At 40.0% G+C, this 144,179-nt stretch overlaps 3 protein-coding genes across 5 annotated transcripts in view; 2 read left to right on the forward strand and 1 right to left on the reverse strand.

The window, feature by feature from the left end:
• The window catches only part of LOC124140513 (kelch-like protein 24), a 9,640-nt gene extending 8,550 nt beyond the window's left edge, over positions 1-1,090 (forward strand). The window contains exon 3 of the mRNA XM_046508127.2: positions 1-1,090. This exon is cut by the window's left edge and continues 2,861 nt beyond it. The gene's annotated coding sequence lies outside the window, so the exon portion shown is untranslated.
• Positions 1,091-39,631: 38,541 nt separating this feature from the next.
• LOC124140514 (CD63 antigen-like) lies at positions 39,632-49,762 on the forward strand. Its single transcript, XM_046508128.2, has 7 exons — positions 39,632-39,966; positions 43,986-44,174; positions 45,001-45,075; positions 46,415-46,510; positions 47,454-47,591; positions 48,150-48,233; positions 48,721-49,762. The coding sequence occupies exons 1-7, from the start codon at positions 39,907-39,909 to the stop codon at positions 48,784-48,786; spliced, it is 708 nt and encodes a 235-aa protein (XP_046364084.1). The 5' UTR covers positions 39,632-39,906; the 3' UTR covers positions 48,787-49,762.
• Positions 49,763-51,568: 1,806 nt separating this feature from the next.
• Positions 51,569-115,739, reverse strand: LOC124140515 (outer dynein arm-docking complex subunit 2-like). Of its 3 annotated transcripts, none has more exons than XM_046508130.2 (20): positions 115,625-115,739; positions 114,537-114,810; positions 113,198-113,370; positions 111,763-112,015; positions 107,002-107,108; positions 106,141-106,286; positions 105,592-105,714; positions 103,005-103,228; positions 98,764-98,817; positions 98,244-98,400; positions 97,586-97,732; positions 97,031-97,240; positions 96,201-96,434; positions 94,957-95,079; positions 94,007-94,222; positions 93,332-93,513; positions 91,686-91,800; positions 90,995-91,183; positions 53,450-53,671; positions 51,569-52,071 (listed from the first exon to the last, which is right to left on the reverse strand). In XM_046508130.2, exons 2-20 carry the CDS (start codon positions 114,764-114,766, stop codon positions 51,958-51,960), a joined length of 3,219 nt encoding a protein of 1,072 aa, XP_046364086.1. In that variant the 5' UTR covers positions 114,767-114,810; positions 115,625-115,739; the 3' UTR covers positions 51,569-51,957. The 3 variants fall into 3 exon arrangements, with proteins under 3 accessions (XP_046364086.1, XP_046364085.1, XP_046364087.1); XM_046508129.2 differs by having other exon boundaries at positions 115,605-115,739; XM_046508131.2 differs by having other exon boundaries at positions 115,589-115,718.
• Between the last annotated feature and the right edge of the window lie 28,440 nt (positions 115,740-144,179).

Genomic DNA, 144,179 nt, shown 5'->3' on the forward strand with positions numbered 1-144,179 from the left:
CTACTGCTGCACTAAAATCTGAGGACATCCCATCACAGATCACGTTAGAACGAGATTTCATCCGACCAATCAGAGCGTCGCTTACGAGATCGGGAAAGTGAAAGTCATATCCGTGCGCGTCTGTTTCACAAAACTTGTGAACGTCAAAGACTTGCGCTGTTTCTTTCCACAAAATGCAGACACGCTGTGATATAACTGAAATAGGCCTACTATTCGAATCGGCGTCAAACCAAACTCACACTTTGTATTTATTATTAATGTGTAGATTGTTCTAGCCACTGTATGGCTGAAGTACTCCCCGATGTGACTTTAAATACTTACTCACTGTTTGCTTGGAGTGAAATACATACGGCAGTGATTTGAGCAAGTTCGAGGTCAACATTTGACCTGTATTGACATTGAAAGTCCATTACGCTCCACCAACATCAGAAAACACGTGCGACAAAAGGTCAAGGTCGATAGTCAGATACCATATACCCAGTTAACGGTTGTAACTTATTCAAGTGGACTGGGTTTGTTGTTTAACGCCACACGCAGCCATAGTCCAGCTACATGACGGCTGCCGTCGACGTAGTGGAGTCTGGACAATCCAGTGATTGGCATCATGAGCATCGATGCACGCAACGGGGACACGATGACATGTATTAACCAGCTCGCCGAGTCTCACCTCATTAAGTCGCTTCTTACAAGCATATATTGCTTGGGACCTATACTCCAACCGTAGTTCCCCCGGGTCTTCCAGTGGTGAGAAGGGGTGGTCGGGTAGCCTAGTGGTTAAACCGTTCGCTCGTCACGCCGAAGACCCGGGTTCGATTCCCGACATGGGTACAATGTGTGAAGCCCATTTCTGGTGTCCCCCGCCGTGATATTGCTGGAATATTGCTAAAAGCGGCGTAAAACCATACTCACTCACTCACTCCAGTGGTGAAAATAATATGGTAGCAGTCTAAGGTTGCGCTGTGGTGCTAGAACTGCCAACTGTATGTTTGTTTAGACAATATGTTGATATCGTTTGTAGTGTCTTGCAGTTAGTGTACATTGCATATTATGTATATTTTGCTTTGTTGGAATAAACATTTTAATACGTTAATTACGTTAACGTAGATACTTATTTCTTCTGTATCTGACGGCTACATGCTGTACCGTATATTCGATGATAACCATGGCCAAGTGGAGAGAGCGTCTGCCCGTAGAGCGGAAGGTCGGGGGTTCAATCCCGGCCTTATGATATCAAAAGAGACCCGTGAAGATTAGATAGAATAGGTCTTCAGCAACCCATACTTGCCGTAAAAGGCGACTATGCTTGTTGTAAAAGGCGACTAACGGGATCGGGTGGTCAGGCTCGCTGACTTGGTTGATACATGTCATCGATACCAATTGCGTGGATCGATGCTCATGATGTCAATCACTGGATTGTCTGGTCCAGACTCGATTATTTATATACAGACCGCCGTCATATAGCTGGAATATTTCTGAGTGCGGCGTTAAACAACAAACAAAACAAGAAACATCAAAAGACGTAAAAAAAAATGGTAATTGATGTTACCCTTCCTGGGGCTCAGCATTGTCGCTATATAAGTGCAATGAGGCCCATCTCAACACATCATATTGCCCGGGCGGAGTAGGTTGCATAAATATCAGATTTCTGGACAATACGTCACAAAAGCTCATCGCTTATTCAGGGGAGCGAAACATATTTCATAATCGAACTTTAATCTGTCGTTTCAACTATAAATTTTCGAAATCGAAATCGAAAAAGTCAAAACGAAAGTGGTTTAGATTGAAAAGGAAACGATTTTGTTAGAGTAGACTTACCGAATGTGGACCCGAATCATACCGTATGGACCCGTGAAGATCCGGGTAGAGAAAAGGTCTTCAGCAACCCATACTTGCCGTTATAGGAGACTAACGTTATTAGTTGACTCACTAACTTGGTTGATGCATGTCATCGTATCCAAATTGCGTAGATCGATGCTCATGACGTCGATCTCTGGATTGTCTGGTCCAAACTCGATAATTTACAGACCGCCGCCATGTAGCTAGGATTTTGCTGAGTGCGGCGTGAAACAACGAACAAACAAAACGTACCGAATATGGACCCGTCATCCTTGTTATATTTGAGCTTAAAAGTGATGATGATGATGATGATGATAAAATTAGATTTGATAAAATGGTCTGAACAGGAATGTCTACACCGAACACCATCATTTGGTTTAACTCGTACTTCATATCATCATCATACAAACCGATAGTTTAAAGATAATAATCTGAGATAAAAATATATTCTATCCAAGAGCAAATTTTCAAATCTGCTATTTCTTATTAAAGCGTTCGTAAAATATAACGAGTCTACCCATGATCGCCAATGCGTTCGTTGTTGGTCAAAATAATACTTACTCAGATATTTGCAGCGTCTCCAGTAGAACAGATACGCTCCTTCTACAACACTCAATTGATTCATTGCTAAATTTCGCAATTAGTCAAGTCGTAAGAAGTGATTTTTGTTTTGTTTGTTCGTTGTTTAACGCTGCACTCAGCAATATTCCAGCTATATGACAGCGGTCTGTAAATGTTCGAGTCTGGACCAGACAATCCAGTGATTGACATCATGATCATCGATCCACTCAATTTGAATACGATGACATGCATCAACCAAGTCACCGAACCTGACCACCCGATCCCTTACTCGGGGTACATGGGGTTTTATGTGTCCCTTCAGCTCGTGGTAAAAAACGCGGCCGCATAAAACCCCATGTACCTACCGCTCGTGATCCTGCTACTACTTATAAGATATCAGTCTGGTCCAAATTCGATTATTTACCGACCACAGTCATAGATCTGAAATACTGTAAAAACAAACACAAAACATGAAACTGAGAAGCAACATAATGGTGTGTTTTTGTGTATAGAAGTATTATGTTCGCGGACATTGACTGAAACATGTTGTGTGACGATGTATTGAAGGATTATGTGGTCGGACATTGACTGAAACATGTTGTGTGACGATGTATAGAAGTATTATGTTGGCGGACATTTACTGAAACATGTTGTGTGACGATGTATTGAAGGATTATGTTGACGGACATTGTATTGATCATGTTGTTTGACGATGTATAGAAGTATTATGTGGTCGGACATTGACTGAAACATGTTGTGTGACGATGTATTGAAGGATTATGTTGACGGACATTGTATTGATCATGTTGTTTGACGTTGTATAGAAGTATTATGTGGTCGGACATTGACTGAAACATGTTGTGTGACGATGTATTGAAGGATTATGTTGACGGACATTGTATTGATCATGTTGTTTGACGATGTATAGAAGTATTATGTTGTCGGGCATTGACTGAAACATGTTGTTTGTCGATGTATAGAAGTATTATGTTGTCGGGCATTGTATTGAAACAAGTTGTTTGACGATATACAGAAGTATTACATTTACCATGTTTACTGAAACATGTTGTGTGACGATGTATAGAAGCATTATGTTGTTGGACGTTGTATCGTTGTACGGAGAAAATTATGATTTTTGGAGTTTTATATATATATAAATATATATATAGAATATACTATTATTTTGCTATTATGTGAAATACTGTTTATTTCCGTGCCCCGGTATTTCTTTCCTCGTCTGTCACTCTATCATGTGACTCTCCGAATGACGTAACAGTTTTGTTATTTTCCTGTCGATATTCTAGCAATCCCGCAAACAACGTATAAACCTCCTCTCCCAACGCCGCTGTTCAAGGTCGCCGCCACATTCTTCCCATGATGCACCGGTGCACCTGTTCACGCTATGTCAAGTCACAGTGGTGTAAGATTTCAATCTGCACCGCTTTACAAACACGAACCATAAAACAATAGGCACTACCAGCAAGCAAACAAACAAATAAACAAACAAACCCTTAACTGCCGCCGTGGGATTTACAGGCAGTGCAAACTGATCAATGGTGATGGGACCCGCACTGTTTGAGAGTACATTAAGAGTACGAGCATCTTAAACAATGAATCACTTAAGCTGTCGGCTGAGTTGTCTCCAGCTGATCTGAATCATATAAAACACCAGGTAGCAAGGGCCAATGGCGGTCATATGTAATTGCACACGACAAAGTGTCCCACCTGCTCAAAATGATTTTGGAGGAGCTGCTTGTGCATTTGAAGGAAAACTGGGCTGTTATTTAATATTATATAACTCGAAGTCTTTGGGCAATCGTATGTGTCGAGTTATCCGTACTTCTGTGCATGCGGTGCCATTTTTTGACCACTCTGTCGTCAACTCTGTGTCTTTGGGCCATCTTATTTGTCGAGTTATCCGTACTTCTGTAAATGCGATGTGTCATTAAAAGACCACTCTGTCGTCAACTCAGTGTCTCTAAAGCATCGTATTTGTCGAGTTATCCGAACTTCTGTAAATGCGATGTGTCATTAAAAGACCACTCTGTCGTCAACTCAGTGTCTCTAAAGCATCGTATTTGTCGAGTTATCCGAACTTCTGTATATGCGATGTGTCATTAAAAGACCACTCTGTCGTCGACTCAGTGTCTCTAAAGCATCGTATTTATTGAGTTATCCGAACTTCTGTACATACGGTGTGTCATTATTAGACCACTTTGACGTCAACTCAGTGTCTCTAAAGCATCGTATTTGTCGAGTTATCCGAACTTCTGTACATACGGTGTTTCATTATTAGACCACTTTGACGTCATCCGTGTTGATGGCTGATTATACTCCCGTGAAATCGACGCGAATTCGCAGAAAGAAAGAAATTGATACGGACGGGATTAAAATGCAAAATATACCAAATAATTATTTCCCCTATGTATAAATAGTATGGTAATGGCTGATTAGTTGACTGATAAAGCAACATTATCTTTCAAAATTTCTGACTGAATCTGAGTTTGAAGGATAAACTGCCACTGCTTAACATAATTGAATGGAGTGAAGTATTAAGCTAGATGCATGGATCGCACCCCATTAGAGTGAGTGCATTCATATTCGGTTATTTACAGACAATCGTCATAAAGCTGGGCAATTGCTATACTCGAAAGATATTCTACTGCTTACAAACATGTACTTGTTTCTCAATGCACACAGTACAGGTCGCGTAAAGAACTGTTCATTCAACAATGTATCTCTCTCTCTCTCTCTCTCTCTCTCTCTCTCTCTCTCTCTCTCTCTCTCTCTCTCTCTCCCTCTCCCTCTCTTTCTCATCTTATGTCTCCTCTATAGTGCTGTATGCATAAATATTGAATTTGAAATTGTGAATTTTTTGTAAATACCAGGGAGAGGGCATTCTAAGTTGGAAGAACTTGTCCCCCAATCCCGTTCACTCCTTGTGAATAAATGTGTTTAAATCAACAGGTCGCGTGTAGAAAAAACACATAAGGGAGAGGAGTGAACACAATGTGTAGGCCCGAGTTAGAATTGTTCTGCAGAAACCCGTGCTTGTCGTAAGAGGCGACATGCGGGATCGGGTGGTCAGACTCGCCGACTTGATTGATGCATGGCACAGTATCTCATTTGCGTAGATCGATTCTCATGATGTCAATCACTGGAATGGCTGGTCCAGACTCAATTATTTCCAGCTGGAATATTGCAGAGTGGGGCGTTAAACAACAAACAAACACAGCCTATAAACACTTCATGTATACATGTCAGTGCAGAGGCACTGATTCCGTGGTCACTTTAAATAAAGATTTCTAACCAAACTGAAAACACATATTGTTACACATTATAAAAGTAAACACACTTTTTAATTTTAGTATGTTTACGGTTCTTCAAACACCCAGATTCAATAACGCTATTACAACACAGATTTCAAATTGTGTCTGTGTGCCATTCCTGCAGTGTTGTCAAACACCGATCAATCAATACCACCACCACGGTCTTAACGTACGTACACTGCATGGTTAAACTATACGCGTACGCTAGATTTAAACATACCAGCTAATGTTTTCTATTTTGCGAATACAACATATGGTGCCACGTCAATGAGTCATTCCAAATATCGCTTATTGCAATGTTTGGAAAACAATCTCGATAGCCCCGCAGATGTCGCGAGGTGCACTTTCCGAAGTTGACCCTTGACCGCGCGTAGAGTCGATCAGATGACATTATTATGTGGCAGGGAGATATAAATATCTCATTACGTAATGTAGAACTGTCGTTAGTTTAATGGCAGTCCAACAGTATTTTTTTGTTCTCGTCGGGCATTAAACTCTCGCTTCTATTAATAAACACGGCTTATATCGGAAAGCTGTCACCGCGACGACAGTGTTACATAAAGGACGTCGGGTTGTGTACGTATACATAACGGGTGTAAATAGTCAGTAATTAATGCATGAACATATTGCTGTCACGTGACCTAAACAAATGACAGTATATATAATCGATATTTGCAGGAGACCAGGTTCGATTCTCAACATGACGCAATGGGTGAAGTTCATTCTTAGTTTCCTGAGTCTTGATAATATTGTAAGACTGGCTGGGAAATACAAAATATATCTATAAACCTCAAATATATTCCCTCATTATCGTACAAAGTCGCGTTGTTATGCATGACTGGGTGTAATTGATGTTATAAGCTGATAGCCTTGTGGTCAGAGCGTGTGCTCTTCATATCGAAGCTCCGCGTTCGATTCCCCACATTGATCCCATGTTTGGTATCCCCCGCTGTGAAAAGCCTGGAATATTGTCAATGGCAGCTTAAAACGACTCACATATTCCGATTTTGGTGTGTATGCTTTGCCGTCTTCAGTTCAACCATCACAGCGTCTATTATTACGATGTGCTGACATATACATGTATGATTAAAGGTCTTTATTGTGTTGTTGTTTGTAATCTTGACCAGAATATCCAGTGATTGACATCATGAGCATTGATCTCTGCAATTGGGATATGCGGAATGAAACATCAAACAGGCTACGCACCAATGCTTTGTTGATCTGAACGATTCAACTTGAAAGGAACCCGTCCGGGTTTCTGAAGTGTCACTGTAACGTCATATTCATTCCTAAATGATAATCTCAATGATGTTCGCAGCAAGTCATTGGGCGACATTGAACGTAAACAGGTTCTCGCAAAATGGCGGATGGTGGCAAAAGTCATGGAAGTTCTAGGGCAACGTCCAGGTTGTTTAGATGCTCATCTAAGATCACGGAAATATACTTCGACAAATATGTAATTACAATAAACGCGATCGGAATTTTGTTAAATCTGATGTCTGAAGTTTAGACATTGTAGACATTGGTATCTGTAATAACCCAGATTAATAACAAATACACCTATGCAACTATAGAAACGTAGATTTCTCCTTCATTAAACTTTCGACAAGAACCCTAAGAATAAAATGTACTAAAAGGGAATTATTTCTCTCTTTTATACCAAAACTGACACATTTACGTATTCTTTTTTCTGGTTGTCGTTAATACCCTGCCGAGATTGCAAGTTAGGTTCACTTTTTCATAAACTACACATAGTCAAACATGGCACATGTTTAGAGTTACCTGCCCTTACCCATTCGGGCGCCGTCGGGTCATTGGCCGAGGTATCTGGATGTGAGAAAACAGACACAAAGACCTAACGCGCGGAGTCAGGAAGACCGGAAAAGATAACCAAAGCCTTTTTGTCGGCCTCAGACCCTTTGACTTCGATTTCTTTGTGTACATTTAACAACCACTGTCAGAATTTCAGAACAGAATGATTTATTGGCGCACAACCCTCAAGAGTTCTAATCGTTACGAAATTCGTGTCAGTGTCCCAGTTTGTGTGTTGAGGCTGCAGGCTGCTTAAGCCATGCACGGTGAGGTTATATCACGGCTTAGCATTTATTGGGAATCGAACCCGGGGCTCCTGTGCTCACTTGCACAAAGCGATCTTAGCGCTAAGTTGATCGTAACTCCCATACTTTAACATAGGCTTACAATAGTCGTAGCGATAAGATCGCTTTGTGCAAGTGGGCCCTGGTGAAAGAGGTGAAGGAAATAACTATTCGATAGCTGCAACATCGCTGTACTGTGTATCAGCATCCAGCAGATCATGGACAGGTCTTGAGATGGTTTGTATAGCTTCGCTCACACATTGTAAGTTTGCCTGTCCAGAGACCTCGAGAAACCATAAACCTGCACATAAGGTCTTTGGCCTATCTAGGAAAAGACTCGTTTACTTGAACTCCATAACCAGGTTATGTTGTTTAAAAGATACATATTTATGGACCTGATAAGAATTTATCATATACCAACACTCCGCTTATCTCGAAATCCGGCTAACTCGAACTCGACATGTTCGATATTCCCACCGGGCTTCGAGGTAAGGAGGATTCATTGATTATTAACAAACACCATGCACTGTGATTGGATTTATTGTTTATCCAGGATCGTGATGTTGGACTTAGTGGTGTGGATAACGATGTAAGATCTGCACGGGTTGATGGGGTCCCTGTCTCTGAATATACACTGTGTGTATATAAACCATTCGCGGGGGTGAATTAATGAGTGTCATGACTGTCGCATTAGCAATTATCAGCTATTCGTCGCATGGTGTTGATGAAAGTAATATTTTCATAATCCAGTTCTTACTGATTGTAAAGGTTCATTTTATCACATAATTAATAAGTCCACTGTTGCTGTGGTAGTTCTATCTTATGTAGAAACGCATTGCCAGCAGTGGAAATTGTAATTTCCATTGATTTCATCACCTGTATCGTGTGCATCTCACAAATGGAAATAATTAATTTCTCTTTGGAAAGGATCTGTGAATGTTGTTTAACGTCGCTGTCATCATTGTTTTATAGTTACATCAGACTATAGAAATAATCCAGTCTGGGCGATGCAGCCCAGCGGTAGACAGCAGGCACTGGCGCCGATCCACGATTGTGAACCTTTTCCTTTTTCATAATTGATTATTTACTAGTATATTAAGTGAAATAATGGATGCCCCAAACATTGTCTGCAGATCTGTTGACAATGAGTGAGTGAGTTGGGTTTAACGCCGCTTTTAACACTATTCACGGCGTGTTAACTTAATGTGGGAGGAAAGCCCGAAGTGATGCAGGTCCCAGACGTTTACCACTACGGTGAAACCCACGAGCACGGGTACAGTGCTGACAAACCTAGACACATAATCGGGGCGAACTGGGATTCGATCCCACAATCATAGGTTTCAAGGGACGCAACTCTGCACAGCGAATCACGGCGCCTTAGACGACTGGGCCACCCGTGCCCCTGTTGACATTGACCTGCATCAATATGGTTCATATTTAGGAAAAAGAGTTCCTTGTTTTTCGTTACTTTTTCCTCATTTTTTTCGATGAAAAGTTCCGTTAGCATACGCAATTTGTACATTTACTGTGTGCCTTAATTGTTTGTTTGTTGTGTTACGCCGCACTCAGCAATATTCCAGCTATATGACGGCGGTCTGTAAATAATCGAGTCTGGACCGGACAAGCCAGTGATTGACATCATAAGCATCGATCCACGCAATTAGGATACGAGGACATGAATTAACCAATTAACCGAACCTGACCACCCAGTCCATCAACGTCTCTTAAGACCAGCAAGGTTGCTCGAGACCTATAGTCTGGAAGGTAATTTAAGGTACCGACGTTTACTTCAATATCTGAAAAACTTTCGGACCTACTCCAGTCAAAGTTGGTATGAGATTATTAAACAGTCACACATAACTGGATATTACATTTAAAGACAATAGGTGCATGAATGATTTTTTTGTCTATTTAGCTATCACTATATTTCACCAACAACCAGACCTGTCACGGGTGGAACGAGCATTCATTGAAACAGCCATCTGCATAATGCTACCCCTGCGTCACAGGGCCATATGACACAGTTGAACCAATCAACTCAACTCGAAAGGGTGCACGGGAATCACGCACGCACGAATACGGTGTTAGCGTTAGGCGTCTCAACGTGCGTGATTCCCGTGCACCCTTTCGAGTTGAGGTTTAATCCAATCTAAATTGATATCGATAAAACTATCGATATTTATCCTAACAGTTGCTTGCAACATCAATAGTTATCGCAATAGTTTCTTTCAATATCAATAGTTATCGCAATAGTGGTTTCCAGACCAATAATCACCCCTAACTCGGGGCAAGCAAGCAGTATTATATATATGGAGGTGACACGTACAGTTAGTTACTCAAAGATTGCTAATGCTTACGTTCGATTTCAAAACCCAGGACGACCCAGGTGAGCCGGTGTTGACCAAGGTATAACCCAAGTAAACGTTGGTTGACCAATGTTAGCTTTTTTAACTTATTTTCGTCATACGATGGTTGACCCAATTTGCCCATACCAACTCATTTTTGGTCAGTAAATAAAAATATATACCCCCTACTTACATACAGGGTGTATAAATTTTTATTTACTGACCAATAACGAGTTCCTGTGCTACAGAACCCCTGGAGTGTGGTTCTCTGGTTCTGGCAGCCTCCATCGTTAAGGACAATTAGTTTCATTTATTGATTCACTCATACACAAAAGCATTTTGATTAATAGAATTAACTAGGTATTTGAAGTATCATTGTATTCTGATACGCGTCAGGGATTATTGATATACATATTTTTGAATCAATATTGATTATTATTGTTTAATAAAATTTTGATGTGATGGTTTTGCATCCCTGTTTTCATGTTTTTTTATGGGTTTTTCAACTTTCTTGTCGTTTTACATTCACAATGACAGTTATGTTAAGGAATGTTATACTTGTTAACCTCTCGTAGTATATCGTGTTATAGCAATACACACGGCTGTTGTGTTTCTCACTCTCGTGGCCGCCATTTTGCATTTTATGTAAGGTTCCATCTTATTTAATGCGGTTTTATTGCGGATATTGCCTTAGGTTATGCATGGGTAATACTGGTTAACTGAGGTTGAATCTTGTCAACGCTGGTTGCCAGATATTCGAAATTACATAACTGAACACACGTACGGGCCAAACATTTCGGTTTGATCAAAAAGTGCAACTTTACAATTGAAACTTTCTTCCTTATAAAAAAACTACAAAAAATAAACCGGATTCAGATTTCTGCCCAAATGGCTTTTTCACGCCACCGTTTGTCATGTCTGTCGAGCTTTCGGGACTGTAATTTGAGAGTTATATAGTTTTTCCTGGATTAAAGGGGCATATTTCTGCGTAGCGTTGTCCTTCCTTCTGTATTATAAGAATAAACGTTATATAAATTTCACCTGGGGACAGTGTGAATCAGGCTGCTTGACTGCTGAAGGAAATGACCTTGACCTTAAGGCGGGGTTCCAAACACGAACGTATGATTTGTTAGAGTACGTGCAACATAGTGGGACGGCGTATGTATACAAAGCGAGTGGGGAGGACTATTTGCTCACATACCAGTTGCTATGACAACCCGGAGTCGCCACTGTGATGCGGACCACACGCCCATGTCGACTGCAGAAAAGCTATTAGGTAATTTCCTCAAACTATTGCGTAATCCGGGATTATTCTGAGGTAATCTTAAAACAAAACATACTTGTAAGTAAATAATATTTTAAAAATAAAACTGCTGTTTGCACTGTAATAAATTCATGTAAAATTTCGAAACATATGTGTCAAATAAGGCTTTGGATATTCAAAAAAGTATTAAAAAATGATTTTCTGCATTTATTCCGACAAAATTATTGAAATATTTATAGAATGATAAACGCGCGAATTAGTCATTTCTGCTGACTTAATGCCACGTATGTAAGTGACTATCAGAATGTATACTAATCTTAATTAACAAACCGATGTTAACTTTGTTTTATCATTCTTTCTGTGTGTCGTTTCGAGCCAGTTATTCAGTAAAATTAACAAGCAGGTGACCAATAAATGGGTACTCTTGTATCTATGTTAACAACTGCTCAAATGTTTATTTGTTTGTTTTAGACAGTTTAATTCTACGTGGTATAAGGGTGGTGGGGTGGCCAACTGGTTAATTATAATTATTCAGTTGCCGTCATGGGTGAAGCCTATTCTTAGTACCCCAGCTGGATTCCTTGAATAATGTTTAAACCACTCACCATCTTGTGTATATTGACATCTGTGAACGTGCATGTGTGTGGCTGCTTGTACTAGTCCGGACTGATACCGATTTATAGTGCTAGCTCACTGAGATACCATGCCGCAGTTTAACATGAATAACCCACTCGGACACAGTATACTGACTCCGAGCCGACCAGTCCTTGTTTTAGCCCCGAGCGCAAGACAGGGTAACAACAAGTACCATCTTTTAACGTCTTTTGGTACGACGCGGCCGGGGATCGAACCCCGGACCTTCCGCTCTCCGGGCGGACGCTAAAACCAAGTAACCACACACACATGGATGCACGTCGCCATATAGCGCAATTATCTTGAACACGACATTAAACCCCATTTCACCTCAACTTCACACTCGGCTATAAACGTAACTATGAAAGGCAAACCGACAGTTCTTAGTTGACGCGAAGGTGTAACAAACAGGCAAGATAATTAAGATCATAAATTGGCTGGAAGGTGTCACTCCTAAATAATAGTCCGCCTTTAAATTGGAGTTGAATACTGTGAATATACAACAATTTTCATTCAGATCAATGGCGAGGCTGGGAGTAACGCCTGTGATGGTAGCTGTGCCTTTGTGCACCTGTTGCGTGAACGGATATTACGTCACAGCACATTGTACAAGTGACATTCTTGTCACAATAGCTAAATAATAGCTGAAGGGAAAACGGTAATTGTGAAGTGGCTCGGCTTGCATTGTAGATGCACAGCGGGCACAATACAGGTCTTTGTCTGACCACCGGTCTCGTTAACCTGCCGCAGGGATGTTTTTTGTTTAAATGTCCACTTAATCTTTTAATAGTGTTTAAATTCTTAAAGCAATAATAATAAGTGTGAAACGTTCAAAAATGCCAGAACTGCTGCATTGTGGGAATGGCTAAGGTGACAACAACTTGCCAAACACTTAGACACCAATAGACTCAGAAGTTAACGCGAAGGGCATATGCTTACCCTTTTCCCGAACACCTGGTGTCATCACTGATTTTCAGTGATCCATTCATCCCTGTTATAATTCATCGTTCCTTAAAATGCACCAAGATTATTAATCTCATTTTACCTACGATGATGATACCTGTCATATTTGGAGCAAACATAAAGCTATTATCTTTTTAATTAACTGTAAAATCCCTAAAAATAGTGTAGACACGCCCTGACCAATAATGAAGTTGAGTTGGCCTGTATTCCAGTTCCATGGCTAGGTGCCGGCAGTAGCAAATGTATGGAATCCATGAAGGGACATTGTGGCGTTGCCGGCAAAAGATAAGCAAGAATTTTCACCCTGTTTTGCCCTTTTGCATAATGAAATCTGCTTAGGCAGGTAATCAAGACTGGTAGTTCTCTGGCGTTTTGTTTTTATTTTTATATGAACATCATCATACACAACAACGGATCAACGCGCATTCAGATTGCATTCTGAACTGCCTACAGTATACACCCCCAAACAGTATTGCAGTATTACCGCAATGAAGTCTCGAACTAATACAATGATATTGCCCTGCAGTTATATACTGAACCAATACACCTTATAAACCTCGATAACCGTTATATCGTACTTAAACGCTAATCTGTGACGTCACAGATTTTTAATGCTATGGAAGTCTGTGTTGACACAGCAGGGCTACTATTGGTCCATATTCAGTACTGAATGAAGAGGCCACTTTAAATGATCTAAATTGTAGTGTAAATCAACAAAAAGGCAATGACAGGTTTTCTGTTGAGCTAAAAGCGTGCATTTCTTAAGGAGATGTGTCAGTGGTTGAAATTGAATGTTTCATAGATGAACGAAAATAATTTTCATTAGTTTTTTTTCTGAAATACTTTTCTAAAGTCCCATGGCAGTACCACAGGCATGTCATAAGCGTAGACACGAACGGAGATAAAGATTGCACTGAGTGACCCGGCAGTGTGTGTGTTGTGTTCCCGGATAGTGTGGCTGTTTACCAACCACTGGTGTGGCTTGTCTAGACCCTGTCATAAGTCGTCGTTATAAAGATGCACTGATGCTGACTAATTCTGATTAGTCAGCAGATGCACTTATTCTATTAAAAAGTTCGAAGTCCTTTAGATAAGTAACAATTACCCCCACTCCACACACACACACACACACACGCACGCACGCACGCACGCACGCACGCACGCTTGTTTGGAAATATAACTCTGTCATCTGAAACAAATATTAGACTAATGGAATCCGTTAATGCATACCCCCCCCCCCCAAAAAAAAAAAAGAAAAAGAAAAAAAAAAACAAAAACCAAAACCAACACCGCAACACACACACACACACACACACACACACACACACACACACACACACACACACACACACACACACACACAAAAACCCAAACAAAATACGCTTTTAAAGCCTTAAAGTATGTCAGACATTTTTATACATTTATATATTTCTTTATGTTCAACCTTTTATTATGAACAGTGTGTTGTGATACATTATATTAATAGTTTTGTTTTGGAGAGGTCTTTAAATAGGCATTGCGTCTGTTGACCAATCTATTTTGAAGAAAATAAGATATTGTTTAAACCACACACACACACCACACGACCAGCACTAACAAAACGCACCAAGTCCTTGAAAGGCATATAGAAGTGATAAACATAAAGAAGAGGATTCATGGGTGTCAACTTCTTTATTATGAGGAACACAACGTTTCGCAGTATATACTTACTCCTGCTCTTCCTTAAAACGCACCAAGACTATTAATCTCATTTTACCTACGATGATGATACTTGTCATATTCGGAGCAAATATAAAGCTATTATCTTTTTAATTAACTGTAAAATCCCTAAAAATAGTGTAGACACGCCCTGACCAATAATGAAGTTGAGTTGGCCTGTATTCCAGTTCCATGGCTGGGTGCCGGCAGTAGCAAATGTATGGAATCCATGGAGGGACATTTAGCGTTGTCGCCCTTACAAAAAATAAGCAAGAATTCTGTGTCAAAATTAACCAAAGCGCGACAATGCCACAACGCGACAATGTCCCTTCTAGGATTCCATACAAATGTAATTGACGGCAACCGCTCCGGGGACACCCACGCGAGGGTCATATAACACTTCCAAACAGGGCTACACCTTCTGCTGTTACAGCTCAAGCTAACACAACCTTGATATTCAGCTATACGATGCCTTAAATTGCGCCGGAAATAGAAACATCAGTCAACACCCAGAGGTATTAAATATGATGTTCAAAACGTAGCTAAAGGCCCGGGGAAATTGGCGGTCCCAACAAATCTTATTCAAGTAATTCCAAACCGACTACAAGGTCAGCTGTTGACCCAGTTCTCTGAACGTGTAGACCATACGAGGGACACAGAACCTCAGAACCCTCTCAATTTTCAAATGCGATACAGGCAATTATAACACCACTGTTTTACGGCAGAAATTTTATTATGTAAACTCCTGGCAAAAGAAATATACACATTGAATTTGGATTTGACCAAAAGGTAACAAACGTTATCAAAATGTGCACTGGAAATTTAAGGTCCCAAACTATGATACCCGTATCAAATACATAGTATTGTAATTCTTGTAGGTTTCAATTTCTTGTTCATGTTCAATCAAACATGGGTGCACACTTTCTTTCTCCCGAGACATTACATCATTTGAACAGTTCGTGGCTATCATTGGGACCGGAACCTTTCCAGACTTGCATTGCAGACAAGTGAAGATCCGGGTTAGAATTGTTTTTTAGCAACCAATTATTGTCTCCCCTTGAAGATCCGGGTTACAACTGTTCTTTAGTAACCAATGATTGTCTCCCTGTGAAAATCCGGATTAGAATTGTTCTTTAGCAACCAATGATTGTCTCCCCGTGAAGATCCGGGTTACAATTGTTTATTAGCAACCAATAATTGTCTCCCCGTGAAGATCCGGGTTACAATTGTTCTTTAGTAACCAATGATTGTCTCCCTGTGAAAATCCGGATTAGAATTGTTCTTTAGCAACCAATGATTGTCTCCTCGTGAAGATCCGGGTAAGAATGGTCTTTAGCAAAACATATTTCATAATCGTGACTTGTCTGTCGTTTCAAATTTAGATTTTCTCAATTCCGCTGGTTGAAATGGAAAGAAACAAGTATAAAAAAATGTCATGAAATTGAAAAAGAAACGGTTTTGTTGAAGTAAACTTACGGAATGTGGACCCGGTACAGCGACTCGTGAAGTTTCGGGTAGAGAAAATGTCTTCAGCAACCCGTGCTTATCTTAAGGGGCGACTATTCTTGTCGTTAGAGGCGACGAACGGGATCGGATGGTCAGGCTCGCTGACTTGGTTGATGCATGTCATCGATCCCAATTGCGTGGATCGATGCTCATGTTGTCAATCACTGGATTGTCTGGTGAGCATGCAGTGTCAGAAGAAGAGGGGGTGGACACGTGTTTGCTTCTGTAGTATTTTAATCTGGGGCTCCAACTTCTTTAAGATCTCACATTAGGGTAATGACAGGAGCCCCCTGATTGTAGCTTTAATTTAACCAACCGTTTCTGGGACCAGTATTTTTACCAAATTCAAATTAAGCTATCAACACAAGCCCTTCATTTACTTGTCAGAGATAGGCAAATGAGGACAATTATTTTCTCAGTCATGTATACGAGTCCATTAATCCAGTATTTGTTAATGCTAGTATCCCCCAAAAAGTGTTTGGTCAGCAAGTTTGGTACCTGGCCTTGAATTCAATGTCAACAAGGACTTATTGATCGTCTCACCTGCCCACATATTTCCAATATTTCTAATGAGTATACACCTATTGTTAGCTGCATAATTTGCATAGTTTAGCATTACCAATCATAATACCTATCAGCATCTCCATCCTCATTGGTCCAGCCTCATCTGGCGAGGGGCCGTCACTGGTTGACCTTAGAAAGCCAGGTGTATCATCATTCATTAATAGAAAGTTTTGAGGGCTCTGTCAATAAATTGAGAATTAATTGCCTGGTGTCATAGATCAGGGCGAAGTTCTTTCTTTACACTGGCTGAATATTAGTCACAGAATGGAGTAATTGTGCTGATGAAATTGGGGCGATATTGCTGAATATGCTTTTCTTCTTGTGTTAGGGGTGGTGGGGTAGCTTAGTGGTTAAAGCATTGGCTCGTCACTACAAAGGACTGGGTTCGGTTCCACTTATGGGTACAGTATATGAAGCAGGTTTCTGGAGTTCCCTGCCATAACATTGCTGGAATATTGTTCGAATATGATGATGTCATCACTGTGTTGTCTGGTCCAGACTCGATTATTTTATTTACAGGCCGCCATCATTTCGCTGGAATATTGCTGAGTACGGCGTTAAACAAACAAACAAAGACCAGCATGAGATACTGCGATTCTATATTTTCTTCGTGAAGTTATAAACATTGTAAGTCATATGCACATAGTCCATTAAAGTAATTTTATCATGGGACAAGCCATTCGTATTGATATAACAAGTCACTTGTAAACCTGACAATATCAGGGCTAATTAGGTCGACGTGACATAAATAATTGAAATAGAAACACGTAAATGTCATGCCTTGAAGAAACACATCGTATGTAATTTGTTGTCTATTCAAGTTTGTTATTTAAGTTAAATCATTTGGCGCTACTGTGCGTTATTGTTATCACTGCGCTATCAATGGCTTGACTTTGGATGGTTATGTTGAGATAGTGGGCGTTCAGCTTCTGAAGTGTCGCTGTAGGATACCCGCCCGGAAACATTCAGGTCTGCTCTCACGAATATCCACACTGAACAACTCCAACCGCATCCATATCTATCATCGTCCACCCCACACCACCCATCCCCGCCCACCAATCTACACCCTTATCAACTCATATCGCCAACCCTATCAACACCAACCTACATCCTCAGTCACAAATATATCTACAGTCACCCAAGTACATCCACATCACGGTCACCCGAGTACATCCACATCACAGTCACCCGAGTACATCCACATCACAGTCACCCGAGTACATCCACATCACAGTCACCCGAGTACATCCAGATCACAGTCACCCGAGTACATCCACATCACAGTCACCCGAGTACATCCACATCACAGTCACCCAAGTACATCCACATCACGGTCACCCGAGTACATCCACATCACAGTCACCCAAGTACATCTACATCACAGTCACCCGAGTACACCCACATCACAGTCACCCGAGTACATCCACATCACAGTTACCCATAAACATCCACATCACAGTCACCCGAGTACATCCACATCACAGTCACACGAGTACATCCACATCACAGTCACCCGAGTACATCCACATCACAGTCACCCGAGTACAGCCACATCACGGTCACCCGAGTACATCCACATCACAGTCACCCAAGTACATCTACATCACAGTCACCCGAGTACACCCACATCACAGTCACCCGAGTACATCCACATCACAGTTACCCATAAACATCCACATCACAGTCACCCGAGTACATCCACATCACAGTCACCCGAGTACATCCACATCACAGTCACCCAAGTACATCTACATCACAGTCACCCGAGTACATCCACATCACAGTCACCCGAGTACATCCACATCACAGTCACCCGAGTACATCCACATCACAGTCATCCGAGTACATCCACATCACACTCACCCAAGTACATCCACATCACAGTCACCCGAATACATCCACATCACAGTCACCCGAGTACATCCACATAACAGTCGCCCAAGTACATCCAGATCACAGTCACACGAGTACATCCACATCACAGTCACCCAAGTACATCCACATCACTGTTACCCGAGTACATCCACATCACAGTCACCCAAGTACATCTTCATCACAGTCACCCGAGTACATCCACATCACAGTCACCCGAGTACATCCACATCACAGTCACCCAAGTACATCTACTTCAAAGTCACCCGAGTACATCCACATCACAGTCACCAAAGAACATCCACATCACAGTCACCCGAGTACATCCACATCACAGTCACCCAAGTACATCCACATCACAGTCACCCAAGTACATCCACATCACAGTCACCCAAGTACATCCACATCACAGTCACCCGAGTAGATCCACATCACAGTCACCCGAGTACATCCACATAACAGTCGCCTAAGTACATCCAGATCACAGTCACACGAGTACATCCACATCACAGTCACCCGAGTACATCCACATAACAGTCGCCCAAGTACATCCAGATCACAGTCACACGAGTACATCCACATCACAGCCACCCTAGTACATCCACATCACAGCCACCCGAGTATATCCACATCACAGTCACCCAGGTACATCCATATCACAGTCACCCGAGTACATCCACATCACAGTCACCCGAGTTCATCCACATCACAGTCACCCACAGTGTGTTGTGTAACATTATATAAATAGTTTTTTTTGGAGAGGTCTTTAAATAGTCATTGCGTCTGTTGACCAATCTATTTTGAAGAAGATAAGATATTGTTTAAACCACACACACACACACACACCACACGACCAACACTAACAAAACGCACCAAGTCCTTGAAAGGCATATAGAAGTGATAAACATAAGGAAGAGAATTCATGGGTGTCAGCTTCTTTATTATGAGGAACACAACGTTTCGCAGTATATATTTACTCCTGCTCTTCCTTAAAACGCACCAAGACTATTAATCTCATTGTACCTACGATGATGATACTTGTCATATTCGGAGCAAACATAAAGCCATTATATTTTTAATTAACTGTAAAATCCCTAAAAATAGTGTAGACACGCCCTGACCATTAACAAAGTTGAGTTGGCCTGTATTCCAGTTCCATGGCTGGGTGCCGGCAGTAGCAAATGTATGGAATCCATGGAGGGACATTGTGGCGTTGTCGCCCTTACAAAAAATAAGCAAGAATTCTGTGTCAAAATTAACCAAAGCGCGACAATGCCACAACGCGACAATGTCCCTTCTAGGATTCCATACAAATGTAATTGACGGCAACCGCTCCGGGGACACCCACGCGAGGGTCATATAACACTTCCAAACAGGGCTACACCTTCTGCTGTTACAGCTCAAGCTAACGCAACCTTGATATTCAGCTATACGATGCCTTAAATTGCGCCGGAAATAGAAACATCAGTCAACACTCAGAGGTATTAAATATGATGTTCAAAGCGTAGCTAAAGGTCCGGGGAAATTGGCGGTCCCAACAAATCTTATTCAAGTACTTCCAAACCGACTACAAGGTCAGCTGTTGACCCAGTTCTCTGAATGTGTAGACCATACGAGGGACACAGACCGGTTCGCCTCAGAACCCTCTCAATTTTCAAATTTGATACAGGCAATTATAACACCACTGTTATACGGCAGAAATTTTATTATGTAAACTCCGGGAAAAAGAAATATACACATTGAATTGGGATTTGACCAAAAGGTAACAAACGTTATCAAAATGTGCACTGGAAATTTAAGGTCCCAAACTATGATACCCGTATCAAATACATAGTATTGTAATTCTTGTAGGTTTCAATTTCTTCTTCATGTTCAATCAATCATGGGTGCACACTTTCTTTCTCCCGAGGGATTACATCACTGGAACAGTTCGTGGCTATCATTGGGACCGGAACCTCCTCAGACTTGCATTACAGACACGTGAAGATCCGGGTTAGAATTGTTCTTTAGCAACCAATGATTGTCTCCCCATGAAGATCCAGGTTAGAATTGTTTATTAGCAACCAATGATTGTCTCCCCGTGAAGATCCGGGCTAGAATTGTTCTTTAGCAACCAATGATTGTCTCCCTGTGAAAATCCGGATTAGAATTGTTCTTTAGCAACCAATGATTGTCTCCCCGTGAAGATCCGGGTTAGAATTGTTCTTTAGCAACCAATGATTGTCTCCCCTGAAGATCCGGATTAGAATTGTTCTTTAGCAACCAATGATTGTCTCCCCTGAAGATCCGGGTTGGAATGGTTCTTTAGCAAACAATGATTGTCTCCTCGAGAAGATCCGGGTAAGAATGGTCTTTAGCAAAACATATTTCATAATCGTGACTTGTCTGTCGTTTCAAATTTAAATTTTCTCAATTCCGTTGGTTGAAATGGAAAGAAACAAGTATAAAAAAATGTCATGAAATTGAAAGAGAAACGGTTTTGTTGAAGTAAACTTACGGAATGTGGACCCGGTACAGCGACTCCTGAAGTTTCGGGTAGAGAAATGGTCTTCAGCAACCCATGCTTATCTTAAGAGGCGACTATGCTTGTCGTAAGAGGCGACGAACGGGATCGGATGGTCAGGCTCGCTGACTTGGTTGATGCATGTCATCGATTCCAATTGCGTGGATCGATGCTCATGTTGTCAATCACTGGATTGTCTGGTGAGCATGCAGTGTCAGAAGAAGAGGGGGTGTTTGCTTCTGTAGTATTTTAATCTAGGGCTCCCATTTCTTTAAGAGCTCACATTAGGGTAATGACAGGAGCCTCCTGATTGTAGCTTTAATTTAACCAACCGTTTCTAGGACCAGTATTTTTACCAAATTCAAATTAAGCTATCAACACAAGCCCTTTATTTACTGGTCAGAGATAGGCAACTGAGGACAATTATTTTCTCAGTCATGTATACGAGTCCATTAATCCAGTATTTGTTAATGCTAGTATCCCCCAAAAGTGTTTGGTCAGCAAGTTTGGTACCTGGCTTTGTCAACAAGGACCTATTGATCGTCTCACCTGCCCACATATTTCCAATATTTCTAATGAGTATACACCTATTGTTATCTGCATAATTTGCATAGTTTAGCATTACCAATCATAATACCTATCAGCATCTCCATCCTCATTGGTCCAGCCTCATCTGGCGAGGGGTCGTCACTGCTGGTGTCATGGTTGACCTTAGAAAGTCAGGTGTAATATCATTCATTGATAGAAAGTTTTGAGGGCTCTGTCAATAAATTGAGAATTAATTTCCTGGTGTCATAGATCAGGGCGAAGTTCTTTCTTTACACTGGCTGAATATTAGTCACAGAATGGAGTTATTGTGCTGATGACATTAGGGCGATATTGCTGAATATGCTTTTCTTCTAAGGACTGATTGCATGTGTAAAGGGTGGTGGGGTAGCTTAGTGGTTAAAGCATTGGCTCGTCACTACAAAGGACTGGGTTCGGTTCCACTTCTGGGTACAGTATATGAAGCAGGTTTCTGGAGTTCCCTGCCATAACATTGCTGGAATATTGTTCGAATATGATGATGTCATCACTGGGTTGTCTGGTCCAGACTCGATTATTTACAGGCCGCCGTCATATAGCTTGAATATTGCTAAGCGTGGCGTTAAACAAACAAAGACTAGCATGAGATACCGCGGTTCTATATTCTTCTCCGTGAAGTTATAAGTTATATGATATAAGTTATCATGGGACAAGCTATTAATATTGATATAACAAACCACTTGTAAACGTGACAATATCAGGGCTAATTAGGTCGACATGACATAAATCATTGAAATAGAAACACGTAAATGTCATGCCTTGAGAAACACATCGTACATAGTTTGTTGTCTATTCAAGTTTGTTATTTAGGTTAAATCATCTGGCGCTACTGCGCGTTATTGTTATCACTGCCGCTATCAATGGCTTGACTTTGGATGGTTATGTTGGGATAGTGGGCGTTTAGCTTCTGAAGTGTCGCTGTACGATACCCGCCCGGAAACATTCAGGCCTGCCCTCACGAATATCCACACTGAACAACTCCAACCGCATCCATAGTCACCCGAGTACATCCACATCACAGTCACCCGAGTACATCCACATCACAGTTACCCATAAACATCCAGGTCACATTCACCCGAATACATCCACATCACAGTCACCCAAGTACATCCACATCACAGTCACCCAAGTACATCCAGATCACAGTCACCCGAATACATCCACATCACAGTCACCCAAGTACATCCACATCACAGTCACCCGAGTACATCCACATCACAGTCACCCGAGTACATCCACCTCACAGTCACCCGAGTACATCCACATCACAGTCACCCGAGTACATCCACATCACAGTCACCAAAGTACATCCACATCACAGTCACCCGAGTACATCCACATCACAGTCACCCGAGTACATCCACATCACAGTCACCAAAGTACATCCACATCACAGTCACCCGAGTACATCCACATCACAGTTACCCATGAACATCTAGATCACAGTCACCCGAGTACATCCACATCACAGTCACCCGAGTACATCCACATCACAGTCACCAAAGTACATCCACATCACAGTCACCCGAGTACATCCACATCACAGTCACCCGAGTACATCCACATCACAGTCACCAAAGTACATCCACATCACAGTCACCCGAGTACATCCACATCACAGTCACCCAAGTACATCCACATCACAGTCACCCGAGTACATCCACATCACAGTCACCCATAAACATCCACATCAGTCACCCGAGTACATCCACAACACAGTCACCCGAATACATCCACATCACAGTCACCCGAGTACATCCACAACACAGTCACCCGAGTACATCCACATCACAGTCACCTAAGTACATCCACATCACAGTCACCCGAGTACATCCACATCACAGTCACCCGAGGACATCCACATCACAGTCACCCGAGTACATCCACATCACAGTCACCCAAGTACATCAACATCACAGTCACACGAGTACATCCACATCACAGTCACCCATAAACATCCACATCACAGTCACCCGAGTACATCCACATCACAGTCACCCATAAACATCCACATCACAGTCACCCGAGTACATCCACATCACAGTCACCCATAAACATCCACATCACAGTCACCCGAGTACATCCACAACACAGTCACCCGAATACATCCACATCACAGTCACCCGAGTACATCCACAACACAGTCACCCGAGTACATCCACATCACAGTCACCTAAGTACATCCACATCACAGTCACCCGAGTACATCCACATCACAGTCACCCGAGGACATCCACATCACAGTCACCCGAGTACATCCACATCACAGTCACCCAAGTACATCCACATCACAGTCACCCGAGTACATCCACATCACAGTCACCCGAGGACATCCACATCACAGTCACACGAGTACATCCACATCACAGTCACCCGAGTACATCCACATCACAGTCACCCGAGTACATCAACATCACAGTCACACGAGTACATCCACATCACAGTCACCCGAGTACATCCACCTGACAGTCACCCAAGTACATCCACATCACAGTCACCCGAGTACAGCCACATCACAGTCACCCAAGTACATCAACATCACAGTCACCCGAGTACATCCACATCACAGTGACCCAAGTTCATCCACATCACAGTCACCCAAGTCACCCAAGTACATCCACCTCACAGTCACCCGAGTACATCCACATCACAGTTACCAATAAACATCCACATCACATTCACCCAAGTCACCCAAGTATTCATTTTCGATATAGTCCAATACAAATATACACAATATTTACATAAACGTTCTTCTGGGTCTTCACCTTTTTGTCTGGCTGTCTCCATTCGAAGCTTATGGCAGCCACAAAGAAAATGTGTTGAGGATATCCTGTAAGGTTTATAGCCACACCCGTATCAACACTGAACAACTCAACACCCATCTACCCACACCCGCTCCTATCACCACCAAATCCATCCTACGTCAGACAACACCCACCAACACCAATTCACATTGAACAACTGTACACGATTTTAACTTTCTTACACTGGTAATGCCCTTCCGGAACGCCAGTCATGCTTTCGCTCTGTCTACATCAACCGGTTTCTGACAGAGCATATTACACACAGGAAACCGGATTTAGATTAATAGCGGTGTGTTTATCACGTGTACACAGTGTTTCCTCGACGCCATGAGAGAAAACAGGCTAGGTTCAATAAGTGTGACGGAATGCATATGCCCCTTTAGAGTTTCCGTGTATGTAGTGCATACACAGATGAGTAAGGGGTTGTTTCACGCCGGTAAATAGCCCAGCAGTACAGCACGGCGGCCTGTAAATAAATAACAACAAACCAGTGGTTGACAGCATGAACATTATGTCCAACCAATCCCCATCATAGCCGACTGTGTTCAAAGCTGCGGTATAGTGCTGAATGACAACCAACCATCGAAAACAGAGTACGTTTAACAAATGTCGGCCATTGGATCATCTAGTCCTTATTTGAGATGTAAATTAAATGAGTGAGTGAGTTGGGTTTAACGCCGCTTTATAACATTATTCCAGTTATATCACAGCGTGTCAGCTTAAAGTGGGTGAAACCCACAAACACGGGTATGGTGCTGACAATCCTAGAAACATAATCGGGCCGAACCGGGATTCGAACCCACAATCATAGGTTTCTGGTGTGTCCAAGAGACGCAACTCGGCACAGCGAATCGCGGCGCCTTAGACGACTGGGCCATCCGTGCCCCCTAAATTTTTGTTGTTGTTTACGCCGCACTCAGAAATATGCCATCTATCCAGGCGGCCTGTAAATAATCGAATCTGGACCAGACAATCAAGTGATCGACATTGTGAGCAATTGATTTACAGCTTTGTACTACACTGCAAATAAGACACTTCGATATACAGCGAAAACGTCCAACTAATAGGTCACCAGCCGAATCGTTTTATCCGCTAACACCTCCCATACGTTGTAATTCAATGGAGGTACAACTACACTGAAAGCCGTGGGCTTGCTTCGGTGCATTAATCACCTGACAGAGAAAACAGTGGCGGGCTTGTACAAGCTGTATTATTGTTGATAACATGAAACACCCAACTGCTCCGAGCCCTGATCGCGGTGTATAGCTCGGCGATACAATGCCATTCTGTTTTCTGGTTGGCAAGAGTCTGCATTTCAGTAGATAAAGTCATGCTATTTCGGAGAGATCGAGATTGCATTTTACCTGAAGGTGGCTATTGTGAGCAGTGGTTGGTTGGGTGGTTGATTGATTGGTTGGTTGAGTTGACAGTTGATTGACTGAATGAGTGAGTGGTTGAGTGTCGAGTGGTTGAGTGAATGTGTGGTTGAGTGGTTGAGTGGTTGAATGGGTGGTTGAGTGAGTGAATCAGAATAGTTGAACGAGTGGCTGTGTGAGTGAATGAGAGAAGTTGAGTGAGTGGTAGTGTGAGTGAATGAGAGTAGTTGAGTGAGTGGCTGTGTGAGTGATTGAGAGTAGTTGAGTGATTGGTTGTGTGAGTGAATGATAGTATTCGGGTGTGTGGTTGTGTGAGTGAATGAGAGTAGCTGAGTGAGTGGTAGTGTGAGTGAATGAGAGTAGTTGAGTGAGTGGCTGTGTGAGTGAATGAGGGTAGTTGAGTGAGTGGCTGTGTGAGTGAATGATAGTGTTCGGGTGTATCGTTGTGTGAGTGAATGAGAGTAGTTGAGTGAGTGGTAGTGTGAGTGAATGAGAGTAGTTGAGTGAGTGGTTGTATGAGTGAATGAGAGTAGCTGAGTGAGTGGCTGTGTGAGTGAATGAGAGTAGTTGAGTCAGTGGTTGTGTGAGTGAATGATAGTATTCGGGTGTATCGTTGTGTGAGTGAATGAGAGTAGTTGAGTGAGTGGTAGTGTGAGTGAATGAGAGAAGTTGAGTCAGTGGTTGTGTGAGTGAATGATAGTGTTCGGGTGTATCGTTGTGTGAGTGAATGAGAGTAGTTGAGTGAGTGGTAGTGTTAGTGAATGAGAGTAGTTGAGTGAGTGGTTGTATGAGTGAATGAGAGTAGCTGAGTGAGTGGCTGTGTGAGTGAATGAGAGTAGTTGAGTCAGTGGTTGTGTGAGTGAATGATAGTATTCGGGTGTATCGTTGTGTGAGTGAATGAGAGTAGTTGAGTGAGTGGTAGTGTGAGTGAATGAGAGTAGTTGAGTGAGTGGTAGTGTGAGTAAATGAGAGCAGTTGAGTGAGTGGATGTGTGAGTGAATGAGAGTAGTTGAGTGAGTTGTTGTGTGAGTGAATGAGAAAAGTTGAGTGAGTGGCTCTATGGGTGAATGAGAGTAGTTGAGTGATTGGTTATGTGCGTGCATGATAGTATTCGGGTGCGTGGTTGTATGAGTGAATGAGAGTAGTTGAGTGAGTGGTTGTATGAGTAAATGAGAGTAGTTGAGTGATTGGTTGTGTGAGTGAATGAGAATAGTTGAGTGAGTGGCTGTGTGAGTGAATGAGAGTAGTTGAGAGAGTGGCTGTATGAGTGAATGAGAGTAGTTGAGTGAGTTGCTGTGTGAGTGAATGAGAGTAGTTGAGTGAGTTGCTGTGTGAGTGAATGGGAGTAGTTCAGTGAGTGGCTGTGTGAGTGATTGAGAGTAGTTGAGAGAGTGGTTGTGTGAGTGAATGATAGTATTCGGGTGTATGGTTGTGTGGGTGAATGAGGGTAGTTGAGTGAGTGGTCGTATTAGTGGATGAGAGTATTCGGGTGCGTGGTTGTGTGAGTGAATGAGGGTAGTTGAGTGAGTGGTAGTGTGAGTGAATGAGAGTAGTTGACTGAGTGGTAATGTGAGTGAATGAGAGCAGTTGAGAGAGTGGCTGTATGAGTGAATGATAGTATTCGGGTGTATGGTTGTGTGAGTGAATGAGAGCAGTTGAGAGAGTGGCTGTGTGAGTGAATGAGAGTAGTTGAGTGATTGGTTGTGTGAGTGCATGATAGTATTCTGGTGCGTGGTTTTATGAGTGAATGAGAGTAGTTGAGTGAGTGGTTGTATGAGTAAATGAGAGTAGTTGAGTGATTGGTTGTGTGAGTGCATGATAGTATTCTGGTGCGTGGTTTTATGAGTGAATGAGAGTAGTTGAGTGAGTGGTTGTATGAGTAAATGAGAGTAGTTGAGTGATTGGTTGTGTGAGTGAATGAGAATAGTTGAGTGAGTGGCTGTGTGAGTGAATGAGAGTAGTTGAGAGAGTGGCTGTATGAGTGAATGAGAGTAGTTGAGAGAGTGGTTGTGTGAGTGAATGAGAGTAGTTGAGTGAGTTGCTGTGTGAGTGATTGAGAGAAATTGAGAGAGTGGTTGTGTGAGTGAATGATAGTATTCGGGTGTATGGTTGTGTGAGTGAATGAGGGTAGTTGAGTGAGTGGCTGTGTGAGTGAATGAGGGTAGTTTAGTGAGTTGCTGTATTAGTGAATGAGGGTAGTTGAGTGAGTGGCTGTGTGAGTGAATGAGGGTAGTTGAGTGAGTGGCTGTGTGAGTGAATGAGAGTAGTTGAGAGAGTGGCTGTATGAGTGAATGAGGGTAGTTGAGTGAGTGGTTGTATGAGTAAATGAGAGTAGTTGAGTGATTGGTTGTGTGAGTGAATGAGAATAGTTGAGTGAGTGGTAGTGTGAGTGAATGAGAGTAGTTGAGTGAGTGGCTGTATGAGTGAATGAGAGCAGTTGAGAGAGTGGCTGTATGAGTGAATGAGAGCAGTTGAGAGAGTGGTTGTGTGAGTGAATGAGAGTAGTTGAGAGAGTGGTTGTGTGAGTGAATGATAGTATTCGGGTATATGGTTGTGTGGGTGAATGAGAGTAGTTGAGTGAGTGGTCGTATTAGTGGATGAGAGTATTCGGGTGCGTGGTTGTGTGAGTGAATGAGGGTAGTTGAGTGAGTGGCTGTGTGAGTGAATGAGGGTAGCTGAGTGAGTGGCTGTATGAGTGAATGAGAGTAGTTGAGTGAGTGGCTGTTTGAGTGAATGAGGGTAGTTGAGTGAGTGGCTGTGTGAGTGAATGAGGGTAGTTGAGTGAGTGGCTGTATGAGTGAATGAGGGTAGTTGAGTGAGTGGCTGTGTGAGTGAATGAGGATAGTTGAGTGAGTGGCTGTGTGAGTGAATGAGAGTAGTTGAGTGAGTGGCTATGTGAGTGAATGAGAGCAGTTGAGAGCGGCTGTATGAGTGAATGAGAGCAGTTGAGAGAGTGGTAGTGTGAGTGAATGAGAGTAGTTGAGATAGTGGTTGTGTGAGTGAATGATAGTATTCGGGTGTATGGTTGTGTTGGTGAATGAGAGTAGTTGAGTGAGTGGTCGTATGATTGAATGAGAGTAGTTGAGTGAGTGGCTGTGTGAGTGAATGAGGGTAGTTGAGTGAGTGGTTGTGTGAGTGAATGAGGGTAGTTGAGTGAGTGGCTGTGTGAGTGAATGAGGGTAGTTGAGTGAGTGGTTGTATGAGTGAATGAGGGTAGTTGAGTGAGTGGCTGTGTGAGTGAATGAGGGTAGTTGAGTGAGTGGCTGTATGAGTGAATGAGGGTAGTTGAGTGAGTGGCTGTGTGAGTGAATGAGGGTAGTTTAGTGAGTTGCTGTATGAGTGAATGAGGGTAGTTGAGTGAGTGGCTGTGTGAGTGAATGAGGGTAGTTGAGTGAGTGGCTGTGTGAGTGAATGAGAGTAGTTGAGAGAGTGGCTGTATGAGTGAATGAGGGTAGTTGAGTGAGTTGCTGTATGAGTGAATGAGGGTAGTTGAGTGAGTGGCTGTGTGAGTGAATGAGGGTAGTTGAGTGAGTGGCTGTGTGAGTGAATGAGAGTAGTTGAATGAGTGGCTGTATGAGTGAATGATAGTATTCGGGTGTATGGTTGTGTAAGTGAATGAGAGTAGTTGAGTGAGTGGCTGTGTGATTGAATGAGAGTAGTTGAGTCTGTGGCTGTGTGAGTGAATGAGGGTTGTTGAGTGAGTGGCTGTGTAAGTGAATGAGAGTAGTTGAGAGAGTGGCTGTGTGAGTGAATGATAGTATTCGGGTGTATGGTTGTGTGAGTGAATGAGGGTAGTTGAGTCTGTGGCTGTGTGAGTGAATGAGGGTAGTTGAGTGAGTGGTAGTGTGAGTGAATGAGAGTAGTTGAGTGAGTGGCTGTGTGAGTGAATGAGGGTGAGGTGAGGTGAGGTGAAATTGGGTTTAACGTCGCGTCCAAGATTATTGCACTTATATAGCGACGTGCATGCACGTGTATGTGTGTGTGTGGCTGCTTGTACTAGTCCGGACTGATGCCGATTTATAGTGCTAGCTCACTGAGATACCATGCCGCAGTTTAACATGAATACCCCACTCAGACACAGTATACTGACTCCGAGCCGACCAGTCCTTGTTTTAGCCCCTTAATGCCGAGCGCCAGACAGGGTAACAACAAGTACAATCTTTTAACGTCTTTTTGTATGACGCGGCCCGGGATCGAACCCTGGACCTTCCGCTCTCCGGGCGGACGCTCTACCACAAGACCACGGAGGCGGTCAGTGAATGAGGGTAGTTGAGTGAGTGGCTGTGTGAGTGAATGAGGGTAGTTGAGTGAGTGGCTGTGTGAGTGAATGAGAGTAGTTGAGTGAGTGGCTGTGTGAGTGAATGATAGTATTCGGGTGTATGGTTGTGTGAGTGAATGAGGGTAGTTGAGTGAGTGGCTGTGTAAGTGAATGAGAGTAGTTGAGAGAGTGGCTGTATGAGTGAATGAGAGTAGTTGAGTGAGTTGCTGTGTGAGTGAATGAGAGTAGTTGAGTGAGTTGCTGTGTGAGTGAATGGGAGTAGTTCAGTGAGTGGCTGTGTGAGTGATTGAGAGTAGTTGAGAGAGTGGTTGTGTGAGTGAATGATAGTATTCGGGTGTATGGTTGTGTGGGTGAATGAGGGTAGTTGAGTGAGTGGTCGTATTAGTGGATGAGAGTATTCGGGTGCGTGGTTGTGTGAGTGAATGAGGGTAGTTGAGTGAGTGGTAGTGTGAGTGAATGAGAGTAGTTGACTGAGTGGTAGTGTGAGTGAATGAGAGCAGTTGAGAGAGTGGCTGTATGAGTGAATGATAGTATTCGGGTGTATGGTTGTGTGAGTGAATGAGAGCAGTTGAGAGAGTGGCTGTGTGAGTGAATGAGAGTAGTTGAGTGATTGGTTGTGTGAGTGCATGATAGTATTCTGGTGCGTGGTTTTATGAGTGAATGAGAGTAGTTGAGTGAGTGGTTGTATGAGTAAATGAGAGTAGTTGAGTGATTGGTTGTGTGAGTGCATGATAGTATTCTGGTGCGTGGTTTTATGAGTGAATGAGAGTAGTTGAGTGAGTGGTTGTATGAGTAAATGAGAGTAGTTGAGTGATTGGTTGTGTGAGTGAATGAGAATAGTTGAGTGAGTGGCTGTGTGAGTGAATGAGAGTAGTTGAGAGAGTGGCTGTATGAGTGAATGAGAGTAGTTGAGAGAGTGGTTGTGTGAGTGAATGAGAGTAGTTGAGTGAGTTGCTGTGTGAGTGATTGAGAGAAATTGAGAGAGTGGTTGTGTGAGTGAATGATAGTATTCGGGTGTATGGTTGTGTGAGTGAATGAGGGTAGTTGAGTGAGTGGCTGTGTGAGTGAATGAGGGTAGTTTAGTGAGTTGCTGTATTAGTGAATGAGGGTAGTTGAGTGAGTGGCTGTGTGAGTGAATGAGGGTAGTTGAGTGAGTGGCTGTGTGAGTGAATGAGAGTAGTTGAGAGAGTGGCTGTATGAGTGAATGAGGGTAGTTGAGTGAGTGGTTGTATGAGTAAATGAGAGTAGTTGAGTGATTGGTTGTGTGAGTGAATGAGAATAGTTGAGTGAGTGGTAGTGTGAGTGAATGAGAGTAGTTGAGTGAGTGGCTGTATGAGTGAATGAGAGCAGTTGAGAGAGTGGCTGTATGAGTGAATGAGAGCAGTTGAGAGAGTGGTTGTGTGAGTGAATGAGAGTAGTTGAGAGAGTGGTTGTGTGAGTGAATGATAGTATTCGGGTATATGGTTGTGTGGGTGAATGAGAGTAGTTGAGTGAGTGGTCGTATTAGTGGATGAGAGTATTCGGGTGCGTGGTTGTGTGAGTGAATGAGGGTAGTTGAGTGAGTGGCTGTGTGAGTGAATGAGGGTAGCTGAGTGAGTGGCTGTATGAGTGAATGAGAGTAGTTGAGTGAGTGGCTGTTTGAGTGAATGAGGGTAGTTGAGTGAGTGGCTGTGTGAGTGAATGAGGGTAGTTGAGTGAGTGGCTGTATGAGTGAATGAGGGTAGTTGAGTGAGTGGCTGTATGAGTAAATGAGAGTAGTTGAGTGATTGGTTGTGTGAGTGCATGATAGTATTCTGGTGCGTGGTTTTATGAGTGAATGAGAGTAGTTGAGTGAGTGGTTGTATGAGTAAATGAGAGTAGTTGAGTGATTGGTTGTGTGAGTGCATGATAGTATTCTGGTGCGTGGTTTTATGAGTGAATGAGAGTAGTTGAGTGAGTGGTTGTATGAGTAAATGAGAGTAGTTGAGTGATTGGTTGTGTGAGTGAATGAGAATAGTTGAGTGAGTGGCTGTGTGAGTGAATGAGAGTAGTTGAGAGAGTGGCTGTATGAGTGAATGAGAGTAGTTGAGAGAGTGGTTGTGTGAGTGAATGAGAGTAGTTGAGTGAGTTGCTGTGTGAGTGATTGAGAGAAATTGAGAGAGTGGTTGTGTGAGTGAATGATAGTATTCGGGTGTATGGTTGTGTGAGTGAATGAGGGTAGTTGAGTGAGTGGCTGTGTGAGTGAATGAGGGTAGTTTAGTGAGTTGCTGTATTAGTGAATGAGGGTAGTTGAGTGAGTGGCTGTGTGAGTGAATGAGGGTAGTTGAGTGAGTGGCTGTGTGAGTGAATGAGAGTAGTTGAGAGAGTGGCTGTATGAGTGAATGAGGGTAGTTGAGTGAGTGGTTGTATGAGTAAATGAGAGTAGTTGAGTGATTGGTTGTGTGAGTGAATGAGAATAGTTGAGTGAGTGGTAGTGTGAGTGAATGAGAGTAGTTGAGTGAGTGGCTGTATGAGTGAATGAGAGCAGTTGAGAGAGTGGCTGTATGAGTGAATGAGAGCAGTTGAGAGAGTGGTTGTGTGAGTGAATGAGAGTAGTTGAGAGAGTGGTTGTGTGAGTGAATGATAGTATTCGGGTATATGGTTGTGTGGGTGAATGAGAGTAGTTGAGTGAGTGGTCGTATTAGTGGATGAGAGTATTCGGGTGCGTGGTTGTGTGAGTGAATGAGGGTAGTTGAGTGAGTGGCTGTGTGAGTGAATGAGGGTAGCTGAGTGAGTGGCTGTATGAGTGAATGAGAGTAGTTGAGTGAGTGGCTGTTTGAGTGAATGAGGGTAGTTGAGTGAGTGGCTGTATGAGTGAATGAGGGTAGTTGAGTGAGTGGCTGTATGAGTGAATGAGGGTAGTTGAGTGAGTGGCTGTGTGAGTGAATGAGGATAGTTGAGTGAGTGGCTGTGTGAGTGAATGAGAGTAGTTGAGTGAGTGGCTATGTGAGTGAATGAGAGCAGTTGAGAGCGGCTGTATGAGTGAATGAGAGCAGTTGAGAGAGTGGTAGTGTGAGTGAATGAGAGTAGTTGAGATAGTGGTTGTGTGAGTGAATGATAGTATTCGGGTGTATGGTTGTGTTGGTGAATGAGAGTAGTTGAGTGAGTGGTCGTATGAGTGGATGAGAGTATTCGGGTGCGTGGTTGTGTGAGTGAATGAGGGTAGTTGAGTGAGTGGTTGTATGATTGAATGAGAGTAGTTGAGTGAGTGGCTGTGTGAGTGAATGAGGGTAGTTGAGTGAGTGGTTGTGTGAGTGAATGAGGGTAGTTGAGTGAGTGGCTGTGTGAGTGAATGAGGGTAGTTGAGTGAGTGGTTGTATGAGTGAATGAGGGTAGTTGAGTGAGTGGCTGTGTGAGTGAATGAGGGTAGTTGAGTGAGTGGCTGTATGAGTGAATGAGGGTAGTTGAGTGAGTGGCTGTGTGAGTGAATGAGGGTAGTTTAGTGAGTTGCTGTATGAGTGAATGAGGGTAGTTGAGTGAGTGGCTGTGTGAGTGAATGAGGGTAGTTGAGTGAGTGGCTGTGTGAGTGAATGAGAGTAGTTGAATGAGTGGCTGTATGAGTGAATGAGGGTAGTTTAGTGAGTTGCTGTGTGAGTGAATGAGGGTAGTTGAGTGAGTGGCTGTATGAGTGAATGAGGGTAGTTGAGTGAGTGGCTGTGTGAGTGAATGAGGGTAGCTGAGTGAGTGGCTGTGTGAGTGAATGAGGGTAGTTGAGTGAGTTGCTGTATGAGTGAATGAGAGTAGTGGAGTGAGTGGCTGTGTGAGTGAATGAGGGTAGTTGAGTGATAAGGTGTGTGAGTGAATGAGGGTAGTTGAGTGAGTGGTTGTATGAGTGAATGAGGGTAGTTGAGTGAGTGGCTGTGTGAGTGAATGAGAGTAGTTGAGTGAGTGGCTGTGTGAGTGAATGAGAGTAGTTGAGTCTGTGGCTGTGTGAGTGAATGAGAGTAGTTGAGTCTGTGGCTGTGTGAGTGAATGAGGGTAGTTGAGTGAGTTGCTGTATGAGTGAATGAGAGTAGTTGAGTGAGTGGCTGTGTGAGTGAATGAGAGTAGTTGAGTCTGTGGCTGTGTGAGTGAATGAGGGTAGTTGAGTGAGTGGCTGTGTGAGTGAATGAGAGTAGTTGAGTGAGTGGTTGTGTGAGTGAATGAGGGTAGTTGAGTCTGTGGCTGTGTGAGTGAATGAGAGTAGTCGAGTCTGTGGCTGTGTGAGTGAATGAGGGTAGTTGAGTCTGTGGCTGTGTGAGTGAATGAGAGTAGTTGAGTGAGTTGCTGTGTGAGTGAATGAGAGTAGTTGAGTCTGTGGCTGTGTGAGTGAATGAGGGTAGTTGAGTCTGTGGCTGTGTGAGTGAATGAGAGTAGTTGAGTGAGTTGCTGTGTGAGTGAATGAGGGTAGTTGAGTGAGTGGCTGTGTGAGTGAATGAGAGTAGTTGAGTGAGTGGCTGTGTGAGTGAATGAGAGTAGTTGAGTCTGTGGCTGTGTGAGTGAATGAGAGTAGTTGAGTCTGTGGCTGTGTGAGTGAATGAGGGTAGTTGAGTGAGTTGCTGTATGAGTGAATGAGAGTAGTTGAGTGAGTGGCTGTGTGAGTGAATGAGAGTAGTTGAGTGAGTGGCTGTGTGAGTGAATGAGAGTAGTTGAGTCTGTGGCTGTGTGAGTGAATGAGGGTAGTTGAGTGAGTGGCTGTGTGAGTGAATGAGGGTAGTTGAGTGAGTGGCTGTGTGAGTGAATGAGGGTAGTTTAGTGAGTTGCTGTATGAGTGAATGAGGGTAGTTGAGTGAGTGGCTGTGTGAGTGAATGAGGGTAGTTGAGTGAGTGGCTGTGTGAGTGAATGAGAGTAGTTGAGAGAGTGGCTGTATGAGTGAATGAGGGTAGTTGAGTGAGTTGCTGTATGAGTGAATGAGGGTAGTTGAGTGAGTGGCTGTGTGAGTGAATGAGGGTAGTTTAGTGAGTTGCTGTATGAGTGAATGAGGGTAGTTGAGTGAGTGGCTGTGTGAGTGAATGAGGGTAGTTTAGTGAGTTGCTGTATGAGTGAATGAGGGTAGTTGAGTGAGTGGCTGTGTGAGTGAATGAGGGTAGTTGAGTGAGTGGCTGTGTGAGTGAATGAGGGTAGTTTAGTGAGTTGCTGTATTAGTGAATGAGGGTAGTTGAGTGAGTGGCTGTGTGAGTGAATGAGGGTAGTTGAGTGAGTGGCTGTGTGAGTGAATGAGAGTAGTTGAGAGAGTGGCTGTATGAGTGAATGAGGGTAGTTGAGTGAGTTGCTGTATGAGTGAATGAGGGTAGTTGAGTGAGTGGCTGTGTGAGTGAATGAGGGTAGTTGAGTGAGTGGCTGTGTGAGTGAATGAGAGTAGTTGAATGAGTGGCTGTATGAGTGAATGATAGTATTCGGGTGTATGGTTGTGTAAGTGAATGAGAGTAGTTGAGTGAGTGGCTGTGTGATTGAATGAGAGTAGTTGAGTCTGTGGCTGTGTGAGTGAATGAGGGTTGTTGAGTGAGTGGCTGTGTAAGTGAATGAGAGTAGTTGAGAGAGTGGCTGTGTGAGTGAATGATAGTATTCGGGTGTATGGTTGTGTGAGTGAATGAGGGTAGTTGAGTCTGTGGCTGTGTGAGTGAATGAGGGTAGTTGAGTGAGTGGTAGTGTGAGTGAATGAGAGTAGTTGAGTGAGTGGCTGTGTGAGTGAATGAGGGTGAGGTGAGGTGAGGTGAAATTGGGTTTAACGTCGCGTCCAAGATTATTGCACTTATATAGCGACGTGCATGCACGTGTATGTGTGTGTGTGGCTGCTTGTACTAGTCCGGACTGATGCCGATTTATAGTGCTAGCTCACTGAGATACCATGCCGCAGTGTAACATGAATACCCCACTCAGACACAGTATACTGACTCCGAGCCGACCAGTCCTTGTTTTAGCCCCTTAATGCCGAGCGCCAGACAGGGTAACAACAAGTACAATCTTTTAACGTCTTTTTGTATGACGCGGCCCGGGATCGAACCCTGGACCTTCCGCTCTCCGGGCGGACGCTCTACCACAAGACCACGGAGGCGGTCAGTGAATGAGGGTAGTTGAGTGAGTGGCTGTGTGAGTGAATGAGGGTAGTTGAGTGAGTGGCTGTGTGAGTGAATGAGAGTAGTTGAGTGAGTGGCTGTGTGAGTGAATGATAGTATTCGGGTGTATGGTTGTGTGAGTGAATGAGGGTAGTTGAGTGAGTGGCTGTGTAAGTGAATGAGAGTAGTTGAGAGAGTGGCTGTGTGAGTGAATGATAGTATTCGGGTGTATGGTTGTGTGAGTGAATGAGGGTAGTTGAGTCTGTGGCTGTGTGAGTGAATGAGGGTAGTTGAGTGAGTGGTAGTGTGAGTGAATGAGAGTAGTTGAGTGAGTGGCTGTGTGAGTGAATGAGGGTAGTTGAGTGAGTGGCTGTATGAGTGAATGAGGGTAGTTGAGTGAGTGGCTGTGTGAGTGAATGAGGGTAGTTTAGTGAGTTGCTGTATGAGTGAATGAGGGTAGTTGAGTGAGTGGCTGTGTGAGTGAATGAGGGTAGTTGAGTGAGTGGCTGTGTGAGTGAATGAGAGTAGTCGAGTGAGTGGCTGTGTGAGTGAATGATAGTATTCGGGTGTATGGTTGTGTGAGTGAATGAGGGTAGTTGAGTGAGTGGCTGTGTGAGTGAATGAGGGTAGTTGAGTGAGTGGCTGTATGAGTGAATGAGAGTAGTTGAATGAGTGGCTGTATGAGTGAATGATAGTATTCGGGTGTATGGTTGTGTGAGTGAATGAGAGTAGTTGAGTGAGTGGCTGTGTGAGTGAATGAGGGTAGTTTAGTGAGTTGCTGTATGAGTGAATGAGGGTAGTTGAGTGAGTGGCTGTGTGAGTGAATGAGGGTAGTTGAGTGAGTGGCTGTGTGAGTGAATGAGAGTAGTTGAATGAGTGGCTGTATGAGTGAATGAGGGTAGTTTAGTGAGTTGCTGTATGAGTGAATGAGGGTAGTTGAGTGAGTGGCTGTGTGAGTGAATGAGGGTAGTTGAGTGAGTGGCTGTGTGAGTGAATGAGAGTAGTTGAATGAGTGAATGATAGTATTCGGGTGTATGGTTGTGTGAGTGAATGAGAGTAGTTGAGTGAGTGGCTGTGTGAGTGAATGAGGGTAGTTGAGTGAGTGGCTGTGTGAGTGAATGAGAGTAGTTGATTGAGTGGATGTATGAGTGAATGATAGTGTTCGGGTGTATGGTTGTGTGAGTGAATGAGAGTAGTTGAGTGAGTGGTTGTGTGATTGAATGAGAGTAGTTGAGTCAGTGGTTGCGTGAGTGAATGAGAGTAGTTGCGTGAGTGAATGAGATTAGTTGATTGAGTGAGTACTTGAATGGAGGTGGGAGTGTGGGGGGGGGGGGGGTGGGGGGGGTGGGGGGGGTGTATTGGGGGGGGGGGGGGAGAAGTGTGCGAGTGGGTAGGTGAGTGAGTGAAAAGGTAAAAGAATATATCTTGGATTTATTCTTATTGGGTTTTTTAAAAATTTAATACAGAAACAGGGATTACTTCAAGTCTTGGGATAAACAGCTTTGAAAGTTATATTACAGTCATAAGTTTCATAAAAGGGCGCAGGTCGAAGATGTGTGATACACTTTACCAGCAGCCTAGGGGATCAAATTAACGGTTTAGTAATTCCAAATCCACAGTCCGTTCCACTCTTGATTGGCGAGTTAAACCAAGCTGTTGCACGAGCATCTTGTGTTATTTGTGCACGCGGTCGGTGTCAAGGTTACACGGCAGGTTAACATTGTGAGGGTCGCGATTGAAGTTCAGAACTGATTTATGCATATTTTTAGGAAATGCGTTGTTTGATTTCCGCGACATATTAAGAAATTTGATTGTATTTTGCTCACCCGAATGTGATACATGTAATGTAATACTAGTTCTGATGTGTCGGGAAGTTTCACTCTAATCAAAAGTCATATAAAGCCCGCATTCAATAAACGTGATCAGTTTTGCATTGCTTATCGGTTCGTGAATCGACCTCTTCCCGTCTCATTTTATCTGTAGCATACAAGAGTCGCACACTGGGCATACAGACGGACTCGCCAAAAGTGATAAACATATCCAATTCATGGTCTAATCCGGGGTGGATCCGTGGGTATTTAGCAACCCATGCTTGCCGCAAAAGTCGACTTTGCTTGTCGCTTGAGGCGACTTTGCTTGTCGCTAGAGGCGACTGATGGGACCGGGTGGTCAGGCTCGCTTACTTGGGGCCCCTTACTTGGTTTATGCATGTCATCGTTAGCAAATTGATCCATGTTCGTAATGTAAATCTCTGGATTGTCTTGTCCAGACTCGATTATTTACCGCCGTCATATAGCTGGAATATTGTTGAGTGCAGTGTTAAACAACAAACAACTCATGGCCTTGAGATTTCGTCCCTGGTATAAAAGACGCAACCTTTAAAATATATAGAGAAATCGCTGGATGAATCCCCGTAAGATACCGTATATATTTCCATATGTTTTCACAGATATCGTGGATTGATGCTAATGAAGTCAATCACTGGATTGTCTGGTCCACAAACTATATATACCGCTTTTACTGACTAAAATTTTAAATGTAATGCACATAGGCGTCAATTGTATTTTGCTCGAGCAAAGGTCTGTTGCTATTCGTCACGTGAGCAAATGTCACGTCGACTATGAAAAACAACTTTTCCTGCTAATACATGAGGTACACAGTCTATAGCTGTATACGCTTTGATAAAGAGAGTCCATGGCCTGTGTGACGTCACTGGTCCCGTTGATATGACATGGTGATACAAATAGAATTCTATACTGCTGAAAGGCATTATGGAAATCCGTGGTGTGTGTGTGTGTGTGTGTGCGTAATAGGTTATAAATAGAGCTAGGTATAGTTGGAACATGATCAATCAAATCACATGTATGTCATTGTCATGGAGGGTGTGATGAAGGAAAGAATTAATTGACGAATGAAATAAATTACGGACGAAGGCACAGATATTCCACAGGTGCCAAGTAAATATTCAGTATCATTCACAACTCATAAATATATATACATGTATTACCTAAACCAGAGATTCACATACCTATTCACGTGACTATTCATGACTAAAACTGTTTAGTAATACATCATTATTACATATATATTATATAACACAAACACACACACAAACATCATATGTGTTCATTGTAAACACTCATTCACACATAAGTATCTTACGTGCACAGTAATTTAAGTATTAGCTGACTTTAAAAAAGCACAGTTGTCATCAATCAATTCCAAATCGTCCCACCATCCTCATAATCAATTAAAGTCTATGTTGTAATACAGTGACCACACACTATCACTTCGCTCATGTGACTGTGACACAGGGAGTGTGACGTACGGACCACGTGAGCATTTCATTATTTATAAGGTCTCACATTTTCCCTATTTCGCCCAGTCTGAAGTTGAGAAACATCATCGCACTTGTGTATATTTCAGTAGAACCATTTCGGATTAATTGTCACTGCACAAATAGCGCCAAACAGACCGACTCGTGAAGAACTCATTTTCCAGGCTATCCCGGAATTACTTTGTCTGCGCGGAGGAAAATATCGAGGCAGTCAGGTGCTTGGTGGCGCGAGGGACAGAGAACGTAAGGCAGGAGAAGCCTTGTTTTATTTTATAGACGGGAAAAACATCAAAGTCCAAACATGGAGGGTGGAATGAAAATAGTGAAAGTTCTTCTTATGGTGTTCAACATCATTTTTGTGGTAAGTTCAACAAATATATTATTAAAGACTCGAATATGTTTGATGAAGCCCGTTTGAATTCGCACTAATCGCAGTTACCAATAGCACTGTTTACATCATAATATGGCCTTGGACGTTTTAAATAGACATTTCTCATTTAAATTTGAAATGAAGGTTGTAAGTAATTATGTTTCAAATGTGTTGGCCTAACAGTTTCAATGATACGCCAAATTTTTGAAGTGCAAATAAGCATGGGATTGACCCTTGACCGGTAAAAATATTTCGATTTTATTTGACAGCTGGGAATTTTATCGCCAGATTTTAATGCATACTATTTCGGAGCTGACAGATTTTAGTGACAGCTTTCTAAGTGAGTTTAAGGAAACATTATACGACACAATATTCGACAGACAATCTGTAATGCCGAGGATCTAAACTGTTGTGATGTGGCAAGTGAGGGTGTCAATGCGGTGGGCGAATCAACACAAAATGAGTTTTGAGAGCGCTGGAATGAATCATGTTTAGAAAGGATCAATTTAAATCTAAAACTTCGTTTATCATCAGCTTTGTAGGGTGAAGCCTAACAGGAAGATTAGTAGCACCAGCAATGATGACATAAACTGATATATTTTCGCGATGATGTGAGAGTCACAACGTGTTTGATAACAAATTCACACAATGTAATCTGAACTTTAATGCATTCGTGTCATATAAAACCATACAAGGAAGTGACACATACCTAAAGTTTTCTAAGGGCTCATGTTAAATTGGTTCCGTTTCTGTTGAGTTGAATTCAGGATTTAGCTGTGCGCAATTAGTATCATTATTGTCCTTGCTCTTTAATTTTTGGGGTAGGTGAAGGTTTCAAAAGAAACTATGAGAAGATCTACACGTTATATGGTTGTGTAACTGTAAGGTGAAGAGCTGTTCACAATATGATCAACACTTAAATTATGTATCCTCGTGTTAAGGGGTTTCGGGCCCCAAAGAAGTATTTCTAATTATGTGTCTAGTAACGATCCCAATTCACTAAAATGAAGTCTTACCTTTAAGAACATGTTTGTCTGTTAATCCTTGGATGGTCATATGACCAGGTCTTATTAATTTTTCTGATGAGGTCTTGCCTTGTGAAACTAGTTGATCAGGTGCCATCTTGTTGCCGTCACATGATTTTGAGCCCCTCAATTAATCAAGTTAAAATAGATGAACAACATGATCAGTCACATGACATTACATACAGGAAATTTACAAACAGCAACTGATACATCATCGGTGCAGTTCTGATGCCAAATAAAGTTTGATTAAAATGTGCATTGAGTAAAAGTAAGTTTTGAGGTATGTTTTCTTTATTTATTGAATATCTTACCTCATGTAGCTTAATTCGCAACATAAATTCAGTAGTAAGTGGCAAACAAATTGTCTGAACTGCGTTTTGAAGTGTCCACCTTGATAACAATTAATCGTGTAGTCACATTTTCTTTTGGGGCTTGAAAAGATGAGACTCAAATGCACGTGACATGGGGATACTTCTAGTTTCATAACTATGTCCCGGGAGGGGCACTGGTCTTCATGTTAAGGACGTGGTACATGATACTGCTGTAACTTTATCATTCTTGTCCTAGCTATTGAGTTTTCAGGGTCATTGGTGGGTGAAAGTTTAGGGAGAAACGGGATATTTTACATGAAATGAGTTATGATATTTTAACAGTCTCTGTTGTATAACAATGCCAACATGGTTATGAGCAATAATTTGCCGTACCTATTCCGTCAGACCATTTGCAGCATTTAACAACAATCATACTATATGTACATATCCAATTGTGTACATCTAAGTCATACATGTTTGTTGTTTTACGCCGCACTCTGCAATATTCCAGCTATATGACAGCAGTCTGTAAATAATCGAGTCTGGACCATACAATCCATTGATTAGGATCATGAGCATCGAACAATGCAATTGGGATCGATGACATGCTGCGGCATCAACAAAGTCAGCGATCATGACCACCATTACCCGTTTGTTCCCTCTTGCGACAAGCATAGTCACCTTTTAGGGCAAGCAGGGGTTGCTGAAGACCTATTCTACCCCGGATCTTCTTGGGTCAAGTTGTACATGTGGAAGAGATGTAATCCAATACCAAAATTGCTGAAACCAGACATTATATGTCATCTTATCACCTGGGTCATACATTAAGTACTGAACCAGCTAGACTGATAAGAGGCCACTTCGTGGTTATGTCAAATTTCATGTCATTTTCTAAGATAACACTTGTTTCATAGTGAATTAAATAGTAACAGACTGGTTCAGTGTATTTTGGTCAAGGAAGCTAATTAGCTCCAAATAAATCTGTTGAAAGTAATACTAAGGAACAAGTTTGAACCAGTTGATTGTTATCTTGTCATTTGGTTTTACACTGGCTTATTAGTTCTTGCACTTTCCTGGTTGGCCCAGACACCACGATTCGCTGTGCAGAGTTGCGTCCCTAGGGCACGCCCCAAACCTATGATTGTGGGTTCGAATCCAAGTTCGCCCCGATTATGTTTCTAGGTTTGTCAGCACCATACCCGTGCTCGTGGGTTTCACCGAAGTGGTAAACGTCTGGGACCTGCATCACTTCGGGCATTCCTCCCACATTACGCAATCAGTGGCGAATCAACACAATCAGCCTGGTTAAATTTGTATTATGTTAACCTTACCCGTACATGTAATTTGACTAATCTTGTCTGTAGTACAAACATTAAACCTATGCAGTTTCACAGCATAACGAGGCCAGAGCAAAATCACCGACTACACATCTCCCCATATGTAAATCATGAAATGCTAAATACTTATTTTATAAACCAGGTTCTTAACCATGTTAATATTAATGTAATAAATTTAATATTATTAAATGAATGTTATGAAATGCTATCAATGAAATGTTACAAAGTAATCACTGCAAATACAAGTCAATTTATGTGTATTGTGTTTCGTTTTATCCAAGATGGCGGATGTTTCCAAGGGAAAACGTATATAACGAACAACGTATGTAGCAAACTGAATTCTCCAGTCCCTTGTAGTTCGTTATATACATGTTCTACTGTAACATAGAAATCATATTTATTGATAATAATATTTGTTATGTGAAGTCATATATGAAGAAAATGCTTAATGGACAGTATGAGGAAACGAGAGCTGATTGGTGATTAAAATATCAGTCTCTTTAAAAAAGGGGACAAACTTGTCACTATTTGTCTGGCAGATGCCAGAATCAAAGATATCTCAAAAGTATTTATTCTTGTTGGCAAACTTAAATTCCAAAGGGCATATCTAAACATATTTGAGTGTTTGTGGCATGCTTGAAAGAAAATAGATTCAGTTCCTGTTGTGTATTAATATGTCCGGTTAAAATAATTTGAGTTTAAATTACCTTGACAAAAAAAAATCTTTTCTTGACAAATTCATTTTAACATAATACAACATGCCTAATAAATAATGGTAAGAAAATCTCTGTCTCATATTAGCTGTGGCAAACAGAGTTATTAAGTTCCCCTTGCCTACAGGGCACACCAAGATTTTTTGTTGTTGTTTAAGCCATATGACGGCAGTCTGTAAATAATGGAGCCTGGACCAGACGATCAAGTGATTGATATCATGAGCATCAATCCATGCAATTGGGATATGATGACATGCATCAACCAATGTAGTAAGCTTGTCCACCCAGTCTCGTTAGTCGCCTTTTACGACAAGCATAGTCACCTCTGCTCTAGACCTGCTATGACCGGGATCTTCATGGGGCTGTACATCAGTAAACTGGACAAACACATTGAACATGATAAATGCATACAACAACATAAAATAACCGCTGCAATCCACATATTGAAAACTGCTTGTTATCCATGTCATGGTGAAATGACATCCTTCGAGATTAAAGATAGAATAAAATTTATTCTTGTTGGTACAGTTAGATGCCTGTGCACACACCTGAACATCTTTGTGAGTGCCCAGTTGGACACAGAAAAAAACCCCACATTTCTGTCACTGCCTTTTTTTATTTCAGATTGTTGGTTGTGCGCTGATTGGTGTCGGTGCTTACGTCCAGACACAGTTGACGGATGTGGCCTCCATTTTCGGCAGTGAATATAATGGACCTGGTATTCTGCTCATATTTGTTGGCGTTATCATCTTCCTCATTGCTGCCTTCGGATGTCTGGGAGCATGCAGGGAAAACCACTGTTGTATTATGACAGTAAGTATGACATTGACATGGGCTTCTACGCTGAGGGCTGTACAGGGTGGCTGAATGGGAAGGGTGCCCCCTCAAAATTAAAACATGAAAAATGGGGATTCTTGTCATCACCCTCATGTTGTGAAATGGGGCGTTTAGGGAACTTGAATACAAGTACGATAGCATCACTGTGTGTGGGGGGGTGTGGGAGAATGAGGAGGTATATTGAGGTCAGGAAGTGGGGATCATATGCACATGCAAAATTATTCCATGTCCTTGTGATCTTCTTTGTGGTAAGAAGTGTTAGGGATCCTAATTTATAGCGGCACCCACAAGGACCTCATAATTTCTAACAATGTAACATTAACATGTGATATTGTAAAAAGAGCTGAAATGGTTGAACATTCAGACTGATTAAACCTAAGGGTCAAGGGACCCACATTCCTTGAAGTTCTGGATCAGGAATTAGACATGCAGGATAGAGGATCTAAATTGCTCAGAATATAGACATGATAGAGGTCAGAGTTATTTCAGGGATGGGCGACAAGGTCTCGGGCTAATCTTTCAAACTGCTTTGTTTGATTGTCTAGCTTAGAATGTATATCTTGTTAAGGTTATTCATTTCCTGTTACCATGGTTACATGCATATAATTCATAGTCTGTAATGAACAAATAATTGATTTCTGTGACCGAGGTGATTTAAGTGCCCAGGGTCCAAGTGATGTAAAAAAAAAGAAGAGAAATCTTGGTGTGATGTCAGTATACAGGCACTATGATCCTGAGAGATGGTGTCTAATTGTCTGTGAATGTAGTGATGTTTGTAAAAAGCTGTTTGTTTGTCTTTCAGTTTGCTGGTCTCTTAGTAGTTATTTTCATCCTTGAGATTGGCGGAGGAATTGCTGGATTCGTTCTCCGAGACCAGGTATGTCAGAATACATGGGATGTTTAAGAATGTCATAATGTGACCATATCAGATTGGAGATTTGATAAACCTGACAATTTAACTTTTTGAAAAAATCAAATGTCTGAGAGGTATCTGGTATCATCTCTCATGTTGTGAGAGAAAAACGCATTGGCTGAACTCAATTGTTAAAACAACCTCCTTTAATTTAAAAAACCCAAATTGATGAACATGATGAAAGTGAAATATGAAATTGTGAGTGTATTTTGACCAAGTTCATAAAAAGGTTGGTATATCAAAGTAGACCAAATTTATGGATAACAACTTCTTTATTTTACTGTAATAGCAACATTTAGGTATAGATCCTTATACTCTTGTTGTCGCTAGTAATATGACTGAAAACAGTATCAGGATATTTATGGAAACATTGCTGTTATGGTATAATAAAGAAGTTCTCCATAAACTGTCTAATTTGTTATCCATCAGCTTCTAAGAACTGCCTATCAGACAATTCTGTTTTGTATATGTGGGTTAAAAGCTTATACTGAAAGCCTCTACTTGCAATGCCCTTGGACTATGTTATGGTTATTTCTCAAATCTGAAATCAGACAAGAGCATGTGATAAGCTTGATAAGTTTCATATTTGTAATAAAATTAAACTCACATGGGTATGCAGTATCTTATCAACTTGATGTTAATGTGCTTCAGGTCGAATGATTAGCAAGATCGTAACATGTTTTTTTGGTTACCCTTGCTGATGTTTTACTTAATAAAATGATTATCAAAGATGTGCCCCCAGTTGGGATTCTGGATCCTCGGCAACCTATACTGGTCGTACTTTATGTCTAAAATACTGCCGCTGTGTCTTTATATGTTAACTCACTTGTGCAGGTTGTATGAAGCGACCAAATGATTGATAGCAAGTCATCGTACCCTGATGGTGTGAATTGTGGCTCACAACATTGATCACTGGATTGTCTGGTTGAGAGTTGATTATTTATAGGCCACCGTCATATGGTGTATTACTGCGTGCAGCGTTCAACAAAGAAAGGGCAAACATAGATGCTTACCTGAAACATGGATGCTGCTAGAGGGTTCCCACACATACCCCATGTCAGGAAAGCTCAAGAGCAGATGCCCAGGAATGTTGTTATAGTCAGAGAAATACTGCGTTTTCATTAAAAAACTAAATTTTCAATCCTCGAATGTTTATGAACTTTCAGTATTGGCAATACTCGGTGTGATTGAGGGAAAATATTACACTTGCATAAGGTTCACATGCTTAGCAAAATATCAGATTCAGTGTTTTACTACATCTGAGATTGAAATGCAGCAGTGTCAGTGAGTGGTTTTGTTCCAGATTGAATCTACAGCAGTTGAAAAGATGGAAAAGGCTCAAGGCCGGTACAACTCATCGCAGGACGTGCGGGAGGGATGGAAGTTCATCCAGCAGTCTGTAAGTTGTGTTTTATCTTTGACCACTGGACCTGTGAAGATCCGGGGTAGAATAGGTCTTCAGCAACCCATGCTTGCTGTGAAAGGCGACTATGCTTGTCGTAAAAGACGACTATGCTTGTCGTAAAAGACGACTAATAGGATCGGGTGGTCAGGCTAGCTGACATGGTTGATACATGTCATCTGTCCCAATTGCGTGGATCGATGCTCATGATGTCAATCACTGGATTGTCTGGTCCATACTCGATTACTTACAGACTGCCGTCATACAGCTGGAATATTGCTGGGTGTGGCGTTAAACAACAAACCAACCAACCAATCTTTGGTGTGTGTATTTGGATGTGCAAGTGGAGCTATTCTGACCATGAAATAAGTTAGGATTCTTTTGAAGGTTTTTTGAATCCAGACATACTTTGGTCTGCTTAAAGCCTTCACTATTTATTCATTGCATTTAAAAAGCCTCAGAATTGATGGATAAACGAAGCACAGATTGTGGGATATCATGGAATTATGCCGTGTAAAACCCAACTTGCTCTTTCCATCAGTGTAGTTCAGCATATATCTTTGTTAATCCATACTTTTGCTATTAATGATGCAAGTGTTATCTGGCAGGGTTTTACCGGAAGCAGAATATTGCATCCTGTACGAAAACAATTTGTAAATGAACATAAGTAATTTATATTGAGAGGCCCCATGTCAATCCTTAAATCCCTCTCTGTACTTGATTTTATTTATTTATTTGTTCTTCTGTGACTGTATCAGAAAATATTGATAAGCAAGAATTGAATTGGATACATGTATTGCCGATGGCCATATTGTAATATACTGGCATGCCAGTTACTTTGTAATACCCTCCAATACCTTGACTCCCATGGTCTGGAATATAGATAGACGTAGGTAAGTCTCTGTATCTTTAGTTGTCACGACAAAATTATTTGTTTCAGTTCAAATGCTGTGGAGCAGACAACTACACTAGCTGGGAGAGATACCTGCCTAAGCCACCAGAGTCATGTTGCAAGAGCATCGGCTCCATAGAGTGTCAGGATCGGTCGTTCACCAACACGGGTGACATTTACACTAAAGTAAGTCTTGCCAATATTACAGAGCTTTATTAAACTTGCAGTTGCAGTCGATGAGGGACTACCACAATGATTCATTTTGAGTTTATTTTACTATGTGAAGCATTGTTATGTGATGTAAGGCCATTGATAAATTTCGTAATTTTATTCCTGCTTGATTCACTACTATGCTTGTCGTAAGAGTGACTAACGGGATCGGGTGGTCAGGCTCGTTGACTTGGTTGATGCATGTCATCGATTCCCAATTGCGTGGATCCATGCTCATGATATCAATCACCGGATTGTCTGGTCCAGACTGGATTATTTACAGACAGATAGCTATATATATATATATATATATATATAGCTGTCATGTAGCTTGAATATTGTCGAGTGCGGCGTAAAACAACAAACAAAAACAAAGAAGGCAAATCCAATTGTTTTTTGTGGCTTGTCAACAGTCTGACATTCCCAACATATTGATCTGCCAAGTGTAGAATAATGCAGCCCTAATCCTTGTATTTCAGACTTCGTGACTTGTTACTGCCACCATTGTTTAACTTTTTTTGCTTCTCTTTTCAGTCATGCACAAATGGAATCATTGACTGGCTGAAGCAGAATGTGATCTTGCTCGGTGGCATTGGGATTGGACTTGCCTTTGTTCAGGTAATTTGTGACAAAAACTTTTCTCCCTTTCAAATTCCACAAACCAAACCGTAGTGTCGCATAGAGCCATCTTTCAGCACTAGCCCTCATCCTGTTTTGACTGAGAAAAATGTCACCTCAATTTACGAAAAATACAGCTTCATGATCAGTGAGAGCAGCTGCTTTAGGGCAAAGAAGCTCGGTGTATTAAGTGTATTAATAATTTAGGATCACTTTGTTTACAGCAAATGAAAGAGTGTTATGTTTGCGATGAAAACTGTTCTTTGGGTATAATCGGTAAGATTGGCCTTCAATAAGAAAGGTATCAGGATGTAGACAGAAGTCTAAACAATTTTGCCTTAGCAGATGCTTCAAGTTAAATGACTGTTTTAATGACTGAGGTTTGATTCCCTCATAAAAAAAACATCTAATCAAGTTGTCACACCCAGATTCTGCCTGCAACAAACTATCATAGCACCTGAAATTTAATGATGCAATTTTGTTTCAGGTTTTCGGAATCTGTTTGGCTTGCTGTCTAGGAAAGGCTATCAAGAAGGAGTATGAGGTGGTGTAAGATGTCATGATCAAGTTGTTCAAGTTGCTGTGGCAAAGATTTGGATTGTAGCAGACTGTGACATCTCAATATTTTTCTAACATTGCTCCATCTTGTGAGAGAATCCAAGGAAAGATGATTCTTGGCTTGATTCCTGAGACAGCATTTTGTGACCAGCAAAAAATCCCATTTTCATCTTGTAATTGTCTGCTGTATGTTAAGTACTGACTAAACATTTCTGTGTAGTTTAGATCTTGCTGTCTGTTTATACTGTACATAATGTCATCTACCGACTTAACTTGGCTAAGATGAGATGTTTTCGCGAAAATCATGTTAACATTCTCAAATCCTGCAGTCGTTTCGAAAGAGTGTGGCAAAAACTATGGGATCTGAACTATCTAATTTATTAAAAATTCTCATCACATGTTAGTCACGTTATGCGATTAACGCTCAAATAACCTTCATTTAAGAGTTTATATGAATTTCTTTGATTGCTGCATCTATTTTTATGGGACAACTGCAGCAAGTCCTGGTTACAATGTTTTTCAAAGTTGAAGTAGCAATCTTGTTAAAGTTGTTATCATATAACCTTGCAATAACAGATCACTTTTAAGTGACGGGACAATGATTGAGAAAAAATCCTGAAAATGAACCAACTCAGTAGGGCGTATGAACTAGTCATTGTTGTGGATTGATCACACTTTATATATCTCCTTGATCTCTCAATTCCCCTGTCATGCTGACCACCTGGTAATACTTTCAATCTAATCTGTGGTTTCAAGGTTTGCTTCATTGTTATTCATGGTTAATTTTTATATAATCCATGTTTTCCAGCAATTCAATATAGATTTGTATATTTCTCTGGTTCATTGTCTTAGTTACCGTCTCCAAATTCTATTTTGTGTATACTCATTCTGTACAAATGTCACTTGGTAGGGTTTTTTTTCTCGCTCATAAAAAAAATGTATAATGTTGAAATAAAAAATCTTTATGTTAATTGTGTTTTGATGTGACGAGGAAACTACAACAGTCAATGGATCTAGCTTGATATGGCTTGTATTGACTGCAACTGGCAGTGTTGGGACAGGGTCATCATATCATAGTGCGTGTCCCAACTGTTTGCCCTTCAAGCTAACACACTGAAAGTTTTATCACTAGATGGATCCAAACAAAGCACAAGAGTAACTGGTGAAATAGGTTTACATGTAGCTAAGGTGTAGATATTAATGGTAACTTGTATCTGACAAAGTAGACACCTTTAAAGACATTATCCATAAATTAACGTTTCGTTATAGATCCTTAAACCATTGTCAAGCAAGACTTTACAGTAAATAAATTATCCATAAATAAATACTTTGTCAATGAAACAATTCAGCTTGTTCATTGCATCTTGTAGCTGTGTAAAGGAGAGACAATACTGAGTAATAATGTGGACTGCTCAATTTCAAAAGAAAACATCCAAATAGTTCTATGATGGTTCAGCGTTGGAATCAAGTAAAGCAAGTACTTTGAAGAATATTGTTTGTGGGATGAGTCCAAAGTGTTGCAGATCGTAGAAATTTACTATTTAAATATTGGGCATTATTATTAGAATCCAATCCTTTACTCAGCATACCCAAGACTTGTTTCCATCCCTGCTACATCAAGCCCACTTTGCTAAACATATCGATAGTCCAATCAGGGAACATTTAACAAAATCAACATCCAAGACTGGTACAGCTTCATGTGAAAGCGATTTACCTCTGCCTCTCTGTTTACATGAATATCATCGTTTGACCCCATGACTGACTAGGTAGTCACCATCTTTGTGTCTTGTTTATTTGTTGATTAACGCTGCACTCGGCAAAATACCAGCTATCTGTAAATAATAGTCTTGACCAGGCAATGAGACATCATGAGCATCAATCCACGCAATTGGGATACGATGACATGCATCAACCAAGTCGCCCAATCCTGTTAGTTGCACCTTACGACAAGCATGGTCGTCTTTTATGGCAAGCATGGGTTGCTGAAAACCTATACTAACCCGGATCTTCACAGACCCGCCATCTTTGTGAAGCTATACGAGATAAGAACAGCAATCAGATTGGATGTCGCGTTTTCATTACAAGGGGCACAACTCGTGATCTACGTGAGGTGGCGCCAGGGTCGAGCCAAGAAAAAAAGACTTGGTGTGGCAAGGGTAGAAACTAGGCTTTGATATAGGCTAGTGGACACGATTGCCTGGGGATGATGCATACCAATCAGCACGAATAATTCCCAACCCCTCAAAAGGTTGTCGGGTGATCCCAGATTGAAAGCCTGATCTAAACGACTCAATCAGATGTCAGCTTTTTAAAACAATTTGCCTTCATTTCTTTATCACCTCAATTCAGAGAATTTCGATCACTGATTACCTTGTTTTCCCAATTGACTTGTTATGTAAACACAAACACTGCACGCATGCTAATGTTATTGCAGTCATCATCTTGAGCCGGGAATCATCTCTGCCAAAATACACAGTGCCGGTATCCGAAATAGACCACGACCGGACTAACAATGTTTTGCCAGGACCGGAAATAAATGCCGGTTAAAGCACAGGCCCTGTAATGTTGCTCACATATTGCCTGATCAATTAATATCGCAAGTGTCAGAAATGCACTATCCTATAATATGTAAAGATATAATAGGACAGTACATTTCTGACACTAATGATATAAATTGATCTGGAAATATTTAAGCAACGACTCAAGGGCCTGTGGTTTATAGTTCACTGTTGTTGGATTTAGCTCTCTGGTAGTTCACAATACTCCCATCACACAAAACATGTCAACAATTTATTAAAAACAGTGTACAAGATTTGCTATCACAGAGGGTAAATATAGTTTGAACTGCTGTTTATAACAAAATATATATCACATACTGACACAAACATTTCCTCACTGGACGGAATGTAATGATAGATGAAATATTGAAAGGAGTAAGAATAACTTTAATATCAAACAAGTAAAGTATCCGTAAATAACCTTTAGTTAGTACATATGTTTACGAACTGAGTTGGTACAATTGTGATGTTTCTGTTTTAAGTGAGATCAATTTATTATTATTATATCCATTGAATAAAGTGGAGAAATGTATGGAAATGCCGGCTGTATGGAAGCTGTTGTGGTTACTCCAGCACTGAGATTGATCTTTGGCTGTGGTCCTTTCCTATTATGCATATTTGGCCTTTTCATTGGCAAGAGCCAGACGACGGATGTTCCCTACACATCCAGCTGCTGCTTCTTGCAAGTCTTCATCAGTGGCACCAACCATCTTCATCAAGGGCTAGATAAGAGAATTAGATAGAAATTAGTCAAGTTTGTACTTCTCCAACTACACAAGAGTTTAAAAAATTTCTTCCAACTTCATATACTCATATATACATATCATATCTAGTATTGCTAAAAGCTGCAGTCAACAGCCACAATTCCAGCTATATCATGGTGGCTGGTAAATAACAGTTTGTACCAGGCAAACCAGTGATTAAATGCATGATCAATGCACTATGCAATTCATCTTCCCGAGACAAGAGAGTTAACTGGCTTCAAAAGTCCAGTTTCATCCCTTGCTGAACTAGGCTGGAATTCCTGGGCTCCATCATAGCGCCCCCACTTGCTATTATGAGTTCTATCCCTTCTAAGCCTCTCATATTGACCAATCCGATTCCATCACTTGCATTTGTTTCAAACAAAATGGTGGCGCACAGTCAAGACGATCTGATAGATAATCAAGATCTATATTGTTAAAAACTTGTCTTATATTGCGAAATGCATCAAATCACGTGAGCACCTTGATTAAAAACATGAAAAGATTTGGAAAATATCTGCTGACAACGAGTTGGCGGTGCACATGCTTTGCAAATCATGCAATCGACCGAAATCTGCACGACAGTTTACGAACCGGATTTCGATTTCGTTGCACGATTTTGATTGGACTATGCATAGACGCGTTAGTCCAGCCAAAATGTAACTCCATAATACCAGCCTAGTTCGGCAAGGGTGGAAACTGGACTTTTATAGCCAGTTAACTCTCTTGCCTCCAGAAGATGTATGCCATTAGGGCATAATCACAAACTACCATCCTGTGGGAATGATGGGTAGAATAGGTTGCCAGCAACATATGTTGGTTGAAAGAGGGGTCTTCGTAGATTGGGTGGTCAACATCGGTGACTTGGTTGATGGCGTGTCATACTCACACAGCAGGAATTGTTGCTTATGATATCAATCACTGGGTGTCTCGTCAAAATTTGTTTATTTGCAGGCCACTGTCATATTACTGGCATGGTAACAGCAATTACAAGCTTTTAACATCTTTAGGTAAAACACACTCAGGGATCAGAGAGTCTCCAGAAATGGGCCTCCACCTGTGGACCACAGTGACCTTAACTTGGGTAAATAGTAATCTGTCAAGTCGGCCCCTGCCCCTTCCCAAAGGAGTTCTGGGATAGATTTGGTTCTCAGCAAGCATGTTTGTGGTATCACGCAATGTGACTTGGATTGGGTGGTCAGTCTAAGTACTTCATTGTGCCCCAACAGAGTGGAACCATAATTCACAATATCAATCACTGGTTATTCTGGTCTAGGCTTGATTATTTACAGGTTGTTGTCATATTGGTATTGGTGAGAGAAGCGTTAAAAAACACCAAAGAAACAAGTGTACCAACCTGAACCACTCCCGCTTCATGCATTGTGATGCAGTTGTCTGGATTCTTGGATAGCTGGTAGAGTGCTCTAGCTGTTGACCTGTGGACGTTCTCGTCTTGTGACTTGAGGTACTTCACCAACGGCGCCACCGCCCCTTCCCGACCAAACGCTACACGATTATTGCCCCAGTTACAGCAGCGTGCTATTGCCTCTGCTAGGTGTCGCCGCAACTTGTCGTCAGTCTGAAATACAAAAGACATGCATGTCAAACCAATAACCTGACATCTGCACCGACCATGCCAATAGTTGTTCAATCAATCATCACACACTTAGTGCCTGAGATATCATAATTTGTCTCAAACAGAATGATACAAAGCAATCTTGGTGCTAACACCATTGTAAATCCATGTTAAAGTATGATCTTACAATGGTAGTGGCACCAGGGCCCACTTGCACAAAGCGATCTTAGTTCTAAGATGATCTTAGCGCTAAGATGGCTTTGTGCAAGTGGGCCCTGGATTGCTTTGTGGGCCCAATACTTGTGGTTGTTCATTAGCGTTATGGCTATTGTAAGTCTGTGTAGGGGATTGATACGTGATGGTCTTAGAGCTAGGAATGCTTTGTGCACGTTGGCCCATGAGACTTGTGACTTCAACTCATCTGCTTGACTCAGCAATTATTTCTAGTGACCAAACACCAAACAGACAGTAAAATGGGGATTGAGTGGATAAAATGGGAGACAAGGTTACTTGTGTCTATTATTGTCATTGTACTAAAAATGGCAAGGTTTGTTTCTAATGCCATCAACCATATCTGGTCCAAATGTGAATATCTGGTTTGGTGTGGTGACCCGTGTTGATCCGGGTTAGAATAGGTCTTCAGCAACGCATGCTTGCCATAAAAGGCGACAATGTTTGTCGTAACAGGCGACTAACAGGATTGGGGGATCAGGTTCGTGGACTTATTTGATGCGTGTCATCGTATCCCTATTGGATCAATGCTCATGATGTCAATAACTGGATTGTCTGGTCCAGGCTGGTTTATTTACAGACCGCTGTCATACTGCTGGAATATTGCCAGCGTTAAACAAAAAACAAAAGTTTGAAGTGGTACTGCAGTAATACTCGTGTCTGCAGCAGACACAGCACTACCAGCTTCACTAGCTCCATCAGCAGAATTTGCAGCATTCTTAAGAATTAAATACATTAAGAAAGCCAATAATGATAAATGTTACTATTATATCAAGTATAAGTTTCAACAGCTTCATGGCCATAACACCTTTATACTGATTATTAATGGCATATATCTCAATTACATGTATATACAAAAATATTCAAATCAGATTAATATTAATCCTTATGGTTATAATGTAGCTGTCAGTAAATATTCATGTGGTGCATTTAATCGAGACTGGCAGCAATTGATTATTCATTTATGGTATTCTGTAGGTTTCTTTTGTAGCTTATGATAGCTTTAACACTGAGCTGGAAATTGAGTCATTTTCATTTCATCTTTTGAAATTAACAGAACACGTGATGTCAAACACTCATTTGAAAATTCAATTATTTTGGTTAGTGTGTTATTGTGTACTTTCAACACGACTGTGCTTCAGTAAATAGTCATAATTTGTATTGGTCTAGGGGTCGAAACCACAAACAAGTCACAAGATCTATGGTCACAGCTCTTTATAACAAAACATGAGTGGGTGAGTGTTTGTTTTGTTTTTTGTTTAACGCCACACTCAGCAATATTCCAGCTATTTGACGGCGGCCTGTAAATAATCGAGTCTGGACCAGACAACCCAGTGATGACATCATCATATTCGAACAATATTCCAGCAATGTTATGGCAGGGAACTCCAGAAACCTGCTTCATATACCATACCCATAAGTGGAACCGAACCCAGTCCTTTGCAGTGACGAGCCAATGTTTTAACCACTAAGCTACCCCACCACCCTTTACACATGCAATCAGTCCTTAGAAGAAAAGCATATTCAGCAATATCGCCCCAATTTCATCAGCACAATTACTCCATTCTGTGACAAATATTCAGCCAGTGTAAAGAAAGAACTTCGCCCTGATCTATGACATCAGGAAATTAATTCTCAATTTATTGACTGAGCCCTCAAAACTTGCTATTAATGACTGAGGACACACCTGACTTTCTAAGGTCAACCATGACACCAGCAGTGACGGCCCCTCGCCAGATGAGGCTGGACCAATGAGGATGGAGATCCTGATAGGTATTATGATTGGTAATGCTAAACCATGCAAATTATGCAGCTAACAACAGGTGGAAGGTAACATCTGGTGTATACTCATTAGAAATATTGGAAATATGTGGGCAAGTGAGACGATCAATAATCCTTGTTGACATTGAATTCAAAGCCAGGTACCAAACTTGCTGACCAAACACTTTTTGGGGGATACTAGCATTAACAAATACTGGATAAAAGGACTTGTATACATGACTGAGAAAATTATTGTCCTCTTGGGCTATCTCTGACAAGTAAATCAACGGTTTGTGTTGATAGCTTAATTTGAATTTGGTAAAAATGCTGGTCCCAGAAACGGTTGGTTAAATTAAAGCTACAATCAGAGGGCTCCTGTCCTTACCCTAATGTGAGATCTTAAAGAAGTGGGAGCCCTAGATTAAAATACTACAGAAGCAAGCACGTATCCACCCCCTCTTCTTCTGACACTACATTCTCAAAACAGAGAACATCCAACATCCATGATGCTAAACCCACTGAAAACATCAAAGCTGATCTACAAAATGTAACCATTTTAAAAAACCTAACCAGAACATAAAATGATATGCTACAAGAAACAATCTCTTTAGCTGAGGGAAACATCCCCTTAGCTTCATTAGCAAACTCTTCCTCTAATTAAACTGATTAGTATTTAATCCGCAACACTGACTTCCATTAGTTTCTTGGGGAATACTAAAAGAAAAACTGCAGGTACCCTTTGAGGTGGAAAATCGTGTAATTAAGAAAGAAAGCAAAGATTTCATACTCTCCGACCAAAGTGGAGCTATAGATATTATACTGAAACCGTGACTAATTAGTATCTTCTAAATGACACCCTTGATGCAGCGTTGGAAATTGGCACTAGTCCTGTAGTCCTTGCCAAACTGCCCAATAGTTAAGGTATCATAAGGACTAGTAGAAATTTGCCCATTTTAAGGGTTTTCCTATATGTTATCATTATAAGGACTAGTGGGCCAAAACTGTTAGTTTCTATCACTGTGGATGTCAAACATGATCACACAGTTATGATGTGTGCTGTAATCTGGTTAGGTGATAATGTTGAATTGGATCCAAATTCCAGAAATCTTTTGAGTATAATGGTGTATGAATACTTTTCTGGAAAATAACACTTTTATTCTCGGTTCCTACAGACTACTTAATAACCCACCCTATAGATTGTGTATTATGAAATATTCACATGGTCAGATCTGTATATTCTATCCTGTTAAAAACGCTTCTTGCATCCAGTCTCAAGAAATAGGGCACAACACTTGTCACATATGTGGAAAGGTTATCCTTTATCTATCCTTATTCAGCAATATTGAACCTCAAACTGTATAGGTGGTATTCAACATTCCAAATAAGGCCGAAATTCCTATGAACACCCCAGAGAACATTGATAACATACATTGCAATCGATGACTACTATTCTCCTCCTAATGATTCTCTGCACTGTGTACATAGTGACAGAACATTCACAGGATCAATCAACAAAATGTTTAGATTTAACACACTTTCAAAATCAATACATACGCACTTGCAATTCTCTTGAAACCTTTTTAAAAATCCAAATGATTGATTTTTCAAACATTGAAATTATTTTCAATGTTGTCATATCATATATCAATGTTTCATTGGAATATTGTTCTTGAAAAAAAATTGTGCTTTTGTTTCGAGACATTGCAATAAGTTTATGTTGTAAGATAGTTGGGTTATGTTTTCCATGGCTAGTGTTTATTTCCAAAGCCTTTGCAATGTGACCTACACGCTATTTACATGCAGGATACGTTAATAATTCATTCTTCATAGAAATTCAGGTCTATTTCAGTCGTACATTACACTAAGCAGATAAATAACCTCCAGTGAATAAACATGCAATCGACACACCTAGCTACTGATAAACTCCATGCATCTGCAGTATACTGATTGAAATCTACAACAACAGACATTACTATCCACATGGAACATATGAAATAGATATAATGGTCACATGTAAGAGGTCGTTCCTATATCTGTTTAAACAAGCATTGTATATAACATTCTGCACAATGCATTCACGTTCAGAATATCAGTTGTTCCGACCCCTGTTCACATACAATGATTATCAGTTTAGCAGGATTAATACTTTATTTCAACAATTGTTATGTGGTCTATTTTATCCCTGTCGACAAGTAAACAATTTCATGTAGCTTGTTGCCCTAGCAACAGTGGGAGCTGATGAAACAATGTCTGTGACTTGTGAAAGGTCTAATTATAGTACTCTAATATAGCTGTATAAAGGATAATAGGATGCTATTTGACAATACAATGGTGAACTGCAACGGATACTGATGAGAATTTCTGGAATGAACAAGGCTTAAGTACATGACATTCTTGCATGGGGTCCTTCCTGCTGCACAATAAGCACTGTTCGAAATTAAGGGGGCAACCTAGGTTTTTATAATATTTTAATTGAAAGACCCCTAAATCTTTAACTTTTAACATTTTTAACTTCAAAGCATTGGTCTAATCTAAAAGTCTGTTTCCGAGGTGCTCTTGACCCTGGAAATATTTCTAGGCTGTGTCACCTTTTTGTATTTTATTCTGCCATTTCCTGAAATATTGTGGCAGTACTCTAACATTGGAATCACACAAATCATTATTTTGCAGGTGCTTTTTAACACTTATTACAAAGAACATAGAGTCAAACACCTGTTGTGGAAGTTGAAGGGGCCTACGTACATACTTCAAGATGTCCAAGGTTTGATACAACTGAAAATGATATGAATAAAGAAGGAATATGCAGGGACCAAGCTTTCACTTCGAGATAACCGTAGGTTTGACACATCAAAGTTCGACACAACAGTGTTTGACTGTATGTACAATGTTGCCATAATATTGCCAGTGTGCTAAATTTGTGAATGAGTTGGATTTAAAGACTCGTTTAACAATATTTCAGCTTCATAACAACATTTCAGCTAAATGTTACAAGAAAGCCCAAGATACGAACGACATGTTTGCCACTTTGTTTGTTTGCTGTTTAACACCGCACTCAGCAAAATTCCAGTTATATGATGGTGGTCTGTAAATAATCGAGTGGACCTGACAATCAATGCACGCATTTGGGCCACTCAAACATTCTCATCATAACACTGATCAAAACTTAATATTTAATGAATGTGGTATCCATTTCACCCAGCTGAAAGGCACATTTTTTTTCAAATTTGGGATTGAGAGAAAAAAAGATACTTATCAAGGAAACAAATTATACACAATGAAAACTCCATAAGATGTCAGGGCTTCAAACCTGATTTAATAATGTTTTCCGACCAATCAGATTGCAGCATACCCACCCAATCGTTTCACAATTTAATGACTCCCTAGTTACCCACCATGGGTACAATTTCTCAAGCTGGCCTAAAGAGACATCCCACCCTACTTGATCTTCAAGTTCAGTGAGAGTGAGTGAGTGAGTGAGTTGGGTTTAACGCCGCTTTTAACAGTATTCCAGTTATATCGCGACGTGTCAGCTTAATGTGGGAGGAAAGCCCGAAGTGATGCAGGTCTCAGACGTTTACCACTTCGGTGAAACCCACAACACGGGTATGGTCCTGACAAACCTAGAAACGATTGTGAACCTTTTCCTTTTTCATAATTGATTATTTACTCGTATATTAAGTGAAATAATGGATGCCCCAAACATTGTCTGCAGATCTGTTGACAATTAGTGAGTGAGTTGGGTTTAACGCCGCTTTTAACACTATTCACGGCGTGTTTACTTAATGTGGGAGCAAAGCCCGAAGTGATGCAGGTTTCAGACGTTTACCACTACGGTGAAACCCACGAGCACGGGTATGGTGCTGACAAACCTAGAAACATAATCGGGGCGAACCGGGATTCGAACCCACAATCATAGGTTTCTGGCGCGCCAAGGGACGCAACTCTGCACAGCGAATCGCGGCGCCTTAGACGACTGGGCCACCCGTCCCCCCAAGTTCAGTGAGAACAGGCAGTACTTGCTGATATTGTCAAACTGACATACAACTTGCCCTTTCCTAATCAGATCTCATCTGCTAATTATATCTGAACTTTAAAATCAAACAAATGATGAAATTAAGAGGGTAAATGGCACTTAAGCGAACTAATTTAAAAAATAAAACAATCTAACTTTAATGACTGGTAATGAAAACAAAATTGGTCAGAACACATTTTTTTTAACAGTAGACCAGTTTTTTCAATCTTGATACCAACCAAATTCTGAATATGACCTAATTCTGCTCTATAAAAGGTCTAGCAATCTGTTCACGGTTTGGATTATATATCAGTCCTGTGCCAAATGCCGGACTGTGGGGAAATCTTTGAGTCAATGTAAGGAGGTTGGTTCACTTGATCCATATTTATTGGCTCTTTTTTACAATGGTTAGACAGTTGTGGCAAGCTGATAAAGGCAAGCTTTGCATCATTATTATCAACAAAGCTGAGCTGCATCGCTACAGATGAGGAGGAGCTTGAGTAGACTTGTAAATGTCAACAGAACTATCAGGAAGTTGTCGATTGCATTGGATTGTCCTGAAATAGACAAGCTTTAGAATGCTCTCTGTGTTGAGTGTTTACATGGCTTGGTTTAACTATTATTGGTGGTATTTACTTCTGCCACTGAGGGGGATGTACCTGTGAAGACCCAAGTTAGAATAGGTCTTCAGCAACCCATGCTTGCCCTAAAAGGTGACTATGCTTGTCATACGAGGCGACTAAACAAACAAATACTGAAACTGAGGGTGATGGTGTTGATTATATCAAAATATTAGTAACACAAGGGTTCTATCCACAATGAAGTCAGGTTGACTGTGTGAGATCATTATTCATTACAATTTCTTTTAACAAACCTCATTAATACCAGCTATTACAGCAAGATATTTTCAGTCTCTGTCTAAAGGCTGCATTTAACTGATGTACGAGCTGGCTAAGTTTACCAATGTCGGCGCTTAATCAGCATCATGGAAACAGTGCCACCTGTGCAACCATTCTCAATGCTTTTTAAAAATCCATAATAAAACTGTTTTATGGGGTTTTCATAATGCCACATTTCTTCTCATGATTAATGTTTTAACAATTTTCATAATTATTTTTTCATTTAACATTTGACACAAAAGGCATCAGCATCGATCCACGCCATCAGGGTACAATGACACACAATCAACCAAGTCACTGAGTCTCACCACCCAATCCATCTAGTGGCCTAGTTTGGTTGTTTAGGACAATGCTGACCCACCAAGGGGTGCAGTAGATGGTGTTCACAGACCAAGGAACATTTCAGAGCAAATCCCTGATCCGAAGCCATTGATCAACTGATTATATTTGTTTATTTGTTGTTTACCGACACACTCAGCAATATTCCCAGCTATATGATGGCGGTCTGTAAATGGACCAGACACCATGAGCATCGGTCTTCGCAATTGGCATAAAATCACATGCAGGGATGAGAATGGATATTTTCCTTTTCAGCTGAAACTTCTTTGCAATGAAGCATTGTCCTTAATTTGGGGGTGTTTATGGGGTAAGCCATCAGATTTTAACAAATTTGTGGTCAAATTTGCGCATCCGCGGAAGATTGTCACCTCTGGACATGCATCAGCCAAGTCAGTGAGCCTGACCATCTGACCCCGTTAGTCACCGCTTACGAAATGCATAGTCGCCTCTTTAGACAAGCATGGGATGCTGAAGACCAATTCTAACATAGATATTCACTTCTTCAACCGATTATAACTGACAGGAATGCAACTCTGCATCAATGTGATGCTTCTAACTTCACGCCACCTGTGCCCAACAAACTGAAAAAATGACAAACTGAAAAAGTATGTAATCTACATGGAACATTACAATTATAATTTGATTGAAAAAATATTAACAGCATGCATAAACAACCATTTTTTTTCTTAATATTGAAATATTCTTTTGAAAACACTATCATTAAATTTTCTTGTTCAACAGGTAAACATATTTAATTAAAAAAAGTCAAGCGTTTGTTATACAATTATAACATTGTATCATTCCTCGCCATACAATGGGTATTCTGGGGCAGATTAGATTCCCAGGACCGATGAGTGTTTAAACGGGCAACTGAAACAGGGGTCAATCGGTACAGAGTGTACCCCGAATGTGGATTGTTGCTCCTGAAATTAACCACAGCCAGGGTCATACTCTACAGGTTGCATCCTGTGAAGATTCCTGGTTAGAATGTCTTCAGCAACCCATGCTTGTCATAAAAGGCGACCAATGGGTGGTCAGACTCAATAACTGATGGATGTAATCGTATCCCAATTGTGTAGATCGATAGTCATGATGTCAATCACTGGATTGTCTGGGTCAGACTCAATAATTTACAAAAGGTGGTCATATTGAGTGGGGAATTAAACAACAAACAAACTTAACAAACATACAGGCTGCAGTAGCCATAGATGCAACAGGGATGAATGCATTGTAAAATGTCATCTTCCCAAGGCAAGAGAGTTAACTGACTATAAAAGTCCAGTTTCCACCCTTGCCGAACTGGACTGGTATTATGGAGTTACATTTTGGCTGGACTAACGCGTCTATGCATAGTCCAATCAAAATCACGCATTGAAATAGAAATCGAAATCTGGTTCGTAAACTGTCATGCAGATTTCGTTCGATTGCAGGATTTGCAAAACATGTGCACCGCCAACTCGTTGTCAGCAGATATTTTCCAAACCTTTTCATGTGTTTAATCAAGGTACTCGCGTGATTTGATGTACTTCGTGATGTAAGACAAGTTTTATCACAATATAGATCCTTATTATCGATCAGATTATCTTGACTGGGTGCAACCATTTTGTTTGAAACAAATGCAAGTGATGGAACCGGATTGGTCCATAGGAGATGCTTAGAAGGGACAGAACTCATAATAGCCACTGGGGGCGCTATGATGGAGCCCAGGAATTCCAGCCTAGTTCGGCAAGGGATGAAACTGGACTTTTATAGTCAGTTAACTCTCTTGCCTCGGGAAGATGACTGCTGCCAATCCTTAAAATTTAATCCTGCCCTTCCCCAAACCCATCCTTAATTCTGCTTACCCTAAGCCACCCTCAATTTTACAAAATGTAAATCCTGCCCACCACTCAGCCTACCCCTCCAAAGCTCAACTTTCCATTAACCTATGTCCTCCTGCCAACACTCAACCCTTTTCAACTTCAGTCCTGACCACCCACAATGCTGCTGACCCTCTCCCTTTTACAATTTCACCTGACCCACAATCTCACAAAGAATCTCGCCCAAATCAAGTCACATCACACACACACACCACACCAATTGAAAAGCTAGCCGCGACAAGATAAGGTCAATTACTGTAAGTGCATCTGACCGTGACAGTGCAACCTTTATGAAACCAGGAACACGGATCACGAAACGGAGTCAATCAACTGGAAGAACAGAGGCAGAAGGTGACCAAGATGAGGAGATGAGGCAAAGATGCCAGCTCCAGATTGAATGAAGCAATTTGTTTCTGCTTCCTGCGACGACGGCACCTTGCATTGTGGCAAGACAGCGATCAATACATCTTGTAACATGGCTGCTTCTGCAGCAGTGTCTTGGTGCCATGCAAGCTTGCACAACACAGACAAAGTCGGTAGGTCTTTATTGATTTCACTACGAGGTCTTGTTGTCTATTACCGCTTCATCGTCTTTCTTACTGAGGGATGTATCAGCTTAAGAGCCCTACCTGACATCAATTGTTCTAAGTCATACCGGGGTCATTGGGATGTGTGACTGTCATGTTAATCAGGGAAAAAGATACCATGTTTTCAAGTAGTTTTACGTCATAGGCTATTTGGAGGCTGTTGTAGTCACAAAAAACACAGCCTGGTTCTATAGGCAAGATCCTGCACTAGACTAAAAATGACATTCAAAGTCCTTTGCCAATTTTATTGCATGTTGTCCTTACAAGTGTTTGAAATTGAAACTTTTATAGCATTTGAATCAAGGAAACGTTAACCCCTTTAACTTTAACATTATATTTTTTACCCCAAGACTTTCATACTTAATTTCATACACAGTATTTTCTGGAAAAAAATGCACAGAAAAAAACCAAGTTGATAAACAGAAACATGTTTCAATCAGTTCACCATTGTTCTTTGATAGTAAGACAATAACACTGCTTGACTGCTCCCAAAACAGTTTAAAGACCTTCTAATGTTTTCCCTCTGGGCTAGCAATTGCTCCTGAGATAAAATCTCTATGTGACTGCGTGAAACCATCGCCAACAAATCACAAGATCTGTATATGAAAATCTTATGAAACTGGCACTTGCCCAAACATTTCTGCTTTAAGTTCTCCTTTACAGCAGAGCCAATTACTCCTTGGAACATTCTGTGCTGTTTCCAGAACCTGATTCAGCTTCAGATAAGCACCAAACATAACAGCTCCAAAAGCTGTTGTGATCCTGCATGCATTATGCATGTGGGCAATGAAGTGGTGTGATCTCCAGGGGCTTTGGAATATACATGAGTGCTGACAAGTGACGCGTCTATACCAGGAAAATACATCGTGTTTTATGTTTTATGCTGTGTAATTTTTCAATGTGGTGGAGCATGTTTCTTCCTCTCCTTGGAGATCATCTAACACTGGAGAAGAGCATTTCTTCTCACAGCAGCTGTTCCAACATTCCTGACAGGGTAATAACAAAACACTCTTTCCAACAAGATATATACACTTGTACATGAAGACCTAAAAACTTTCTGACAAATGTTAACACTGCTACAAAGAAGAACTAACACTTTCTAATCAACTAAACATCATTTCCATGAGGAAAAGAAATGAACACTTTCCTGTGTTATTTGATGAGAGCTTAACATCTGCGTCATTTGATGAGAGCTAAACACTAGCTCTGATGTGAGCTAAATGCCTTCTCCATGTTCTCTCTTTCTCCAAGCTAAATAATCTTTCCAGCAAGAACTATGAACTTTCTACAACAAGGGCTAAACACTTTCACCAACAGGAGCTAAACGTTTTTCCCAACAAGCGCCAAAAACACATTTACCAACATAGCTAAACATTTAACCAACAAGAACTTAGAACTTATACCTATAAGGGGCGAACACTTTTACCAACAAGAACTAAACACATTTACCAACAAGAGCTAAACAGTTTTTTCAACAAGAGCTAAACACCTACAATTGCTAATCCTCTCTTCCATACAGGAAGTTAACAAGACTTTAGAAAACCTGAGGTCATTGCACAACCTAACAGGAGTTGATTACCCTTTCCCCAAGCACATGAGATAAAGCATCCTTTCTCTCCCCCCATCAACACCAAAAGAGCCATATTCCAAACTGACAACAAGATCTTAAAGACAAGAGCCTAAGATCCCCTCTTCTCTTCGGACACAAACTTAATATCCCTCCACTTCCATAAGAGTTAAACCCTTCTTACAAAAACCCAAAGGTTCCGACTGCTTTCTGAGAATGATCCAATAGTCTTTAACAACTAATCACTTCAAGCAAATGACATGATAATGGTACCATTTTTGGTGTTCAGAACACTCAATTGACAAAAATATGCTTGTCTGTCCAATGACTTGAACATTACCTGCAATGATTCTTGTTCATCAAGTCATCCAACTTTCCCAACTAAATAAATATTTAATATCTAATCAAGGCTACAAGAGGCTGGATAGTTTTGTCTCCTAACACTTTGACCATCAAAGGGAATAGCTGATCGTACATAAATCAAACATATTCCACATCAATAAACGTAATGGACAACAGTTAAGTCAATCCTTTTTGAAAACTAACACAATGACTACTACTACTACTACTACTACTACTACTACTACTACTACTACTACTACTACTACTACTACTACTACTACAGTTTAGTCTCAGTTTCTCAAAAGGCACATTTTCAGAATTTCAAATCCACACAAACAGACCAGCTCTAATATACATCTACAAGGTACGTGCCAAAGATTTTTGAGTCTTCTATCCCGAACATGGCTTTTAGCATCGAGTACATTTTAGTGTTATCATATGGACTATTATCAGCTGGGTTTACTTGATCTTACAGAATTTTACTCGACTCAGGCTTCGGAATAGCGACGAAAGTGACAAATTCAAAGCTTATCCAAACAAGGAACCAATTCTTCATGATCACTTGGCAGAATTCCTCACAACGCTGCAATCTGTTCTTTGGCACAGGACTCACTGTGAGTCCAACATCACTTTCCGAACAGCCACATATCTGCTTCATCAAATATCACAGTAATCATTAGTGTCATACTATAGCCCATCAAAGTATTACATATAATATGCAGCCATCAGCTCCCTTCACCGACTGACATTTAGACAGAATAAAACTGACGCTCGCTTCAACACAATAGGGAGGCTGATTGAATTGGCAATATCCACTTACACATTGTCTCTGACTGAGCATGTTGTTGCTTTGTCACAACCACCATAACAACGATAACAATAACATGAAACAATATCCTCAATACTAGTTATTAGACAAAATGACGATATATTCCTAACAGTGTTTATATTGGATGTGTGGTATGTTATTACTTTCCACAAGAGGCCAGGCCACTTTAATGATACATGTATATCAACAGTGAGTGAGTGAGTGAGTAAGGTTTTACGCCGCTTTTAGCAGTATTCCAGCAATATCACGGCGGGGGACACCAGAAATGGGCTTCACACATTGTACCCATGTCGGGATTCGAACCCGGGTCTTCGGGGTGACGGTATATCAACAGATTTATATCCCCAAAATAACAGAAGGCAGAAGGGAATATATATATATCAAATATGTTTTTGAAACAAAATATTGAAGACCAAGTTTATTACTGCAATGTGCCTGTTAAAAAGCAATTAATCCTTTCACTAATGTGAAATCTCTACCTTAGGGAGTGGTCAAAAGGTCAATGTAACTGTACATTTTCAGACAAAAGGTTACAAGACATTTATGTTTCCTGTTCGGATATTTTAACTCTTTGAAAATGGCCAAATTGTGCCCATCTTCCCAAGGCAAGGGTGTTTACTGACTATAAAAGTCCAGTTTCCACCCTTGATGAACTTGGCTGGAATGGCTAGTTTAACGAGTCTATGCATATTCCAATCAAACTTGCGTAATGAACTAGACATCCGGTTCGTAAACAACATGCATTTCAATGTGCAGATTTTGGTCGATTTCAGTATTTGCAAAACATGTGTACCGCCAACTTGGCGTCGATAGATATATATATATTACCAAATCTTTTAATGTTTTAAATCAAGGTACTCAAATGATTTGATGACTTTGTGGGGTAAGACCCGTGTCATTGCAACATGGATTGTGATTATCAATCGATCTTCTTGACTGGGCGTGGCCATTTTGTCAAAAGCAAATGCAACGACATGAGTTATGGAATCTTATTGGTCAACAGGAGTGACAAAGAACAGCTACTAGTGGCTACTGGTGGTGCTACGATCGAGCCTTGAAATTCCAGCCTAGTTCGGCAAGGGTGGAAACTGGACTTTTAAAGTTAGTTAACGCCCTAGCCTCGGGAAGATGAAATGTGTCAAGAAGTTCTGTAGAACGAGTAATTGAATCCAAATAAGTTCACTGAATGAGACACGTCAGTGACATTATTGCAGTGTAAAATATTTAGAGGGTGTTGTTTTATAACTATGTAACATCTCCTAAAATCTTTCATATTTAACATTAGGGTTATGACAGGGGCCCCTTGACATTCATAATGGATTCTAAATACTATAAAATATATACATGTACTATCATATGTTCCTGTGTTTTTTTAGTTGAACAAATGACTTGCCCTTGCATGTGTTTGGGATGGTTGTCACTGGTGGGGAAGGATGTGCTCACTTCTTGACAACCATCCGGTATCATCACTATTTGAAAGTGATTCATAAACACATGCTGAGTATATAGTCACAAATGTACAATAGACAATAGATGTCTTATGATCATGGTAAATTTTTTTGTCGCTTGTCTTCAAACATCACACTACATTAAGTCATTAATAAGTACAAAAAATCAATTTCATTTTCAAAACCTGGAACATGAAAATATTAAAAGTTTGACCAAATTCGTATCAACTTTAAACACTCAACTTATGTAAAATGTCTTCATCCATTTGCTTGGAAAACACTGATGCTAATGATAAATTTAACCAATTAATACATAAAACTTTCCTCCCCCAACACAAGTTATGATTCGGCCTCCAGACTGATCTGTCAGCTGGTATGCTCGGTATGTCTCGTTTCTCACAGCATATCTCGAAACGTCTAGCCTTCAGCCCAAGGGCAACACTTGGGTCTCCATGTGATGCTGGTGATATATACATCATTCAATTTCAGCTGTCTCCTGTGGTCATCCTTTGGTCACCTGTCTGCCCACTGACCATCTGGCCAATTATTAGCTAGTTATAAGTCTAGCTCCACCAGATTCAATAACCACACCAGAGGATCAAAGCTCGGTATGGAAATATGGAAATTGGAAGTTTCTCCGTTTGTGACTCAAAGATCAATCAGAAAGGATTTCAGCCCAGAGATCTTTCTTATTTTGAACTTGCCTATCTCAAAGTATGGTTTTATCTCAAATTTAAAGGCCCCTGATTATTTTTTGCCAGTATTTTATTAAAGAATGTTTTTGTAAACACATCCCCCTCCCCTCCCAATTAAAATATCCATAAGGGTGTATTTCAGCAAACCTAACATTTATTGGTAGTCTTTCCTATTAGTTTTGTATAATAAACTATTTAATAGTTATAACATATAATAGATAGTGTTATCGATGCGATAAAACAATCTGATAAACTTGGTATCACAATCTGATAAATATGAAAATCAGCTCACGGAGCAGGAACTATTTTCAAGCTTCTTACATGCAGTGTTTGCTTGCTCAATCTACAAGTTAGTTACGTTCCTTTAGATAGGTTTCCTGGTGTCATAGTTTCTGTAGTTAAACATGGCTGCAAATCATTTACCACTATAAATATGATAAATGGTGCGGGCCACTAAAATCTACAGTTACTTCCTTGAGTGACATTACGTCTCAAACATGGATTATTTTACAAATGAGACTAAATGATCAAGACAATATTTCCATATTGTAAATATATATAAGGAATAAAAAAATGTGTACACTTGAACATGGTTTGCATAATACAATATGTATTCCTTTACAATACAAAATACATCACGGGGGACAACACCAGATAAGGTCTTCACACATTGTACCCATGTGTGGAATCGAACCCAGGCCTTTGGCATGGTGAGCGAACACTTTAACCACTAGGCTACCCCACCAACCAAGAAGTAAAAGAGTGAGTGAGTGAGTTGGGCTTAACGCCGCTTTTAACATTATTCCAGTTATATCACAGCGTGTCAGCTTAATGTGGGAGGAAAGACCGAAGTGATGCAGGTCTCAGACGTTTACCACTTCGGTGAAACCCACGAGCACGGGTATGGTGCTGACAAACCTAGAAACATAATCGGGGCAAACCGGGATTCGAACCCACAGTCATAGGTTTCTGGCGTGCCAAAGGGACGCAACTCTGCACAGCGCATCGCGGCGCCTCAGACGACTGGGCCCCCCTGCCCCCCACCAAGTAAAAGAACACCCGATTCTTTCATAGTACTGTAGTCATGTCTATCACAAACTGACTACAAAATTCAATTAAATACAAGTATTTAAGTAGTATTGCCTGAACGATTCACGCTGTAACATTCACACATCAAGCGCCCTGAGCTATCGATGTGCAGTCCGTGTGACTTCAGAATGCATGGGTATTTAGGACATGTCCTCCAGGATTCCTGAATCAATGTGACAACTGTTTGTTTGTCAACCACCTGGCGGCAATAGACAACGGTTTGTGGGTGGCACGGGAACAGCCGATGTTTGACCTTCACACTTGATTACACACATATCATTACCGACCATTGTAGCTCAATATGCTGAAAGGATTGGTTACCATAAAAAGAGTTGGTTAGCATAACTAGAGCAAAACTGAACAGAATAATTTACGCCACGCCAACTACAGGATTTTGAAGAAAGGGCTCTCCATGCAACAGATGTGGAACTTACCGGTATATGTCAATATCTAATGACAACAACAATCATTTTCTTTTGAGCATAGATGAATGGTTGAACAGTCTGAACACACTCTCAGAACTGCAGCCTACATCAATACTCTTACTAATGACTCATCACAACGAATATTTTGAATTGATAAAATCAAGAAAACACAGAAAACTATACGACTACAGTGATAAATGCTTGTCATCTTTGAAGTGACGTGTTAACATTGTAGGATAGCAGTATGTGACATGTACCCTCAATAATGGGATTTACATGTCTAAAAAAGTTCAATAAAAAAGTTCAAAGAGAAAGAAACATTTCATTTTGCATACATTTGTAATCAGAGCCAATAGATTAATCCTCTATCATCTTGGGAAGTGAGCGAGCTTGGTGTGACATGCTTTGAAAGGGTGATATCAAGCATGTCAGCTTGATGAGGGAGACCAGCTTGAAGTGATGGAGGACTTTGATGTCTACCATTTTGGTGAAACAAACATGGTGCTGACAAACCTAGGAACATTATCAGGGGAAACCAGGGCCCTCTTGCACAAAGCGATCTTAGCGCTAAGACTATCGTAAGCCTATGTTAAAGTATGGGTTTTACGATCATCTTAGTGCTAAGATCGCGTTGTGCAAGTGGGTCCAGGTTTCAAACCCACAGCCATTGCTATCTGGTATGCCTAAGGGACAGAACTCTGCACAGTAATTGTGGTACCAATGACGACTGGGTCACCTGTGGCCCCTAACATGGTGTAGTGATTTATTTTGTTGAATCATATTAATGAAACCCTTAAGCAAAAAAAATAATTAGTAAAATAGTTGAACTTGTTTCTGCATGAACATTGATTGTTGGATGGGCTAAAAGTGCAAATTCAGCATTGTTATTAGAATGTACAATCTTAAACTAAATGCAAAATAGCCATCACACTATCAATACCAACATATTCCTTCTTCGCCAGCTATAAAAACAGGACTTTAAATATGACATATTACCAATACAGTAATGAAAAGAAATTTATTGCCGCCAATCTGTAAGGTGTTTCCCTCAATCACAATCTCCCAGGTCCGCTGCAGAAGCTGCAAATGAGATACTTTTATGTGCATTTAAATTATTACTGGGCATTTAACATATACTATCACTTTGTCACCAGTGATGTTGCTGTCAGCCAGTGCCTGTATATCTCCACTTACCATGGCAGCATCTGGGTGATTATTGATTTTCTAACGTTCGACAACAAATAAATTACTTATGCATGAAATGCGAATCAATAATTCCATAGTCCACCAGAATGTCGCTTAGAAAGGATTTTTAAACGCCCACAGAAATTAAAAAATGACTTTAATGGTTAGGCTACGTGTATGCTTAGTCATGATATATTTCATAAAGTTGAAGGTTGGGTGGACATACTGTTTTAAACATACATGCATAAGGATATTGATGTAGTTTCACAGGGTCCGTTTGAACTACGATTGTCCGCCATTACAACAATATAATGGTTTTTTTAACAGGCCTCATCTAAGACTATCTGCTCAGCTTTTCTGAACTAGGTTAAGCTTCTAAATGTTTTATTACTAAATACACCAATAAAACAAGAAATGAAAATCTCCATATCTTTAAAAAGACTCTTGAAACAAAACAAATTTCATTTTCAAAACATGGGTCCCTTACTGGCTTTTATACAGTAATAATTCCTTTCACTCCAGCCATCATAGCAGTACGATTTACTATTTCCTTTTATGGCAAATTTAACCAATTTGGGAATTTTCAGTCACCTTAGTTTTTGATCATGATAAAATCAAGCTTCAGGTAAGTAATCAATGTATGAAGGGGGATCACAACTACGAAGAAAGTCTAAAAACATGGGAAGACAGCAAAGACAGGTCATTCTGTAGTCTAGACCATTAATTTTATCAAGAAGCTCGTTCCTGGCAGACTGTCTGAAGTTCGCTACAAATTGAGCCATGTGCATTATTTTACTTCAATGCTGCGCTATTTCCAGCATACCTCCATCCTCGTAATGTTATTTTTATTCATAGCAAGCAATAGTTCAGGAAAATTTAACGTTGCTCAGGTTCACGTCATTTTCACCGATGAAAGCAAAAAAATCTCCCCGAACTTAACAAAATAATAGCTTTTGACTTGTAAGTTAAGAAATGAGCATCAGCGTTGCCCTCGATGGCAGTTCATGGCAAATCAATGTTAGAACGTGACTTGACACAGCCATTTCAAACTCCTGACATGCAACTCCTGCTCTGCTTGTTATAACAGACTAATTTATGTTTTTGGAACAGCTAGGGCTGGGACGAGTCCAAATTTACTACCTGGGTACCCATCCCCCTATAACCCGATCCTATCCGGGTACCCACTGTAGGTCTCAAGAGATAAAAAATGTCCGATTGGGAATGTTTTTACCACAGCACTTGCAAAACGTATTTAGATACATGTATTAAACAATCTGGTCATGCATACACTGAAATTGACTTAAAGTATATATTTATTCAACCAAATGAAAAGTCAGAAGGGATGGGTGCATAGTCAGAAAGAAATGCGAACATTAGTGACTTGTAGTGTAAGCATAGAGTTTAGATAATTTTTGTCATTAAACAATATATCACGTGACTTACCACAGGTCCGGGTAGTCATGTTACGAGTTACCCGTCCCAGCCCTAGTAAAAGCTGTTTGTTCAATGGAGGATTGAATGAGCTTACCGTATTCAACGTAATAAGCGCCCAGGGCTCAAAATTAGAAATAGGAGGCTCTTATTAGAATGGTATTTAGGTGATAAACAAGGTGGAACACATTCGCACACGGTACATAATTTCATTATTATTTTTAACAGACAAGACAGAAATATTACTTTCTATTCGATCTATGTTATTTTAAACTGCTGTCACCAATATTCACGTCAGCCTTTAAATAATCAAGTCTGTACCAGACAAACCAGTCGTTGGTATTATGAGTAACAGCCAGCCAAGTCAGCGAGCCTGACCACACAATCCTTATAGCTGCCTACTGCTACAAGCAAAGGTTGCTGGGGACCAATTCTAACCCAGAATCCAGAGTGTTTTCTATTTGCATGAAACAAGAGATTTTAAAAGTATTTTTTCTGTTTCTTTGATTGAGTGAACCTGTGAAAATGTGTCCTGCTCTTCAAAGAAATTTGTAGTGATATGTTAAGGTGTATATCACAAGTCCAATAATAATGTTTGTCATCTATTTTTCAATTTGGGTCATTAAATGTATCAATCATAAGTAGTACTAATGTTTATTTAATCAGAAATAACAAGTCAAAGTACCGATCTAATTATTCTATTAAAAAAACATATCTTAAATGCCAACCTTTAATTAATGCTGGATTAAAATTTACAAAAGAAACTGTCATACTGAATCAAATTTCTCCACAATTGAATATGTATACTGACAATCATTGTGAAGATCCGGGGTAGAATAGGTCTTCAGCAACCCATGCTTGCCATCAAAGGCGACTACGCTTGTCAAGAGGCAACTAACGGGATCGGTGGTCAGGCTCGCTGACTCGGTTGATGCATGTCATCGATCCCAATTGCATGGATCGATGCTCATGTTGTCAGTCACTGCAATGTCTGGTCAAGACTCGATTATTTACAGACCGCCGTCATATAGCTGGAATATTGCTGAGTGCGGCGTAAAACAACAAACACACACACACATTGCATTGATGGAACCACTTAAGCAGGGATCAAGTACTGGACACCATCAGTTACAACATCAACGTCAATTTCCGCTCTTATCAGGGACACATTACTTTACATCTTAGAACTATGATAACCAGCTTGATATAATGCTTGATTCATAATAATACCACATGCATGCTGAGGAGAAGGGGAAGAATTATTATCACCATTAAGCTGACTGACAGTATTCTGGCAGGGTCGAGTCCCCACAAATCGCCTAGTAATTGGGTTCCCCGGGCTGATGGTGTGGTGAATTCTTTAAAGATGCATTTCCCACAAATTTGCCTTAATTAAGGCAAGAAAATATGGCCTAATATGATGAGGGTACTGATGGGGGCAGTTATTAGTCAGTAAAATATAGGGCCTTTTGTCAGTAGGCAGGAATGGTTTTATTTTGTCAGTAAAATATAGAGCCTTTTGCCAGTAGGCAGGAATGGTTTTATTTTGTCTAAAATATAGAGCCTTTTGCCAGTAGGCAGGAATGGTTTTTGTTAGTCAGAAAAATGGATGCGACTTGAATCTTTGTTAATCAGTGAATCAATAAACACACTGTAATGATTCTACTTTATTCCTTCTGTCATGGAATTTGTGGTTGACAAAGACTTTGCACCTGTAAAGTTATTCATTCACTTGTCCTTTTTTTATGTTTACGATACGTCATAAATGTTTATTTTACACTTAGCAGTATTGCAATCACATAGCTGTACATTAAAAAATATATAGCATTATAAATTAATCTTAAAAACCATATTAAATACGCCTTGTTTTTAAAAAAATGGTTCCAATTACATAATTAAATTGCATCCTCTTCTCTCACAAAATCTAGACTTCAACCTGACTGCACAACAAGGTAACTGCATCACTATGCCCTACTTCTATGAGCTAGGGATGGGATGCAGGAGACAGTTGTCTATGTACCTATCAGTGTTATCAGCAGTCACCCCTGCATCACAGAGCTGCACCTAATCAGATCTGTATAACTGTCCTGTCCTCGTCTTCTCGCCAGGTCATCACATTGCAGTTCCATCAACATAGCTCTGGAGGCCTCCTGGTACTCATCAACACACAGAAGGCATACCAAGCAGCCTAGCTAAGTACTGTTATAAGTCTGTATATTAAAAAAACTCAATTCAGACCTCTGCGTTGAAATATTTAAAGGGAGACTGGGATAGGGCTAATTGGCTGCCCCAGCGAATTAAAATTCAGGTACCACTGTGTTTGTCTGGTGGTTCAAATTACAAATTACATGATGTGTACTATTCAAAAGAAGTTGAAGAATGTCATGTTATGTCAGACTGAACTATAGTCATATGAAAAAAATCAGGCATTCTTTAACCTCTTTTGATTAGTATATATTGATTAATATCGTAATTACACGTCTCAATTTTACTCATGGCATTCAATACAATACTAATTGCAATCAGAAATATGATTCCATGGCATTTGCATGCTTAACGTGGCAATTATTTTGTGTTTCCATAAACCTAAAAGAATAGTGCCTTCAAAGAAAATATTTCTGTTTATTTTTAACTTGATTAAATACACCACTATAACATTCAACCAAATATTTATGCTTCATGCCAATCACATTTATCTTGTAACCTATACTGAACACCCATGTACTGAACAGCTTGAAAAAATATATATAAATAACATAAACGAATCCATCTCACATATCAGTAATTTAAAATTGTGTCTAAAGCTAATACCGGTAATTAAATTATTTGCAACTTAAAATCAATGAACATTAATAATAATAAAAAAAATGATTGTGAACCATAAATCTGATTGGCTAAAAGCTTCAAATGAGGAAATTCAGTCTGCAATTTTAATTACAACACAAAGAACCACAAGCTATCTTGCTAAATGTCTTCCATATAAATTTATTTATAGCCCAGCTTCAAGGGGCTACCTCGAAATCCAGCTTTCATGAACGTGACAGCTGACACGTACATTTCGTTGACATATGGTCTCCACACATAACTCGCGCATAACACCAGTCATTTTCATTGCTTCATTAGTAAGTACATAAATGTACATGTATCTAGTGGGAGGGTGTCGAGACGGTAACTCTAGTATAATTTTATTATGAATAACATGACTAATAATCATGCTGTGGCCAAGAGTGAGTGAGTGAATGAATACTGCTTTTCGCTGTGTCAGCAGTTTTGTGGTTTTATGTTTGTATGTTCCCAAACTCCTATTTCACATCAGACAAATGTGTACACTGGGTATAGGGCTGGGACAGGTCTTTACAAACTACCTTGACCTTACCTCTTCCATGTATCAATACTTTGTTTATGATATTATTATCTATGAAAATAAACATGTTTGAACAGGTTAATGGACATCACATGAACACACATCACAATTTGATATCTAAGTGTAATTCTAATCACCTTAAATTTAAAATGAAAGATTATAGCTGTTGTGTAACAGTAGGCTGGAACTGACTTTTGAGTGAGTGAGTGAGTGAGTGAGTGAGTGGGTGAGTGAGTGAGTGAGTGAGTGAGTGAGTGAGTGAGTGAGTGAGTGAGTGAGTGAGTGAGTGAGTGAGTGAGTGAGTGAGTGAGTGAGTGAGTGAGTGAGTGAGTGAGTGAGTGGGTGGGTGGGTGGGTGGGTGGGTGGGTGGGTGGGTGGGTGAGTGAGTGAGTGAGTGAGTGAGTGAGTGAGTGAGGTGAGTGGGTGGGTGGGTGGGTGAGTGAGTGAGTGAGTGAGTGAGTGAGTGAGTGAGTGGGTGGGTGGGTGGGTGGGTGGGTGGGTGAGTGAGTGAGTGAGTGAGTGAGTGAGTGAGTGAGGTGAGTGAGGTGAGTGAGTGAGTGAGTGAGTGAGTGAGTGAGTGAGTGAGTGAGTGGGTGAGTGAGTGAGTGAGTGAGTGAGTGAGTGAGTGAGTGTTTATGTGATGGTCAGCAATATCACAGTCTTACCATAGTTTGTTCCTGGAAAATTAGAGGGATTGACACAGAGTCAAGACTCCCCAAGGAGCTACCAGTGACCTATTCTGTGTATGACACCCCAAGGAGCTACCAGTGACCTATTCTGTGTATGACACCCCAAGGAGCTACCAGTGACCTATTCTGTGTATGACACCCCAAGGACCTACCAGTGACCTATTCTGTGTATGACTCCCCAAGGACCTATCAGTGACCTATTCTGTGTATGACAGCCCAAGGACCTACCAGTGGCCTATTCTGTGTATGACAAACCAAGGACCTACCAGTGACCTATTCTGTGTATGACACCCCAAGGACCTACCAGTGGCCTATTCTGTGTATGACACCCCAAGGACCTACCAGTGACCTATTCTGTGTATGACACCCCAAGGACCTACCAGTGGCCTATTCTGTGTATGACAAACCAAGGAGCTACCAGTTACCTATTCTGTGTATGACACCCCAAGGATCTACCAGTGACCTATTCTGTGTATGACACCCCAAGGAGCTACCAGTGTCCTTTTCTATCTAAGACTCCCATGGACCTATCAGTTGCCGATTCAATGTAGGACTCCCAATGGAGCTACCGATGACTTCTGTATAGACTCTGGGCCAGGGATGGGGCAAGTCCTGGGTAGGACCGAGGTACCCACAGGACAACCAAGACCCATGCATAGTCACGTGATATATATTTAATGACAAAAACAATAAAACACCATGGTTACACTACAAGCAGCAAATATGGGCATTTCTTTCTGACTGCACGCATTCCTCCCGACTTTCATATATTTGAGTAAACTTTAGTACATTCATGATCAGATCGTTTTATACGTGTAGTTTTTGCCAGGGCTCCTGTAAACAAATTCCAAAAAGGACATCATCTAACCAACTCTTAAGACCTACAAAATGAACCAGAGTAGTATATTTGGACCCGACCAAGCCTTTATAATATTAACTCCCATGAAACTGCAGGGGACCTACTGTATATTCAAGCTGGGAGCTTACATTTCCACCATATCGATTGATTTGTATTGACACACCTGGATGGTGTTCACCGGAGGTCTATTTAATTGATTGCAAATACTACAGAATAGTTTGTGTCCGCCACCCTAATGAGAAGGAAGGCAACGCTATATATCAGTCTCGATGTGCCAGCTTGCTGGATATAAAGGTCACCTGTGACACAGATATATAGGCACTTCTCCTGGGAATGTGGACAAGCAATGCCATTGTTTCGGATATGATCTACTTGGTATATTATATGAAGCACAGACGATGTTTTTACATCCAATTTTCTCCTGACGTAAAACATTGGTGTTGTTTTAGTGAGATTAGTATTCCTTATAATAAGTGTCCAAATTTAGGCATGAAGGTGTCCAATACAGAAATATTACCAAGTTGAAAATTTGGGGGCTCCCTTGATTCCATTCTCAGAGCAGCCCAGGACCAAAGTACTCAAAGATCAGCCTTAATTTGCTTCTGTGATCTAGGATTCCAAATGAGTACTTTTATCAGGCAAATTAGGACAGAATGTGATTTTGTTCAAAATTGCGAGTTTTTTGTGAAGTTCTTATTTTCTTAATTTCAGAGGTTATTTAACATTGTATTTTAACAATACATTCAATGCATTAACGCCTCTTCCACTTTATGGGTTCTGTATCAGTGAATACAGGTCACCACTGACCTATCACATTAGTTATTTATAACCATATTCACATGAATTGGGAATTCCCTGTTGGAGATTTTAACTGACATTTGCTTCAGACTTGAGACTGAATATTGGTTCCTGAACAGGTCTTGACATAAATCCCTGTATACTGCAATATATACTGAACAAAAAATTAAGAGACCATGAATACTTTTGGAATATTTTTACACAATTGTGTGCTGAGTGTTCACTATAAAAAAAATATCCTAAAATATATTCATGATCCCTGACTTTTTAGTTGAGTATATAAATATGTCAAATAATACTGAATAATGACAGTAACTGCACTAGGACCACATAAGTTATGACCTAAAATCAAAACTGAACATAAAACTTAACATAGCATAAAACATAATCATAAAAAAATCAAAACTAATATTGAACATCCTGACAAAGTCTCCATTACGTATACATGTTTACAACTGCAGCTTGACTACTTGACCTGTGAATGGTGACGTGACACATAGGAGTTTCACCATAAGATAAGTCACAGGGCTAGACGTTACCTGTGTGAAGCTCGTTACTCACAGTACAGGTGTGCTAGGTCATGATTTGACCTTTGACCTGGTGGAGGAGGACAAATAAGAGGTCATGACGTCAGATATGAGGTGTGGAATGGGGTTCTCCTGATCACACTATTCAGTTTTCAATGTTGTGGTTGTGGTTGTAAGATAACCTGGCATGCAATTACTAAATCAACTATAGAATGGGAACGATGAATTAAGAAAATTCAATAATCAAATTTTCTATAAAATAATAAATGAAAAAAACAATTTATGATAAAAATATTACTTTTCCGTTTTATGCACATAATCTTTACCAAAAAAAAAATATATCCTGAAAATTTGAAAACTAAACTGTTCTACATGTCTAACGACCCACTCTAATTATTAAACGTATCTAATTTCATCTTAATGACAAATTCAGTATTAAAATTTAGTAAAAAAATAATAATGTATGTCTGGACGCCGTAATAAAAAGACCTAAGTCACAAATGATATCAATACAATAAGAATCTACAAATTTATCTGTATGGTATAGTGACTGACCTGGCTATGAACTGTTAAACGTGTCGTTAGAGCTTAACAAATTATCTGAAGTGTAAACACTGCCAAAGGCAATACCTGATTAATAGCTTGTTCAAAATAAGCTTCACACATGATAAGTTCAACCAGAAATGTGCCTCTCAAAGGAAATAAATCTACATACCGTATATAACGTATTCAAAATATTGTAACTAATATGACAATGACAACACTGGAGGGTTCTCTTTCTGGGGCACAATTCACACAAATATTTTTGTTTGGTGAGGAATTATTTCCTTTAATTTGTTAAAAATTCTGAACAAGAAGATTTCTTGAAGAAAGATGATCAGGGAAACAAGGAAACAAACTGAGAAAGAAGATTACAATAAAGAGGCAGGTTATGTTGTTTCATGTGTCAGTAAACAATATCAGAAACACTGGCCATCATTTGATTCTTGGGGTAGCCAAGGGATAAATGCACTTGCTCGCCATGCTGGAGACCCGGGTTTGATTCCCCACATGGTTACAATGTTTGAAGCCAATTTCTGGTGTCACTACTGAATGGTTCAAAACTAAACTCATACCCCGCAGGGAGCACCAGGAAGGACTCCCATTGCTCCATGTTTGAGTTCCCTAAACTGAGGATCAGGGCCCGGTTCCACGAAGCGATCTTAGCGGTAAGATGATCGTAACTCTCATACTTAAACATAGGCTTACAACAGTCGTAGCGCTAAGATCACTTTGTGGAATGGGTCCCAGGTGCTGAGGACAAGTAAAAATCCAATGATGGTAGTCCTCTCTGACAAGTGTTGAGATGAGGTAAAATGGGGCTTAACGTCGTGTCCAAGATTTTTGCACTTACATAGCCACGTGCATAAACGTGTGTGTGTGGCTGATTGTACAAGTCCGGATTGATACCGATCTTATAGTGCTAGCACACTGAGATACCATGCCGCAGTTTAACATGAATACCCCACTCAGACAGTATACTGACTCCGAGCTGACCAGTCCTTGTTTTAGCCCCTTAATGCAGAGTGCCAGACAGGGTAACAACAAGTAACGTCTTTTGGTATGACTCGGCCAAGAATCGAACACCGGACCTTCCGCTCTCCGGGGAACGCTCTAACACTAGACCACAGAGACTCATTGACAAGTAACACTTGAGATCTAAAATTCTGAACCAGTTCTTAATACATAAATTTTGCTACCAAAATTAACTGAATAAAACACACAAACTCTGTGCACAAGTGACATTAGGTTTACACTAGAAAAAACAGAATTTCAAAAGCTGCATTAGCCAATCAGCATGCAGCTAAAGAAAACTACCAAACATTTTTCCATATGTTTTAGATTGATTACATGAAGGTATATATATGATTAGGGTGTGCACTGATACTTAATATGTATATCTTGATTACAGCACAGTTGATAATGAAATCCAGTAGCCATATAGATATAGCCTCCAGTACTGCAACCAGTCGTATATTCTGCACCATATGCAATATCTACAACTCACACAGCAATGAACATAGCAATACAAGATGACATGTTAAATAGTCTCGACAGATGCACGTCTCACTACAGGAACAGCTGCAATAACTTCAATAAACATACAAGTAAGTATTGCCTAAAGTCAATAGGTCATGGTTTTACAAGGCGTAAAATATTGAATCTCTTGTGGGGTGCAAAAAGGTTTGAAAATAGATCTGCAATACACATTATGAGTAATATGACACTTCATATTGCAATACATCAACACTGAGGTGTACTGTACAACCTAAATACCATGGGCCTGTTTCAGAAATACAAGAGACACACAGAACCCATATCGCTACAACACAGTTCAGCCATCACATGTAAATTTGACAACCCCCCTTGTTAATAGTTAACCTTTGTTTTACAATTACCCAAGTTTGTAATTCTCCCTGGTCTTGTGATCAAGTCTCTTTGTAAATGGCAAACGTTTGCAGGGTCATTGCAGGGGTTGATATCTATTTCTATTCTATTCTATCTATATATCTACCGTATTCGACGTAATAAGCGCCGAGGGCGCTCTCAAAATTAGAAAAAGGGGGCTCTTATTAGAATGTTATTTTGGTGGAAAAAACAGAGTTGAAAGATAAATTTCGTGGTTTATGCTGACAGCCTGAAATGTTTATGTATGACAGATATATTTTCCCAGAATTAAATGCCCATAAAAGGCGTAGGCATAGGCATAGGCATAGGCGTAGGCATAGGCGTGGGTGCATAAAACACACGAGTGCATATTATACGCGAATAAATAAGTCTTGTGTACATTGATCACTCGGAAGGGGTGCTGATTGGGATTGTTCAATAGCCAATATCTTAGCAAATGTTGCCGTGGGCGCTTATTAGAGTGGGGTGCTTATTACGTCGAATACGGTATTTTAAAATGAGGGTGATTCTGGGACAGTGATGCAACACTGCACAGCAAATTCTGACACTTTTCATGACTGGACCCACCATGACACACACTGGGGTTTATTCAGTGCAACATTTAACTTGACATATTGTTTAACTTTCTGCTTCCACCAGATGAGTGATCGTCCAATATCATCGCCACAACTCTGATGACGGAAAACTCTAAACATTAAAAAGTACCGTCACAGCACAAGATTTAATACCTGATCCAAGGTCCTGAGATGGATCTAAAACTGTCATGTCATCAGATTTATTGCACATGGCGGGAGCATATCAATTTCATGAATCACTGACTTATGACTTACAAAGTCCCACCATTTTACATCATCAATACCAGAAATGCTTATACAACAATAATTTGGCCAAGGGATGCAATCATAATAATATGATGATTTCCTTCTACATATAATGTTACATCATTGCATTATAGATGACACATGATAATATTGCAATGTAAATAACAATAACATGATTTTATACCCATAAAATGCCATATCGTCTGATGATATTTTATTCAATGTCATTGACATGTGGTTATGTAACACCACAAGTATCATACTCATATATATATACATTATCACCAGAAACCACAGAATATTGACGACACATCATAATGTTTTTGGAGTCCCCATTACCAAGCCTGGATATGAATTTTCATACACTCATCATATTTTGCCTCTTTCTGTTTCAGTTCAGTATCAGCTACGTGTTGTTAATAATACAGGTTTCCGGATGAAACACAAGGAACTGATGAATCACTGTTGCTGTTGGGAAACAGCTGTTTCGTTAAGTCTCGATCGGATCCACGTCCACACGTGTTGTTCTGGATACGGAGCCTGCTGAACACAGGGGCTTTGTGCTGAACTCAATAACACCCTATTTCAGTACAGCATCCTAGATAATGACAACTATTGAATCTTATCTATCACAACACAGAGCTTTCAGACCATTTAATATATTTATAATTCGAAAAGTCGAAGTGAATTTTTTTTTTTTTTACGTTTGCTTTGTTTTCAAAGAGCAAAAAAATGTCATGCAAAAAACTCACAACAGTACTCAAAACAAAACTTTAACCAACACCGCTTGTTCAAGATGAATGCAACAAATAGTTATACTCAGCTACGAAAATGATTTGGCCCAAATTTAGTGATAATGAATGAATGTTGTTTTCTGCAATATTCAGTAATGCTCAAGCTATATAATGACCTGTCGATAACTTGAGCAAGGTGAACCAGTGGTTGATAGCATGAACACACATTTAACTGTAAACACAATCAGCCAGGTCACACATTTGAGGACAATAATGACGTGAGGTGGGGTGTTATGTAGTAAGGAGTGTGGGTTACAAATATAAGGATTAATTTATCATATCCTTATGAAAACTGGAATAAATGTAAGAACATAATGAAACACAGTTATTTTGTATTCCCACTATATGTAATTAGTGAGAAATTCTTACAATCAAAAGTACTTATCTTACCTACTACTCAACAAAAATGGCAATGAAAGTGTGATGGGATATAGTGATGCAGGTCTCAGATGTGTACCACTTAGGTGGAACCCACAAGCATGGATATGATGCTGATAAACCAAGAAAAATAATCGGGGTGAACAGTTGTTTTTTAGAGGGTAGTGAGTTGTTCCCCTTAGATGTAACTTGACAAGGCAGATAAACGCAATGGTCAAATGGCCAAAAGTGGACGAGATAGGAAAATCTGTATTGGGAGAAAATGTACCCGGTACATATAAGAGAATATTTGGGAAAAAACAAACTTTACCCTCCTGTTCATAAAATGGACTTGTCCGACATTGTATTGTATTGAGGAAGTCATCATTACTTAAATACAGTTAATATTTTTAAAGCTTGTAATATTTATTAACGTCCTCAGGGAGGGAGGAAATAATGTTGATATGTCACATACAAAATAAATGATTTGTGGTCGTTGTTTGCCATGCAATAAAACACTGCAGGCAGCACAAACCTTTCGCGCACCCATTGTGATATATTCTCCCTGCAGTGTTTTATTGTTCGATAAATAATTTATTTCTTAAATAAGTGTTTTGTTCATCCTGGCATACTGTCAATGGAAATCTGAATTTTATCACCTCTCCCATATTAAACACATCCTGTGGGTGAGTGGAAAATTATTATTTCTTTGCATTTGCCAACATGATAATATAGATATACAGAGGACAGAAATTTCATCTCTTTTGCTGTATAAGTAGCCCTTACAGCATATTGCCTGTGAGGCTGCCACGATTAACAGCAATGGTTCTGTAGTGAGTGAGTGTTATTGTTTAACACCACACTAAGCAATATTCTAGCTAGAAGACTGCAGTCTGTAAATAATGAAATATGGACCAGAAAATCCAGTGATTGACATCACAAGCATTGATCCACCCAAATGGGATACAATGATATGGCATCAGCCAAGTAGCTGGGGACCTTTATCCTTACCCGGAATCCGAACATGTTTAGCAGTAATGGAATATCAAGACCTCTCATACCAAAACAGGTCAAGCACTGATGTCTCTAAAGTGTGGGAAATATCCATTTTACAAACTGAAAAAGTTGGAAGAAAGACTCTGGATGATAAATAACACCTCACCCTTGTATCTTTTAATAAAAAAATAACACTCATCGATAAAAGATTAAAACTCTTCGTGCTCATAACTTTAATATGAAAAGACATTGAGATTCTCTACATACCAACAATAATGGGGTTCAACTGTAAAACTAAATGCCTGGCAACAGTCCAACTGGGAATTTTACTCTAAATTTTGTTCACCATGACTTAAACCTTAGTTTTCATAATTTATAAACATGTGCCATTTTTTCAGATATGATCATAAATATATAACATAATTCCCAACAGATAAACATGACCATTTGTTGGTCGTTATGTCAAGGATCAGTTCCGCGGTGACCTGGACCATGGCCCAGTTTCTGTTGATGACTAAATTACATTTCCTGTCTGCTTCATCATGTTCATGTACATCCTTCCTAGTCGACGTTTCGCTGTCATGCCAGTCATCAACAACATTCATATTCATGTTAGTCAGTGGAAAATTTCATATTAATCTGACTGATCTCAATTCTATATGCATTATTTCCTTTTCTGTTATAGCCCGAAAATTATGCTTTGTGTTTTATTGTTTAATCGAAATGAAATAACGGACAAGAAAGCCCAAACATGTTTGACAAGTTCAGCTTGATATTAAGCAACCAGGAATATAGACACACATCATACAGAAATAGGAGAGATTATTTATCTTTCAGTAGTGCCAACAATGTCATTGTGGATATTGAAAAAATACCAATCTAAACAGTTCTCTGTGCAGAATGAAAACAAATCCTCTCTATACACAGCGTGGGAGAGAGAGAGTGAGTTGGGTTTTACAGCACTTAGAACAGTCATGGTGTGTCAGAAAATGGAGCGGAAAGCCGCAAGCTTTAAAGATGTTTCCCCTTTACAGAAATGGATATGGTACAGACAAACCAAGGATAACAATTACATTAAAATTAGGATTCGAACCCTGACCAGCAGATCTTTGCATGGCTAAAGGATGCAACTCTTCAAAGAAAATTGTCTTGACTAAGACCATGAGCCATTCAAGCCACAGTCTTGGGGACCATATGTACTACACACAAAACACTTAAATTACAATGGCCTCCTGTAATGATGGTGGTTACGTAAAACATAAAAATCAAATATACTTGGTCGCATACTAATCTACAAATTCATCATGTCAACCAATATGTGTTGAAGAGTCAGTAGGTGCGATGTGAAACCTTAAACCAACCGGTTTTTCAATCTCTCTAGCAGTGAGTGTATATGAAAATTCATGACTAGAGCTCTTAAACCCCCATCCTACCTAACAATAAGTCTTCAATGTAAAGACGACAGTTTCAACTAGGACAAAAAACACACAATGAATAACAATTGAAAGCAGGAACGACATGATTGCATGACTGAGTATGGCAGCCAAATACTAAATCTTTAGAAAAACAGGGTTTTAAAAAATGTAACAGAGGTTTATATAACGTAACGAAACTCTTCCCCATTGTATTACAGATAAACCTGCTGGGAGGTGAATGAAAGAATAAAGATTTACATCTAGTCAGCCAAACGACAAGGCTTTTGGGGGCCCACAGGTTCAGGATAATTTAGGAAACAAGCAAACTGTTTAGAAATCATTACATATTAGGAGTGAGTGAGTATAGTTTTACGCCGTTTTAGCAATATTCTAGCAATATCACGGTGGGGGATACCAGAAATGGGCTTCACACATTGTGCCCATGTCGGAATCAAACCCGGGTCTTCGGCGTGACGAGCGAACGCTTAAACCACAAGGCTAACAGACCGCCCCCACAAGGAAGAGAGGTTGGCAATTATAAACACTTAAACACACTACAGTGTACAGTTTCCTTATAGCATGCCGGCTTTAACCACAAGGCTACCCGACCGCCCCCACGAGGAAGAGAGGTTGGCAATTATAAACACTTAAACACACTACAGTGTACAGTATTTACTTATAGCATGCCGGCTTTAACCACTAGGTCACCCGACCGCCCCTTATATATTAGAAAAACGACTGTTCATTTCAACACTTGTATGTTTAATTTACATACATTAAACCTAAATGTAAATCTTAGGCTAAAATGTGTCAACAAGGTTTCAGGACGTGTTTTCTAATATGCTAACAGGAGCAACTCTTTGAAACAAGCTGATTTTCTTAGGATACGAAGATAAAGACAATACCCCCATATGGTAGAATATTCATCTTGGATCTGACTTAGATTTTCTCATGAAGTTTGAAATATCAGCCTATTTCACTCACTGGAACCATACTTGTGTACTTGATCCCAGCAGAAGTTGAAAACGTGTATCAACAAAGCAGAAACATTACACAACCACAAAGCCTGACATGGTCCTGCCTACAAAGATAATGCGTATCACAAACCTCCCTTCCTAAACTCATTGTGACTCACATAGAAACAGAATTTCTTAGACCTTAGCCATTTGTAAACATAACAAAAGATTCATTTCTGATGTGGAGAGGGTTTGCAATATTTTGTTTCTCACATGTGAACCTACTGTAAGAAGTGCTCCAACAAGCAACAGATGTATCAGCATATACAGTTATGTTCCAGAGTCAAATAGATGCTGTCAAATGGAACTGCTTACATCAAGTCAGTAATTTATGATCTGAATCTTATAGATGAGGGGGTATATGATTTCACGTGTGAAAGCTAGAGTTGCTGAAATTTCAGTTATTAGTTCCCCATCAATTTTGAGTTTGTTTGTTTTTTAATTTTGCACTCACTAATATCCTAGTTATATGATGGCGGTCTGTAAATAATCGAGTCTGGACCAGGCAATCCTGTGATTGATATCATGATATCCCAGAAAGGATACGATGACATGCAACAACCTAGTCAGTGGGCCTGACCACCCCATCCCATTAGTCGTCTCTCGACAAGCAAAGTCACCTTTTACAGCAAGCACGGGTTGCTGAAGACCTATTCTAACCTGGAGTTATGATGACATCAGCAATATTGTGGTTGATAGCATGAGCAGCAATCCACATCATCATGTGACTCTCCTGATCAGACATTGTGACACCTGATCTCAATTTTAGTCAACTCTAACAACAGGTAAGGGATTTGTTTGTTTGTTGATTAATGCTGTACTCAGCAATATTGCACCTAAATGAAGATTGTCTGTAAGTAATCCAATCTGGACCAGGCAAAAAAATAATTGATAAAATGAGCAACACCCCACACCATAGGAGTACGATGACATGCAATCAAGCAGTCTGACAATCCAATCCACTTAGTCACCTTACAGAACTATTCTAACATTGTATGCACCTATTCCACCTCAAAATCCCCCAAATTACTAAAATCCCCCAAAATTACAAACACATTCATTCCCAATTTGAAGACTTTAATATATAAAATCTAACCAAGTGTTAACATAGTAACTCGGAATCTATTACAACATCTTTGAAAACTTTTAAATTTGGAAATAGTGACTGAGTGAGTTAAAATTTAACGTCGCATCGGCATTATTTCTCCATATAGGGATGAGACCGAAGTTGATATATTCACAAGTGAGTCATGAATGCAAAGTTCTATTAAAAAACAAATTTAAACTGGGAAATAAAACCCATTACAATAATAACTTTCCATTATGTCATCCTACTCCTTAAACATCCAAGTGAAGAGGAGCTAATCTGCTTCTGCAGCCATATGGGAAGTCACAAATAGTCAAAATATTTCCCAAAGTTACAACTCTATTCAAGCATGTGATACAAATTGCTGAGTCAGGGGATATGGGCTATTTGTGGGTGTCTATTGTTAAAATAATAGACAGGTGGAATTCTTTCATCAGTGCTGAGTGAACACCTCATCCTAAAGAAATTAACACCAAATACGTCAAAGGGCTGAAGCGACATGAACACTGTTGACACAGCATGCGTCAACCAACAATTAGGAAGCAGCACGTCCAAAACAATAGGTGTTTACACGGAATGTTCTCAAGGAAACGACATCTGAAAAATCTATTTTCCTAATACCTATTTTGAACACACCCTCCAAGATAATTTGATCCATTATTTAACGTTTTGGTATTACTATAAAGAAAACCACAAATAAACAAACAAACAAATAAAAATGCCACAATCAAAAGCAATATTGCTGATATATTCAAATGTGAAAACTAGGACGTAATTTCATATTTAGCTGATCAAGCAGCCACAACACCTGTCACTTTGAACTGAAAATATGACGCATGATCAGCTTACAGTACATTAAAGACATATGAATAAAGGGGAAAAACATATGAGGATTTTTCTCTGGGAAATTTTCACATGACAATATTCTGCAATGAAATTCATCTCTGAATGAAATATGAGACGATATTAACACCAGCTATTGTCAATTTCATAGTCACATATGACATTTCCCAAATTTGAAATCATGGCCTTGTTGAAAACAGGTAAACATCAGTTATGCTCTCTGATCACAAGGACACTCATGAAAATAAAAAACCCAGGAGGCATGCTATTAACGAGATTCCTCATCAGCAGGTGTCTATTTCATCCCAGTAGTTGGTCAATACATGTGGCCAGATTATAGTTACTAATTATCACATGACATACCATCATTATTATAATGATCTAAATGGTATCATTCGGTTCATTAAGGCGAGGTGATGATTAACATACCTATGGTTTCAGTATCGGTGAAATCTACGAGTTCTATCTCGGCATTACGAAACTACCAGATAGCTAGTGTCCCTACCAGTCTATGCTAGTGACAACAGTATAAGCAAGCCTCACATGTTGATTAATCACAGATTGACTGTTCGTCATCCAACTGAAATGACCTGCAGATAAGACAAGTGTCACATTGACATGAGCCATAAACAATATTTTTTTAAAGAGTTAATTAACTTACATATATTTCATACTTTTCTCCTTTCACGATGACAGTAGCATGCTTGTAGAGGATCTCTTTTGTTTAAAAAAAGATGTTAACTGAATTTGTTAGTTAAACATCTTATCGATGATAGACTTCTTTTTGCCTATCATTTAAGTTAATGAAAGAAAATATTACAAAAAACAAGTAACTAGCAGGATTATCAATAACCATCAGAATGTGGGTACTTGTGGAATAATCTTTTTTTATGGAATAATCTTTTTATAATAACATTTAACAAACAGTCTTGTAATGAAATAATGTTTATATAATGACATAGAACAAACAGTCTTCCTAACCACTTAATGTTATGTCAGAATACCAAACATGTTTTCATGCAAATGTATGGAGAAGAGAAATGTCAGCGTCTGTACAAAAAGTGATGAAAAAAATTAATTCCCAGAATGATAGCAATGTGTGGTATGAAATAAATGTTAATCAATGTCGATACACACTAACTCCTGACTCAATCACCCTCGATCTGGAGCTTCAAACGAATACACAAAAACTGGCACCTTCACAACACATGTTGCCATTGTGATCCATGCTAATGAATGTTAATCACGGACCTACTTTCACTAGTCTCTAAGTGATCTATCAACATTTTTGTTGGCAAATTACGAGGCTGAACAAGGGCATTACAATTAACCATGCTGACTGTTTTCTGCCTGCTCAGCTGTCAGTCTTCTGGGCACTCAGTCATCGATGTACCTGAATTCACTGAAGGGACATGACTAAGCTTTTTCTGCGCCTAATACCGTATTCGATGTAATAAGCGCCCCGCTCTAATAAGCGCCCACGGCGATATTTACTAATATACTGGCTAGTGAACAATATCAGTTAGCACCCCTTCCGATTGATCAATGTACACAACACTTATTTATTCGCGTATAATACGCATTCATGTGTTATATGCACCCTTAATTATGGGCAATTAAATTCTCGAAAAATGTATCTCTCGTATATAAACATTTCAGGCATGAAATTTATCTTTCAACTGTTTTTTTTCCACCAAAATAATATCCTAATAAGAGCCCCCTATTTCTAATTTTGAGAGCGCCCTGGGCGCTAATTACGTCGAATACGGTACACTAAAAATATTCTTTTTAAATACTGCATCCCCTAGAGGGGTGGTATTACGCTTGGGTGCGTACTATAGTACTAAAATATGGTTTTGAAAAGTGATTGACTATTTTTGTGATATATGGCTGCTTTTCTGATTATGTACTTGTGAAAATATATATTTTTTCAACTATTATTATTAAATTATTGCATGGTTATATAACAGATTGTTCATTCATATTGATAAGATCCCCAAAATAAATGAATATTCAGATTAAAGATTTTTAAGTAATAAACGCTAGGTTTAGTATTACATTTTCAATTAATGTGATGTATTAGTTATACAAGTTTTGGATGACACACACAGTAAAAGTAAAAATATTCTTCCGGTTGATTTCCTAATGCGCCCACATTCTTTAGGCAAAAAGTAGATTGTACTTTTGGTCGTATATCTGGTGATCATGATATAATGAAGGTTTGAGGTCATTGAGGACTTTGATTACAGTATTTGAATCTAAGGGCCCCAGACAGTTCATATCACTATTACTATGACTTCATTCTTCATTTTGAATAATGGTGAATATGATTCAATCTGTAGTCAGCAATAGTACAGCAATAAAATGACTGCCTGTTAATTAATGGCCTTTTGACCACAGGGCAGAGTGGCCTTGATCAGGTGTCTTCTCCTGAAGATCACCCATCAGATATCACTCACACGAAGCAGCCATTTTGGTCAGTCAATCCTCAAGTTAGACAATATTAAGTTATGGAAAATTTGCATAACAATGTGTTTTAGAAGACGAGGCAAATCTGAAATAACTAAACAAATCAGTATGAACACATATTTATGAACATATTTCGGTACTTACAGTGTTGGTGAGTTTCGCTAACATGGGCACGACGCCATGGTCGGTGATGACGGCAAGGTTTTCTTCATCTTTGGCTATATTGGCGATTGCTGCACATACACTGGCAAGTACTTCTTTGTCCTCCGACTTGAGGAGGCTGACGATGAGCTCCAGACCTCCCACAAACGACCTCACCATTTCCCCGGCATCCTGAACAGTTCAAGTCCCAGGTCAAACAGTGCACCAGTGTTCCACCCCTACTTTCAAGTTTCGGTTCTTTTGTGAAACTCTTAGTGTATACCCATGCAAAAACAATTAATTGTTACCCATTTGATGTTGATAAAAAAATCATATCTTGTAAATTTTTATCCTTAATATATAAGTCACGGTTATGTGGAATGTGTAAATTTGACCACCCCAGGCAAGTATTTGTTTGTTTGCTGTTTAACACTGGTCTCAGCAATATTCCAGCTGTATGATGGCGATCTGCACATAATTGAGTCTGGACCCGAAAATCCAGTGATCGACATCATGAGTATCGATCTACGCAATTGGGATATGATGACATGCATCGACAAAGTCAGAGAGTCAGACCCCCAGATCCTGTTAGTCGCCTCTTACAACAAGCATCAGTTTCTGTAAACCAATTCTACCCGGGATCACAGGTGCCAAGGCAAGTAAGGAGTTCTCACTTTACAACTATGGGGCTTACTTTAGCATTTTCGATGCACGGACATATGGCCCAAGCAGCACTGGCCTGGACTTGTGTGTTTTGGTTCTTGAGGAGTGACCACAGCAGCCTAACACCGTCTAATTTGTCTATGATGCTGAAAAATTCAATGATGAAATTAAAACATGATCAAACTGAACTAGAGTGAGTGAGTGAGTGAGTATGGTTTTACGCCGCTTTTAGCAATATTCCAGCAATATCACGGCGGGGGACACGAGAAATGGGCTTCACACACTGTACCCATATCGGGAATCGAACCCGGGTCTTCGGCGTGACGAGCGGACGCTTTAACCACTAGGCTACCCGACTGCCCCAAAACTGAACTAGAAGGCAAGATTAACGACTTGAACACCCTTTCATTAGCAAAGGCTGAATAATTTTGGGCATTGGTTACAACACTGGTAGTTTCTATTTCGAGGAAGGGCAAGTGAGTGAGTATGGTTTTACGCCGCTTTTAGCAATATTCCAGTTTTATCACGGCTGGGGACACCAGAAACAGGCTTCACACATTGTACCCATGTCAGGAATCGCACCCAGGTCTTTGGTGTGACGAGTGAATGCTTTAACCACTAGGCTACCTGACCGGCCCCTCGAGGAAGGGAGGTTGGCATTTACAAACATTTTAACACTCTGCAGTGTACAGTATTTACTAATAGCATGCCGGCAAGAGTTATCCCCCTTTACTCTCAAGCCTTCTTACAGTGACACAAGCTACAGCTCAGTGAAACATGTTCTTTGGCATTGAGCAGCAAACCAGAGGCTAATAGGGTGAGCATTCAACAGCACAGTGAGGACTTGACTGCAGACGAGCCAGGCTTTGACACCAGATTCCCATGTTCGAACAGTTTCAACATTCAGCTTCAATCCCAATCCCTGTATACTGCTCTAAACAAGTTAAAGATTATACCCACAGTCGGAAGGCTGTGTTGCAATAGCCAACAGCCATGACAGATTAACTGTAGTCATATGACAAAACCAGGTGTTCTTTACCTTCTTTTGAGTAGTATAAATAAAACAGTATTAGTATTAACACCAGAAACACATACACTCGGCAAGAGGCTCGCTCCTGGCATTTTCTTTTATCAGAGTCAGCAATATTACAACATCCTGTATAGTAATCAGTCTGAACCTGTGGTCGATGGTGTGAGCATCAATCCATGTTTGATCACAACTGACAATTCTTACTGTATTCAACGTAATAAGCGCCCCGCTCTAATAAGCGCCCACGGCGATATTTGCTAGTGAACAATCCCTATCAGCACCCGATTGATCAATGTACACAAGACTTATTTATTAGTGTATAATACGCACTTGAGTGTTATATCACCCTTAATTATGGGCAATTAAATTCTTGAAAAATATATCTGTCGTATGTAAACATTTCAAATTTACGATCTTTCAACTCAAAATAATATTCTAATAAGCGCCCCCTATTTCAAATTTTGAGAGCGCCCTGGGCGCTTATTACGTTGAATACGGTATCCCTGATGTTCCCATCCCATTATGACATCCAACAACCATTGTGACCACCTGATCCTCAGTTAGTCTATTTTCGGAGAGAAGGCGTCACAGGCAAATCCCCCAAAGCTTCATAATAAGACTGAAATGACCTCGTCAACACAACTTACACCATGTTGTCAGGCTCCTCCGCACACTGCCCAACCGCTTTGGTGACATTGACAAGTAGCGCTTGGTTTGTTCCAGTCAGCAGGTTAACTAGAGGGGATATTCCACCAGACTTCCGGATCTGTAGTCGATTTGGTGGATCTTTGGCTAACTCTCCGAGGGCACCAACTACATTCACTAAAACCTGGACACAAACAAGATCAATCATAAATACTACAGCACAAAGAGTGAGTGAGTGAGTTGAGTTTGGCGGCACTTTCAGTATTTCAGTATAACACCAGTGAGTGAGTGAGTGAGTATGGTTTTACGCCGCTTTTAGCAATATTCCAGCAATATCACGGCAGGGGACACCAGAAATGGGCTTCACACATTTTACCCATGTAGGGAATCAAACCCGGGTCTTCAGCGTGACGAGCGAACGCTTTAACCACCAGGCTACCCGACCACCCCTATAACACCAGTAAACTCAGTGAGACCAACGGGCGTGGGTTGGTACTTACAAATCTAGAACTCTGGGATTCGAACCAGCAAACATATGTTTCTTGCACAGCGAATTGCAGCGCCTTAGACGCCTGACCGACCTTCGCTCTATAGCAGAACCAGAAAATAATCAACCTATGATGATATGTACTTTATTTTAATTTGTCTTAAATCAGGCTAATGTTTATTTGCCCCACCTCTTCAGGCTGGTTATGGAGCAGGCCAACAAGAATTTCTATGGCTTTGAGTGTTTGGAATCTCTGGACGTTTTCATGACTGATAGCGCACTTCCAGATGGCGCCGGTTGCTGCTGCTAGGAGCTCCTTGTTCTCACTCGTGTTCAGGAGACCAACCAAAGGGTCAAGGCCACCATACTGGCGCACAAGGTCACGAGTTTCCTTTTCTTCAGCACACTGTAACAAGAATGCATATTGTTGCTGACAAATTCTAACTTTCAAACATCTATCAGATACACATGATACACATCCAGGGAATCTACATAAGCTAACAGACTTGTGGTCAGCATGTGTGATAAAATCTGGTCATGGTTGCTGAAAAAGGCGACTGTGTTTTTCGTCAGAGGCGACTAATGGGATCGAGTGGTCAGGCTCGCTGACTTGGTTGATGCATGTCATCATATCCCTTTTGCATGGATCGATGCTCATGATATCAATCAGTGGATTGTCTGGTCCAGACTCGATTATTTACAGATAACCATCATATAATTATTACTGAGTGTGGCGTTAAACAACATACCAACGAACCAAACCCTGGTCTTGGAGGGGCATATCCATGCAGTGTCAAAACCTACAGGACCATATTTATTCCAAGAGCTAACAAAAACAGGAATCACCAATCATAGCATGCACTGCTCAATGTCCAGAAACAACGTCGTGGATTAGTGAGCGAGTGAGTGAGTATGGTTTTACACCGCTTTTAGCAATATTCCAGCAATATCATGGCGGGGGACACCAGAAATGGGATTCACACATTGTACCCATGTTGGGAATCGAACCCTGGTCTTCGGCGTGAGGAGCGAACGCTTTAACCACTAGGCTACCCGACCGTCCCCGGCGTGGATTAACTCAGGCTGTCAACAACTGCTTTATTACTTTGATCATATTGATCATATTGGGCCAGTTCTCACCTTGAAAATGGCGGAAGCACAATGCATCTGGAGCTCTTGGTTGCTGCTGTTGAGGTTCTTCTTGAGGTTCTTCACAAGGTCCTCCACCATGCCCTCTGTTCGAATAGCAAGACGGTAGCTCGGCTGCAGGGGAAGATTACAGTTCAGTATAACCCAGACAAAGCTCATGCACGATTCAGGGACTATTTAAACTTTCTATTAATACACTTAAGAATTGACTTTCACTTTGTGGGAGCTCATTGGAGTATGAACCTTCATAGAGTGAGGGCCAAACTGTATGAACGTCGGAATATAATGGTGTGTCAAATAGATACTAAGGTAAAGTCATAGATTGTTGTAGTCTCTCAGTGTAAGTTTAGACATGGATAGAGTTGATACTACGATGGTATGGATGTGCATTTCTTCGTTTTGTTCGCTAGGATGGGTTGAAGCGAGGATATTCGTAATGATTATGCAGTCAAACTGACGTTTCTCAATTTATCCTAAACCACTGAGTTCAAGATTAAAGGGTCTAAATGATCAGAAGCAATGCTTCTGTATGTATTTGTGCTAGGAAATTCCCAGGGTTTCCCCCAGGAATGTGTAAGTAGTCCGTCAATGTTTACATCATTTCAAGAATACATATGAACGACAAGTTGTGTCGTTCATACACTTATGAACGTCAATTTGGCGGTCATGTGATTGACTTCCGTGATAGCCGTATATCGTGTAAACTTCACATTAAAAATTGTGAAACACCATAACATGCATTTATAAAAGGTATAACTAAAATTACAAGATAAAGCATTGAAGCAACATGATCAAAGGGAGACAACTCTTCCAAACTACCTAATTCATTTGAGCAACAGTGGCTGACTCAGCTCTCCCTATTACAACATATTAATGAGTCACATTAATATGAAAATTGAAGAGACATGGTATTGGCATTAGCACTAAATTTGACACCATGAATAATGCATTTCCCTATTTTAGGTCTCCCAACAGAATTCTCTGAACACATCAACAATAGTTTTATGAATTTCTGATAAAGACATATAATTATAAAGCTTTAACACAGATGATACTTCAATTTCAAATGATGTCAATTTTGAATACCCAAAAATTAAAATTCACAATTTATCATAAAAATTAATTCATGACTTTGACTTATTCTGGATATGGGAACCTTGTATTCTTATTTTTAAAAACAAAAACAAAACAAATGCAACACAAAAAACCCTAAACAATTGATAATCATGACCAACCTCTGAAGCACACTCCTGTAGTGTCCCGACCACTGGGATGAGCATGTCCTCCGTGGGAGACTTGAGGAGCTTGGCCAGGAGGGGGATGGCTCCAGCCTTCCTCATGGCCTCCTTGTTCTTCCTGCTCTTGCTGCAGCTCCACAAGGCCAAGGCTCCACATCGTGCCACCTCAACATCCTTCTCCATCTCGGCGTTCATGGGGCTGGAGACTCCCACACAGTCCAGCAGACTCACCTGGACGAGGAGGGGGAAGAGAGGGTAGATGTTCACTTGTGTGTGATAGTGTCATATACTGCTTGGTCAGTGGGGCAGGGGGAGGGAGGGAATTTTATAACTGAAGTTGGACATTTGGTGGAAATATCAATAAAATGCTTCACCTGGATATTTTTTAGTCGGCTTTTGAGTCTGTCACACTGGTTCTAGACCTATTAATAATAATAATAAGAAGAACTTGACACTTGAGTTGTAAATTTCTGTATTCATTTCAGTCAATCCCAAATATTTTGTTTACTCACCTAAACGACCCAATTTTCAATACAGGTCCATCAATCAATTAAAAAATATGGAAGGCCTCAGACACATAAGGAAGACTAAAGGAACATGGGCTTTTGGAAATCACGACTGAGAGCAAGATGGGTTTTCCTCCCACAAGAAAGTGTAAGGTGTAGACAGACCAAGAATCATAATCAGGTGGCATTAATTAGGGATTTGAACCCAGGTATTGACATAGCTGAGAGATGCAACCCTGCAAGGTGAATGATGATGCCTAAGATGACTAGACCACAAATGATGAAGTCTGGTAAGATGGAACTTTTATAGACAGTTCTTACCAATCTTCTGATGCCGCCATGTTGCCTGACAGTTCTCCTGGCACGTCGGAACTTGGCCACATTTGCGATGGTCTCAGCGGCAAGGCAGCGGAGTTCCTTGTCAGCGTCACGCAGGATCTTTACCATTGTCTGTAGCCCGCCAAGATCAGCGATGGCGCGACGGATTTGGATATTGCGGGATATTTCCTTGAGAATCTTCAGAGAACCAATCTGCAAAAAGGAATATGTAAACCTGTGTCACACAAATTGGATGTGTTTCATATGAAACTTTATTAACCATATCAGTCAAAATTTATCAGCAGTCTTTTAGCATTTAATATGTCAGTGATATTTTGGTGGAAACTGATAAACTGACTTTTCATGTTCCAACCTGTTTGGACGAATATTGTTTTTTCTGCTTGAATTAACTACAGATATCTGTAAATAATGGAATGTGCATCACAGAGCTCTGTCATCAGAAACATTTATCGATATTGTAGCAATGGGAGAAATGGATAGTCAGACAAAGAGAATCACATGCTATTACATGACTCTGAGGTATGTCATGTGACTGACCTTGCACTTGCTCTCCTCCGTATCAAGAAGGTTGATGAGGACCTCCAGCCCGCCTACATCTCGGATGGCCAACTGACATGTTTCCTGCGCCAAGTTGAAGTCTCGCAGGGAGCACAGTGCGATGATGGTTGCAGTCTGATTGCCTCCCTACAACACATCATCAAATTCAAATTATGTCAAATTATGTCACAGCAGTGATAGAGTCTCATGCTTTTTTTATTATACCTAATTGAAAAATAGAGTCTGCCCCCTAAAGATTTTCAAAAGCCATTTACTTATTTCTTTCTAATTAAACTTGTTTTGTCGGTTGGTCTTGTAAAAAACTACAAATAAAAATAAGGCCTCATTAGAGATGTACAGCAGTTTGAAAGAGACAGAAAATTTGTTTGTTTGCCGCACTCAGCATTATTCCAGCTATATGATGGTGGCCTATAAATATACGAGTGTGGACCAGAAAATCTAGTGATTAACATTATGAGCATCAATATCCGTAGGGTAACATATCACAGTGCAATGCTATATTTCAGTTCCGATTGCACTGTCCCCATGTTTAATGCAGCTGGTCAAGCGGAATTGCACATTCAGCCTCATGTCTCATCTGAATCAACACTGACACAATAAGCTGGAATAACCAGACACAACAGTGTATATCACCTACCTTGAGGTATTTGACCAGCTTCTGGATCTGCCAGTACTCGGACGGAAGGTCGGCATTAGCCTCTGTCCTGCGTTCTACAGCTTCCTCTTCCTCTTCGCTCTCAGTGGAACTCTCGCTGAAGGAGTCCTCGCAGTCCACAGGTGTCTTCGACTTCAGCCTGTTAGGTCAAATGCATGTTAAATAATTCCTTGATTTGTTTGACTACAATGCAAACAAGACAAAGACATTTATGTTCTATTTTAAAGAATTCAATAAATGTTCAAGTCCATGTCAAATTTTCTTCATTCGATCGCAAAGGTATGATTCAAACAAGGAAATCCTTGTCTAGAAGATGACATCACACATCCCTTGTATTTAATATGCTGAGGGTACAACAGTCACCCTGGGCCCCCAAATGTAACACCTGCCCCCCCCTCCCCCCCCCCCCCCCCCCCCAAATGCATCACTGAGTCCACAGGCCCCACAAATATAATAATCAAGGTCAATCGCTGAGTTCCACTGTGAACCATCTAATACTCACTTGTGGGTCTGTTTCTTGCGTGAAGGAGGTTTCCTACTCTCTCTCATCTCCTCTCTACAACACATGGGTAGAAACGTCACAAAAGTTATACCCATGTGATCAATGCAGTCTATATCTTCATGCATACATAACACAAGCTTAAATGATATACACAAGGGATACCATGATATACACAATGGATGAAATGATATACACAAGGACGAAATGATATACACAAGGACGAAATGATATACACCAGGGATGAAATGATATACACAAGGGATGAAATGATATACACCAGGGATGAAAGGATATACACAAAGGACGAAATGATATACACAAGGGATGAAATGATATACACAAGGGATGAAATGATATACATAAAGGGATGAAATGATATACACAAGAGATGAATGATATACACAAGGGATGAAAGGATCTACACAAGGGATGAAAGGATATACACAAGGGATGAAATGATATACACAAGGGATGAAAGGATCTACACCAGGGATGAAAGGATATACACAAGGGATGAAAGGATATACACAAGGGATGAAAGGATACACACCAGGGATGAAATTATATACACCAGGGATGAAATGATATACACCAGGGATGAAATGATATACACCAGGGATGAAATTATATACACAAGGGATGAAATGATATACACCAGGGATGAAATGATATACACAAGGGATGAAAGGATATACACAAGGGATGAAAGGATCTACACAAGGGATGAAAGGATATACACAAGGGATGAAATGATATACACAAGGGATGAAAGGATCTACACCAGGGATGAAATGATATACACAAGGGATGAAAGGATATACACAAGGGATGAAAGGATATACACCAGGGATGAAATCATATACACAAGGGATGAAAGGATTACACCAGGGATGAAATGATATACACAAGGGATGAAAGGATATACACAAGGGATGAAAGGATACACACCAGGGATGAAATTATATACACCAGGGATGAAATGATATACACCAGGGATGAAATGATATACACCAGGGATGAAATTATATACACAAGGGATGAAATGATATACACCAGGGATGAAATGATATACACAAGGGATGTGGTCACCATTGATGAATTCAATTAATAAAGTTTTTACTTGGGCTAAATAGCATTAGTATCTTTTCATGACTTTATCAAACTTTACTGGGACAATCATCTGCATTATTACCTCATTTGAAAACAAATCTCAGACAGTTTGGATGACAAGCAGTCATTGATCTAGAAAATGAACCGATCTGAAACCCTCTCAAGTATGATATTGTGTACTTTATTGTGCCCTTACATCTATTGCCACAAAGCATATATCTACAGACAATGCAAAGATGCTAAGCACTAGCCTGCTAGCCCATGTCCGTTTGTCTTATGTAAAGGAGCCATAAGGACTCGTAAAATTTCAATCCTTTATGGTGAGGTGAAATGGGGTTTAACGTCGCGTCCAAGATTATTGCACTTATATAGCGGTGTGCATGTACGTGTGTGTTTGTGTGGCTGCTTGTACTAGTCCGGACTGATGCCGATTTATAGTGCTAGCTCACTGAGATACCATGCCGCAGTTAAACATGAATACCCCACTCAGACACAGTATACTGACTCCGAGCCGACCAGTCCTTGTTTTAGCCCCTTAATGCCGAGTGCCAGACAGGGTAACAACAAGTACCATCTTTTAACGTCTTTTGGTATGACGCGGCCGGGGATCGAACCCTGGACCTTCCACTCTCCGGGCGGACGCTCTACCACTAGACCACAGAGGCGGTCTCAATCCTTTATGAAAGGTGTAGTTATATGTTCGTAAGTCGTGATAGTAAATGTTTTAGGTTAATGTTAAGTCTCTGACTAGTTTTGAACCCAGTCTGGCATAGTCATGGTTATGCTAAGTCATATATACTAAGACTAAACTATACTGAAAATATAACCCCAAAAAGAAGTTCAGCCTTGAATCAGGTTTTTGGCTCTGACTGGCATGAAACTGAGTGAGTATGCTCCTAAAAACAAGATTTTGTCACAAAATCTTAACTCAGCCAAAGGGAGACAACTCTTGCAAATTTACGCCCCAAGTTTTCTGGGTGTTACAATCACACATAAGCATCATAAAATCCTGACAGTGTAATTTGGGAATTGGAGTCACCAGGTCGGCCTACTTCTAATTATCTGTTTTGTAAAGAAATGTGAGCCTTTGCTTTATCTGTCTATGATATGTTTGAATATACAATCTGGGACATACGATACCCTTGATGATGTTGAAAACTTAAGAATTTAAGACACCATCAATCATTGGAGCATCTTTTCAACCTATATTGTCCTCCCTAATTTTGTTAAACCAGCGGCCAGCGTGAGGAAAGAATCACTTTTTACAAACAGTTGAACCTTAGAAAAAGAGTCAAGCATTAGAAAGAATTTATATTTCATAATCATAAAAGAGAGGATTTTAAAAGACCTAAATTTATTCCACCTTCATGAAGAACAAAGACTCTTCATACGCTATTAAAAAAACATAATAGCACATCAAGTTTGGAAAACCAGTGTGAGTATATTGATTTTGTGTAACATGATTTCTTTAAAAAAAAATTATCCTACTTATAAACTATTTCATGCAAGGTGTTAGAAATTAAGGCTATGTTGGGGTTCAGGGCCCACTTGCACAAAGCAATCTTAGCGCTAAGATGATCTTAACTCCCATACTTTAACAAAGGCTTACGGTAGTCTTAGCACGAAGATCGCTTTGTGCAAGTGGGCCCTGGAGTGTTCTGCTATAGTACCATAATCAAAGGACCTACTAATTCTGTGATTTCTTTGGCGAGTTGAACAATATTTCAGTTATTTCACGGTGTATCAGCTTGGTATGGGAGAAAAGCCTAAAGTGGTGCATTTCTTAGACTTTGAATGCTTTTGTGACACCAACAAGCACTGGTACATGGTGCTGACAACCCTAGGAACATAATCAACACAAACTGGGATTCGAACCCATGCCTAAGGGATGTAACTCTGCACAGCTACTTGAGGTGCCTCAGACGACTGGGTAGCTTAGGAATAGAATGATGACAATAACCCCATGAAGTTCATAAGGCAGTGACCCGTGAAGATCCAGGTTATAATAGGTCTTCAGTAACCCATGCAAAGTTCACTATGCTTGTTGTAAGAGGCGACTAACGGGATCGGTTGGTCAGACTCGTTGACTTTGTTGATGCATGTCATCATATCCTAATTATGTGGATGGATGCTTATGATGTCAATCACTGGATTGTCTGGTTCAGACTTGATTATTTACAGACTGTCATACAGCTGGAATATTGCTGTGTACAGCATTAAACAAACAAACAAATCAGAAGGCAGTGTTAGAAGAATAGATTTCTTGTTGTAATAGTTGACTTCAGGTAGCTAACACGACAGAAATGTCCCACACACAATTTGTTAGACGACTGAAAAACATCATTTTAATTATTCATGTACGTCATGAGTTTTACACTTTCATGTCATAAGTTCAGTAGTTTCTTTCTGTTAAAGGTAACGAAATAAGGAGAGCGACAATTCCGACCTCGATTCTACAATTCCTGGTCTTGTTTCATGTTTAGCAGTACTTGTCTTGCATATTTATCAAACCCTATTCATCCCGATATTGAACACTGCATACCCTGAAGAATGTATCATTTAGGGAATTACCAAAGATGCCAACCCATCCTCAGTTATCCAGGACATTGTAACTCCATCCTATTTTAAATACCCTGGACCCATTCACAACCATAGCTTTGTTTCTCTCGATTGGAGGGCTAATTTTTAGCATCATGTCATTTGAATTGGTCCCCTTCTCATGCTCTGGTGGCGAAGGAGTTCGGTAATTTATTATTCGCATAACCATTTAAAACTGAGTCAATGACACCAGTCAGAAACTGAATCAATGAAACTGGTCAGAAACTGAGTCAATGAAACTAGTCAGAAACTGAGTCAATGAAACGAGTCAGAAAGTGACTCAATGAAACAAGTTAGAAACTGTGTCAATGAAACTAGTCAGAAAGTGAGTCAATGAAACGAGTCAGAAACTGAGTCAATGAAACGAATCAGAAACTAGTCAATGAAACAAATCAGAAAGTGAGTCAATGAAACTGGTCAGAAACTGAGTCGGTGAAACTATTTTGAAACTAAGTCAATGAAACTAGTCTGAAACCAAGTCAATTAAACTGTTTCTAAAGTGACAATAAGTAAAACTGCAACAAAACACTCACTCTTTGTACTCTTCCACACCGAGAGCTTTCCACTTAAGCGATGGCTCGAGCTTCTTCTTCTGCTGCTTGCTCTGCTTGTTCTGCTTATCCTTATCCTGATGGGAGTCTCGCTGGTGCCAGTTCTGTTCTGTGCGATGATTACCGTCGCCATCATCGTCATCACGCTTATCACGGGACATATCATAGTGGCGGTCATCTCGGTGGTCCACACGAAGAGCAAATTCCTGAAATACAAAATAGCAAAAGCAAAGCAAATTAGCAATATAAAATTAAATTAGTAACATTGAATTAAATTACCAATATAAAATGAAATTAGCACCACTGAATTAAATTAGCAATAAAATATTAAATAAGCAGCATTGAATTTAAATAGTAATATAAAATTAAACTAGCACCAATGAATTAGAATAGCAGTATTAAAATGAAATAAGTGATATTTAATTAAATTAGTAATACTTAATTAAAGTGCAACTATTAAATTAAATTATTTCGGCCAAATAAAATGTGGACCCCAAGAATGGGCTACAAACCCAATCAAACCTAGACTTTCACGAGGCAAGTGAATACTTTAACCACAAGACTCCCGCACCGCCTAAACACAGTTTAATATCTGTTAAGTCTTAAAGCCATAATATAATAATTGTTAGATTTTCATTCCTGCTCACTTCACTACCAAAACCCTGCCTCATATAGAGACAAAGAAAATAGCTATATAAGGCTTAACAGAATAAAAGAATTGGTTCTTAGGCAATGGCTTTTGAAAAAATTGTGTGGATGGGTGGCCTTTCTTGTTTTCTTTGTTCAAACTACGGAAGTATGTAACCAACTAAACTGTGTACAATCAACCTGGGAAAGGGCCTCCCTACCTCAATGTATTCCTTGATGAGCAAAATACTGGAAAACAGTATTTGACTTCCGTTTGACGACCAGAGTGTGCATAAACACACATACAATGAGCTTTGGTTTTATTTCACAACATTATCATGAGCACACAACACTGGAAGAAGCGTGTAAACAAATCTGTACTGAAACACGCAAGTTAGTTCTGTTATTGCACTATCTGGCTATAAACGTATTCTTTGTGTATCTGAACGTTTGTAATCCATTATATTACTTTTATCCAAGATTTTATTCAATTTTGTTAACATTAATTTCGGGGAAATCATATATGAACTGATCAGCAAATCATATCAACTAACCGGGAACTGGCCTTGAAATGAACATAAGTTGTTGGAGATACAATGTCTTTTTGCTGTGTTTGAATCACATCAGTCGACAGTTAATGTAGAGGCCTGGATGAGTATTTTTAAAAAAAACAAAACATAAATATGGAAAAGGCGGGAATTTCACATTTTGGTTCAGAGGGATGAAAATCTAATAATTAATTCATCGTGGCCTAATGGAAAGCCTTTTGTCTTTAAAGAAAATACTTGGAAAATCTTTCAATAGTGAAACTTTGTTTGACTGTAACACAATCTCAAATTACTTGAGAACATGATAATGATGAATATCAAACTACCTAATTAGTAATAGTATTCTAGGGATAACAAGATACTTGGAATGGTCTCCTGCAAAAATACCCCTCCATAACATGTACTAAAAACATAGCTCTATAAAAAGTCGAGTGGCTAAATTAAGCTCAGAATTTCACTTAATAATTTTGTTGTTGTTTGGAATATGATTTCAAAGAGAACAGCTAAATTTAAACTTCTTGTACTTGAATGCAATGAGTAATATCCTTTTAAAATATGTATTAAGTTGATGCTCATCACAATATCACAGGGTAATGAAAAACAAAAGGATTCAGATGCGGGACTAAGACCTCAATAACTAAGATCAAAAGAAAACTCAATTTGAAAAAAAACCTACCTTAGTACATTTCAGGTACAATTTCACTTTAAGACCATATATAAACAAATGTCATTGCAACTCAGGTTCTAATTACGAGATCTCAGCAAAGCTCTGCAATCTCCTAAAAAGGAAAGAGACGTTCTGAGGCATTCTGAGTGGGTGTGAAAGCGCTGGCTGTGTAAAAGTTAGCAACATACACAGCAACACACTCCAACAAGACAGTAGCAATGTCGGGGCGTTGTGTCACACATGGTTCAGTTTGATCCCTACTTAATGCTGCTCGCTTAACATTAGCAAAACAAAACACTATTTTCCTACCACTACTTGCATGGTTTACAAACATTTTTCTTTTCACTCTCTGCATTACTCCAATATTGAAAAGACAGGGTTGCCATATGTTATTTTCAATGGCATGCACGATAAAAACACAAAAAATAAACAGAAATAAATCTGCACTCTTTGTAGGTATTTTAAACTCCGAACTGAACTCAATTATCAATTCAGCAGTGAAATTCGCTCAAACCAAGCCTACATTGCTTTCAGGACTATATCATTCGACATTCTTTTGTTGTAGTTTTACTATAAGGCTGTATTGGCAGAATAACCGAAATTACGTCTTCCCTGTGAAACTGTAGATCTCCATCTACATGCCACTATCGTGCAGCTATTGATGTGTTTATTTATCTGAAGCTGAAACAATAATTCAGCACCTGCTGCTAATGCGCTCTCGACCCACCTGCTTTTCAATCATTTCAGCGAAGCGACTACTTTTGGCTTTGAGAAGTGTGACAAGATCGCGGAAGATGTCCTGCTCTGGGCGTTCGTAGTCGATTTGACCAGGCTTATCCTTGTCTGGTCCCTGAAAGAGATTTGAGAGATTAAAGTCGTAAGTTATTAGCATGAACGGCTCCAAGGTTTCTTCTGTGCATTATTCATTAAGTTGAAAATGTGGAGAGAGTTGACATGGAGATGGGGATCATCCAAACATGAGTCATGACGTGATATTGATCTTTTTATATCTGTCACCAAGGTTGTAGCAAGAATATGAAGAAAACATTCCCATGAATAACCCAATCCCAGGACCGACTTAAACCATGAAATATTTTGTAGAAAAGAAAAATATTGTTAGGGAGCAAAGAACAACTTTGAAATCAACATCATAACCTCTAAACAATTATGCCAGAAAATCTGAATATTGAACATATATATCTGAAAACAAATATATCAACAAATTAAATTTTGTCATGGCTCCTGAGGCACAAGATCAAAAAGCTTGCAAATTTACATTGTTTAGGTAGTAGCCGATTGTGTTGGCAGTGATGTAGAGTGGCTTGTCAAGGTCATGACATTTGACCTCCAGGAAGCAGATGTCACCATGCAACTGGCGCCATGGCTGTGCTCGGCAACCATTCTTAAAGACATATGTGTCACCTGAAAAAAAAAAAAATAGATTACAGATAATTCATCTTAGTTAGAAGTACATGTTGACAGTTGAACCCTCTAAGTCCAGAAACCTGTTAATCCAGTAACCAAGCCACTATTTTACAGGGAACATCGATAAATTGTTGGTCTATATTAGGTTTGCTAAGTGAATGGTATTTTGTAATAATTGCAGTGTTCAAAACTAAGATTATAAGTCAAAGCAGCCTTTTGATGACTCAAATGCATATAAAACCTACATATATCGAGGCAGTAATTTTGAAAGAAGCTCATAAAATTTCCTTCATCACAAACTTTATTAATTTGGTAAATTCAATTTTATAGACGCCATCTTGTAATGTAAACATACCGACTGCAATAGTGACATGACTAACATTCTCAGCTGAACAAACCTTTCATAAATTATATCTGAAGTTTATTTGAAGGATGTGAACAGTAAATCTACGAAATCAATAAGCATTCAATATGTCCTGAGCAGAAACAACCTAGATCAGTGATGGTAACCATAGTTACTGAACAAACACATGTATCATAATCAATAATTTACATGCATGTAATTCAAGAAAATACCTCAAAGTTGCTTATGCTAAATCAATTCAGCTAACCCCAGTTTCCAATCATATACTTGCAAAGTGACAATGACATGCGTTGTGAATGTATATTGATAAGCAGAATATCAATGTCGGTGATACTGTGGTTATCTTACCGAAGTAGCAGATGCTCTCCAGGACTGACTTCTCTTCATCTTCTCCGGACAGCTGTTGAAGGATGCTGACTTCTCCGTCTACCATTGGTGGGGTCAAACGAGTCTCACTAGAACAGACAAACAGGTGATTGTTTGAATATATATTTCAAATATTTGATATGTTCTGGGTTATTCTTTGACACTTCTTTGTGAGTGATTCTTTGACGCTCTTTTGTGAGTGATTCTTTGACGCTCTTTTGTGAGTGATTCTTTGACACTCTTTTGTGAGTGATTCTTTGACACTCTTTTGTGAGTGATTCTTTGACGCTCTTTTGTGAGTGATTCTTTGACACTCTTTTGTGAGTGATTCTTTGACACTCTTTTGTGAGTGATTCTTTGACACTCCTTTGTGAGTGATTCTTTGACACTCTTTTCTTAGTTATTCTTGGACTCCGAATTGAGTTTCACTCTTTAAGTGGAAGCAACTTCATCCGGTATCACTTTGAGATTTCCTCATACATTATCATGACTGAGCTGACAGGTTGGTTCATAAATATAATATTGTTTAACCTATGTTGAAAACCAACTCTGCCCCTTCCCGTGGAACACTAGTGGGGATGCCAAGTTCTGTCACCCATACTGGTCATAATAGGCGAGACCCGTGAAGAAAATAGGTCTTCAGCAACCCATGCTTGCCGTAAAAGGTGACTATGCTTGTCGTAAAAGGCGACTAACGGGATTGGGTGGTCAGGCTTGCTGACTTGGTTGATGCATGTCATTGTATCCCAATTGCGTGGATCGATGTGCAGATGTTAATCACTGGATTGTCTGGTTCAGACTCAATTAGTTACAGACCGCCACCATATAGCTGGAATATTGCTGAGTGCGGCGTTAAACAACAAACAAACAAACATATAGTGTGGCGTCAAATAACAACCCAAACATATTTCTAACACTGCATACCATGGATAAATAAGGCTAATTAGTGCTCAAGTAACAAATATCATTTACCTGTAACCTGTTTAACTTGACTCAAAACTAAAAAAAACTAAATAAATTTTTTTTAAAGTTTAAAAGACATTTAGAATTTGTTCCGTAAAATGGATCAATCTTTTTAATTGTTGCCAGAAACCTGACATAAATCTTTTTATATGATAAAATAAATCGTCACTAAATTGACACATGATATTTCCTCAAAATGACAAACTGTCATGTTTCTAATAGCTTATTCAGAATTAAATAAGTTTAGATTTTTTAAAATTGCAAGTTTGAAGATCTGACAATGAAATCGCACTTTCTTCTCACAAAAAGTTACTCTCCTAGCTGTAAAAAAATCCCACAAAAAAGAGAAGAAAACATTTGTTCTTAATGCTGGAAATATTTGTTAAATTTACAAAAACAAAGGAAGCAAGACTTAAATTCTTAGCCAAATATTTGACAAGTCAGTGCAGAATTCATTAGCCGAAAGATATGATGCACTTGTTAAGAAAAAAACAGGCAAGGAAAAGATCAAAGTTTTATTGTAAAACCACACCCTTGTCATTGATTACGTCAAAAACGTGCAACTGAGATTGAGCGAATTTGGTTAGATATGCCGGCAAATAATTGGAGTGTTTCACACGACATGCCCACATGACTTGCTGCATGTGTGTGTGGGCTTTCCGAGAAAACAGCCTCGCCAGACAATAGCACATCGTTATCAATCGGAGGATCGTGAAGCGATTTCACCTGTACCTAATTCTCCGTAGGGATGTACCCTGCCACCATGCTAATACACCTCAGCATTTGGGCCGCTTCGCCTGCCTGGTAGAAATTACGATTAGATCGAAAATTCTTCACTGCACTTGTGAAAATACACCACTAGAAGTTGGTACATGCAGCAGTTTGATTCTCCCCACTGGTGCAGTATTACCGACATCACATCCTTCGTCTTTTATTGTAAAGTCTTAATTCGGATCAGATGTGTACGCACGCATACACTACTCCACATCTGCCTCGTTATAACACACAAGTTGGGAGACAAATAAATTCCATAAAATATAGCAAAATTTAATTATTTCAAAATCAGGATTTCTTTTACCTACGAGATTATTTTATGTTATGATGGCACAAGAATTATGTACCAATTCCTTAAAGAATAGAGAAAAGCGTAATAACGGTTTTATTTAGGTTTGGCGTCAGTTGAAGCACATGTTGAGAAAGCTGTGGCTTGTAGGAGGTATTCTCCTGGGCATGTTGATAGTAAGGTGATACTCTTTGATTGTTTTGAGAGAGATAATCTAGATTAGTGCGGCTATAATTTGATTCAGAGTCGATGATGGCAGGTCAGACCAGGTTCAGAAAATTGTGAATTCCACGAGTTCCATTTCATGTGCGATTTGGCTATTACGTCAAAAAGACAGTTCTGCTGTAAAGGCAAAACGGCCTTTGGGCTTACTGCTTGAAGCAGATGGGAGGTAGGATTTCAAACATATCACTTAAACCTTGAGACAATGTACAAAAGATGGGAAAATAAGAAATACTTAGAGTCATGTATTATTTAGAGTTCTGGGTCTTTTTCATGGACTTCTATGTGGTTATGTCATGTTTTTTTCATGGTTTGTTTGTTTTTTATTTGAGAACAAGAGAAGTATTTTGTTTAGATTCAAAACGTGACAGAGAACTAGCATTTGTAATGATAACTATTAGCTAATAATATTAATGAATAAAAGGAATTAGAAAGTGTTTGAACTAAAGGTTTATTGGCTAAGTTAATTGTGTTAAATTTTTATAAGTATCTTTATCTGAATTTTTATTGATTCAAATTTAAAACTTGATAAATATTTCCTAACATCTTTGGGGGATTTGACTGAAGCAAATCTTCATCCATACATTAGTGATTACCACATTACAGAAGATACTGTATCATTTCTTTGGAGAAAATATACTCAATTATACACTTTATTGTATAGTTTTAGAAGTATACAATGTCTCTATGTCACATTTAACACCACCTAAGCAAAGCTGAAAACTTGTTAAATAATTAAATAGTTAATGTATTGACACAAATACCAGTGAGACAAGGGATTTTACAGCTGCAGAAATTGTAAACAATCAACTTTTTTAATAATTCAAGTTTAATGATTAACTTTCTACATAAAAATATTAAAATGACTCAGGACAACAGGGAAATGATCTACTTATACAGTTGTCCTACTTTACAAAATTCTAAAACGATGACCCCAAAATTAAAATTAAAATTAAAATTAAAATTAAATTAAAATTAAAATTAAAATTAAAATTAAAATTAAAATTAAAATTAAAATTAATTTAATGGATTGACTGACTCTACAATAGACAAATGAGATGAATGACACTAAACTTAAGCATAGTGTTGGGACTGATGGGAAGTCATCCTGACCTAGCACTTTCACTTGTAACAGGTCACATCAACCCCAAGTATTCCAATAAATGTGAAATTACAGAGTAACTTTATTTTGAAGAAATCTTGTCACTGAGACAAAATTATCAGTTACATACAAAAAGCACTCAAGAATCAGTATAATACTGAACTGAATCACAGAAAAACATAGTAAGTGAGTGAGTATGTGAGTGAGTTTAACTCCACTTTCAGCAATATTCCAGCAATATCCAGTGGGGACACTGGAAAACGAGCTTCAAACATTGTACCTATGTGGAGAACCTGGGTCTTCAGGGTGACAAGTCAACGACTAGGCTACGCCACTGCCCGTAAATGTACATTAAAAATCATGTCGTGTTCCACTATGTGAGGTTACGAAGATAACTTTCTAACTCCCATTCATAGATATAAATAAAATTACAATCATCTCAGCTAAGAGTGCTTTGAGGAACTGGGACCTGGTGGGAAATTTTCAAGAATTGTGTGAACGAACTTGTGAAAGGAACAAGTAGAACATATACTGACTATCAAATCTGTAGTAAAACACTTACTATATTTACATACAAAATTTACAATTAAACACACCACTTAGGCATTTATCTAGAATTCATATGGGAAAATCATTTATAAAATAATTTTAAGTTCTAGTTTTCCTAAATTCAGAGGCTAAGCTGACACTGTAACAAAGCATTTAATCCTGTTCCTCTTCTGTGGTCCTGCTATAAGAGTGAATACAATGTTACCACTACAAAACCCAAAACATTAGTTATAACAATATTAACATGAATTGAGAAACTCCTAATTCTAATTTGGCAATTTTTACTGACATTATTTGACATTATTTGCTGCAGCCCAATATCAGCCTTTGTGCAGGTCAGCATAAGGCCCTGAAACTGTTAACTCACTGGCTATAATGATGCTCATACCGTAGAGCAAGACACAGTGAGATAAATTCAGCTAGACCACAGCTCATCCTGGATTAGTCGTTTCTGTAACATAGCTAGACTTTAGTCGAGGGGAGGTCCTTATAAGTCCCCACCCCCCAAAAAATCTCAATTCAAGAGCTTTCAAGTATGTCAAGTTGATCGCTTTTCCACTCAACTCATTTTATTCCTGATGAAGGAATTTTTTGTAAGTATTGCATTGCAAAAGTTGCTTTGTATATGTATCACTTATGACATGACCAACCAAGGATACCAGGCATTAGTGCATTACATGATTCACTGAATGCAATGTTAAAAAATACCTCTGAATGTCAGAAAATAATATTGATGCCTTTTCCTAATTCGCCTGCCACTGGCACTTCGTGTGAAATCCTGTATAAAACTACCTGAAGAACATTAGTATTTCGCCAACTTTAACAATGTGCCTGTATTGCTCACCTTGAGATCTTCTGAATGCTCTGATTGAGAAGCTGTTCGTCAAGTCTCAGGAGTTTCAATCTCAATCTGAGAACAATCTTCTTCTCCTCCACCTCGGACATCTTGGAGGAGTCTGCCTCTGCCTCAGTACCTGCTCGTGCAGCTTGTTCGATCTCCTTGGTGATTTCCTCCATGTAGCGGAAAATGGAGTTGTCATCCCCCTCCACTGTAGCGAACCTCTCCCCCAGCATGTTGACAACGGGGTCACGGTTAGCTGAACGAAACGCAAAAATATTCAATTACTGGTAATCTCAACTCCTTATTTGGTGTTAATGTGAACATATTTTACATTGGGTGCCACGGTTGATTATAAATCACCTTGTAGATTTCTCACGGACAATCCCCTGGAGGACAATGGTGACAGTCTGCAACTTTGATATATACTCTAATATATACTGAAAATGAAGCCAAAGGGCTTTGGCATTCACTCTTATGATTTCAAATACCCACATCAGTTTCTATCTTATGGAGTTTGCTCTTCAAAACTTGGCTTTCCTGTGTGTGAGCTGGGTTTGGGTTCCATCTCACTTTCAGCAATATTCCAGCAATATTGTGTTTGTGGAATCATAAGGCTCCCCACTATGCTATTCTCCCTAACATGACATAAACTGCAGTGTTCGAAATTCAGGGGGTCCTGGGGTCCTTGACAGGGGCCAATTTAACTGCTGTCCCGTGGTCAGTTAAAATTACAAAGGGCTTGCTCTCATGTAAAGGAGATGACCTGTCTGGCTAGTCAAAATTTCAACCCGTCTTTGTGTATGTTTAATTTTTCAATTTGTTCATCTCACATCTCGACAACCGGACGCCAATTTATAATGGTGTGTACAACAAAATCTTTATTTGCTCATAAACCACTACAAAACAAGGCAATTGGAAGCCAAGATTTAATCTCAGATTGCAGGAAAAACATGTTTTAGGGGTAAGGAGTTATAAAACTTTCAGAGCCCTGTGGCCTCAGGTTCAGCCACTTCGCCGCCTCCACCATTTAGTTGAAGGCCAGTTAGTTTGAAGAAGGGCCAGTAACTTTTAAAAGGAGTAAGCCCTGCTTGCTGCATTCAAATTTGTTGTAAAATCTACCCCTGCTTGAGGTTTGCTCTTCTTGTATTTAGCTTTTAACATTAGGTTTATGACATAGACCATTTGACTTTTATTGCAAACACTGCATTGATATTTTAAATGGGTAATAATATGACGCTATTTATACAAATTACATTGTTTTATTTAATTTTGAAATTGTTCCTTGTTTACTGTATATCTGCTTCTAAATTTTTGGCTAGAAGGAAAATATCAAAGAACCAGGTGGATTGCTTTGAAGGAAATCAAACTTTGATGCCTCATAACAAATTACTTTCTCATGCAAAATATTGAAATGAAAGTATCAAATAAATGTAATTACCCTCTAAACAGCCTCTGAGCTCCACCATCTTCTTGTCTCCAGCTGACCTCAGTATGTTCTCCACCTGTTCCAGGGTCAAGATGCTGACCTCGTACTTATCTTTGGACAGCTTCTTCAGCTGAAACAGAGGCTGGCCATCCTTCCCCTTTGCATCCGACTCCAAGTCATCACCTCTGTGAAACAAGATGAATAGTGGTTATGATACTGTTAAGTCAATATACATGCTGTGTGGTGTCTACTGTATATTACTTTTTAGAAAACTAAAACTCCAAAATCTCCCATTAAAATGCATTTCAGAATAACTTACTCAAAACTGATAGAGCATACACTCAGTAGTCTTTGGGAGCTTTCTAGGGTTCAATGCTGCTTTGAACAGTATTCCAGTTATATCACAGTGTGTCAGTTTAATGTGGGAGGAAAGCCAGGAGAGACGCAGGTTTTAGACAGTTACCACTTTGGTGAAATCCCCTAACACTGGTATGGTGCTGACAAAACATAGAAAAAATAATAAGGGCGAATTGGGATTCAAACCTATGATCATAGGTTTCTGGCATGTCCAAGGGATGAACTCTGCATGTCGAATTTGATGCCTTTGATGACTGAGCCCCCCGTTAAAGGTAGGAGGTCATCACGACCCTCGTGAATTTATGTCATATTTGAGGGACTATTTAATATACTTGCGAGGTCAATCATAACACCATTCTATCAAAAGTTTTGAACTACCAAAGTGTTGAAATGACTTGACATTGTACCGGTATTCATCAGGGTCAGAAATAAGTATGGCATAGCATCAGTGCCCCAAGGCAGAATACACGAAATATTTCTTCAAAATGTTCAGTGCAAAAGAAATTAAAATCATCAAATACATGATAGCCTAGCCTAGCAATAAATTGAATTGAGACATTTTTTTGCATTTTCAAGGCCAAAAGGTCAAGGGTTTATCAATGCTTAAATCAAATTAAGGTTTTTCAAGACAGCTGTTGAATTCAAGGGTTTTTCAAGCTCTGTCTGAACCCTGTAGATCTCAAAAGAGAAACAGTCTGAAGCATACTCTCTCTTCAACATTGGAGGTCATTATATGAATCCCAAAACAAAGGGGACTGCCTCTGTGGTCTAGTGGACAGAATGTCTGCCTTGAGATTGGAGGGTCACTGGTTTGATCCCCGGCCGTGACATACCAAAACTAAATTCACATCACTATAATATATAAGTGCAATAACCGTGAACGCGACATTCTCATTTCAGTTCACCACCTCATCACAAAAGCAATTGATGTTGAATAACAGACAAAGGATAATAAGAAGGGTTAATGAAAACTGCATTAAGAATTAATGCCTACTTTTCAACATAGGCTCCCGATGAGAAGTGAGAGGGAAGTAGAGATGTTTTCCATGTGAAAGGCTTCTTGAATACAAGCTTGGCTTCCTCTGAGCTTTTACTGCTGAATCCTTCAACAAACTGGAGGATGGTGTGCAGCAGCTCCTCATTTGTTGGGGTGAACTCAAGCTTTCCGCCTGATCCATCTCGGGCAGATGTCCACTGTGCTGCTCTCTGTAGAGCCTGACCCATGGTCAATCAGTTGATAGATGACTGGCTCACGTGGTCAAGCGTATCTGAATCAGATATGAACGTGTCATGATAGTATTTTAAAATCAGAGTTACAAGAGAGCATACAGACATTGGACTACTGTCAATGATATGTCACTTGTAGGTTCTTGTTGTCAAATGCTCCTTTTTTACATTTCAAGTTATAACCAAATATCGAAGGCATGTAAACAGGGTTCTAACTAAACTCAAAAGCTTCATTATCCCAAGAGATGAAATGCCCTTGTTCTGTTAAAAAAATGGGGAAATTTGGAAATTTTCACAAAATTTTGTACTAGCCCCAGGCGAGTAAATGAATCAACATCTTGAGCGCAAACTGACGATATGTTCATTTGACTTCATTTTCATGTCTGTTGCATGTCATGGTTACAAAAGCAATGAGTTTCTGATATTAGAGTACGCATTTAACAACCAAAGCCTGGGTCAATTAAACCTGTTGCGCTACTTACAGGATGTTTCCACTGATATTGTTTGTTGGGCTTGCAAAGTTACATACCCCAGTGATGCCAAGTAAACACAAGATGGCGGGTTAATCTACTCACAAAGCGTACAAAGTTACACCTATACTCTTTCAAGCATTGCTATGAACAGTTTATAAACAAATTATTACAGGGGATACATTTACCAAATGTTGGATATGTTAAAGACAAACAAGAGTTATGATATCCTATGTTATTGTAAATTCAGTCACAGTGCGACCAAGACCCAACTATGAGCGTGACTTTCTCCTAACTTATTTCCAAACAAACAAATGGTAACAAATAACAACGAATAGCAAAGTACTACCCAATATCCCAACTACCTTCTCCTCCTTCGAAATACCTGCAATGTGACAACAGTGGAGTAAAACAGAAAATTTTTCGCCTGAATATTCCCGCTGATGGCTTATAACTGTGTCTTGCAGCAACGGTTGCTAGGCTAGGTGCTCGTGCGCGACAGGAAGTTTCAAAGGGGAATAATTATGTCAGAGATGCTATAGCGTACCACTCGAAAATATATATGAATATTTCACATTATGTTCAACATTAGCTAAATGTTTCTGTGAGTCGAACCTAATTAATTAAAGAAGTTAATAACAAAAGCAGTCACTGTCAGTATTGATTTTCACTCAAAAGAGCCAAGAAAATTGAAATATAAGATTTATATTTTTATCTTTTTGTTATGCGCTCTTTAATATTTCCGTCATAAAGAAATTCATCATGCCCTTTTCACCATAAACATTGTTGAACCTTTACATGAGTTCACTACTTTCTATCTTGAATTAACTGTTTACATCAACACAGTATATGAATTATACGGGTATACTTGAAATACAATAAACAGCCAATAAATATCTGTAACATTTTTCTTGGCTAGTTAATACAAATATTTTTAAATATCAGCTCTATCAGGTTTACCGGTGAGTTGACTAAGAAAGTAGTTTTCGATCACGAAAAGAATGTGTGTTTCTTAGATATAATTGTGTTGATTTGTTTGAGAACGGTTATATAATGTTAACCAGTCGCATCACTCTTTGATATTCGCCTCCACAACTTCTTATCTATCGCATCACGTGTAATGAAATAAACATTCTCCCATACGATTAAAATGATATTTACACAAGATCGTTCTCACAATTCTAGAGTTGCCCTAGCAGTCTTTTTTCAGTTCAGACTGAGGAACGTATGAATGAGGGAGTTATTTGTTGACGATAACTCTTACGATGGATGTGTTTATTGTCAAAACGGACAGGAGGGTACACGGGCAGTATATCTTGGCTAAGTCACTGGGGTCCAAAATTGCTGCACGACCCCCACCCGGTATTCTGGGGGAGAAATTTTATTTTCAGGTATAAACATTTGCGGGAAGAAAATGAAGCTATATTGTGTCCAAATGCGAAAACAAATCGACTTGGGGAACGCGTCATCCCCAGGACCGGAATCATGTCAAGAATGAGAAAAAGCACTAGTACAATAAACACAAGCCAAGCGTTGATTCTAGAGACCTCATACGATCCCACCCCATGTGGGGGGTTCAACATGGGTGGGGAAGAGTGTTGTTTCGAAGTGAGGCTCTACACGAATGGGCCAATCACCGAGACTAATCGGCGGGCTTCACACATCTGCCAATACTTCGTTGACTAATCGAGTCATTCTATTGGCATAATAAACTTGATTTTTAACTGGGAAAAAACGTCGATGGCTTTGTTTCTTGTTTTAAATGAGGCAGTGTTTAGGTGGGGCAATTATTGTCTGTTATTGAATTTCGGCACAGGTGGAAATGTGTTGTTTAAGGTGGATCAGTGAAAGATGTGGACGAAACTTGATTTAACTGCAGCTCTGGAAGACTGGGATTAATTGTTGAGTTTAAACTATGGTTTGAAATAAGTAGGAAATTGTTAGGGTTGAAATGAGTGACTGTCAAATAATTGTTTATTTTAAACCAAAAAAAACATGAACAGGTGGTACAAGTGTCTTATTTCGATTGAAACACAAATCTAAAAAAGTCGAATAAAACTGACACGGATGCTTAAAGGTTGGATTAAACGAGAGTCAACTGACTCAATTTTAATGCCATGTACTTTAAACAGACTCAAGGAAATCAATGTTTATTATGCATATAAATCTAACAGTACAGTAAACTTCGTTTATAACGAACACGCTTATAACGAACTGACCGATATAACGAACTTATTTTTAGTCCCGGCCATTTTTGTATATATGCTGTATATATGCTTATGACGAACAACAGTCATAACGAACTAAAATTGGTGGTCCCTTTGAGTTCGTTATTACCGTAGTTTACTGTATAAATGTAATTCCCCTTATAACTCAAGTACAAGTTCCAACTTGTGTATTTCTCAAATCAATCATAACAACGATATACCTTGTCTTGAAATAGGCGCCAAGCAAATTTCCCTTTTGGTATGTAGAGTTCTCTCTTATCTAAATGTTTTAGGTGACTGAATTATTTTTGTATTCTAGAAATACATGTACAGACATTATTTTATGATATACGCTACTATACTATACACCTAGGTAATAAATGCTATCCATAAAGCATGATACGATCCTATTCTGTCCTAAACATGACAAACATTTTGATTCAATTGCATTTGGGTGAATGGGGCATTGGAAATATATTTTTATGAAATAAAAAATAATATCTAAATAACCCAACTGCACGATGTTCGTTACATTTGTACATTAAAGGCTATAATTTTTCAGCTGTGCAAATCGTGGAATATATTCGCAGTTCATAGCGTAACCGTGGGAACGAGGCTGGACATAAGCCAATCACAAAGGGCGACACATTTTGATCCTTGGGTTACGCAAAGCTGTCATACAATCGCCATATTAACGCTAAAACCCTCTTTGAAACTCCAGCGGAATAATCTTCGCGAGTCGAGATCAATGGGGTATTTGATGTGTATCGTAGCCCTTTGCAAATTACGGATAACTAACAAAGTTGCCTGTAGCCAAATTTGACAACTTCAGAAACAACAGCCACTAAATGTCGTTTTTTGATGTGAATATTATTCAATGTGATATTAAATCAATAATAAAGCGTGAAACATTCCTCCCACGGTGACAGAACGTTCAGATATCAACAAGTATGTACGTTCCTACATGTGATTAATACGTGTTGGATAAGAGTTATCCTTGATATTAAATAGACATCCTCCATCCTCTCTCTCTCTCTCTCTCTCCGCATTGCTTGATATTTCATATCAATTAGCTTCACTAAAGGCCTTGAACGTCGACAGTATGCCACGGCTCCTGCTATATTGGATGTTTTGCTCTCTCTCTCTCTCTCTCTCTCTCTCTCTCTCTCTCTCTCTCTCTCTCTCTCTCTCTCTCTCCCTCTCTCTCTGTTATTCTGTCAACGCTTGCAAAGTAACATTGCATCCATCATACTATCTTTATTTCGTTACGCGTGCAATATAATATATAATCTGAAAATATTCTTGTTTATATTCTTCCTAGCATCCAGAGAAGGTGGGATTTCACAACAATCTCCTCCTGATAAAATATGTTTAAATACTTTACAATAAAAAAAAACCCCGTTAAAAGCCATTGCTTAGATTTTAGACACAACTCAAGCTAAATATACCTATTAAAACGTATTAAGCACGAATACCATTGATGATAAACAAATGATCAAAGTGTGACTCATATAATTATCATATTCATGCTGCAATAAACCATGTCTTTTTAAAAATAATTCACAAATTATACTCGGAAATGAGACCCGTTAATGTTGATGTGCACGACATTCAAAAACAGGTCCCAGTCGGGCACTCTACCGCTGAACCGTTCCAGTGTTGCCGAGAGAAAGCGGAGCTCGATCGATTGGCAACCCTCGCCACATTGTCTATCACCAAGTAGTCGCACACAGAACCCACAGGGCTGGTTTAATATCACAATGGATCTGAAATACGGCGTTTCTAGTTACACGGTAACCCGTTATTCAGATGATTTTAAATTCCAAAATAACTGGAAAATAATTATTTTCAGAAATCGGCAATTGCCTTTCGTAAATATTGAAATTCAGAATGAACGTTTTCATTGATCATTCTATGCCTTTGTTTACGCTATTTCAGTTCGATAAACATAAATTGTTTTATAATGTATTACATTTTTGCTTCTTGAAATTACTTAAAGTTCTGCCTTTCTACTTTTTACTGCTGTGAACTATTTTTAAAAACAATTGTGTCGTGTATTATTGGTTAATGTATACAACGCATAGGTGCATTAATAATTAGATTATGAAACAAACTTTCTGAAACCAAAATTTTAATTTATTATATTTATTGTGTTGTATTTGACCTGAATTCAACTACCTGAATATTTATTTTGGTCAGTTTGGTGAGTTAAGAAATTTAACGTCTCTTTGACATCAATTATTTTTCTGTATTCAAATATCTAATTTCATCCAGACATCACGCATGCTACATATATATGGCGTACTGTGTTTCGGAATCTTCATACTTGTATTCTTAATATATTAATCTAAATGGGTTTTTTCAAGCCGTTTGAATGCATTAAAATTTGATCTGCTAAATGATTAGTTATAACCAAACACATTTCAGTATTCCAACCACGGTGCTACCGTTTACGAAATATGCTATTCGTGTTTTTTACAACTTATTTATAAAAACATAAAACAAGTGTATACAATATTTTAGTATTGGTCGGTTCGTGATTAGAAATGTTATGATTGTGTTGACGAACGTTTGTGAATGCTGTATTTGTATTCATTACCATGTGTTACGTGTGTTAATGTTGTGTTTATACTAGTATTTGTATTCATTATCATATGCACATTGACGCATGTGTTTGAATGCTGTGTGTACATTTGTATTCATTATCATATGTAAATTGGCGCACGTGTGTAAATGCTGTGTTTATATTTGTATTCATTATCATATGTAAATTGGCGCACGTGTGTAAATGCTGTGTTTATATTTGTATTCATTACCATGTGTAAACTGGCGTGTGTGAATGCAACGTTTATATTTGTATTCGTTATCGTGTGTAAATTGGCGTACGTGTGTAAATGCTGTGTTTATATTTGTATTCCTTATCATGTGTAAACTGGCGCACGTGTGTAAATACTGTGTTTATATTTGTATTCATTATCGTGTGTAAACTGGCGTACGTGTGTAAATGCTGTGTTTATATTGTATTCATTATCATGTGTAAGCTGGCGCACGTGTGTAAATGCCGTGTTTATATTTGTATTCATTATCATGCGTAAATTGGCGTACGTGTGCAAATGCTGTGTTTTTATTGTATTCATTATCATGCGTAAATTGGCGCACGTGTGTAAATACTATGTTTATATTTGTATTCATTATCATGCGTAAATTGGCGCACGTGTGTAAATGCTGTGTTTATATTGTATTCATTATCATGCGTAAATTGACGTATGTGTTTGAATGTTGTGTTTATATTTGTATTCATTATCATGCGTAAATTGACGTTTGTGTTTGAATGTTGTGTTTATATTTGTATTCATTATCATGCGTAAATTGACGCACGTGTGTAAATGCTGTTTATATTTGTATTCATTATCATGTGTAAACTGGCCTGATGTGTGAATGCCGTGTTTATATTTATATTCATTATCATATGTAAAATGACCTGATGTGTGAATGCCGTGTTTATATTCATTATCATATGTAAATTGGCGTATGGATGAGTCTTTCTTGTAAAGCCTTAGATTATACAAATGGTTTCACGTATTAAACTTTTTGTATGTATTACACCTTCCTTCCTATCCACAAGGAACATCTTTGTTTGTTGCTGAAGCTAATGTTAAACAAGAATTGTCTATGTGTAGCAATATAGTTAAGAACAGCAGTTTTAATAATTTCCCTAACTCCAAATAAAAGGGATATATTTGCATGTATACGGTCCCCTTTAAAATACAATATAGTTGAGAACAGCAGTTTTAACAATTTCCCTAACTCCAAATAAAAGGGATATATTTGCATGTATACGGTCCCCTTTAAAATACAATTGACAACGTATATCTGAAATGTATTGATGTTTGAAAAACAACAATATGAAACACAATCTACACTGTAATAATACAGAGGTAACACGATGCTGTAGAACACACGCGCGAAAGTCTCAGAATCACATATGTGACAGAAATATAATACATGCTTAGTGTAAGGACCGTACCATAAGTGATTGGAATAAAAACGGCAAAACTGAAGACGAATAAACTGCCGACGATGATTATTTAACACTTCAATTTGATTTAAGAACACATTTGAACTAAAAACGTCATACATACGCATAAGTATTGGTTGCAATTTAGTGATATACTTCTTGGCAAAGTAACGAGGTATTCTTGATCCTATAACAATATAACCTTTTCTTGTCAACGTGGAAGGTATGACAGTTAAAAGCAAATGCATCATACTAAATGTACAGACGCTCTTTCTTGTTTCGTTTACCAATGTAATCTGCACACCCATTACAAATTGGTCTTTTTTCACCACGTTGGTATTATTGACAGAGCGGGTGTCGGGGGGCATACGTTCGCCCAACCCCCCGGGATCGTGATCTGTATCACTCGCACAGTAGGCCACTGGGGGACAAAGCGGCAATAATCATTCTCTTGGGCTGCGGCAGGTATTCAGCGCGTCAATTCCCCAATCACATCATATCAAGCTGTTTTAATGCACTACAAAGATACATGATAATTAATCATGTTTCTGAATTATTTATAGGCTACACAATTGCGTTGTTGTCAACGATTATAAGAACAGTAAACGGTGAAACAAGATAGAACATTCCATATCGTACTTGGTATGCATTAAATACAATATTTGTGGTTTATTTGCATGGTATAAAATCGGCTTACACTTATAATGCTAAATATTTCAGACATCTGATTTTTTGTTAACATTTGTCACTTTTATGTTACAATTAGTAGGGGAGATATGCGCATCACAATACTTCGTTTGTTTAATAATCCTTGAACTAACTATTTTGTCAAGTCTATTTTCTTTACTTCGGAAAATAGCGTAAATAAATAGTACCTATTTTCTTAAGAACTACAAACGGAATGAAATCGTCAATGAATCGATACACACAAGAAGTGTTTTCAATTAACCTTTGTCATATTATCGATTTAAAACTAGTATCTAACACCTACCACTTTTCCTGGTCGCGTATATATTTAGTCCCACATTGGTGGGATTTGTAGTTGATGCAGCACCATTGAAACGGCCTTAAAATGCGCGGATGAAATCGCACTGTCCTTCACCATCTCAGAATACAGGTCGTGTAACATCATACAATTGTGAGTGAGTGCTGATTCTTATTCATACAGCTACGATGTCATTAAAAAATGAATGTTTGTCAAGAAACGCATGTTATTAAAAACGTAAAGCGTTATTTCGCTACAATTAGACACTTTCCCGAAATACTTTGAACCAAAACATTTTTCAATTCAATTTTTGTTTTTGAAATATGCAACTTAAATGATTTTTAAGGTTATGTATAAAATACGGGATCAATAGTAGTGGTTTGGACCTTAAGTTTGCATTGTTTCGGCGACTGTTTTACCCTTATAACGTTTTGTAAACGTAGTTATTTGATTAAATTCTTTTGTTTAGTTTAGATTGAATTCAAAGATGTTTATATAAGCGACAATCCTCCGACAAACCTTTCAATTCTCTCCAACGCACTCAACTATAAGTCTGCTAATTCCAAACTAACAATATGCAACACAATAGCTACCACATTCTACTACTGCCATACTTCTAAGTTAGTAGACTCAGTATACAGCGTCTAAGTATAATTTAAAATATTATTTATATATATAAAATAAATAAAAGCACCTACACACAACTTTTCCAAACAATGCTGTTCCCCTGCTGTGCCACATCTGTAGTCCTAAGACTGCTCTATACATCGCGCTACTAGAGATAAGCAACAACTTAACTTCCAGGCAGTGTTGTAAAAAGAAACATTTAACTGTAAATTATTTATACTTATTTTTATACCAATAATCCATTTTGCGATATAATTATAAAGAAATCGGATTCGTGCTAGAAAGCATATTTTTGACATCGGCAAATATCATTTTTTCTTGAAATCACTAAATCGGTTTCAGTATCTTCGAGATCTAAATATCACTTTTGTGAGATCGATGACTATGTTATGACATTGGTCTGTTTGGTCTTTGAAAGGCATTTAGAAGTGATACACATAAGGAAGAGAATATATGGATAAAGAAGTTGACATCCAAATATTCTCTTCCTAATGGTCTATTTGTCTACATAAACATGACAGACAATACGAAAACACAAATCTTACTCCAAAATGTCGTGATGCCTCTAGAAAATCAAAATACATACCTTTTGCAAGTAGGATGTTCTAAAGAAGGTTCGCGTTTAAGTAAAACACGTGTAAGTCATTTTTTTGTGAAGTATGAAGGATTGACCTAGCCCTACAAGACAGAAACACGGCCACGACGTGCACAGAAATCACGTTTGAGAATAACTGTTAAAGTGTTTAGGGGATAGATAGGACATCTTAAACCACAGGCTAAAACGACACGAACTATGAGATGAGATGCAGAGTGTATGTATTAATATATAGAGAAACCCCGTTAATCCAGACACTACTGTTCCAGGTGAAATCGCCAGGGTTAGCACATATACGGATTAGCGAATCGTGGGTAAATCGATATTTGTAATATCGTTTCAGTTTCAATTAGACGTTTCTGGTAGTAGACGTCAAGATTACTGGGGTCCGTATAATCGGGGTTTCACTGTAAAGGAATTATTATTTCCATTTCATCATATATGGAGAGTTACTATATGAACCTTATTATTGCTCTTCCTCGTGCATGGGGGTAGGGCTGGGAAGAGTCCAAATTTATTACCCGGGTACCATCCACCTATTACCCGACCATACCCGGGTAACCGCTGTATGTCTCAAGAGATAGGTACAAAATGTCTGATTGGGAATAGTTTGACTGTAGCCCTGGACAATATGTATTTAGATACACATATAAAACGATCTGGTCATGCATACACTGAAGTTGACCGATGTTTTATCTTTATTCAAACATATAAACGTCTGGGTGCATAGTCAGAAAGAAATACCAACATTAGTGACTTGTGGTTTAACGATATAGTTCAAGATCATTTTTGTCAGTGAACAATATATCACATGACCAACCACGGGTCCGGGTAGTTCTGTGGGTACCCGGGTCCTTCTCAGTACCCACCCGACCCGAGTACCCGAGTTACCCGTCCCAGCCCTACATGGGGGTTGCTGGTTGGAATAGATACCCAGTATGGTCCTCTACTATACGAGGCGACTAAATTGATGGGGTGGCCAGGATCAGGAACATGATGCCACCGTAATCCGTGGATCGTTGCACACAGTATCAATCACTGGATTGTCTGGTCTAGATTCGATTATTTACAGGCCACTGAATGGGATATTGTTGACTGTGGCGTGAACAAAGGAACGAACGAACGAACGAACAACCAAACAAATAAGCTAACAAACAAACCGGATCATAATCTCCTATGAAATAACCATTTGATATGGTTAGTTTACGTAACTTGCCAAATACAGATCCTATAATATTTACACAAATATAATTTATAGTCAGCCTAAACCTTTACACATTCTTTCTGGGATGGCAACTATTATTCACAGCCGTGTTTCTCTACATGTGATTCCCGCACATCAAAACTACATTAACCTAATGCCAACCTTGATATATAACCGCAAACCACCATTGGCCTTTTATACGTGTACGTTGGGTAACAAGATATTTACACCACAACATATAGTAAACACATGTTCGTTTATATTGTTTAATATACTGTACATTATGAACATATAACATCTCTACGCCTGAGGCATAGAAAAATAAGATATACATCGAGACCCCGTTAATTCGTTACCCAGACAAGCAATATGGTGTCGGCTCGGTAGTCATGATTCATTCAGCCAGACCTGCGTTAATCCTGACAATTTCACCGTGAACAGCACCGTCCGGATTAACGGGGCTTCGCTGTAACCTCGAACCATCATCTTAAATTTAATTTTATATTATGCTGACGCATTTGTAATTCATCCTATATAGTAATTATACGGGCGGTGGGGTAGCTTAGGGGTTACAGCGTTAGCTTGTCACGTTGAAGACCCGGGTTCGATTCCCCCACATGGGTACTATGTGTGAAGGCAATTTCTTGTGTCCCTGCATTGATATTACTGGCACATAACTAAAAGCGACACAAAACCATATACACTTATCTCATTTACCTAAATATTTACAGTGCAAATCGTCACTTGTCTCATTAACCTAAATATTTACAGTGAACGAATCGTCACTTATCTCATTCACCTAAATATTTACAGTTAACGAATCGTCACTTATCTCAGTCACCTAAATATTTACAGTAAACGAATCGTCACTTATCTCATTCACCTAAATATTTACAGTGAACGAATCGTCACTTATCTCATTCACCTAAATATTTACAGTGAACGAATCGTCACTTATCTCATTCACCTAAATATTTACAGTGAACGAATCGTCACTTATCTCGTTAACCTAAATATTTACAATGAACGAATCGTCACTTATCTCATTCACCTAAATATTTACAATGAACGAATCGTCACTTATCTCATTAACCTAAATATTTACAGTGAACGAATCGTTGTTACAGAAATGTGCCCTGACGCCCAGAAAGCGGTATATCTGTATTAAAAGGATTTCACTTTATATATAACATCAGCACCATCCCGTCAGTGTGAACATATGAGGGGTTGTGGGGTAGCCTAGTGATTAAAACGTTCGCTCGTCACGCCGAAAACCTGGGTTTGATTTCCCACATGGGTACAATGTGTGAAGCCAATAACTGGTTCCCCCGCCGTGATATTCTGGAATATTGCTAAAAGCGGCGTAAAACCATACTCACTCACTCACTGACTGTGAACGTATGAATGTTTAAGAGTAAGTTAGTGAGTTGGGGTTAACGCGTTATTCCAGTTATATCACGGCGTGTCAGCTTGATGCGGGAAGGAAGCCCGAAGTGATGCAGGTCTCAGACGTTTATCTCTTTGGTGAAACCCACGAGGCAGGTATGGTGCTGACAAATACATAATCGGGTCGGGCTTATCAGTAGATTCTGAGTATGAGATGGCACGGGTGGCCCAGTCGTCGAAGGCGCCGCGATTCACTGTGCAGAATCTCGGTTCGGCCCGATTATGTTTCTAGGTTTGTCAGCACCATACCCGTGCTCGTGGGTTTCACCGAAGTGGTAAACGTCTGAGACCTGCATCACTTCGGGCTTTCCTCCCACATTAAGCTGACACGCCGTGATATAACTGGAATACTGTTAAAAGCGGCGTTAAACCCAACTCACTCACTCACGTACTGTGTATGAAATAGCAGTGCTAGGTATAGCTTTTATCATGTCTTTTCCTGAAGTGAAATTGTTCCTGTGTGTTGCTTTTCTCCGGGGGAATTATTCCCATGGAACAGTTTTTTCTTGGATTTTTTTCCACGATACATTTACACTGGCATTATTTGTTCTGTAATTACACGTGGAACTGATTATCGTTGCCATTGGTAACGTGTCAGGATGTCGTATCACTGCAGATATATATCACTCTCAACCCTGACGTATCAATTTAACGCCCAGTCAACCTTTTTATATGAACGACGTATTTGTTTAACTTCCCGCATAAACCACCAAGCTAGCGCATCAATTTGTCGACCAAGGAAAGTGACAATTTAACGTATCAGTACGCCACAGTAAACAAAGAAATAGGACGTATCAATACGTTATATAGTTAGGATTGCCACTCTGACGTACCAATATTTTATATGACTGACGGATCTGTTTAACATTCTCATTACACAAATATGCCGTATCACCAGTTATAAACTGGAGGGCAAAAAACGTATACACCCATGTTTGATGGTGGCTTAGAATGAAACAGGTGAGACATGGTTATTTGATGGTAATGTATTTGATACGGGTCTCATAGTTGTTTTTTGGACCTCAAGGTTGCAGTATTTTGCAAACTATTATATTACATTTAGGGACCGATCATTTAATTTCATGAGGCTGTTGTATTAGGACCAGATGCAACTGAAAAAATTGATATTTTTTTAATTAAAACTATGAGCCAAAAACAATGTAATTTTAGTGGCAGCCAATTTTGTTTCAAATAATCTAAATCAATTTTTTTTTTCAAGAATGTACGGGGACAGTTTATTTCTTTCGATGAAACCCAAACCCACTATGAGCCAAAAACAATGTAATTTTAGTGGCAGCCAATTTTGTTTCAAATAATCTAAATCAATTTTTTTTTTCAAGAATGTTCGGGGACAGTTTATTTCTTTCGATGAAACCCGAGGTCGCCCCAGAATATGAGTGGTCGGTCCCTTAGATATCGTTGGTAATATTTTGGTCAAAACCAATTTTTCAAGTGTAAACTTTCTTTGGCCCGACAGTTGATATTGAAAGACATATCACTGCCTTATACGCGTACATTCAGCTTCTGGCGTATTAATACATTATATATTCAACGGCCCCGCGGAGGACACATTGATATCACATTCTCTTGATGGCATTATCACAAAGCTCTTGTGCCTAGAAAACACTCATTGCTCAATATATTAAACAATTTTTTTTGTCCCAATCTCCATTAGTATCAGCCATAATGTCGCTGCCGAGATGTTTACGACAAGCGTTGCTCTTACAGGCAATGCTGGCTCATAATTTAAGTACTTGCACACCAATGGAGTGTAATTTCGCTACAAACAGACACGCGCATGTGTATTGACACAGCTATTAATGTCTTACAATAATTAGTAGGAAGCGCACCACAATAGTAAACACGATGGGATAAACTTTATCCACTCGAGGTGGCAGTTCTTTATAGTTGTGGTCACGTGTCACTCATGCTCCTACATCCTGATTAGTGGTCAAATAATAGCCCTAGCCACACGTCCACTGCAATATTCCCGGGGTAACTTTTATTTGTCCTGTATGATTACAAATCGGGTTTGAAAATTGATAATTCAAGAACGCTAGATGAGGGCAATATTGTTATAATGGATATCCGGGTAGGGCCCGTGAGTTGCTCACATTGGTATTTTTATGTATTGAAAAGCTCGTCTTACTTAATTATCCCTGGGTAATGTGAGTGTGAGTTAGTGAGTTGGGTTTAACGCCGCTTTTAACAGTATTTCAGTTATATCACGGCGTGTCAGTTTAATGTGTGAGGTAAGCCCGAAGTGATGCAAGTCTTAGACGTTTACCACTTCGGTGAAACCCACGAGCACAGGTATGGTGCTGACAAACTAGAAACATAATCGGGGCGAACCGTGATTCGAACCCACAATCATAGTATTCTGGGGTGCCCAAGGGACGCAACTCGGCGCTTTAGATGACTGGGCGATCCGTGACCCCTGTTGGTATGAACATCATCAAACATGTTCAAATGAGTGATAAATCGCCTTGCACTTGCAAATTTAGGTCAAACACACAAATATAGATAAAATGAGTGAAAAGGGATTTTTTTTAACTTTAAATGAAAATCTAAGTATGAGCAATTCCGTGACAAAAAATAATTGACCATATATGTGTTTTGTTTTTATCTACGTCTCCTATGAAAATCAGCTTAGGCTAATGTCTTTCTCATGTTCAAGTATTGGAAAAAAACTCTGAAATCGGCCTTTTTAACAAATCTGATCCTTATCTATGCACTTAATGTTGCCTTAAGTTACAAACATGCAATTGTTGTGGTGTGAGCAAAGTTTTGGATTTCAATCTCTAAAAGTTTTGCGCAATTTGTAAATGAGACAGGTCCTACTTAAGGTTTGCGTGTATATTATTTGCTTAATTATCTAATTTGTACGCGTCGAATTATAGCATTATGTTTCCCAATGCGGCTGTAGTGATATACAGGATTGAATTCCACCCCCCACCCCCACCCGCGCGGATACCTATAAAATTGTCTTCTCTTGTGACGCCGGTGGAACACCCTAAAAGAAGACTTTTCTGGACACGCAGATGGATGCCTTTAAAATGAGTTCTCATATCACGCAATTGGATACCTTTAAAAGTGAGTTCTCATGTCACGCAATTGGATACCTTTAAAAGTGAGTTCTCATGTCACGCAATTGGATACCTTTAAAAGTGAGTTCTCATGTCACGCAGATGGATGCCTTTAAAATGAGTTCTCATGTCACGCAATTGGAAATCTTTAAAAGTGAGTTCTCTTGTCACGCAGATGGATTAGTTTAAAAATGAGTTCACTTGTCACGCAATTGGATACCTGTAAAAGTAAGTTCTCTTGTCACTCAGGTGGATACCTTAAAAAAAGAGTTCTCTTGTCACGAAGGTAAGACCCTTTAATGGTGAATGTTTTTGTCACGCAATAGGATACCTTTAAAAGTGAGTTCTCATGTCACGCAATTGGATACCTTTAAAAGCGAGTTCTCATGTCACGCAATTGGATACCTTGAAAAATGAGTTCTCTTGTCACGCAGGTGCATACCTTTTAAAATGAGTTCTCTTGTCACGCAGGTGCATACGTTTAAAAGTGAGTTCTCTTGTCACACAGGTGCATACCCTTTAATGATGAATGTTTTTGTCACGCAATTTGATATATTGTACAGTGAGTTTTCTTCTCACGCGAGTGGACACATCTGAATACTAGATGTCTGGACACACAAATTGATACCTTTTAAGTGAGTTCTCTAGCCACACAAGTGGGTAGGTAACCATACAGACTAGTTACTTCGTCAGGCAGATGGTTACCCTTAAGATCGGGTTCTCCTCTCACGTTTCTATGAGCGGTAACCCTGCCGCGTATACGGTCACATCCCTTTTGAAGTTAGTGATTAAGAATAAGCAAACGCTACTTGACAGTGGAGGGCCTAAAACCTTCTCTCAAGAAAGAATTTAATGATTATCCTTTGTAGTAAAATAGTTTGTGCCCTTGATATATGATGACGAGATTAAATCTAACTCTTTTTAGAAACCAGACAGAATAATTATCCCCTCAAGTTTGCCCTGTGGAAAAATAATTAAATCTGCTGAAAATAATTACTTACGGACAAATTGCTATTTGTGTTTATATAGCTTAAAAGATATACAGTGACAGATTATTTTTGTGTATATTTACATAACATATAGTTGTCAGAGTAAACAAACAGTTTGAACAACCATATGTGATGAGTTTAAGCCTTTTGGACGTATAAACATTACATACATCTGACATAGGACACTTATTGTAGTAAAGCTAGCGGGGAATTCAGATATTTTAACGCACCTTTACTTATCATTTGCTAGTCTAGACAATAATAAGACGGTTTCGAGTAGACGGATGAAATATCGTTTGAGAATCATGTACCAAAGACCCCGAAGCGTGAACTGATATGAAGTATGAGATACACAGTCTGTAGTATATTCTTGTATCATATTTCGCCTTGAAGATACAGACGAGTGTGCACTTAAAAACGAATGAATACAATTACATACACCTGTTCCTAATTTGTTTCGAATTTCAATTGAAATTGAGATTATTAATTTAATAAGGCTTTAGTTGAGTTTTGTTTTGTGGGGTTGTGATGTGGGTGGGCTCGGATTGGGGTTGGTTGGGATGGATTGGGTTGGTGATGAGTGGGTTTGGGGTGAGGACGTTTTTGTATTATCAAGTTGGGATTGACTGATGTGATGGGGTGGGGTGGAGTGGGACGGGAGGGTTAGGGGAGGGTGGGAGAGAGGTGTAATGTGGTGTTGTGGGACGGGGTGGGATGTTGTGTGACGTGGTATTTTGAAGCGGGATTGACTGATGTGATGGGGTGGGGTGGGGTGGGACGGGAGGGTTATGGGAGGGTGGGAGAGAGGTGTAATGTGGTGTTGTGGGACGGGGTGGGATGTTGTGTGACGTGGTATTTTGAAGCGGGATTGACTGATGTGATGGGGTGGGGTGGGGTGGGACGGGAGGGTTATGGGAGGGTGGGAGAGAGGTGTAATGTGGTGTTGTGGGACGGGGTGGGATGTTGTGTGACGTGGTATTTTGAAGCGGGATTGACTGATGTGATGGGTGGGGGGTGGGGGTGGGAGGGTCGGGAGGGTTAGGAGGAGGGCGGGAGAGAGGAGTAATGTGGTGTTGTGGGACGGGGTGGGATGTTGTGTGACGTGGTATTTTGAAGCGGGATTGACTGATGTGATGGGGTGGGGTGGGGTGGGACGGGAGGGTTATGGGAGGGTGGGAGAGAGGTGTAATGTGGTGTTGTGGGACGGGGTGGGATGTTGTGTGACGTGGTATTTTGAAGCGGGATTGACTGATGTGATGGGTGGGGGGTGGGGGTGGGAGGGTCGGGAGGGTTAGGAGGAGGGCGGGAGAGAGGAGTAATGTGGTGTTGTGGGACGGGGTGGGATGTTGTGTGACGTGGTATTTTGAAGCGGGATTGACTGATGTGATGGGTGGGGGGTGGGGTGGAGTGGGACGGGAGGGTTAGGGGAGGGTGGGAAAGAGAAGTAATGTGGTGTTGTGGGACGGGGTGGGATGTTGTGAGACGTGGTATTTTGAAGCGGGATTGACTGATGTGATGGGTGGGGGGTTGGAGGGGACGGGAGGGTTAGGGGGAGGGCGGGAGAGAGGTGTAATGTGGTGTTGTGGGACGGGGTGGGATGTTGTGTGATGTGGTATTTTGAAGCGGGATTGACTGATGGGGTGGGGTGGGTGGAGTGGGACGGGAGGGTTATGGGAGGGTGGGAGAGAGGAGTAATGTGGTGTTGTGGGACGGGGTGGGATGTTGTGAGACGTGGTATTTTGAAGCGGGATTGACTGATGTGATGGGTGGGGGTGGGGTGGAGTGGGACGGGAGGGTTAGGGGAGGGTGGGAGAGAGGAGTAATGTGGTGTTGTGGGACGGGGTGGGATGTTGTGTGATGTGGTATTTTGAAGCGGGATTGACTGATGTGATGGGTGGGTGGAGTGGGACGGGAGGGTTAGGGGAGGGTGGGAGAGAGGTGTAATGTGGTGTTGTGGGACGGGGTGGGATGTTGTGTGATGTGGTATTTTGAAGCGGGATTGACTGATGTGATGGGGTGGGGTGGGGTGGGGTGGGACGGGAGGGTTAGGGGAGGGTGGGAAAGAGAAGTAATGTGGTGTTGTGGGACGGGGTGGGATGTTGTGTGATGTGGTATTTTGAAGCGGGATTGACTGATGTGATGGGTGGGGGTGGGGTGGAGTGGGACGGGAGGGTTATGGGAGGGTGGGAGAGAGGAGTAATGTGGTGTTGTGGGACGGGGTGGGATGTTGTGTGATGTGGTATTTTGAAGCGGGATTGACTGATGTGATGGGGTTGGGTGGAGTGGGACGGGAGGGTTAGGGGGAGGGCGGGAGAGAGGAGTAATGTGGTGTTGTGGGACGGGGTGGGATGTTGTGTGATGTGGTATTTTGAAGCGGGATTGACTGATGTGATGGGGTTGGGTGGAGTGGGACGGGAGGGTTAGGGGGAGGGCGGGAGAGAGGAGTAATGTGGTGTTGTGGGACGGGGTGGGATGTTGTGTGATGTGGTATTTTGAAGCGGGATTGACTGATGTGATGGGGTTGGGTGGAGTGGGACGGGAGGGTTAGGGGGAGGGCGGGAGAGAGGAGTAATGTGGTGTTGTGGGACGGGGTGGGATGTTGTGTGATGTGGTATTTTGAAGCGGGATTGACTGATGTGATGGGGTTGGGTGGAGTGGGACGGGAGGGTTAGGGGGAGGGCGGGAGAGAGGAGTAATGTGGTGTTGTGGGACGGGGTGGGATGTTGTGTGATGTGGTATTTTGAAGCGGGATTGACTGATGTGATGGGGTTGGGTGGAGTGGGACGGGAGGGTTAGGGGGAGGGCGGGAGAGAGGAGTAATGTGGTGTTGTGGGACGGGGTGGGATGTTGTGTGACGTGGTATTTTGAAGCGGGATTGACTGATGTGATGGGGTTGGGTGGAGTGGGACGGGAGGGTTATGGGAGGGTGGGAGAGAGGAGTAATGTGGTGTTGTGGGACGGGGTGGGATGTTGTGTGATGTGGTATTTTGAAGCGGGATTGACTGATGTGATGGGTGGGGGTGGGGGCTGGTAAGGGCGGGAGGGTTAGGGGAGGGCGGGAGAGAGGAGTAATGTGGTGTTGTGGAACGGGGTGGGATGTTGTGTGACGTGTTATCAGGTTCTGTTGTGGAATATTCTGATGTGGAGGGGCTATGTTGTGGGATAGGATGGAAGGGGCTGTTCAAGTGGTAGATCTTAGTTAGTGAATGACATAAACAACAAAGTCGGTACACAACCCGACTAACCATTTGTCTCCATTTCCGAATCAGCTCAAAACAAGCAAAGTCACATATGAGGTCCTAAATTCAGTAGTCATAAAGACAGCGATTATACCAATACCAATGAAATATGAATGACACGAACTCACACTATATTCATATATATGTCTGCTGTGACTATGAAGACGGCCAACAAACGACTATACGTCGCGCTATCCATAGGTTATTGCCAAAGTGGAGATTTTCCATTATTAATTGTCTGGACACAATTGACATAAACGCTGTTCTTAAATGGTAACTGGACAATCGTAAAATGTCAGTATCCAAACAAATGGAATTGTTTATCAGAAACCGAAATAAACAAGTTAATGATAATGAAAATCCCATAAATGACGAAAACATAATTTCCTGTGGTATACAAATGAACACTTCATACTAAAACGAGATCGCCATCCTGGGTAAAATTGCATTCGTAATTCGTACATGAAACATCAACACTCTTTGAAGATTTTCGTCGGCGCTCATAAGAAACCCCCCTTTTACGAAATTCAACCAGGAAGCCGAGTTATTTATATTCGAACTAACATATGGCACAAATATGAAATTGTCACATATTAAAAATCAGCTGTATATTTATTTCCAGCACCTGCCGTGAAGTTATATATACGAACCAGAAGTATCCAGATTTTTATGAAACAGTTTCGCATGTGCTGATTCGTGTTTAAATATTTCTCCATTATTATTTCCCCTTGCGTGTAGTGAAGCTCTTCCCAACCCAACAGAGCAGTGTGCGAGCACCTGCAGAATGGTTCCTTGTGATTCTGTTATGCATATCATGTGCATTTTTCTCATTTGTTAGTCCAATCGCGGCATATTTTTCTGCATCTACCAGATGTTCTGAACAATCGCGCTGTGTAGCTCTCACAGGGGAAATAATAAATACCAGTTTTAAAAACTAAAAAAGAAATAAACTCAACATGCATATGTTATCCAATATGGCGACGCGCATGACACCACGTGGTTCGAAGTAACGAGGGACAATGGAAGAATTTCGTTAGCTGTGTTCAAAGGTAATGCCATGGCCAGCGAGAGGGACGGGGTGGCTTGTGACGTGGTTTGGGGGTGAGGCGCACGGTTGGAGGAGAAACGATAGAATGAAGAAAAAAGATAAAAGAGGAAAAAAAGTAGTTTTCTGTCTGGGTGTGCTGGGTCTTGAGGGATCTGGAGTCCCGAGAACAACTCTAGCAATCCGTACAGGCAGATCAAACAGTGAGTGTAGGGACGTCAGCGTGTAGAATATACCCACTGAGACATAACGGTATGTCTTCATGGTTAAATAGAACAATGTTGGACTCAGCACCTCCTTTGGTTGAGAACCTGGTAATGTAATGATGATGACAATAATGATTTTAAATCATTAGGGCTAATACTATTACTACTACTTCTGTTGCTACTCCTGCTGCTGCTACTACGACTGCTTCTTTTGCTGGTGCTGCTACTAATGTAACTGCTCCTACTGCAACAGCTGCAACTACTACTACTACTACTACTACTACTACTACTTCTATTACTACTGCTGCTGCTGGTGCTGCTACTACTACTATTACTACTACTGTGACTACTACTCTTGCTGTTACTACTACTACTACTACTACTTCTATTACTACTGCTGCTGCTGCTGCTACTACTACTGTGACTACTACTCTTGCTGTTACTACTACTACTCCTATTACTCCTACTGCTGCTACTCTTGCTATTACTACTACTCCTGCTCCTACTCCTACTGCTACTACTGCTACTCTTGCTGTTACTACCTACTACTACTACTCTTGCTGTTACTACTACTAATACTACTAATGATAATACTACTGTGACTACTACTTCAACTTATACTACTACTACTACTACTACTACTACTATTACTACTACTGCTGCAACTCTTGCTATTACTACTACTCCTGCTCCTTCTCCCACTACTACTACTGTTACTCTTGCTGTTGCTACTACTACTACTACTACTACTACTACTACTACTACTACTACTACTACTACTACTACTGATAGTACTACTACTAATGATAGTACTACTGTGACTACTACTTCAGCTACTACTACTACTGCTTCCACTGTTGCTACTCAACTGTTTTGACCACTGTGACTACTACTAATACTACTACTACTACTACTATTACTACTACTACTATAACTGCTGTTGCTGCTAGTGCTGTTGTTACTACTACTGCTAATGGTTAATACCAAAGTAATAATTACAATAATCATAACGATACTACGAATATGTATAATACAGAAGCAGGTATTTTGCTAAAAACGCGTTATCACATTACTCCCCTCAATGATAACAACGCAATTCAATTATATTTTAAATAAAATACCCTTGACTTATAGCCATTGTATGATATTGTACCATTAATTCCTTAATCCATTAATCCGGAATCCGGATTAACGAGGTTGATATTGCTACTTCTCCGTCACTCAGTATTGTAGGCAGGTTTAAGAAAGATATACTCAAAGCGAGAAACATTGATAGATGTATTCTTCATATTTGTAGAACGGAAATTCTACAATCTTGTAGAAAACAGTTTTATTTACATGCGCCAGGAATATATTCAACAACATTACAGATGAGAGAAGAAATTTCAGTTTTTTAAGTTTTAATTAACCACAGTATAAAAGAATATTTTTTCATCCTATGAGTAAGACATTTCAACATTTACATTTCTGCAAAGGTGAATAGCTTTGATGCTCTTGTTAATGGAATGTTTAGTTATATTTCCCCTTTACACAGCGTCCCCCCTGTTTACTGTAGTTAAACAATAGTAAAAAGATAAACGATATGAAAAATGGGATCGCTTTAAGCTGAATTTTAGAACTTTTCACACTCGCACCTCTGTCGTGTAGATAAGTATGCTAAAGCCATACATTAACGGGCGAGGTGGGAGAAGGACCTTTCTCGGCCCTAAGGATATCTGCACTATTTAAGAACTATCATCAGTATCATCATCATCATCATCAACATCATCAACCAACACTAAATAACCGAGAAAGGGTAAAATGGGTTATGCAGGCCTAGGTCTCCAGCAGGCGTTGTTCCAATATTTGAACACGAACAAGTCTTTGAGCCCGAGGGGTCAGAGGTTTTTGATGCACTAATGTACTGAAAATAATGACACTCCCCTAATGCTTGTCATATTTTTGGGATGACCCTCCCCATGTCCTTGTACATTGTTTACATGACCCTCCCTGAAAAAAAGAAAAATGCGAAAGCTCTTTATAATTTAGTATAAAATGCCCATTATTTCATGACCCTCCCAAAATATGTGTATTGTTTTCTATGACCCTCCCCTAGATTATGTTTCTAGGTTTGTCAGCACTATACCCGTGCTCGTGGGTTTCACCGAAGTGGTAAACGTCTGAGACCTGCATTACTTCGGCCTTTCCTCCCACATTAAGCTGACACGCCGTGATAAAACTAGAATACTGTTAAAAGCGGCGTTAAACCCAACTCACTCACTCACTCACTCAAAACCTAGAGACTATCATATCTTTTATGCCGGTCCCTTTGATTTTTATTTAAAGTACAACATCTTTTTCACAAATTATATCCATACTTATATTTTTGATCAGGTCACAAGTCTAGACCCTGCAAGTGTAAGAAAGAAAAGGATAGTTGTCAGTCATTTGTACATGTCTTGTAACGTTGATGCTAACATTTCACAATTTTAAAAAGCGGAACCCCAATAAGGATGATAAGGCTTGTTGAACCAACAGAATGTTGAGGTCGAAGAATTACACAAGTAATGACTCGGAGTCCTATCTACGTTGGTGTGTCACGAGCGCAGTTTTGAGAATGGCACGGGATTCGTTGACTGACATTTGTGTAACATCACGTATGAGTGAGTGAGTGAGTGAGTGAGTGAGTGAGTGAGTGAGTGAGTGAGTGAGTGAGTGAGTGTGAATTTGTGTGATTTGATAACACAGTGTATAAGCTAAGTTAGAAATCCCGACATGATGCAGGTTTTGGGGAGGAAATCCCAAAGTCACGCAGGTTTCAGATACGATTGGGATTTTTCTTCTAGGACGCCAAAGGGACGCAACTCTGAACAGCGAATTGCGGCGTCTAAGAAAACTTGGCCACCCGTGCCCCTGGTTTGAAGAAACAAATTACCGTTATTATTATGGTTGTTCTGGAGCCTTATTTCTGCTGACGACCATGATGATTATTATGATGAGGAGATAGAGGAGGGGAAGGAGGAGAACTACCTGCCAATGCCAACCTGACTGTAAAATATGTATATAGTTTGTTTCAAATATACATTGTGTTTTGACCTTCCAGGAATCCGCACTCACTGGACTGGTTGGAGAGCATGCACAGACACAGAAGATCCAGGTGAAGTTGTCTCCCTTAGTCGGTCGCGCCATTCTTGGAATTTGTGGTCAGTACATAAACATCTGCTGATGTTTGGTAGCGTCGTGAATACTTGTTTTTTATCCCATTAAAATATAGGAGCAGGGGCGAGGAATGGGGGCTGGGGAAGTGTTCGTTATTGTCAGTGACAGGATATCTTTTCAGTCATTACTGCAAATCATGCAATATTTATGTTTCAATGGAGAAGCTGAAAAAAATGTTTATATTTTTTTTTCACAATTCAATATCTTCAGCGCATCCAACATCTCCAGCGAACGTTGATGTTATTGTTGTTGTTGTTAGTGTTGATGTAAAACGTTAAAAATAGTTTTTCTGGGACTGATATTATTTTTTAATTCGGGCGCCTTCGACAACTGCACCACCTGTGTAGGCTATAGCCTTCTAGATTATTTTCTGTGATTCAAACCCGGAGCAAATATAAAACCTGGTCCTGCTTTTGTTTTGAAAACATCACGATTTGCCTACATGTATGTAAGTTGCGTGTTTATTCACAACAGATTATGATGTCTCAAATCAAATTACAGAAGACCGCGAGCACCAATACACGCATAAACAAACTGTGAGTTGTTAATCAATGCAGTCACGAGCCATGTTCTAAAGTTTAAATGTTCTCATGTTCAAAGTGAGTGAGTGAGTGACAACCCGGATTACTCCATTCTCTACCAGGCAAACAATGGCTGGTAACACCCGCAACGTTCAACGCAGTCCGAACACAATGACACACAATCACGAAGCCACGTCAAGCATTGCGCCGGCCCAATCCTTATTTTAGTCGACAGCCATGGATCACAGGTAACCCACTCCATCCCGGAATTCCTTTGTGGACCCCAATTTGTTTCTAGCAAAGTCACAAGATCACTCAAAATAGAGAACAAACAGACTCTATGAAACATGACCCTAGATGACACCGACGCGACCAGTCACAACCTTCTATTTTCTGTACACATAAACGGTAAAGGAAAAATAGATTTGAATCGCATCACATAAAATCACGTTTACGTTTTTACGTCAACTGAAATAACCGTTATTATGACATAATAACTACAACAATATGACAGTATAACATTTTTAAAACAAAAACGTTTTTTGGCTTTCTCTACCATCGCAAGGTTTTTCCCGAACGCTGTATGTTGTTGGAAACCACATGACGGCATGACAATTCTGCCAAACAACGCCTCACATGATTACGACTGAAGATAAACTGTCCGTTAACATTAATTAAACCAGCATTGCGTCTCTGCGCCCGATATTGTGTCCATGTGGTTAAATAAGACTGCGCAGGCTGCGAAGTCTGATTCGCATTCATGTTGGTGTCGTGTGTAAACACCACGCAAATTTGAACAAACATTATGCTTATAAAAACTAACAGAAAATGATTGTTTTTGCTCTAATGTTCGTCATTGTCTCTACATAAGCAATATTTCTTATTTGCGTGATACTTCCGCCAATGTGGTTCATATCAGAACCATATCATATTAACAACCGGGGCAGCAAGACATGGGTTTTTAAATCCGGTCGCTTCCGGTAGAACGATCCGGATTGGAGAACCGGGCTACCCAAGAAAAACACACATGAGTAAAGTAATATGTGTTTTTATTTTCAAAATCAAATATAAGACAAAGCCAAGGAATGCAGTCGTTATGTATCGGCATCCGCGATAGAAGGCTTCAAAGCCACCGGAGTGTCGGTTCGGCGTTCTATCGCAACACGAAGAACCCCACCTGGGGGAGCCTGTCCCCTCGGGAAGTGTGCTGGGCTGGTATTTTTGTAATATATGATTGGCAGATGTAGAGGTTGGCCTGGCGTGATCTCGCGAGTACACACGAGAAACACCACACTCTCCACAATTGCCGTAATTCGTTCTGATAGAGACTCTGGTAGCCGAATCTAGTCTGCTGGGTTTAGTGTTGGTCTTGTATGTGATTTTCCCTCTTGTAATTACATATTTACTTATGCTTCTGATCATAAAAAAAGCAGACACACTGACTTTTACTTATTTTATGATTTTGTTTTTAGAAAAAAAGTGGTATTTTTAAAAATGGTTGGCACAAGTCAGTCGCCATTCTAGTTTGTATTCATTGACAACAATCTCGAGAGGGATGGGCATAGCCGTTCATCGTCTCAGACGCGGTTCGATCCAAACAGGGGGAAATGTATTAAGCTTACTGTTTGTGTCCCCGACTTTATTTGTCTCGAATATCGCTTAAAGCGCCGTAAAAACCACACTCATTTACTATGCAGACAGACATTGGCCAAGAGTATCTTGTATACGATGATGCTGTACATAACCTTGACATTGCAGATTCATGACACAAATGTATTTCAAGACAGATTTGTATTGGCTTCTTAGCCAACATATGATATATGCGGTACAGTAACACGGTCACTTGAATAACATATTCGCATTTTCCGTTTGGAGTAAATCATAAAACTTCCTGAGATAGATCTAAAATACTTCTGCACATTATCATTTCTCGGGCCAGCATAGACTCGACTTATTAATAGTACGTGATAGTCATCTTTGATATGGTGGATATAGTATGCACAAGAGGTATTGCACTCACTACCGCAACGTTTGGTCTTGCTTTTGTTTTCAAAATATCACGATTAGCCTGCATTGATATAAGTTGCGTGTTTGTTTACATGAGATAACGAGGACTGAAATCAAATTACTGAAGGACCGCGAGCATCAATACACGCACAGGTGAGGTGAGGTGAAATTGGGTTTAACGTCGCGTCCAAGATTATTGCACTTATATAGCGACGTGCATGCACGTGTATGTGTGTGTGTGGCTGCTTGTACTAGTCCGGACTGATGCCGATTTATAGTGCTAGCTCACTGAGATACCATGCCGCAGTTTAACATGAATACCCCACTCAGACACAGTATACTGACTCCGAGCCGACCAGTCCTTGTTTTAGCCCCTTAATGCCGAGCGCCAGACAGGGTAACAACAAGTACAATCTTTTAACGTCTTTTTGTATGACGCGGCCCGGGATCGAACCCTGGACCTTCCGCTCTCCGGGCGGACGCTCTACCACAAGACCACGGAGGCGGTCCAATACACGCACAGACAAACTCTGTGTTATCAGTCAGTGCTGCTATCACCAGCCACTTGAGTGACCACCGGTATTACTCTATTGCATTTTCTCGGAATATAATCAGTACGTGAAATTCATCTCCATCATGGTGGTCACAGTATAAACAAGAGGTATTGCACGCACTCTTGCGACGCTCTACGGTCTGTTAAATTAAACGTGGACTTGTTAGGTCCAGCATCGAGTAAGTTTTAATACAGATTTAAACAAATAAACAACAACCTACCAGAAAAATCTAAGCATGATGTCAGGGTAACAAAACATGTTTGTTTGTTTGTTTGTTTGTTGTTTAACGCCGCACTATATTCCAGCTATTTGACGGCGGTCTGTAAAAAATCGAGTCTGGACCAGACAATCCAGTGATTGACATGAGCTTCGATCCACGCAATTGGGATTCGATGACATGCATCAACCAAGTCAGCGTGCCTGGCAAACCGATTCCGTTAGTCGCTTCTTACGACAAGCATAGTCGCCTTTCTACGGTAAGCATGGGTTGCTGAAGACCCATGGATCTTCTACCCCGGATCTTCACGGGTCATATGCATATGTGTTTTGTTGCGTCTGTACCTATTCTCTGATACGTATTGTGAACTTAAATCAAAGCGATTAAAAAAGATATATTTGTGAATATGGAAAATCCCCAGACGGATAACCCGAGTGAATGTCGATTTGCGGCTCAGTCAGCAATATTTCAGCTATTTCACGTTGACCAGGAAATTATAGCGCCTGGCTGACGCAAACCAGAGACTGAAAGTATGAGCAATGATCCACGCACCGCGGCATGGTGACGCAGGCAGCCAATACAGGAGCCTGACCACCCGAGTGCCCTCTTACACACGAATTGGATTCTGGGAGCCAGTTCTAACCCAGATTCCACGTGGATTAAAAAAGTCAGGTTGTGAATTTAAACCTCTTTACCTTTCAATAATATTAGTAAGTGAGTGAGTGAGTGAGTTGGGTTTAACGCCGCTTTTACAGTATTCCAGTTATATCACGGCATGGCAGCTTAATGTGGGAGAAAAGCCCGTAGTGATGCAGGTCTCATACGTTTACCACTTCGGTGAAACCCACGAGCACGGGTATGGTGCCGACAAACCTAGAAACATAATCGGGGCGAACCGGGATTCGAACCCACAATCATTTGGTTTCTGGCGTGCCCAAGGCACGCAACTCTGCACAGCGAATCGCGGCGCCTTACACGACTGGGCCACCCGTGCCCCCTAATATTAGTAAGAGCGTCAAAAGTATGTCTCACTCACTCATGCAGAAGTTCCGGGTTCGATTCCCGAAATGAAAGCAAAATGTGAAGACCATTCTAGCACAGTCGATAAATTGTTGGAATATTACAAAGAACGATTCTAACCCGAAGCTATGGACGCCAACATTCTACTGACATAAACACAAACTAACTCACCGCCACATGGATTATTCTAGCTTAGAAAGAATTGGTTAAAATATCTCATGGTATTTGACAAATGGCAGTTTGGAAATCAATATACTTTAATCAGATATAGTGTGATATGTGACCTGCAAATACAAGTCCTGTACATGATGCCAGACTACTGCTGACTTTGCAAATCCTATAGGAAGATAACAGCGGGAGCGTTTTTGTAGATGACAGAGGTAGTCGATGTAAGATGCTGAGTGGGTGCGTTTGGTTTAGCGCCGCTTTGTAATACAGTCATATCACCGTGTATCAGCTTGATGTGGGAGGTAAGCCCGAAGTGATGCAGGTCTCAGACGTTTATCACTAGGATGAAACTCACGAGAACGGGTATGGTGCTGACAAACCTAGAAACATAATCATGGCGAATCGGGATTCGATCAACTGGGCATAAGGCCAGGTTCACACACTGCCGATTAACACTCCCGTTTGAAATCAGACAGCGCTACGACTCGAAAATCTAAATGTCGGATTACTATCCTCAATGGTCTGGAATCGTCTACCATTGTCTGAACGCAGTCGTATATGTTCGTAACAGAGTCCTACGGATCGGGAAAGGTCCAGAGAGGTCGGCCATGCACTCCCGACAGTATGGTGCGTCCCGTAACATTCGGGAAACTCAGCCGATTTTGTCTTGTCGGATTACAATCGTGACTATGTCGCGACAGATTCTGCTGTATGTATCAAAATCGTAACAATGTCCTGTGTTGTCTGGACGGTGTCCTGTGGATCGGGACGCTGTCGTGATAAATGGGCATGAATTGTTCATTACCGTTTCTTGTCCAGATCTTGCTGAATGCGAACTGTCTTTGTCGGTTCAGTGTCCGGTCACTGTCTGATCTCTGTCGGATCGCATTCGGGAGAATCGTGACGCTGTCGGAACAGATTCGGTCGTTTTTTACCATGCGGAAGATACAAATCGGATCAGATTCGGATTGATTCGACTGGAAAGGTCTCAATCGGGACGCTTCCTGAAGAATATCTGATTGTTTGTGAATTTCCCGCCACGAATCACAGGATCTCGATCAGACTTTTGACAAATTGTAATCGGAATGGTCCTATCAAGGACGGCAGTAAAAATCCTGAATGTATGACTGAGCCCTAAGGAATTGTGGGAAAATGGGAACTGTCGATATAACGAACCCTGGATATAACGAACAGTGGGACAAAGACATGACCCGGGTAGAACAAACAGTTGGGAATAGCTAGACTAACATTTAGTCTATGAAATCTTATATTACACAATATCCATTTTGACTCTAAATTTTTTTTTTTTTACCTATGCTGATTGTGGAATAGAGCTAGCTAGACTTGCTTTTGTATACGTTTATAGATTGTTTTTCTTTCTTTCATAATATACATATTCCACAGTCATGGTGCAGGACTAGGGAATAGCCAACTTTCGGATAAAACGTAAAAAACAAAATCATGAAGAACATAACGAACAGTCGATATAACGAACAGTAGGATAAAGCGACGCTTCGATATAACGAACACTGGGAGCTAACCGTTGACTTTAACGAAATGCTGGATATAACGAACAGACGGATATGCCGAATCTAGTTCTCAACCTCC

Source organism: Haliotis rufescens, unplaced genomic scaffold (assembly GCF_023055435.1).
Source record: "Haliotis rufescens isolate VD_foot unplaced genomic scaffold, xgHalRufe1.0.p SCAF_4, whole genome shotgun sequence".
NCBI lineage: Eukaryota > Metazoa > Mollusca > Gastropoda > Lepetellida > Haliotidae > Haliotis > Haliotis rufescens.

Bases quoted from the DNA above. Each gene is read 5' to 3' on its own strand.
- LOC124140514 (XM_046508128.2), top strand. From the start codon at position 39,907: ATGGAGGGTGGAATGAAAATAGTGAAAGTTCTTCTTATGGTGTTCAAC. The intron at 44,175-45,000 runs GTAAGTATGACA...TTTGTCTTTCAG, and splicing joins ACCACTGTTGTATTATGACA to TTTGCTGGTCTCTTAGTAGT. The intron at 45,076-46,414 runs GTATGTCAGAAT...GTTTTGTTCCAG, and splicing joins GATTCGTTCTCCGAGACCAG to ATTGAATCTACAGCAGTTGA.
- LOC124140515 (XM_046508130.2), bottom strand. From the start codon at position 114,766: ATGGGTCAGGCTCTACAGAGAGCAGCACAGTGGACATCTGCCCGAGAT. The intron at 95,080-96,200 runs GTTGGTCATGAT...CTTCCCCTGCAG, and splicing joins TACAGGAGTGTGCTTCAGAG to CCGAGCTACCGTCTTGCTAT. The intron at 93,514-94,006 runs GTGGGGCAAATA...GTTTGTGTCCAG, and splicing joins TCCATAACCAGCCTGAAGAG to GTTTTAGTGAATGTAGTTGG.